Here is a 144,179-nt window from a genome sequence, read left to right as displayed (position 1 = left end):
TCAGTTTGCCTTCTAGACAAGATTCACGGATAGGTAATTCATCTAAGGTGAGTTCCCTCAAAGGTCCCTCCTTTGTGAGTCTTTGAATCCTATCATAGCCAATGTGACCTAGTCTTAAGTGCCATAAATACGTCACATTATTGTTATCGGTCTTTTGACGTTTATTGGTCCTAGGTTTAGCTACTTTGAATAAATCATTATTAAGAGTGAGGGGTTCGTTAGGTCACAGAATATAAAGCCCGTTTTCCAAATATGCAATACACAATTGTGATCCATTGAAAGAAATAGATATATTAAAACTTGTGAAAGTCATAAAAAATCGTTCTAATTGCAACATGGAAACTGAAATTAAATTTCTACTAAAATCCGAAAGAAAAAATACATCTTTTAAAATTAAAAATTTATTTCTGAACTTCAGACGACCTCTTCCTCTAGCTTGGACCGCAACGAACGCTCCATTCCCTATTCTAAGCTTTAAGCCGCCGTCGTTCACTTCCTCCCACGATTCAAGAAGCTGTAAAGAGTTACAAATATGGTTGGTAGATCCAGAATAAATAATCCAAACGGATTTATCATTCTCTAAAACACATGTTTCTAAGATAAATGAACTATAATCATTACCTTTGTTTTTCGCTGCTAGAAACTTGGGGAAATCTCGTCTCTAATGCCCTTTCTCTTTGTAGTGAAAACATTTATTTTTACCTTACTTGTTTTTCATGTTCTTCCCCTTGGGCGTCTGTGCACGTGGTTGTGCACTCGTCTTTGCTGCCTTTGCAGGCTTGGGGTTGTTCTTTTGTCCACCTTTCCTCTTGTTTCTAGCTTTCGAAGATGAAGCTAGATGAGCTTCAACCTTAGCTGGATCAGCAGCAACATCAGTAGTCGTATTTTCACCTCCTTTACTAGGTCCACCCATGACAGGTTCGATAATCTGAAGCTCATTCATGAGCTATGAAAGACCATAGGTTAGTTGAGCACGAACGTGCAGACATGGTGCCATCCGAGAATTTACGGTGCCATCACGAACGTGCAGAGAGGGTGCTGTCCAAGCATTTATGGTACCATCACAAGCATTGACGGTGCCATCACTAACGTGCGGACAGGGTGCTCGTTCTGGGGATTCCTCAATCATGACGAACTCGAAGTTGTCACCTATCAACTCTATGTTGATATTCTGCTTCCAATTATGGAAGTTTTCTCCGGTGAGTTTCTCCATCCAAAGTTGAGAAAGGATGGGAGTAGATACAGACACTACTTAACTTAAAACTACAAATTACCAATAAAATAGAAATCAATCACATTTTCTCAATAAAACTTCTATTCACACAAATTTCAAGAAATAGCACAACATATACCAAAAATATGTAAGATATGACAAAAAAATACCAAAAACAATCATATCTTTATTTCTTTAGGTTTTTAACTAATCTATGATATCCTTGTCCCGGTTGGCGAGAATAAAAAAATACCACTAGTTAAATAGAGTTGTAAACTCATTTAATAATGGACACCATTATTAACAACCTACTATTTGATCAAAATAAGAAAACAAAAACTCTTATTTTATGAGCTAGACCCACAGTTTCGATAATCATAGATTTAGTCCTAGTAGTCACTGTAGGGATGAGTCTAGTAGAATTTGACCTATAATTATCTATCTTTCGAGATCTAACCTTGTCAAAATAACTCATGAACACCTTCCGTAGGGGGACGAATCAAAGCGCCTTGAGGCCCCATTAAGCTACTGACTATGTTAAACCAACGGTGGAGATAGAATAAAATCCTTAAAATAAGCTAATTATAAAATTAAAAATAGTATTTTTATTATTTATTTTTTGAAAATTAATGACTATGGTTTTTCAAAAAAAAAAAAAACAGATTAAATTTTTAAAACCAAAGTCCTATAATTTCTTATTAATTCTAAAGTGTCACATTGAAACAAATTCAATTAATTTGTTGCTAATCAATATTTAGGTTTAACTAATATAATGAACCTATACAATTAAGTCCAACTCAGGTAAATGGGCCTTAACAATTGGGCTTGTATGGAGGAGGGCTGGGTCCAGTATATCGTTCCCACTACAAAGGCCCCCTATCTTCCATACGAGGTCCAAAAGAGAGGAATTTAAACCTTCGTTTTATTAATTGATTAGGCCCACTATAGTCATGCAAAGCAAATGGGCCTTCACAAGAGGAATCACCCACAAGAGAGGAATTTAAACTTTATGTTTTCTAATGGGCCCAAATAAAACCTATCATTTTATGAATATTTTATTTGGCAAAATACCATATATCTAACAAACATATGGGTCATTATATGCATCTAAGCCCAATTGCAAAAATAACACATATAGTGCAAACAGACATGTTATAATTGGATGGGCATAATCATGTAACTATATATGAGCAATTCTATGAATTTATGCAAAAATACCACAATTTATTTCATTTGCAAAAATACCACAATTAATTAAATTTGTACAAAAAATAAGTCAATTTAAATGAAATTTATCAACAATTAACAATAGTTAATTTAAATTTCATTTATCAACAATCAACTTGGTTTTAGGTTAATTTGAAAAAAAAAATTAATTTAATTTATATAAGACTTATGAACAATTAACCAAAGTTAATTTAAATCCCATTTATTAAAAAACTATTTTATTAATTGGCTGAAAAAATGATATTTTTCAAAATTTAACCAATTTTATAATTTAAAATCAATATCTAAACTATTTTCCAAAAATATCTTGTGTTGTTACAACTATTAGCTAATATTTTAACCATTTTAAAAAAATATAAATAGTTATAACAACCCTAAAATATCTCAAAATAGTTAAACAAATTCAAATATCCATAAAAATATCTAACTAACAATGTTCAAATTTCAAATAATTTAAATATTAAAAACTATAGAATAAAAAGATATTTATATTTTCAAATAAAGATTTAATAAAAATATCAAGAATTTAAATGAAAATATCTTAAATATTTGATATCATAATTCTAATATTTAAATATATTAAAATATTTAAAATTAAGTTGTTAGTCTATTTTTAAATTTGAATTTGAATGTTTATAGAAAATATCTAATTATTTATATCTCAACTAACAAAAATATCTATTTTAAAAAAAAACAATTTTAAATGATAAAACAGAAAATATATTTTTGGTTTTGATTATAAATAATAAATTTCAACAATTTTAATTTTCTTTAATTTAAAAAAAAAAAAATTATATCCCGCGGTACTGTTCACAGGGTACTGTTCATCGCGTGCATGCGCGCGGGCGTGCGCGCTGTGGCGTGCTGCCCCTTTGGCACACCCACATGGGGCCATTTTGTAAATGAGCATGCCTTGGTGCTTGATCATTAGTCAAGTCTTGCACCAAGCAATCTCATGGGATAGGGTAGTGGCAATTTTGTAATATTGCAGACAAAAATCATATATGTTCCTGGGAAGACTTTATTTCCCTAGAAGGCACCTTAGGGGGAGGTGACCTGGTGACTTAGGGAAGCACCATGGCCATCAGCACATAGGGGCCAAAGCTGTGTACTCCCTTGCCCTATCAAGGCTATATATTAATGAAACAACATTTGTCCATACTTGCCCCTGTGTGCTTCCTTGTTGCTTATGTGTTACTTGTTTGTTATCTTTGTTGGGCCATTGTGTGCCACTTGCCTTGTTGTGTCCTTTGTGTTGTGTGGACGTTCCTAGGAATGATTTGCTTTGTGCTTGCCCATACTTCGTTATTGCCTGTTGCATGTCCGAGATGTGTATGTGGCTAACCACTGAGTTTGTTTGCCTGTAGGTGTGTGTTGTAGGCTGACTTGCTAGCTTGAAGAGTCTGCAAGTACCGCACGTTCCGTCTAGTTGGAGTACCCAAATAGTCGGCCCGTGACAGTTGGTATCAGAGCCAAGTTAGAAAGAGCTTGGCAAAACACACTATGGTGAGCAACGCTCAGAGGATCGAAGCTCTTGAGAAGCGGTTAGGGGAAGTAGATGGCCTGGACGAAAGGGTCAGGGATCTTTACTCTGCAAGTCAGGACTCGGGATCGTCTAATGCAAACAATCGCATAGCTGCGCTGGAAAAGGAGAATGATGTTCTCCTATCCAGAATAATCGTGTTGGAGAAAAGAAACACTCCAACAAGTACTTCTGTTTCCCCTCGGTGGGAAGAGCGCATCGCGGCAGTGGAGCGCATGCTGAAGGAGCAAGAAGTTTCCATAAATGACACAATGGAAGACTGTAGGGAGGCAGTTGGCGTGGTTAGAGAAGAAATGGCTAAGCTATCTGCCAAGGTAAACCTGACCATGTGAGCGGTTGGGAATGCCCCTGCAATAGGGTCGATAGGTATGGAGTATGACCGAGCTAAAGTACCCGAGCCGAGGCCCTATAACGGGGCCAGAGAGGCAAAGGATTTGGAGAATTTCCTCTTCGACATGGAACATTACTTTAGAGCCGTGCAGGCCGATTCGGAAGATGGAAAGGTCGCCATGGCTACCATGTATTTGTCAGAGGATGCCAAGGTGTGGTGGAGGAGAAAGTATGATGACATAGAGAATGGCAGGTGCACCATCACATCTTGGGTAGACCTGTAGAATTAAAGATGCAATTTCTACCAGAAAATGTCACTTACATAGCTCGTCACCAGTTAAGAGAGCTCAAACAATTCGGGACAGTTCGAGAATATGTAAAGAGATTTTCAAGACTGATGCTTGATATAAAGGACATGTTCGAAGTAGACAGTCTCTTCTGCTTCCTCGAGGGATTGAAATCGTGGGCCAAACAAGAACTTCAAAGACAGCGTGTGTTTGATCTAGCCACCACTCAAGCTGCTGCCGAACGCTTAACAGATTACACTCCGGAGAGCAGCCTGCCGAAAATTATTTCATCCAACGCTTTTGTTTCATTAAGGGGTTGGTTGCATATTACAAGTTCTTCAACAACTTCATTTTCCTTTTCATTTTCAATTTGACTATTTGGATTAGGAATGGGTTGGTTGGGATAAACTTGTTTTCCGACTCTATAATAATTGCAAGTTGTCCTACTGTTGTCTCAATTTTTGAGATTGACTGAGACTGGGCTAGTAAGATTTGGTAGGTTGATTGCATGAACTGTTTTAGGGTATCCTCTAAAGATGGACTCGTTTCTTGTTGAATGGGATATGATAGGTCGGATTGGGCATAATTTGGATTAGGCATGTTGAATTCATGCCCTTGATTCATTGGAGATTGGGTATGGCTCCATGAAAATTTTGGATTATAGGTGGGGGTAAAATGGATATCAAAGGATTCATGCATATCATACATATTATTAGTTTCTCCATAATTTAAATTTGATTGCTCTTAATAGTTGTACTCAGAATTCCAACCATAATTAAAATGATCTATTTCAAGAGATTTTTTTTTAAAAAATTATAACATAAATTAAGAAGAGTACTAAACACAAAAAAATAAAAATAAAAAAATTAAGATAACATAAACATTGTTAAAATATGAAAACAGGAGCTAGGACAAGATTTAAGTTTTTTTTTTCTTTTCAAGTTTTTTTTTTCACAATAATATGATAAACGACAACGAAGAATAAGGTAAAATTAAATAAGATTATAAAAAATTAAGCAAGAGTAGGGAAGCATAGCATGTCATCAACCATAACAAAATTAAGGTAAAAATTAGGAGGCACAAGTGCCATCAAATAAAACATAAAATAAAATACTAGGAGGCAAAATTGCCATCAACTAGTAACTTGAAAAAATAAAATAAAAATAACAACTAGATAAACAAAGAAAATTACAACAAAGGTTAGGAGGCACAAGTGCCATCAACTAACAAAGAAATACAAGGAATAAAAATTATAGCAAAGTTATAACAAAATTAGGAGGCACAAGTGCCATCGACTATAAAAATTAAAAAAATAGATAGGAGGCACAAGTGCCATCAACTAAAAAAACAATAAATATAGAAATATAAGCAAGTGTTTTTTTTTATGGGTGGTAGAATCGTCCCAAATTTTCTTTTTATCTTTTTTTTTTATATTTTTAGATAAATATATATTTTTTATATATAGTTTTTTTTCTTTTTTTTAAGTGCAAAAATTAAAATAACTAGTAGAAGAATTTACTAACCTTCAGATAAATTTCGTTTATTTTCTTCTTGCAACTCCCCGACAACGACGCCACAAATTTGATGGACCCAAAACGGGTATGTTTTAAAAATTTATAACTCGCAAGTGCACGAATTGTATATGAAATATAATGTTCGTGTAAGCACGAGATCGAACCCAAAGGAGTTGTCTAAAATAAAAAAAATAAAACTATTTTAAATCAAAATTAATAAATTCTAACCTAGCTCCAAAGATTGATGAAAATTTGTAACAATAAAAATAAAATAAAAGACAATAATAAAGAAATTAAAGACAATATATAAACATAAATTAATAATAGAAATCAATATGGTAAAAGAAAGATTATTTAGATAATAGAATCCACAAAATATAAGTTCAATAATATTTATAAGTACATTGATTCCTAAGTTTTAGTAATAGTAGAAATTAATCAAACCATCACTTATTCAAATTAGATATTCTATGTAAGCACAAGTTTTTTTTATTATAAAAATATAGGATTTATCTTCACTTTTAAAATTATAATTTCAAAGCATTTAGTGTAAATCAATCTAATGAAATAACAAATAAATCAATGAATATTATTTATAAGGCAAAACATAATATTTTTGTTCTACGCATTGGATGCGTACAATTTAATAACACATCTTACACAAATAATATTATGTTTTTGCACTAATGAAGAACAAAGTGTAAATATGAGCTAACAATCCAAAATACATGATATTTAAGATGAAAGAAGATATTTGAAAAAGAAAAATTCATAAACTTTGTTGCACAAAATGAGAAATCAACATACAAAATAAATACTATCTAGTTACATATTGTTTCATCATCACACCAATAATCTTAAAAAGATTAGAAACTGATAACTAAAATAGCAAATACAAACTAAAAATTACAAACATAAATAGGAAAATTTGGAGGATGAACCCCCAAATTTTTCCTCTAAAACTCATAGGAAAAATGACCAAAAAGAAGAAAAAGATGAAGAGAATTGAGAGGTCTTAAAAGTGTAGAACATGTGGTATGGTAACCTCCTTTTAAGCACCCTAAAATGGTCTTGAAAGTCCATATTTATAGCCAAAATGAGATTATTAAAATAATCAATTTAAATTAATTAAATTGATTAGATTAATTAAATAAAATAAATATGGTATGTAGAGGTAAATTATAGGGTGTAATGATGATGTTGTGGTGAAAATGTGTAGAAAAATGGGTAAAAAGTTGGCATTTTTGACATAGGGGACAAAGGGTACACTTAGGAAATTTATGGGCTCAAGAAGGGAAAAAGTGGCTGTTGGCAGCTGTGGGCAGGGGGTCTGGCTGGGGATTTGGGCTAGGTGGCATTGGGCCTTGAAGGAGCACAGGCAGGCGGCTGTTGGTGGAGGAAATGATTTTGGGCCTTGGCTGTGACGTGGGCCCAGGTGCTGTTGAAGGAGCTGCTGAATGAAGCTGGAGTTGGCACATGGAGGCAGGCAGCTTGAATATGTGGTGGAGAAGCAGCTGCTGAAGGGAGTGTCTTTGTAACGACCCAAATTTGCTAATAAGGCTTAAGGGCCTTGATTAGTGCGCCGGGAGGGCATAATTGGATTATATGTGATTTAATGATTTAAAAGCATGTTATATGATTATTTGAATATCTATGATGCATGACTATGTGTATTAGTATGCATGTAGGCTCTGATTAGGTTAGAAGGGCATAATCGTAATTCTAGCCCGTTGAGGGCATAACTGTATATATTTGTGATAAATTTTCGAGACCACATCATTATGTGGATATATTTGTAATCTGTAACTCGAGACGATCCTAATGAGCGGTTTAGCGGAAAAGTCACAGCGGGGATTTATACCTGACTCGAGATGAGCTTGGGGGGTATTTCTGAGAATTTAGAGAATATATTAGAGTTTATTTTGATATTCAGGAATATAATTGGTGATTAGTTAGGTGTCGGGAAGTAAGCAGTAAATATTAGAGACACTCAAGGAATTAGCAGGAATTGGGTGTAATGACCAAAGTGCCCCTAGGTTGATTTAAAGGCTTAGGAATTATGGGAGGGCAAAGTGGTCATTTGGATTATAAGGGATAAGTATTATTAGGCTTTATGCCTTAGTGGAATGTGTAGAAGGTAGTAGAGGTCTGAAGGAAAGAAAAGAAAAAAAAGGAAAGAAGGGAAAAGTAGGGCAATTTTCAAGAACGATTTGGGTCTTCTCCATCAATTTCTTCTGGAGATTTGGGGCTAAAATCCAGAGGAGCTTTAGGCTAAGACTGTGTACTTGGGATGTTGATCAGGGTGGGGAACCTAGCTGAGGTTGTTCATCATTTAAGGTAAGGTTTAAGGCTGCTTTTCAGTTTCTGGTTCTAATGTAAACATGGATTTTGACTTGAGTTTTGGTGGGAATTCTAAGGAATTGAGGCTGAAGCTTTGAGGAGGTGAAGCCTAAGCAAGTGTGGGAGAAAGCTTAGGTTGAACTCATCCATCAAAGGTAAGAAACTCTAGCTTCAAGCTTTGTGTTTTCTGTGGTTTTGCTGAAATTTTGAGCTCTAGGTTCAGCCATGGTGGATTTTGTGTTTTGGGGAGCATGTGATTGAATTTCTTGTGGTTGGGACTTATGGAATGAGCTGAGGATGTTGGGAGGCTTGTTTTGAAGTTTAGTTGATTTTTTGAAAGATTTGATTCGGGAAAATCTGTGCTGGGTTGTGCTGAGACTAGCGCTACAACGCTAGGTCCTAAAGTTCTAGAGCCTTTTGGCTCTGTTTGTAGCGCTATAGCGCTCTCCTTAGGGCGCTGTAGCGCTACCCTGTTCCCATAAATGGGCTTTTAGGTTATTTCTTAGGGTTTTTGCCCGGGGGCTCGGGGTTTGATTCCACCACCCCGTTTGGTGGAATTAGGACTTCCCGAGGGCTCGGGATTAGTCCCGAGGCTAGGTTTTGGATTTGAGGTTTGGTGATGATTATGATCTATGGCTGTGACTAGGTGTACGCTAAGGCTCAGGAGGGATCGTGCTTGAGGATCAAATTGAACAAAGCTAGCGAATCTAAAGGTAAGAAAACTGCTCCCGGTTATGTATTTGTGATGAGACTAAGAGCTCCCTATATCTGTATAAGCCATAGATTATATTATGCCATGGGACATGTGATAAACGACTTAAGGGTGTCGTAAACAATACTTGAGCAAAGCTACTGGTATTATGCACAGGGCGCGGCTCAGCCACTGGTAGCTGAGGACAGCTTAATATTCACTGAGCTCGGTTTAAGCGGGCCGGAGTCAGTGGGATAAATAGAGGGTGCGGCCTAAGGGCATTAACCCTAGTTATCATATGTGAATTGATTAATGATATGAGATGATGTACTTGGTATGCTGAATACTTGAACAACATGAATGTCTGAACTGTTGCGTATATGTTTATATTGTGTGAGTTATCTGGTTATTTGCTTAATGATTATGCTCTGCTATTGTGTTTTCTTGTTGGGCCTTGGGTCACGGGTGCTACGTGGTGCAGGTAAAGGCAAAGGCAAGTTGGACCAGTCCTGAGATGGAGAGCTTCGGGGCTGAATGTACATAACCAGCTAATCGGCCGCCACAGCCGAGGAGTGGAATAGGACGAGAAAAGCCTATTTGTCTGTTTTGCCTTAGAATGGCTAGCAAGTGTATTTAAATCTTGAATCTTTTGTAAACGGTCTTTAACTTTACTACTTTTGGGATCCCATGTAAAAATAATATTTGTTTATAGGAAATGAAGCTTTTGAGACCAAAATCTTTTAACCCTAGTTCTATTATAGTTTCAGTGACACGTTTCGAGTTAAATGACTTGATTAGCAAGTCTTGCACCTTTATAGACACACAGTGTAACGGTCTTGGCTATCTAGGGCGTTACAGTCTTCGGCTGGGCTAGTGTGGGCCGAACTGGGCTGCTAATGGTTGCAGCAGCAGGTGTGGGCCTGGCATGGGCTGGCCTTTTGGGCCTAGGAAAATGTCAATTTCTTGTCTTTCTTTCTTGAAAATGCCACATTTTTTCTTCATTTTTCTTGGCTTTTCAAACACCAATAATACAACATACTCCCTGCAAAATAAACATAAATTAAATCATAATCAAATATTTTCAATTATAAAATAAATCATATTAATTCATTGAAAATATTAATTAAAACTTAATTTAATTTAACATTTAGTTTCAATAAAACACACATTTTTTTACTTATAACTAGACATAATAATTTAAATAATTAAATACAACATTTTACAACAAAATAACTATAAAAAAACACAAAATATATAAAATCAAAATAAACCCAATAAATTCAAAATTAATTTAAAACTTAATAAATGAATTAAAAACTCAAGAATTAAGCAACAATTAGCACATAAAAAGTGGTAAAATAACTCTATTTCGTAGAGTTATCAATAACTAAGACTGTTACACTGTGTATTTGAAATAGTGCAAGACCTACTAATCAAGTCGTTTGAATAAAAATGTGATTCAAAGGTCAACTATCAGGTTAGGGTTAAGAGATTTTAGTCGTAAACAGTTAATTTTCATTAAAATTGATATTTGGTACATGGGATCCCAAAAAGAATAGAATTTAAGAAACAATTTACAATTCTCAAAAGTTATGTACAACCAGTGGCCACACTAATGGAAAAATACAAACTTTAGGCTCTGTCCCTGTACTTTTCCTCGACCGTGGCAGACGAGCAGTTGACAATGTACACCTTGCCCCCACAGATCTCCAACTCATGGTTGGTCTAGCTTACCCTTGCCATTACCTGCGGCACATAGCACCTGTGAGCCTAGGCCCAACAAGAAAACCATAACAGCAAATACACAATCAGTAATAACATCCAATCGATTATAAGGTAACCATTAAGAAGCTCAACATATCATAAGCATCAAACAAGTAATAGAAAACATGTATGTTCAGAAATATATTTCTACCAATATACAAGTGATCATGGTCGGCGCCCTTAGGCCGTGCCCTCTGTTTAATCAACTGACTCAGACTCGCTTAGGCCGAGTCCAATGTTTATTTAGCTGACCCCGGCTCACAATGGCCGAGCCGCGTTCTGTGCGAAAGTCATCAGCCCCGCATCCTGTGCAGTTTTCTTACCTTGAATTCCCGAGCGGAGGATATATTACGGTCCCAAGCACGATCCTTAGTCCTGAGCCATGGCGATAAACCTAGTCACAGTGGCCAATGGGTAATTATCCATTTCTAATCCAAATAAATACTTAGGAGACAAAAACTAGCCTCCGGGACCTCGATTTCTACTAAACCGAGTAGTAGAAAATGTCCCGAGCGCCTAGGTTCAAACCCCCGAGCCTTACCAATCCTAGAAACCATCCTAAGGAAAAATTCTCTAGGCGGGCCGCGACCTGGCCCTAAGGGTCGTGGCGCGCCCCCATGTCACTGACTAAATTCCCAAGCCTCAGGGGAGGCGGGCCACGATTTGCCCCCCTCCCTAAGGCCGCAGCGCACCTTCAGGGCAGAGAGCACACCCAGGCATTCTGGGCATGCGAGTCACAATGCCCATGAGCTGGGTCGCAGCGCGCCCCCTCGTGCCCAAAATTTATGTGTTTGCTCAACAAATTTTCCCAGTCAAATTCCTCAGAATTCAATCATAATAAGCCTCCCAACCAGAATCAAACTCAACTAAGAGTTCAGGACTTCTTACCACCCATTTCAAACACCAAACCAGAACAATTGTGCGGAAGGAACTATCCCAATTCAGTAGAAATTCATACTCTCACTAACACCCAAATTCAGAAGCTAACCAAGCACTTATAACTTTTTCTAAACCCAACCAGAAATTCAGAAATGAGAAACTAGAATTCTTACCTCAGCTACAGCTTGAATTTCTCCAGCTGTCCTCTGCCCTTTTTCAACTTAATTCCTCAGTTTAACCTAGCCAAAATCAGCTTCAAATCCCATCTTGTTCCCTTAGCTTTTCTTTTTAAAATTCAGAAACTCTCCTTATGCTTTTTGAGAGAAGAAAACGTGAGGTAGAGAGTGAGTAGGAATTGAGAGTACTCAAGTGATTTCTGGCTAAGTCTAGAATCCCATAAAGTATATCCTTTAATCCCTAAAAATACTATTTTGCCCCTCAAAGCTTATTAGTCCTCTAATTGTCCCTAGGGGTAAAATGGTCATTCCGCTCCCAATTCCCTGCTAATACCTCAAGTGTTCCTACTATTAAATAAATTATCAAGCAATTTTTCAATATCTAATAATTTCCAAAAAATATTCTCTATATTCCCAAAAATACCCCATGGCTCCCCCCGAGCCGGCGATTAAACCCTGCTGTGACTATTTCACTAATCCGCTCACTAGGACCGTCTCGAGCCATATGCTGCAAATATATCAACATAATAATTTGGTCTCAACAATTTATCACATATAATCACAATTATGCCCTCAATGGGCCAAAATTACAAATATGCCCTTGTATGGCTCCCCCCGAGCCGGCGATTAAACCCTGCTGTGACTATTTCACTAATCCGCTCACTAGGACCGTCTCGAGCCATATGCTGCAAATATATCAACATAATAATTTGGTCTCAACAATTTATCACATATAATCACAATTATGCCCTCAATGGGCCAAAATTACAAATATGCCGTTATAAGCTATAAAGGGCCGACATGCATATCTAATACTCGTAAACATGCATATCAGATACTCATATAATCATATTAATCATGCATGCCACATAGTCACACATTTAACCAATTAAACATACATATAAACCAATTATTCCCTCCCGGCACACTAATCCAGACCCTAAGCCTTATTAGCGATTTTGGGTCGCTATATCACGTATTTTCAAGTGAGTTTGTCAACTTTTCTTTTAAGACACATAATGTTCACGCATGCATTTGTTTTGTTTTTCTCTGTTCTTGATGTTCTTGAAATTTTTCGGGATTTTTCAGAAAAAATTTAGGTGTGGTTTTTAGGTAAAAAATTATGGAAATAGGCGTGGTGTAGGGGCAGCATATTGAGGAAATTTCCCATTTAGTTTTTTTTTGAAGAAGTTTAAGGGTCTATAAATTGGGTAATCGTGCCCAGATTTTTAGGGATTTGTATCTATAATCTCCATATTGCATTAGGTTTTAGGCTTATATGACATGCCAGCTCGAGCTCATTAATTCTTCTCGTATCATATTCACTTTCGAGCTATATCAAATTCAAGAGAACCCTTACCTTTACTCTCTCTTGTTACATGTCACGTCACATTTTTCGAGTAGGAAGGATGGGGGTTCTCAGCTTGCGCCATTCCATATCGTAAACCTAGTCCCTGACCTGAATCTCCTCATTTTTCTCGAAACCAAAGGTTAATCCATAAATACCATATAAAAGTCAAAAGAGAGGATATCTACATCTCATTTAGGCGTCAAATTAAGGAAATCATAGAAGGAAAAAGAAAAAGACTTTGCCTTGCTGCCCATACTAAGCATCCCTCTACTAGTAAAATCCTCTTAGCTCGTCCTCTGGACCAAACACTAACTGTTACTATCGCCTTTCTACCAAAGGTACTCGAGTTTTATATTATGGCCACCAAATCTTCATCCAAATCTAAGCAACCCTGAGAGAGGTCACCCATCCTAGAGTTCGGCCCCTCTATCAACACTGAAACAGTCATCGCCAAAGCCACCTTCTATGAGGTTGAGCATTACAAGTCCTCGATTAAATCCATCAAGAAAGTGTATGACATACTTGAAATACATGGACTTAAAGTCTCTTGTTTGCTAATTTTCCAAGATTCTCTTGGAGATGAACAGAGCTGCTTCGCACCTGGAGCCGATAACCCGAATTCCATCGTTCGGATTTGAGCCAGGAGTTTCAAGCACATGAAGACCGAAGCTCTCCTTCCCGAACTGGATTAAGATTGACCATTTCATGCTCCAAATCAACTCATACTGCTTCTTCGCGGCCCTTAAATCGCTCTACCACGAGCTGAAATGGGAAGAACCTTCTCTGAATAAGATCCTTTACTTCTTCTTCGTAAAGAGAAACCTTCCTTGAAAGAAGGGAGGTGATGAATTCTACTATCTTTTGAGCTATCCAAAGGACAGGAAGCTACTTGAAGATATTACCAACCACCTTCCAAACTTCAAGATCCAGTTCTTTTGGAAAAATGGCCTCAAGCCCTCCAAGTTCTAATCCTTCAACTACATTCGTAAGTCTCAGTACCTTGTCCTTTTTTTTCAAGAGTTTCTTTCTTTCAACTTGTCCTTGATTTATTTTTTATATTTTTGCAGTTGTCAACGACCGACCTAATGCATCTCCCACGATTCAACAACGTCGAGAGGAGTTAGGAAATCTCTCGTATGGGAAGAGGTATATTATTTACCTCCTACATGAAACTAATCTCTGAGAATGTGGTCTTCTCAGTGTCGGGGAAACCACGAATGAATACATGTTCCCCAAGTATGAGTCGTAGTTCACCGTCCCTGTCCCAGCTGTAAAATCTAAAAATAAGCCCTTAGATCGACCCGATTCTTCCTCCAAGAAACAAAAGAACACCTCGGACGAGGATGACATTGTCCAGGATGAGTAAGTTATCAAGCAGACTGATGAAAGCCCCTCGACCTCAGGTGAAGGTAATCTCCAAAGCTAACCAGGATGATCTCCTACCTTGCTCGGACATTCCCCTAACCTTTTAGTATCATTCATAGATTTTAACTATAAATTTTTTATCTAGTAAGGGGTATATCGAATAGTTCATATGCATGATAAAGAGCTTGTAGAAGGACAAGTTAAGTACAATTTGAGTCAAATGACTGGAGAGATTTTTTTGAACTCTCTCCCATGCGACTAGAAGAAGAACTTAGTGACCCTAGTATTTCTCCTTTAGTTCAAAAACAAAAACCCATTAAAGCCTCTAGCACTGTTCCGAGATTTAGTATCCAGGGTAGCTTATTTTGAGTATTTTTTCTTCACAATATACAAATGGCATTGAAAAACCAATTCGTGTATAAATTGGCCTTTTTTTTTTGTTCACAAGAAAGATGCAGCCGATGCCCTCTGCCATGGTCGGCCTCCTCAAGTATTGTCCAAAAATAAAGAGTGGGAAGAGAGGTCGGAGCAAAAAAGACACAGGCATGATGCCTCCACCTCCCTGGAGGATGGTCAAAATAAAGGCAAAGCCTCTGCTACCACTGTGACCCTCGTTCTAAAAGGGATGGAGGAAACTATTCCTGAAAGGATGGTGGCATCTCCTCACGAGGGATAATTCATCCTCTCCCTGGAGATGGTGAGTTTGTAGCTATGCTAGGTTCCAACCTCCTCTCTCAAGTTGGTCACATCCTATTTGGAATGTCCATCAAAGATTGGAAGTTCCTCGAGCAAGAGACTTCTCTTCCGCTTCAAGACATGGTCTTGGACTTCTTTTTTATCATACAGTTTGCTTATTTATTTTGTTAACTCCCTTACACTTACTCCCTGCTATTGTGCTAACATATTTTATCATATATATATTTTTTCTTTACAAGGTATGCTTAGTGTCCTCTGCCTCTAGGGGCAATTCAATAGCTTGTTTTCTTCGAGACAGAAGTGCATAACCGATGCCAAGGAGACCTAGGTTGAGGCAAAGCTGGAAGCAGATTCCTTAAGGAAATCCTTGGAAGATGCCTAACGGAGGATAAATCACTCGAAGAAGAGAAGAAGACCTTAACCGAGCTTATGGAGTAAGAGACGGCCCAGATTGAGGAGGTACACAAAGCCAAATACGGCTAATGGTCTGAGCTGGCTTGTTTTAAGGTATGGACCTTCAACCCTAATGCCGACTTCTCATTCTTCGGTGATGCTTGGGACACCTTCATTGAGAAGTTCAAGGGAAAGCTACCAGCATGGAATAACTTCTTCGATATAACTCCTCATCCAAGATTGTATATCTTAAAATTTTGTACAGTAACTTTTGAGCTTCAACCTTGTCTTTAGGTAGACTTTTGGTTTTGAGGTAATCGATTATGGGCGTCATCCATGTTGGTTGTGAATAAATTATTTAAACATCCACAGTTTCTAGCTCGATAATACTAGGTTATGGCAGAAACTCTACTGGGACCACGTTTAGTGTGTCAGCTTCCCTATTTGTTGCAAGTCGAGCCAACACATTAGTGTTCAAATTCTACTCACTTAGGATTTGTTTAATCGTATAGTACTCAAACTGCTCGAACGCAGTCTTGACTTTCTCTAGGTATGCGTCCATCTTCGTTCCTTGGACTTGATACTCTCCTCATACTTGGTTTACTACGAGCTGGGAGTCACTGTAGCAATGTATAGCCTGGGCTTTTAATTCTCAAGCCACACGAACCCCTGCTAGTAATGCTTCATATTCTTCCTCGTTATTGGATGCATCAAATCCTAATCTCAATGCAGAATGAAACCTATGTCCTCCGGGGGCTATGAGTATGATTCCTACCCTGACCTATTCTCTTTTGATGACCCATCGAAGTAAAGTTTTTGCAGTTCTCGAGCTGGGGTTATTACTTCTTCGTCTAATATGTCGGTGCATTCATCTATGAAGTCAGCTAGTGCTTGGCCTTTGATCTTTGTTCTCGGGTGATACGTTATCTCGAACTGCCCGAGTTCGACAACCCATTTTAATAGTTGACGAGATGCTTTTAGTTTCGCCAATACTTGTCTCAAAGGTTGATCAATAAGAACATGTATTGGGTGAGCTTGGAAGTAAGGTTGTAACTTCCACGAAGCATGTACTAGGGATAATGTGATCTTCTCCATCATGGGATACTGTGATTCATCTCCTAATAGTCTTTTACGGACATAATAGACCATCCTTTGTACCTTTCTATCCTCCCAAACTAACGTACCAATAATTGCGTGCTCGGTTATTGCGAGGTATAGGTAAAATACTTAACCTAAAATGGGTTTTAACAAAATTGGTGGCACTGCGAGATGTTTCTTGAGGGCCTGAAAGGCTAGTTCGCACTCCTTTGTCCACTCAAATTTCTTGCCCCATCTCAAAAGATTAAAAAATGGAAAACACTTGTCGGATGATTCTGAGATGAACTTGTTCAAAGCTGCTATTCGTCCAGTTAAATTTTGGGCATCCTTTTGTTTTTGAGGAGAAGGCATTTCAATTGGAGCCTTTATTTTGTCTAAATTTGCCTCGATTCCCAGAGCATTCACTATATATTCTAGGAATTTTCCAGAAGATTCTCCGAATGAGTACACTTGCAGGTTTAACCTCATATTGTACTTTGTGAGTATAGTGAAACATTCCGTGAGATCGACAACATGATCTGGTTGTCTTAGTATATGTCACTTCTGGTCATATCCTTACAATAGATAGGTTTTTGAAGGTGCCTTTCATGGGGAGGTGTTCTCACCTATATCCTTAAGCCTTGATGCAGTTTTTGTTGGATTAGCTTATACAGGATCATTATTTATTTTCATGTATATCTAATATTAAACAAATTAATACGAGATAGCCTAAAACATGTTTCTAAAATTGAATTCAAAGAGAAACAAAGAATAGAATACTTATAGTATACGCAGCGGAATTAAAGAGTCCTTCCTTCAGTTTCTCTAACTCTGGTATCCTCTCCGTCGCAGAGTATTATCAAGAAACTGAACCGATCTTCTATTTCCTTCACGATCTTCCAATGTATCCTTAGAACCACCTAGACTAGTGTGGGCAATTCTCAACACATGAGATAGATATAGAGAGAAGAAGAGAAAATAACAAAGAGGCTTAGAAAAGGACTTGTATTTAGAGAGAATCTAAAACTATCAGAAAATCTGACTTGTGACTTATCAAACTTATTGTTTTGACTTCTCTATAAGCACTCCTTTTATAGACTCAATTAGGCCATTTAATTTAATTAAAAAATCAATAAAATAATAGCTATTTTGAAGCCCTAGGTCGAAATTATCATAGGCTACAGGCCCGTGAAATTTCCCATTTGATTATAAGCCCATTGGACTTAAAATCAAAGCTTGTATTATTTTCTATTGATTTAATTAATTGAATAATTATTTAAATCCTTTATCAAATTAATTATTTATAATTTGAACCTTGATTTAAATTTATTTATGAATTTAGATACTAAGTTATCTTAATTAATAAATCAGCCATAATTTCTCTTTTCTTCTCAAAATTACACAACTCAGTGAAACTATCCAAAATTGACCTGGTCAACTTTGATAATTCTAATTGATAATTAAATCAATTAATTGAGACTACCTAGATGATTTTATCCAAGGTACAATGGGGACCATGGGCCTATGAAATCAAGCTCCAATAAGTTATCATAAATCTAACAAATAAATTTACTAACTTATTAATTCCTCGTGACTCCACTATAGACTTGGAATTGTACTCTTGAATTCATAGAACGCTCTATAACAAATATAGATACGCTATTAATTATCCATTGTTACAACCATAATTGTCACTCAATCCTCTATAGACGGTCTACAATGAGATAGGACTAAAATACTGTTTTACCCCTCATTGTATTTTATATTTAAAACACTTAGTTCCTTGTAAATAATATTTCAGTAAACTAATTTAATTACTGAAATGAGATCTCTATCATTTAACATCTTGAACCAAACTAAAAGGAAACTATCGTTTCACTTCTTCATCAGAAGCTATAGATGTTCATATCTATGATTAACACTCCCACTCAATTATTCTACCGAGTTCCCAAGATGTAAGTATGGGCTAGTCCGTAGGGTAAGCTGGTAACGAACAAGTCAAAGAACTCAAATGATACAATCAGTTAGAATACTAACCACTCATAATTTAGATTGAATTGACCTATGATCAACTATATGATATGACTAGAATAGATAATAACGGTATGTTTACTTATCTTATCAACTATCAATATCGGTCCAGTCCAATGTAACAAATACATCCGATCTTATCTACTTTGCTAATGTTCTGGAAAGAACATAACACTGTAATGTGTAAGTAGATCATATCGTAGATTGGCAAGTCAGTGTAAATCCTATGCACTGACTAATCTTAGGACTAACTTATTTTGAACATATAATCATATTTATATTCCACTGTGATTACGTCACTATAAATAAGATTAACTATATGCTCGGGATTTAATAGAAGTTTATATTAAACAAATAATCATGAAAATAAAACATGTGAGCAAAGTGATTGACCAAGTCAAGAAATGATTTCTATTCTTTTATTGATAATTAAATGAGATTACAAAGAATTTAGGTTTTAATTAGGGAATAAAACCCCAACAGTTTTAACAAGCCTCGAATTTAGGTGAACCTCAACAAGGATTGTTTAAACAAAGGTTTTAATTCGCTTTTATTGTATTTTAAACAATTCCTTGTCGTACTTCTTTTTGTTCTTCCAAAACTTTTAGTATAGCTTCTCAGTATCAATATTGATCTGTTTACTTCGCATTCATCTGATATACATGCTGTTAGATAAGCAAGATAGTATTCTTCCAAGTGATTTTACGATGCAACATACTAGAATGTGGTGTTATCTTAGTTTTGTCATTGAGAGTTAAACAATTATACTTGTGGACTTCTGTAAAATCCCAACAATGTGTTCATGTGATTATTTTGGTCATTTTGTACTTTGTTGCATGTTTGATATCATTTCAAGCAAATTTATCAACTTCCTGAATTATAATTGTTGTATTGATTTATTTATTTCAAACATGTTTAATGTTAAACTATACCAGTCATAGAAATATATTGTTTGAAATCTTTTCTTTATTAAGAGTGAAAGCCAATCTGATAATTCTCATATAGTTGTAATAGTTTGCTTAATACTTTGCTTGAATCTAAATTAGTTTCTTAATTTTGAAACTGTGGTTGGTTTCCGTTGTTGTTGCTCTTTTCTTCATTTAAATGTATGTTTTATTATGCACACACACACATATATATATATATATAAGCAGTCTAGAGAGAGAAGCCTTATGAGGCACGTAAGAGGCTTTGTGCATAATTGATTTTTAATAATTGCGCAGGTTTGGGAATACCCCTATACTGTTGGTTAGGGGTGAACCTCCACTGATAACCAATTTAGAAAACAAAAATGTAATATTTCTTTTGGGTATTCTCTTTTATTAGTGTTTTTTAATAAAAATCTAATTTGGGCTTGTGCATTTACAGTTTTCAACGCATATAGGTGAGAACACCTCCCCATGAAAGGCTTAAGCATGTGTTGGCTGGTTTTGGTTCCAAGATCAACTTGTTTGTTGAAGTTTGTAATATAAATTGTAGCAGAAAGTGTTATTTATCTCTAACAGCTTTGAGAAAGAGAATAAATAGTTCAAATGGTTGAGTTAAGAATACTATTTTTTTATTCTTCTTTATGAAATCATTTTCTTGATGAGCTTGTAGGTTTTATTTTCATCATTTGTGCCATTATAATATTTAAATGATTTTCTATAATTAATTTATTTTCTGTTAATATTTTACAAAATATAAAAGAGTTTAAATATTTTACATATTCATCTATATTGAAGTAGGTTGAGATTTTTGTGTGCTGCGGTGATAACGGAAGGTTGAGAACTTGTGTGTCTCAGTGAAGTAGGTTATGAGAAATTTGTGTGTTGTGGTAACATAAGGTTGAAAACTTGTACATTATTTGATTGTTTTAATTGATAATTACATAAGCTTGGGTCAATAAAATTAGGAAAATGCTGCCAGATGTTTTATAGATCTAGTTATCATTTTTTAAATATTTTGCACGCATCATTATTTTGATATTGACATGTGGATGTAATGTAGGTTAAATCAAACTATAAGCATGTCTACCCAAGATGTTACTGAGTCTAATTTTGTGGATAATGTTGAATTTGTTCCTTCAACAAATATACAAGAAGTGCACTCTCTTGATAAGAAAAGTGATGGAAATGAGAGTAGAGGTATAAAAAGAAAGAAAACATCTCCTGCTTGGGATCATTTTACTTTGCAAAAGATTGATGATAAAATAAAAGCAGTTTGCAATCATTGTGGGAGGAAATTAGTGGGAGAGAGTAGTAAGGGGACTAAACACTTACTTCTTCACATAGAAAGATGTCCAATAAGACAGAAACAACTTGCCAAGAATCCTAATGCAAACCCCTCCCTTCAATCTTGATCCTAAACTAGGAAGAAAAAAGTTGGTTGAAATGATCATTCTACATGAGTACCCTTTGTCAATGGTAGAGCATAGTAGTTTTATAGACTATTCGAATTATATTCGCCTATGTTTCAAATGGTGTCAATGAATACAATTAGAAATGACATTTTGAAAATATATAAGATGGAGATGGAAAAATTTAAAGAAGTTTTGGAGAAAACTAAAAGTAGAATAACCTTAACCACTGAAATGCGGACTGCCAGTCATCAAAAGAGGGGATATATGGCTGTGACAACTGTAACGCCCTGGATAACCAAGACCGTTACACTGTGTGTTTAAAATAGTGCAAGACTTGCTAAACAAGTCATTCAGACAAAGTGTAGACTCTATACCATTATCAGAGTAGGAATAAAAAAGATTTTGGTCACAAACAGGCTATTTTCATTAAAAATGACAGTTTAATACTTGGAGACTCAAAATAGGGTTTAGATGTCTTAGCTACAATAAATTCTAGAAATTACAAATAGTTCAAGCCACTCTAATGGAAAAATATACATTTTAGGTTTCCGTTCCTGTACAATTTCTCGACCGTGGCGGCCGAACAGCTGACGATGTACACCTCGCCCCTAGAGCTCTCCAACTCATGGTCGATTCAGCCTACCCTTGCCTTTACCTGCACCACGTAGCACCCGTGAGCCAAGGCCCAGCAAGAAAGCATAATAACATAGCAAGATCAGCAACACTTATCAAATATTTCACAAAGCTCAACCAAGAATTCAATATTTCATAACATTCATCCAAATAGTGATAACAGTTGTCATCCAGACAGTCAACCAACTATATCCATAACACAATATTCACATGTATAATCAGTAAGTTATCATATCCATCAAATAACATTCAGGGTTGGCGCCCTTAGTCGCACCCTCTATTTAACACATTGTCTTCGGCTCATTAGGGCCGCCCCCAGTGTAATACTCACTGACTCTGGCCAGCTTAACCAAGCTCAGTGACAAATAACCTGCCTCAGCTCCTAGTGGCCGAGCCGCGCCCCAGTGCGCAAATATTGATTCTGACACCCTTAGGCCGGTAATCGCATGTCCCATGGCATAATAGCACCATCTCACGACATGATATACAAATGTTGGGAGCTCTTAGTCCCATCGTGTCCACATGGTTAATCACATTCACATAATAATGCATACAAACATAGGGAACACTTAGTCCCAACCTAACTACATACTCAGGTGCAGCTTTCTTACCTTTGGCTTTCAAACGAGCTAGTTATAAGCGATGCTCCTTGAGCGCGATCCAATCCCCGAGCCCTAGCTTACCACCTAGTCACAACCAAGATAAAGGATACCATTAACAATCTTAAATGAGCTTCTAAACCAAGTTCTAGTCCTCGGAACATTGAACTTCACCAAATATGGTAAAAGACTCAACCCCGAGCACCCTAGGTTAAATTCCCATGCCTAAATTCTCAAAATCCCAAAATCCCTTAAGCGCCGCGGCATGGCCCCTGACAGAACCCTCTATGGGCACAAAAACAGGTAAGGGCCGCGGCATTGCTTGGACCATGCCGCGGCCCGCCCTCCTTCCTCAGCATGTCACAACCTCGAAGGGCCGCGGCTCACCAAGAACCATGCCGCGACCCGACCCTTCGAACCCAGAAAAAACCACCATTTTCAATCTCTAAACCTCACCTTAAACCATCCCAAAGCCCCCAACTCAAAACCAATTAATAATAACAACATTAAAATGATTTAGACAACACAACCCAACCAAAAATCCAGCCTAAGACTCACCAAAATCCCAATTCCAACTTCTGAAATTTCAAACCCACAAACTCAAAACCAGCCATGGAATTTCCAGAATTCGACCATTAAACTTTAAATTGAAACTTACCTTAGCTTTAGTACCACCTCTCCTCAAGTTTCCCTGACCTAGCTTCAAAGTTCCAGCCTCAAATTCCACCCTAAATGCCAAAACCACAAATATTCAAAACTCAGCCATTTTTCTTAAAGTTCCCAACCACAGAGCTAAAATCAATGCTTACCTTGGCTCTACTCCAGTCCTTGATTAGTTCCTGAGCTAATCCTCTGGCTTATCCCCTTCAACTCCCAGAAATTGGTTGGTTTCCTTTTACAAAATCAGAGTTTTTTCTTCCTTAAGAGGGAGAGGAAAGAGAGAGAAGGAAGAGAAGACTGAAAGGTCGGTTTACATTTCTATCTAGTATTTTCTAAGTCTTTCCAAGTATATCCTTAAGTTGTTAGACTAATCCCAAAGCTTGGGGTACCGGAAACGTCCCCGAGGGCAAAATAGTAAAATTCCCCAGTATTCCCGCCTAAACATTCTAACCTTAAATATATCTCCATATATTTATTTTCATCACCCGATAATCCAAATCACCACACGATACTTAAAGTACCCCTGACTTGCCCAAAGTCCAGCATTAAGCCCCGTTGTGACTTTCCTGCTATCTAGCTCCCTAGGATCGCCCCAAGTCACCAGCTGCATATTTATCCACATAATAATGTTGTCCTCACATATTTCACATACATATACATATCTACCTATCCACATAATAATGTGGTCTCAACAATTTATCACACACAATTACGTTTATGCCCTAACGGGCCAAAATTACGATTAAGCCCTTACCAGTCAAACAGGGCCCGCATGCTCACCCAATACTCATAAACATGCATTCTCACACTATTGATTCACATAACCTCCAATTATGCCCTCCTGGCACACTAATCAAGGCCCTTAAGCCTTTTTAGTAATTTTGGGTCGTTACAACAACTCACTTTATTGATGACTCTTGGAAGTTGCATAGTCAGATTATAAGCTTTAGATATGTGCCATGCCCACATGGTGCAATAATTCTACTTTTGAAGGAACAATTTGATTCTAAGTGTTTCCTTTTAAATGGAAAGCTACTTCATATGCGTTGTTGTGCGCATATTTTGAATCTAATTGTTAGGTATGGCTTATCTGTTATTAGTGACAACATTGACAAGATTTGAGATAGTGTTGCTTATTGTTTAGGCATACCAAAGAGGTATGAAAAATTTGAGGACATTGCTCGTCTTCTCGGAGTGACATGTACTAAAAATTTATCACTTGATTGTGTGGCAATGTGGAATTCAACGTACTTGATGCTCAAAAAAACTTTATTGTACAAGAGAGTGTTTGAACAATCAAAGCTATGTGATTTAAAGTATAAATATCTAGCATCAGAAAATGATTGGATTAGAGCTCATAAATTATTTGACAAGTTGGAAGTGTTTTATGAGGTGACAGAGTTATTTTCTGGAACTAAGCATCCTACAACTAATTTTTTTCCGAATGATATGTAAAATTAAGATGAAAATTGAAGCATTGATGACATCAGATGAATTGTTTATTAAGAACATGGCAAATCAAATGATGTCTAAGTTTCAAAAGTGTTGGGAAGAGATTCATGGACTTATGACTGTTGCAGTTGTTTTGGATCCAAGGTACAAATTTATGTTGATTGAATATTTTGTTCCTAAGCTTTATGGAAATAATCTATATGAGATTGAAATTGAGAAGGCCCGCAATCTTTGTTTTTATCTACTAGATGAGTATAAGTCTAAATCTCCTCATTTGAGCAAAATAAGTCAGCAAATGGATAATGCATCAACATCTTTTTCAACACAGGATGATCTATCTAACTATGATACATATGTTAGAGTTGCATCTGGTGCAAAGAGTGTGAAGTCAGAGTTAGATGCCTATTTGGATGAGAAAGTTTTACCTAGGACAAATGAATTCTTGATATATGCAGTTATTGGAAGATAATGGGATTTAAATATCCCATGTTGAACATGATTGCCAAAGACATTTGTTGTGCCCATTAGTATTGTTGCTTCAGAGTCTGCATTTAGCACTGGTAGTAGAAATTCCTTGTAGTAGACTGTTGTAAGGCAGGGAAATTTGTCTCATCAAACACCACATTCTATGCTATATAGATTCGACCATCAATATTTTGACACAGATAACCTATATGTTGTAAACAATAGTCGAGGAAAGTGCACTTCTCAGACCGATAATCGAGCTTGTGGTTGTGATAGGGTCTCAAATGTTGATAACAAGCACAACCAAATGGTTTTAAGAAAGTATAATCAGGTACTTTATGAAAAAGGCATTCAAAGGGAGAAATATTACCAAAAACAGGTGTAGGCAACCTGTTAATAGAGTAAACCGAAGCCTGAAAAGCATGTTACCAATAGGATAGGCTAAGACCTAATTGTGTGAGGAGAGTGAGACCCGTTTCAGTAATGGGACGACGCTTTCTTTCAGCGCATCCACTAATCTCTTGTGTGTGAGGATAAGGATGCTGAAATGCAATGCCTTGATCAGTCAAAAATTGCTTAAATGGTCTGTATTAATCACCCAAATCTGCTTGTACTCTTTTTATAGGCAGCCCAAATTGTTTCTCTCCAAGACTCATCTAGAGCCTGAGACTTCACGGTTAGTGGGAATATCCAAGTGTACCTACTGAAATCATCCAAAAAATAATGTAATATTTGAAGCCATCAATAGAAGATTCATGAGCAGCCCCATAGATCTGTATGAAGCAATTCTAAAGGTTGAGTTCTCTTGAATGGGATAAAAGGAAGGCTTACTCCAGTCCACCATGAAAGGCGCTTCTTTAATCGATGATTACATTTTGAAGATGAAAAGTTATGCTAATGCACTTGCAATTGCTGGTGATCCAATCTATGATGATAGTTTATGCCTTTACATTCTTGGAGGTCTTGGCCCTGAGTATGAAGCCATAGTTGTCAACCTCACCAATCGAAGTGACCCTCTCAATCTTCAAGATCTGCATTTCAGTCTTCACAATCAAGAAATGTGACTCTCTTACCAACTACCACCACTCTTGATACTGTCCAAGCTAACTTTGCAAGCTTGTCTCTTCATGGTACCACCAAGCCTTCTAGTCGAGGAGAAAGGAATAATTTTCATGGTGGTCACGGTGTTCTTCCCAATCGTGGTGGTCGTGGTAACAAACCACTTTGCCAATTGGGTGGTCGTGTTTGACACACTGTTCAGAATTGCTACCGTGAATCTTGCTACTAAAGTCGACTACAAAGGCAAATCCAAAGTGATTGTTGGTAATGGTACTGTTAGGAGTATGTCCTAAAAGCATGTAAAAGACATTTATTATTTCGATGAATAAATAAATACAATGGTTTATTATTGATATATTTAGATTATTAAATTATTGTTAGAATAATTTTTTAAATATCAGAAAATTTTCATATTCATTATTGAGGATGTGCTCTTGTATTAGTACGAGAGAATTAAGATCACATGAATGAATAAAAATAGTCAACAACAACTGATTGAAGTTATGAAATTCTTTAATTAGGGTTGTAAGTACAATTTGCTAAGTATCATGTTGATACAAGTAATCTAGATTCGCATTATTGATGTGGTAAAACATCTGAGTAAAAGTGCTTTATATAATATGACTATATATGACATGGACCGATATGAATAAAAGTCATTATCCAAAAACCATTTAATAATAAAGACTTGTAATTCATATCATAATTGATGATCATTTATAGATCAACCTAAATCCTGAGTGTTCATGAACTCATGTTCATGTTTATTAAATCTTTTGATTCATTCGTTAAGGTCTCTTCATAGAATGAGGCTAATGACTTTTGTTTTGGAGATTTAATATCATGAATGGCTGGGAACATGTATCAACAATACAGAATCTAATCTTTCCTAACAGATCTTATATTAGTTCCCTTAAGGGTTAATTCTAGAACTGAATGATTTTGAGCTCAAATCTATAATTAGATTATAGATTAATTATTCACTAGTGAATTAATGGTACTTAAGGAATAAGAAGTAAATTAGAAATGTAAAATGGTAATGATTCTATTCTAATTTATGAACTAATTAATTAGAGGGTTGAACTATTCAAAGATGGTTATATCAATGGACGACTTAAAATAAGATTTCTATAAAAGTATATCTATAACATAAAGAGTGCAATTCTTAATTTATAGTGGAGAAATATCAGAATTAATAAATTAACTATTATAATTAAAAAGTTTAATTATTTAGTTTCAATTTATTGGAGCTTTATGTTATAGGTCTATGGTCCCCAAAATGGCTCAAACAAACACTGACAAAGATAAATACAAAAATGGGCAAAAGGACTTATTTGATAATTAAAATGTTTTTCTATGCACTAAACATAATTATTGTATAATTATGTGTAATTAATTAATTAATTAATTTAACAAAAATATGATTAATTTTGAATTAATTTATTTTTTGGATTTTTGGTATTTAACTAATAAGAAAAATTGGGAAAAATCACATGCCTTCCTTGGCATGTGGTACACGTGTAGCACAGTGCACAGTCATTGTGCTACTCACTCAAGAAGCTTCTAGAAGTTTCTTTGTTCCACAATTTTAGTTAGTTAAATATTAAATAAATAATGAAATATTGTAATATGATTAAAATATTATTATTTAAACAAAATCTGATAACTAATTAGTTAATTTTAAATTGTTTAAAATAACTAATATTTTATTTTAATATATTGGATATATTAAATATAGGAGATCAGTTTTTCAGAACGATACTTTTTCCGTGATAGAAAATATATCGTGAAATCTCCCTGAGAGAAATAAAACAATGATACAAGCATAGGTCACTGTTCTTCAAAACTTAGGTCCAAACTTTATCAGATCTCATGTGTTGAGAACATCTGATAAATAGATTTTGCATATTATTTTGTATAGCGAGCCCACACTCGTTCTTTGAGTGTTGAGAACATTTTAGAAGATCCTGGTGTGAGATCTCAAGGATTTTTGTCGTACAAAAAGATAGCAGCAAGGAAGGACTTGACATAATTTTCTATTCATCTCTTTGATTCAATATATATATGTATGTGAAGAAGTAGATCCAGAAATCTTGTGGGGTTAAATTAACAATTTTGATTGTTGTTCTGCTGCGTATAATCTCTGATTTGATCTATAAAATCCAACAACTTCTATGACCATCTTACATATTGGTTCTAATTCTAATAATGCATCTCATTCTCCACCTTCCTTGGAACTAAAAGGTATACTGCATGTTTTTAATGCAACTAAAAATTTACTTAGCATCTCTTAGTTCACCAAAGACAACAATGTTAATCTTGAATTTGAGTAATTTGTTGTCTCATTAAGGACAAGAAAACAAGCCAAGTACTTCTTCGAGGTACTCTCACTAATGGCCTATACAAACTCCAAATTCATACACCAAAGCACCAAGACTTGCCTGCAACTCTCCTCAAGTTGACCAATATCACAACAAGTCACACTCCTCATCTGTACAACTGCACTACCAGCAGTAATCCTGTTCAAGATAAGTCACAAGTTGCCAACATTTGGCACTGCCAACTTGGTCACCAATCCAAACCTTTCTTAGCTAGAGTACTTTCTATTGTAAATTCCAAAATCTCATGTAATAAAATAGATTTTTGTGATTCTTGCCAAATTGGAAAATTACATCAGTTCAGTTTCAAAAGTTCAATAAATGAAACCAAATTTCCTTTTGAATTGATATACTCTGATGTCTGGGGTCCATCTTTTCATACCTCTATTGATGGATACAAGTTCTATGTTATTTGTTGATGTGGTTTTTCACCAACAGTAGATTAAGAAATCGCATGGGGATATTAGTACTAAATTGTAAACCGTAATGAAATAATAAGAACCCTTTCATATAGACTCAACTTTTACGTAGTTCAGTGGTTAAATTTCCCCTAGTTCACGAGACAGTATTATTTCTTTTCTCTCACAATTTCTGCAGAGTTTTAGTAATACAAAAAGGTCGTCCCCTTCCCTATCCATTATCCCTGATAGTTGTAGGGGAATTTCCATGACAGGTTTGGGTAGCCGTGTGAATAAATAAGGTATAAATTTAATATAGATTATTCCCATTTACATTGGGATATGATTTGATAGCAGAATAGAATATACTCCTGCTATCTCGGATAATAAATGATAGATATGCAATACAGCCTGGGCATTAACAAGCGTATAAGGAGCCTCTGAATCTCTTGGGCTCCTTAAGTATGCATTCCGACCAGGTTTCCATGAGTTGGATATCCCACCCGAGCTAGTATTTAAAGACTATCTGAACCTAAGATCGTACTAAGCTCAGAGCACCAAAATGTGGATCTGGCCATTATAAGTCTTGAACTGGATTGTTATCCTAAGAGGCGGTCTGATAGCAACCTGTACGTCGTGTACAAACTGAATTGAGTCTCAAGTTGCTCACATCATTATTAACCAGATGTTCTACTTGACTATTTTTCCACATATTCATCTGCAGCTGTACCCGAGCCGAGTAATTGAACTCCTGCTAATTTTTAAGGTACAACATCTACCCCCCATGCTCCTGCTTGATGTCGTCACTTTCTGACATGCATAGTAGTGGCTCTTAGGCTTCTGCCGTGTAAAATTGTGCCTGCTCACTACTTGAGTACTAGACACGTGGTTGTCTGTAATTTGCTTCCGTTCGGGTTTTGAGGATTGTGACAACTATCCTGTCAAATTTTTATATGATTAATTTAATCCTGACCTTTGGATCTCGAGCTAACCCAATCGAATGGCCCGAATTAATTCCCGTGTTTTACATATAAATAGGGTGATCAGACCTGAACCCTCACCAACTTTGCATTCAAAATATTTCCTTTTCAAAATTAAAATTTCCCTTTTTCTTACCCAACTCTTCCCAAAAAACCTTCATCGCCTTTCAGATACTCAGAAGCTTTCAGGGAGTTTCCTATGGGCATACCAACACTTCCTTTAAACCAATCATATAAACTGTAAGTGATTCCTAACCTGGTTTGAATCTTTCAATTCTTTACTTTCTAGTGAGTTTTTTTTACTTTGAGAAACGTCATTTGTTCAATGTTGTTTAGGCTATGTATGAGTATAAATAGGAAATGGGGTTTGGTTTAGGTTGAATGAATGATACTAGGCTTATTTAGAATTAAGGATTTTATAAAACTGGGCAAATTTTCTGGGTTTTAAAAAGAAAATTCTACTAGTAAATCGATTTGACTACTTGTTTGGGCTGTAGAAGTCGAAGGGTTTTTAGGTCTGGTTTTGGGTAGCTTAAAGGTTACGATTCCTTTAGCGGTTTTGCATTAAACCTCTTTCAAAAGAAAAGTAGTGGGTCTGAGGAATCTGACACATGAATCCCAAAGTATCAGAGAATTTTAAGAAATCCAAGCGCGTGGCCTAGGACCACGCATGGAACCACGCGTTAAAGGCTAGAACATATTATTAGGAAACTTATGCAGGATCTTTATTTATTTTCATGTAGATCTAATATTAAAAAAAATTAATATGAGATAACCTAGAACATGTTTTTAAAATTGCATTCAAAGAGAAAGAAAGATAAGAATACTTACAGTATACGCAGCGGAATGAAAGAGTCCTTCCTTCAGTTTCTCTAACTCTTGTATCCTTTTTGTAGCAAAGTATTATCAAGAAACTAAACTGTTCTTCTAATTTCTTCACAGTCTTCCAATGTATCCTTAGAATTACCTAGACTAGTGTAGGAAATGCTCAACACATGAGATAAATACAGAGAGAAGAAGAGAAAATAACAAAGAGGCTTAGAAAATGACTTGTGTTTAGAGAGAATCTAAAACTATCAGAATTCCAGTGATTAAACTTTATTTGTTGTCTCAGAAATCTAAACTTATGACTTCTCTCTAAGCACTCCTTTTATAGACTCAATTAGGCCATTTAATTTAATTAAAAATTCAATAAAATAATAGTCAATTTGAAGCCCTGGGTCGAAATTATCATGGGCTTTAGGCCCGTGAAATTTCCCATTTGATTATAAGCTTATTGGACTTAAAATCAAGGCATGTATTATTTTCTATTGATTTAATTAATTAAATAATTATTTAAATCCTTTATCAAATGAATTATTTATAATTTTAATCTTGATTTAAACTTATTTATTAATTTAGATACCAATTTATCTTAATTAATAAATCTATCCTAATTTCTCTTTTCTTCTAAAAAATACATAACTCTGTGAAACTATCCAAAATTGACCTTGCCAACTTTGATAATTCTAATTGATAATTAAATTAATTAATTGAGACTATCTAGATGATTTTATCCAAGGTACAACGGGGACCATGGGCCTGTGAAATCTAGCCCCAATAAGTTATCATAAATCTAACAAATAAATTTACTAACTTATTAATTCCTCGTGACTCCACTATAGACTCGGAATTGTACTCTTGAATTCATAGAGCGCTCTATAACAAATATAGATACGCTATTAATTATCCATCGTTACAACCATAATTGTCACTCAATTCTCTATAGACGGTCTACAATGAGATAGGACTAAAATACTGTTTTACCCCTCATTGTATTTTATCCTTAAAACACTTAGTTCCTTGTAAATGATATTTCAGTAAACTAATTTAATTACTGAAATGAGATCTCTATCATTTAACACCTTGAACCAAGCTAAAAGGAAACCATCATTTCACTTCTTCATCAATTATACACTCCCACTTAATTATACTATCGAGTTCCCAAAGAATTTGGGTTTTCATTAGGGCATAAAACCCCAACACATATCTTAGCTCGTGTAATGTTCTAAATCCCAAAAGTAAACAACTTGAACCCTAGGATCCTCGTACTTGTAACGCCATAGCTAGTAATTGTCTTAGGTCGTCGGTAATAGGCCACTTTGTCGTTAGGCAATCTAAACCATGGCCCCTGCAAAGAAAAACATTGTGAGCTCCTCTGCTCATAACAAAGATAAGGGAAAGCAGGTTGCCTCTGAATCTCCCATCCCTCTTTTTGGCCCTATGGTTGAGAGGGAAATCGTGGTCGACCACAACGCATTCTTCGAGGCCGAGCACATAGTATCCTGGATCACGATTCAGGGAAAAATTAACAAGATCCTAATGAGTCATGGGATTGAGATAGGAGCTAATGGCCTTCATGCTAGACCTCCATTGGAAGGAGAGGAGAGTTGCACCCCTCTCCAAGATGAATATGGAGCTTGGAGTGATGAGCACCTGATGGCAGGTGCCTTCCTCCCCTTGGACCAGTATTTTGTAGACTTCTTGAACTATGTCAAACTGGCTCCATTCCAACTCCCATCAAACTCATACAAACTTTTGGCAGGGTTAAAGTATTTGTTTTAGAGGCACGAGTGGGAGGTCCCAACTCCGAGGACCTCCGGGGGATATTATATATTTCTTTAGCCTCATGGCCAACCTCGACCAGAATGGGCAAGGTGATAGTTTTACTACCTCACACGCTTTCCCAACTCAGCATCCATCATTGACCTCCCGAGCCACCCAAATGACTATAAAGACTTTTTCTTTATGTCAAATGGGTTCAAGAACTGTGAACACCGATACTTCAATCGTCCTCGTAAGTCTTCTGTCTTGATGAATTCAACACGTGAACTTTTTATCACTTTCATACACATTTTTCTTATTCTAACTGGGTTCTTTCCTTGTGAACCTATATTCGCGAGGACAGTGCAATCTATGACCCTTGGGGGTCAATATGAGACCTTGTCTAGTCTTCCTCTTAAGAAGAAAGACTACCATCATGTTGTGAATGACGCCACCATGGTGGCCTGCAACCTAATCAGCAAGGTCCAAATGCTGGATCTCAGGACTCGAGTTCCTCTTCCTCTCATCTCCGAGCTCCCCCCTCCTCAAGAGGCCTTTCCAGCCAATGAAGAAATCAAAGAGGAGGAAGATGTGGTATCGCTGGTGTACAAAAGGCGAGCTCCTGAGGGTAATCAGGGGCCTGATCCAGAACGAGCTGCGTCTGGGGCAGCAGTTGGCCCCTCCGGCCAAGGTAACCCATACCCATACAGAGATTTAGATTGGGTTGCTGCCATTTTTAGGCTAATTCAATTCAACCCTAACAAGCTCGTTAGTCATCATCATACCGACCCGGACCTAAACACAACCCTTCTCTCGTTGTGTGGACCATTTGGCGGTATGCTATGACCACAACTACCCCAAAGGTACCATCGTGGTTGACAACACTCTTAATTTTAGGTCCACCATTTTTTAAAAGCATGGGATAAATCATAAGACCTGGCCTTCCCTGCGTCAGAGTGCATATTCCCTTGGATTTAGGCAATACGTAGATGAGTCCAGCTTCGAGGAAGGACCTGAACCCCCTACGACCCAGGAGGTCATAATTTTAGATTTTCCCCCACCTCCGTTAATCCAAAAGTTAGAGGTTGTGCCTAGCCCGGTCAATAACCCTAAGCTGATCGTAATAGATTCCTCCCATAGCTTGGAGGGTAGGGTTCTTGCTCTTGTTCTTGTGTTTATATTACTTTCAACAATTATTTCTTAAATCTGAACCCTCTGCTCACTCTTTACCAAGTGAAGAGATGGAGCTGCCAGAGGCCCCGGGTTTGAGGGGTGCTTTTAAGGAGGGTGGGACCGGAGCTGGTCCCGTGGTGAAGAGGGCCAAAGTGACAAAGAAACCAGCTCCACAGTCTGGGGGTACCACCAAGTCTTCTACAAAAGACAAAGGTACCATCTCCACCCGGGGTCAGCCAGAAAAGAAACTCCCCTCGACTCCAGTGACAACATTCACGGTTCACCGAGATCCTCTTCCTCCTCCTCGACACGTACTTCCCTCAAATCCCCAAGTGATCCAAGGTGAGGTTCCCACCATCCAGTTCCTAATCAAGCCACTCAACCTGGACAAGATCTTGAAGCCTTTCGGGGTACTGTTTACGAGATGGCGAGCCATATGGTTGGCCATGCCTACAGAGCCAACGCCAGAGACTTAAAGGCTATAGAGTAGCGTACTCCTAAGGATTTCCTCGAATCATCTATGGGAATGAACCTCATTGTGAGTCCTTCTCGCTCTTTTTCTTTTTCTTTTCTCCTTAGTTATTTTATAAACTATTCTTGACTTGCTTCATTCTTTTGCAGTCTGTCTTGGCTCAATTTTGAGGAATTGCTCGGGCTAAAGCTAGGGAAGAGGAGCTCCGAGCTTCCCTAAGCACAACTCAAGAGGGAAAATAGACCGCCAAAACTACCTTGGTTTCCTCCCAGGAGAGCGAGCGGTTAGTAAAAGCCACCCTGTCTGCCTCCCAGAATTAGGTCGTGGAGGTGAGCTGTCGGGTGGACCACCTTCAGGCCGAAAATGAAGAACACAAGAATAAACTGAACAAGGTCGAGGCCAAGGCCAAGGAGGAAGCTGCAGATTCATTGACTGAAATGGAGGAGATGCTTTACTATTGTTGGGCTTCCAACCAGGACGAGAACTTCTCCTTTATGCAGCCCAAGATGTAGGAACCATATCTTTCTAGGTTCCAGATTCGATTCTCATAGGAACCCTCGAAGACCGCCGAAGCCTTTGAAGCTGTTGAGGGAGATGGCGAGGAGGTGATCTCTCTGCAGCGAGCTTACGGACCTCAGTGACTTATTATTTTCACTTTTATTTTTTTAAGCTTCTGTAATTATGTCCCTTGGGACCAAAACAATTTCCTTCGGGCTCAGGTTGAGGTTTTTTCTCCTTGAGTTGTCAATATATTTTTTAATATACATCTTACTTGTGATCTATCTGTATTTCCCTTAGTCTATTGTTTTCTCATGCTTATGAATCCTTAAATTCTTGTACATTCAAAACCTTAGGGGTTGACTTTAGAACGAGCTAGATTTTATCGATATCTTAGTTGTATCCAAGATTTTGCTCGCTTAATCGCATCATACCTGTTAAGAGTCAAGCCGTGGACCTGGTCACATCCAGGGATTTTTAATAAGCTTAATAGCATTGTACTTGTTAGGAATCAAGCCTCAGACCTAGTTATCTCCAAGATTTTAATTTTAAAGATTTCTAAAACTTAGTCCGCATTCGGAATTTTGAAATTTCGAGCTTTAAAAAGTCGTTGAATAATTAATTTTTTCCAAACTCTAAGTATTAATCTTCATTCGAATAAGCTGAACTCTCTTCAAAGCTCTCTTCGGTTATTTTTTCCAAACTCTATGTTTTAATATTCATCAGAATAAGCTGAACTTTCTTCAAAGCTCTCTTCGGTTATGTGCCCCCCAAGCAACCATAACGTATTGTTGACGTGGTTCTTCGCCAACAGGTAATTAAGAGAATGAGAGAAAAGGATTAGTGCTAAATGTGAACCGAAATAGATATATGATCTTAGAGGACGAAAGGGGTGACTCAAGACATGGTTTTTTAAGTGGTTCGAAGGTTAAAATCCTTCTACTCCACTAGTCAATATTATTGATCTGTACTGAGTATTTGGTTACAAAGTATTTCTTACCAAAGATTATTTTTCCAACCCCTATCAACTCCCAGGGTCTCCATATTTATAAGAGAAGGCACCTGGAAGTTGGTAGGGAGGTCATCCCGTGACCTTCTTACTTGTCGTATCAATTCTGTGACATTCATGATAAATTCCTAAACCTGACACATAAGTGTGGTCAAATCAACAGGTAAGGAAGTAATGGGCTGCACGGCCCAACCCCACCGTGGGTGTCTGAACACGCACGTTCCTGCTGCGTGTCCGAGAAGTCAGAGGGATATCAGACACGTGATGCCTGATATATGCACGTTTACCTTGTGTGTGTTTACTTCTCAAGGGGTCACAGCCCCATATCCAGCTCGTACCGCGAGCTGGATACTGGACTCGACCTTCAGCCTTCAGGGGGCCTGCTCCAATCTTGGACTATGGAGGGGAGCCCTTTGGGCTTCCTCGAGCTAACGACAGAAGCTCCGGTCTTAGGGGAGTTCATGAGATAACTACGATTATTCAGCAGCTCGGCTTGCTAACCAGCCCATGGGAAAACCAGGGCGTACATCTGCCCCCCAAGCTCCTGCTCGTGGTATACCACGTCGTATATAAGACCACAGTAGGGGCTTTTGGACTTTCCCATGAACTCTTCGCATTCCACCTTTTATGCAGGCGTCTGATACGTGGAACATCGTGGGTGGTGACGGTACGTCTTACGAGAACCGCATTTAATGGCCTAGCCCATGCCCAGCCGTCGTTTCGTATTTCGAGTGGAGGGCCTCGGATCCCCCATCAGGGCCATCCAACGGCCCTCTATACGTGATCCTTTACGCATATAAAAAGGGGTGGCCACCCTACGCATGGGCCACCCTTTCATTCGAAATTTTTCAAGCTTCAAGCTCCTCTTCTTCTTCTCTCTATATCTCCAGAAGAACAAAACCTTCGATCCCGCTACTGCTACTTTCAGCGTTCAAGAAGCTTAGGCGCACGGACTTCTCCGAAGCTTTGGAAGCGATTACACCGACGAAGCTCTTACCAACGGAACACCTTCATCTACCTCCCAGCCACACACTGTAAGTTTCCTGACCCTGTGTGTTTTGAAAATATGCTACTGTAGCTTAGGTAAAAAAAAATTACTGTAGCCGCATGCAAGGGTTTGCTGGGTTTTGTTGATATGGAGGGTGACAGCCCTTTTAGGTTAGGGCATATTTGTTGTAGGAAATCGCTTTAGAATATGGGTTTTAGGATGCTTTTTCTGGGGAAAATTTCTGAGTAGGAGTTTTGGGAATTTTGGGTGCAAAACCGGGTAGCTTAGGGAACACGCCTCACAAGCGGTTTTGCAATTTTCTGCTTACTGAACCTTTCCCCCCAAGGAAAATTCTATCTTGACCCTCCTGACACACGAATCCCGAGTAATCGGGGATCGGTTGGGAGCACAGGCGCGTGTTCATCGAACCGCGTGGTCCCACTCTCCACGGGCTGGGCTTACCTCAGCTCGTGTAAATAATAACTGCTTTTCCCTCATGCTTGGGTCGCCTTTTATGAAATGTTTTCTTTTGTTCGTTAGGCGACCAGATGGCTCCAAAGAGAAATCTCCCACAGAAGAACGTCAGCAGCTCGGCCTCCCAGCAGGACAAAGGGAAGGCGGCGATGCCTAGCTCCCCGATCCCCCGCTTCGGGCCGACAGTGGAGAAGGAGGTCGAGGTGGCCCCTGATGCCTTCTTTGAGGCGGAAAGGATCGTCTCGAAGATAACCGACCAGGCGAAGATTAACAAAATCTTCCTTTCCCACAACATCGCCTGGGGAAAGCTTCCGTAGTGGCTCGACCTGTTTCAGAGGGTGAGCGGAGCTGTGCGCCGCTCGACGAGTCGTTCGCGGCCTGGAGTGGTGAACATTTTAAGGCAGGGGCCTTCCTTCCACTGGATCAGTACTTTTCTGATTTCCTTAACTATGTGGGGTTGGCCCCATTTCAGCTCCCCCCCAATTCCTACCATCTGCTGGCAGGGTTGAGGTATTTGTTCCAGAAGCACGAGTGGGAGGTCCCCACTCCTGCAGACATTTTATATTTCTTCTGCCTCAAAGCTAGCCCGGACTAGCGGGGGCGAGGTGACGGGTTTTACTATTTAACCCGGTTTCCCAATACGGCGGCGGTCATCGAGCTGCCCAGCCACCCCAATGACTTTAAGGACCAGTTCTTCATGTCAACTGGTTTCCGGAACTGCGAGCATCATTATTTCAATCGTCCTCATAAGTTTCTCCCGTCCTTAGCTCGCCTTTTAAGTGTTATTTTAGCTCCTCCCGTACCCCATTCTGACTCAAACTAACCTTGCAGCCATCTTCGCGAGGATAGAGAAGTCTGTGACCCTCGGGGGCCAATCTGAAACGCTGGCGGGCTTGCCCCCCAGTGAGAAGGATTATTGCGTGCTCGTGACGGATGAGACGATGGTGTTCTGCAAGCTGATTTTTCCAAATCAGACCCTGAACCTAAAGAGGCCCCGGGAGCCGCCCCTAGCTCGGGACACCAGACCCATCATCGTGGAGGAGGTCGCGGGAGATGAAGATGAGGAGGACGAGGGCGACGAAGTTCCGCTCGTGAGGAGCAGGAAGAGGACCTTGGAGGTCGCCCAGAGGATGGGCGAGGAGAGGATCCAATCCGGAGCAGCCGCGGGTCCTTTTGGCCAAGGTAACCCTTACTTGCTTAGGAGTCTAGATAGGGCCACCGCAGACCCCCGGCTGGCTAGGTTCAATCCTAGGCAGCTCGTCCATCGTCACCGAAGCGATCCGGACCTAAACACACTCCTGCTCCATTATGTCGACCGGCTCGTGCTGGATCACCAAGAGAGCCGGCCTAGGGGTACCGTAGTAGTAGATAACACCCTAGCCTTTAGGTCGATCCTATTCGAGGAGTATGGGACCAACTTACGCACATGGCCATCACTCCAGAGGGGTATCTATGCTCCGGAGCTTAGGCAGTATGTAGAAGAATCTAGCCCTGAGTCAGAACCGGACCCAGGATTTGCGCCAGTTCGGGAAATAATCGTCTTAGGTTTTCCACCTCTGGAGGTAGGGCTCCCTTAGTATTCGCACACTTTTTATATTTAACCCTTTGTCCTTGTCTGTATTGTTGCTAACTTGTACTAAAAATGTTTTTGTTTCGACAGAAGAGATGTCTCAGCCCGAGGATAGCTTGCGAGGCGCAGTCTTCGGGGGAAACCCCTCGGCTGGACCAAGACTAAAAAGGCTCCGGGGGTCCAGGAGCGCCGCTGGGACCTCAACCAAGTCTCCGGCAAAGGAGAAGGAAAAAACCCCGGCTGCCCAGGACATAGGAGAAATTCTTCCTGCCGCAAGAGCAGGCCAAATGCCTCCACCACCTCCGCGAGCTCCAGCCGCCACTCAGGACATAGGAACGGAGCTCGAAACTCCGGCCCTGGCGGTCTCCGATGTGCGCATCCCAGTCAACCCTCAAGACCTGGAGAAGATCCCAGAGGCCTTCCGGGGGATAATGTACGAGTCGGCGAACTATGCCGTCAACCATATCTATAAGTTCACCGAGAAGGAACTTCGGGCCATTGAGACACTGAGCCCGGTTGGGGTGATGGAGTCTTCAATGAGCATGACCCTAACAGTAAGCTGTCCTGCTTTCTCTGTAAAGCTCTTACCCTTACACTTTGCCATGTTTTTCTTCTAAGGCAATTTTATCTTTCATTTCTCGCAGGGCATCGTCGCTCTCCACTGGAGCATCATCAGGGCCAAGACTCAGCTCGAGGATATGAGAGCTGAGCATCAGGCTTCCCTTCAGGAGGCTAAGGCGACTGAAGATGCCTTGGCGACTGCGAAGGCCGAGTTGGAGAAAGCCCTCTCGAAGGTCCAGGAGCTCGAAGCCTCCCTTGCCACCTCGCGGACGGACCTCGACGCTGCGAAGACTGAGATCCAAGCCGCCCAGGTCGCCCTAGAGGCCGAACGGGCCACTTCGGAGCAGTCCATGTAGGATTTGTTCTATCACTGTTGGGCTTACAATCCGGAGGCTGACTTCTCCTTCATGTCACCGAGCCTTTGGGCGCGCTTGCTGGTGAAGTTCCAAGCTCACCTTGAGAAAGAGGCACCGCCTTCGGAGACTGGAGAAGCCTCGGGCGCGGCGGAGCAGGGTGAGACAACGACCTCCAAGGGGCCATCTGATGGAGCTTAGGGCGTTCTTTCCCTGTTGCCTTTGAACATTTTTAAGTATATATATATTTTTTTTGTAACCTTTGCATGAGGTGTTTTCACCTCGAGACAATTTGCTTTAACGTTTTTAATTTACGCTCTTTCATGCTTTTAAGCATTTCGGCTATAATTTATTGAAAAACCTAGTTCGCGTTAACTTTAACCCATATTTCGAGCTCTTGAAGTAGAACAACGATCAATAGATTTAAATCAACTTCTAAGTTTTATGACCTGGTTAAAACCAGGAACTTAATTTGAAAACTTAGTTCGTGTTAACTCTTATCCATATCTCGAGCTCTTTAAGAAGAACGACGATCAATAGATTTAAATCAACTTCTAAGTTTTATGACCTGGTTAAAACCAGGAACTTAATTTGAAAACTTAGTTCGTGTTAACTTTTATCCATATCTCGAGCTCTTTAAGAAGAACAACGATCAACAAATTTAAATTAACTTCTAAGTTTTATGACCTAGTTAAAACCAGGAACTTAATTTGAAAACTTAGTTCGTGTTAACTTTTATCCATATCTCGAGCTCTTTAAAAAGAACAACGATCAACAGATTTAAATTAACTTCTAAGTTTTATGACCTGGTTAAAACCAGGAACTTAATTTGAAAACTTAGTTCGTGTTAACTTTTATCCATATCTCGAGCTCTTTAAGAAGAACAACGATCAACAGATTTAAATCAACTTCTAAGTTTTACGACCCGGTTAAAACCAGGATAGGACTTAGTTAGTGTTAATCCTTATCAATATCTCGCGTTTTTAAGAAAACAACAGTCAATCGATAAGAATCAACATCTAAGTCGTTAAGGAGACCTTGTTATATCCAGGTACCATATGCCCCCCAAGTAACTGGGAAAGGGTCTTTTGTGGTTACTTTAAGATTATATTGCAAATATGCATAAAAAGTTGATTTTCATTAATACATAAGAAGTGGCCTTCCAGGCCTTACAAGTAAATAATTGGTAATATCTCTTTAAGTGGACGGCGTTCCAAGTTCGCGGGACCGCCCCTCCATCAAGTCGAGCTAGCTTATAAGTTCCCTCCTTGATGACTTTGATGACCTGGTATGGTCCTTCCCAGTTCGGTCCCAAAACTCCGTCTTTGGGATCTTTTCCGGCGAGGAAAACTCTTCTCAGAACCAAGTCGCCTACGCTAAAGGTGCGTTTTTTAACCTTGGTGTTGAAGTAGCAGGTGATTCTCTGCTGATAATGGGCGAGCTGGAGTTGCGAATCCTCCCGCCTTTCCTCAACCAGATCGAGGGAATGGCACAGGAGCTCGTGGTTTCGATCTTGGTCGTAAAATTGGACTCTATGCGAAAGAACCTTTATCTCCACGGGGAGGACTGCCTCACTCCCAAAAGTTAAAGAAAAGAGAGTATGACCCGTAGGAGTCCGATGCGAGGTCCGGTATGCCCATAGGACCTGGGGGAGCTGTTCTGGCCAGACCCCCTTCGCTTCATGTAATCTTTTCTTGAGGCTCGCCTTTAAAGTCTTGTTGACAGCTTCGACCTGGCCATTAGCCTGAGGATAGGCCACGGAGGAGAAAATTTTCACAATCCCATGTCTGTCACAGAACTCGGTGAATAGGTCGCTGTCGAACTGAGTGTCGTTATCGGAGACGTTCTTCTTGGGCAGGCCGAAGCGACAGATGATGCTTTTAACCACGAAGTCAAGCACCTTTTTAGATGTGATTGTTGCCAACAGCTCTGCCTCAGCCCACTTGGTAAAGTAGTCGATGGCTACCACGGCGTAACGGACCCCGCCCTTTCCAGTGGGCAAGACGCCTACTAAGTCTATTCCCCAAACGGCAAACGGCCAAGGGGCCGAGATCATTTTCAGCTCGACTGGAGGAGCTCGGGCAACTGCAGCGAATCGCTGGCACTTGTCGTACTTCTTCACGTATGAGATCGAGTCTTTGGACAGAGTCTGCCAGTAGTATCCTTGCCTGAGAACCTTTAAGGCCAGGCTCTGCCCTCCAGTGTGGTCTCCGCAGAATCCTTCGTGAACTTCCTGTAGGATGGCCCTTGCCTCACCTGGATGAACGCACCGGAGGAAAGGTAGGGAATGCCCACGTCGGTACAACACCCCATCGACCAGCGTATATCTCGGAGCTTAATACAAGATTCGTCGTGCGTCATTGCGTCCTTCAGGCAGCTTGCCCTCGACGAGATACTCAAGATGGGGGTCATCCAAGTCAGCCTATCGTCAATCACTTCAACCTCAGCTCGTCCTTCTTCTATACTTGGTTGTTCCAAGAATTCTATCGGCACCAACCCCAAGGTCTCCGTCTCTCTTGAGGTGGCGAGCTTGGCAAGAGCATCTGCATTAGTGTTCTGCTCCCGAGGTATCTATTCGATCCATCCTCGCTCAAATGCGGACAACTCAACTTTTACCTTCGCCAGATAGGCGGCCATCTTGGGTCCCCGCTCCTGATATTCGCCCAGGACCTGGTTTACCTCGAGCTGGGAGTCACTAAAGCACTGGACGGAGCTCGCCTTTAACTCCCTGGCTATCCTCAGGCCGGCCAGCAAAGCTTCGTACTCCGCCTCGTTGTTGAAGGCCTTGAACCCGAACCTTAGCGCCGAGTGGAATCTATGTCCCTCGGGGGATATCAGAATGATTCTGGCCCCGGAGCCGTTCTCGTTGGATGAACCATCTATGAAGATCTTCCACAACAATTGGGGCGAGGTGAGCTGAGATGAGTCCTCTACTGGATTCTCCTGGAATCCCGTGCATTCTGCCACGAAATCGGCGAGGGCTTGACTTTTTATAGCAGTTCGTGGAATGTAGAAAATTTCGAACTGACTGAGTTCGACTGCCCATTTAAACAAACGTCCCGATGCTTTAGGTTTTTGCAGAACCTGCCTTAGATGGTGATCGGTCATGACGTGCACTGAGTGGGATTGGAAGTACGGCCTGAGCTTTCGCAAGGCCGTGATCAGGCAGAACACCAATTTTTCCATCAGTGGGTATCGTGATTCTGCCCTGAGAAGTCTCTTGCTGATGTAGTAGACTGGCTTCTAAGCTTGGTCCTCTTCTCATACCAGTACGGCACTAGCTGCATCCTCAGTGACTGCTAGGTAGAGAAAAAGAGGCTCGCCTGCCTTGGGCTTGGATAGCACAGGTGGTTCAGCCAGATGCGCCTCTAGGTCGAGGAATGCGCTTTCGCACTCTACTGTCCATTCAAACTTCTTGTTTCCTCGGAGCAGGTTGTAGAAGGGCAAACACTTATCGGTTGACTTGGAAATAAACCGATTTAGCACCGCCACTCTTCCTGTTAAGCCCTGGACATCTTTCCGTGACCTAGGCGAAGGAAGCTCAAGCAGTGACCTGATCTTGTCGGGGTTTGCCTCGATTCCTCAGGTATTGACTATGAACCCCAGGAATTTTCCTGACGCGACTCCAAAAGTGCATTTCTGGGGATTGAGCCTCATGCCGTATTCTCATAATATTTTAAAACATTCTTCCAGGTCGGAAACATGGTTGTCGGCAGTCTTTGACTTGACTAGCATGTCATCAACGTACACTTCCATGTTTTTTCCGATCTGGTCCGCGAACATTCTGTTTACCAATCTTTGGTAGGTAGCTCCGGCGTTCTTCAGACCGGAAGGCATGACCTTGTAGCAATAGACATTAGTCGAGGTCATGAAGCTGGTGTGTTCCTGGTCCGCCAGATTCATCGCGATCTGATTGTAGCCCGAGTACGCGTCCATAAAAGACATGAGCTCATGCCCCACCGTGGCATCCACCAGCTGATCGATCCTTGGTAATGGAAAACAATCCTTGGGGCAGGCTTTATTCAGGTCGGAGAAGTCAATCCAGGTTCGCCAATTTCCGTTGGGCTTTAGAACTAGCACGGGGTTGGCGACCGAAATTGGAAATTTGGCTTCACGGATAAAGCCACATTTTTTGAGCTGGGCTACTTCTTCTTCTAGGGCTTCAGCTCAGTTTGTTCCTAAACGTCTTTGCTTCTGAGACTTGGCAGGAACGCTTTTATCCAGATGGAGCGTGTGCATGATGACACTCGGGCTAATTCCCACCATGTCCTCGTGGGACCAGGCAAATACATCTAAGTTAGCCCGCAGAAACGTAATCAACTCTGTCTTCCTCTTGCTATAGAGGTTTTTCCCAAGCTTGACCATCCGCGATGGATTTTGTGGATCAAGGTTCACCTCCTCGAGCTCCTCAATAGCCTGGAGCTTGGATCTGTCTTCGCCTACTCGGGGGTCAACGTCCTCACTCAAGGCGACATTTTCCCCTTTGGCGTTCTGAGGTTTTTCAATCTCAGGAGCCGCCAAGGGTTCCTGGGATTCCTCTTCACTCAGAATGGCCATGGCCAGCTGCCCGGGTTTAGATTTTCCCTTCATGGAAATGCTGTAGCATTCCCTGGCAGAGAGCTGATCGCCCTGGATCGTGCAGATTCCCGTTGAGGTGGGGAACTTCATGGCGAGGTGTCGGATGGAGGTGACAGCCTCGAAAGCTATGAGCGTAGGTCGGCCCAAAATGGAATTGTAAGTAGCGGAGCAATCTATGACCACGAACTCGAGTAGTTTGGATACTGTTCGAGATTCTTCTCCTAGGGTGATCACCAGCTCGATCATCCCTATCGCTGCTGACCCTTCTCTCGAAAAACCATACAGCATCATCGAGGTTGCCTTTAGATCGGCGACAGTCAGACCCATCTTCTCTAAGGTGGATCGGAATAGAATGTTTACCGAACTCCCGTTGTCTATTAGTACCCTTCTCACCCTTCGGTTGGCGAGCTGGACTGCTACAACCAGAGGATCATTATGAGTGAACTGGACATGGCATGCATCTTCCTCCGTAAAGATGATTGGTTGCCTCTCCAATCGCTGCTGTTTTGACTGACGCTGCTCCGGGACGAACTCCACTCCGTTATGAGCCTTTAGTTCATTCACGTATCTCTTCTGGGCGCCTCTGCTTGTGCCAGCCATGTGCGGTCCTCCAGAGATGGTGGATATCTCTCCTCCGACCACTGGAGGAGGAACATCCTGATCTACCCGGGACCCGGGCTGACTGGCTGGGACCTCTGGAGTAGGTCGACTCGCTGGGACCCTGTTCCGTGAGTATTGAGCCAAGGGACCGGCTCAGATGAGAGTCTCGATCTCATCATTTAAATGCCTACAATCGTCGGTATTGTGGCCCACATCGTTATGAAAATGGCAAAACTTGGAAGTGTCTTTCTTTCCTTTGTGGTGCTTCAGTGGCTCTGGCCTCTTCCAGGGGACCCGAGTAGAGTTGGCCAAGAAGATACTCTCGCTGGACTGAGTGAGCTCGGTATATGTCGTGAAAACGGGCTTAAACTTATCCACGGATTTATTCTTCTTTTGGCCGTGCTGACTGTTTTCGCCATTGCCTTTTCTCTTGCCTCCACCGGGCTGGTTGCTCTGCGCGATGTTCGGGGTCGTCGCCACAACCTCCGCCCCTATTCCCGCAGGCAGATCGGGAACCTGGCTGGTTCCCACAGCTGAGGCCTCGGCTTCTTCCAAGTTTATCCATACTTGGGCCCTGTTAAGAAATTCGTTGACCGAGCTGACTCCCTTCCTCTGTATATCCTTCCATAGGTCTCCTCCGACAAGGATTCCGGTTCTCATGGCCATGAGCTTAGAGCTATCATCCGTGTCTCTAGCTCGAGCAGCGACGTTTGCGAATCTGCTCAGGTAGGCCTTCAGAGTTTCACCGGGCTGCTGTCTCACGTTGGCCAGGGAGTCGGCTTGAACACGGGCGGCCTGAGAGGCTTGGAAAGCCCTTTTGAAGTCAGCTGAGAAGGCCTTCCAGGAGCTAATTGACTGTCTTTTACTTTGCTTGAACCACTGTCTGGCGGGTCCAGTCAGCGTGGAGGCGAAGAGTTCCATCTGGTCCCCTGAATCATATTCGTCTTTTTCTTTTTCTGATAGGAGTTTCCTCATCAGCTCCTCCATCTGGGTCAGGCGATCGAGGGTTTGGTCCTGATGTCCTTGGTTATTCTGGGGCTGTTCAACAGCTCCGGATCCATTATACACATTTGGTGGGTTATTGCCCCTCCTACCTTGAGATAGGTTATTTGGTACATTCCCTCTGTTGCGTATTTCGGACAGGACCCCCCCTGAACGAGCGTGGCCACCACTTCCAGCTCTGTCTTCTCTGTGAGAGTTTAGGCGATCTCGTAAGTCACCTCCCTGGGTGCTCTGGTGACTTTGCGCCGAACTTAACCGCTGACACAGGTCTCCCCCAGAGAGATCACTCTGGCGACTGCCGGTCCAGTGGCTCCTGCTGGATAGGCTTGGAGTCCGCCTTTGGTGGCGATGACCTAAGTTTTCCCCTGGCGCCCTGCTACGCCGGGAAGGTCCAGCAGACGGTGGATTTCTCCTACTACTCCCATAGGCATGGACGTCCCAGACGGGCCGAGGAGGAGACGGATATCTGATCGGAGATGGATGATGCCTAACTGGAGAGGCAATCCTAGTTCTATCTGGACGGATCAAGTTTGGTGGGGGCCTTTCGGCCCTGCCAATCTGCTGGTCCTCCGCCGGGTGATCTAAATGAGGCGCAGGACGGTCGTCGGGGACGGGCTGACGTCGCGACCCCCCCCCCCCCCCGGATCTCCTTCGAGAACTTCCTCGAGTTCCCCTGGGCGTTCTCGAGGATGGCTGAGAGCTAGGAGTCGATGTCCTGACCGAACTACTGTACTGCGGTCATCCGGTCCTAGGCACTTCCTCGAAGTTTGCCTCTCGATGGTGTGACGAAGGGGTGGAGTTGGCAGCCGGAAACCTATCCGAACGGCTACGCCTGGACCGGTTATCCCGGCGAGACTTAGGAGCCTCGCCTTGCCTTTCTCCGACGTTAACGCCGGTTGTGAGAGGGGGTAATCGGGCCAGGATATCCTTGATTTGCTGGCTGGCCGTTGCTAACTGGCTCCTCAGTTGAGCGTTCTCCATCTCCACCGCTATATAATAACACGGGTTCGGATTAGGCGGCCAAGGCGCCGAACTACCAGTATCGTCTTGGCCCGCCGGCTGTTGTCCTGGCTGCTGCTGGACTTCAGGAACTTGTTCATCAGGGATGGTGGTATGATGAGCCTCCTACCCATCGTGTTGTTCTGTCTCGTTACCATGCCTGGACCGAGTAGTTACCATAGTTGGATGTTTGCAGCAGCACTAATAAAAAAAGCTCTCAATGAAAGCACCAAACTGTTGACGCGGTTCTTCGCCAACAGGTAATTAAGAGAATGAGAGAAAAGGATTAGTGCTAAATGTGAACCGAAATAGATATATGACCTTAGAGGACGAAAGGGGTGACTCAAGAAACGGTTTTTTAAGTGGTCCGAAGGTTAAAATCCTTCTACTCCACTAGTCAATATTATTGATTTGTACTGAGTATTTGGTTACAAAGTATTTCTTACCAGAGATTATTTTTCCAACCCCTATCAACTCCCAGGGTCTCCATATTTATAGGAGAAGGCACCTGGAAGTTGGTAGGGAGGTCATCCCATGACCTTCTTACTTGTCGTATCAATTCTGTGACATTCATGATTAATTCTTAAACCTGACACATAAGTGTGGTCAAATCAACAGGTAAGGAAGTAATGGGCCGCACGGCCCAACCCCACCGTGGGTGTCTGAACACGCACGTTCCTGCTGCGTGTCCGAGAAGTCAGAGGGATATCAGACACGTGATGCCTGATATATGCACGTTTACCTTGCGTGTGTTTACTTCTCAAGGGGTCACAGCCCCATATCCAGCTTGTACCGCGAGCTGCATACTGGACTCGACCTTCGGCCTTCAGGGGGCCTGCTCTAGTCTTGGACTATGGAGGGGAGCCCTTTGGGCTTCCTCAAGCTAATGACAGAAGCTCCGGTCTTAAGGGAGTTCATGAGATAACTACGATTAGTCAGCAGCTCGGCTTGCTAACCAGCCCGTGGGAAAACCAGGGCGTACACGTATAAATGTTCTTGGCTACTTTTATAAAGTGAGCTTTTGATAACAAAACGTTAAACTTGGTTACTTAATAGTCCAACTGTTATTAAACTGAAAGGGCTTTTATAAATAAGCCTTACATTAATGGTAATTCTGAAAACATTAAGAACAACAAAACTATTGATAATACTTTTTTCCGTGTAGGGCATTCCAAGTCCATGGAACTATTTCTCTACTCAACCGGGCTAGCTTGAAAGTTCCTTCATGCAAGATGTCTACGAATTGCTATGGTCCTTCCCAGTTCGGCCCTAACACACCATCCTTGGGATCTTTATTTTCTAAAAAGACTCTTCGGAGAACCAAATCACCTAATTCGAGTCTGCGCCCCTTAACCTTTGACTTGAAATAACGAGTGATCCTCTGTTGATAATGGGCGAGCTGTAATTGTGATGCCTCTAATTTTTCTTCGATTAGATCAAGGGATGCAGTAATTTTCTCATGGTTATGATCCTGATCAAAGGTATTCTATCTATGGGTCGTCACCATTGCCTCAATTGGAAGCACAGCCTCACTGACAAAGGTTAGGGAAAAAGGGGTATGCCCCGTGGATGTTCGATGTGAGTTTTGATAGGCCCAGAGTACTTGTGGGAGCTGCTTGTTCCATAATCCCTTGGCCTCATCCAATATTTTCATCAAGCTCGCCTTCATGGTCTTAGTTATGGCCTCAACTTGCCCATTCGCCTGTGGGTATGCTTCCGACGAGAAACTCTTGGTTATGTCATATTTTTCACAAAAGTTTGTGAAGAGATCATTATCGAACTGAGTTCCGTTGTTTGACACAATCTTTTTTGGGAGTCCAAATCGACATATGATATTCTTCACAACAAATTCCAGGGCTCTCTTCGAGGTGATCATTGCCAAAGGTTCAGCCTCTACCCACTTCGTGAAATAATCGATGGCGACTACCGCATACCGAACTCTTCCTTTTCCCATTGGTAGAGAACCAATTAAGTCAATTCCCCATGTCGTAAATATCAAAGGAGATGAGATCATGGTTTGCTCGACGGGAGTAGCTCATGCAACTATGGTCAAGCATTAGAATTTGTCACACTTCTGCACATACGAGATCAAGTCCTTTGTCAACGTAGGCCAAAAATAGCCCTTTCTCAATACCTCTAGAGCTAGGTTTTGCCCCTCAGTGTGGTCTCCACAGAAGCCTTCATGTATTTCTTGCAAAATAGTTTATGCTTCCTCAGGTATAATACATCGCAAGAGGGGCAGCGAATGCCCCGTCGATATAGGATCCCTTAACCCATAACATACCATGGGGCTTGGTACAACAACTTTCTCACGTCCTTTCGACCGTCAGGTAGCTTCCTGGTTGTGAGGTACTACACTATATGGATCATTTAGGTCAGTTTTATGTCAATCATTCCAACCTTAACTGTCTCTGCTGCTGTAACAACCTAAATTTGCTAATAAGGCTTAGGGCCTTGATTAGTGTGCCTGGAGGGCAATAAGTGAATTATTGTTATAATATGTGAATTTATGCAAATATGTGATAGAGAATCATGTTTAGTTTAATTAAATATGCATGTGGGCCTCGTTTGGATATTAGGGGTATGTTTGTGATTTTAGACCGTTGAGGGCATAAATGTGATAAATGCGATATCTTTGTGATATATCTGTGTAGCACGATCTGAGACAGTTCTAGGGAGCCGTTAGTCAGAAAGTCACAAAGGGGTTGAGAATTTGACTCGGGGAGAGTCAAGGGGTATACCGGGTATGTGATATTTTACGGGGTTATCGGGTTATGGAAATAAATATTTGGAGATATATTTGAGTTTAGAATGTCTAGGAGGGCATATTGGGAAAATTTACCAATTTGCCTCGGGGACGCTTTTGGTACCCCAAGCCTTGAGTTAACCACATAGATTTAAGTTAAATAAAACAAAATAAAGGAAACCCCTAGACTTCCTCTGTAACGCCCTACCTCCTTAGAGCCGTTACTAAGTGAGTTAAAAATCGTGCTTTCAATTCAGTAATCGAGGTTTTAAGTCAAACCGTGTAACTAAGCCACAATTAAAAAGAAAACATTGGAGAAAGTAGATTTTCTTTATAGCAAATCATAAAATTTTACACCTGGGATCCCATAACATAGTTTAGAAAATATTTACAACACAAAACTGATCTGACTCGACTAAACGACAAAATCTAAGTTCATTTACAAGCATATCCCAAAATCCCCTAGCCGTGGCAGCCAGGCTGGCCGAACATGTACACTCCACTTCACGCCAGCTGTACTCATGGTTGGTTGATCTTCTCTTTACCCTTACCTGCACCACAGAGCATCTGTGAGCCGAAGCCCAGCAAGAAAACCCATAACAGATAACATATGCAATACATAAGTCAAACATATAAACAGGCCACCAATGGCTGAACACATACGGCCTAGCCGTCCCAGGTGTTTACCAAGCCCTGGGTTCGCGGACCACGCTGTAAGGATATCCCAAGTATCCTGTTAGGGACTCGCCCTGGCAACTCGCACCCCACGTGCTCAACGCCGCTCCCGGCCTTTTGCCAATCTTGGCCTTGCACTCAATGTGCTTGATGTCGTTCCTGGCCCCACGCCGTTCCCGGTCTACACCGTTCCCGGCTCTTGCCGATCACACACATAATACCATACACGATACAATAACAAATACAGAGTTTAAGCATAAGCAGATAGAGAGCTACGCTCTACAATTCTAGCATATAGGGCTCGGCTCTGCATATCATTTCCATTCAACACATTGGGCTCAGCCCTGCACACAAGCTCTATGGAAACAGGGGTTTTCTTACCTGAATTCCGAGCTTCCTGAGCACCGATGCCCCGAGCACAGTCTGCTAACGTGAGCCTCGCCGAAATCGAAGTCACAACACATAACAATATCCGTCCATCAAATTCTAGCCCAATAAATAACTCCGAGCCATAATCCCTAACCTCTGGGACCTTGAATTCTATCAATCCGGATGATAAAATCCATCCCGAGCCTTACCCCTTGAGTTCCCAAGCCTAAAATACCATTAAAACCCAATCTGGCACTAATGGCCGCGGCCCCACCCACTAGAGTCGCGGCTAGCCGCAAAACAGAGGCTAGCTCTTCACTGACCCCCACACGGGCCGCGGGGCACCCAGCAGGCACTGCGACGCGCATGAATTTCTCGGCCTCCCATGGTCGCGCGCGCACACGGGCCGCGGTGCACCCCTCCTAGGGCCGCGACGCCATACAGCGAACTCAGATTTCTACACCAGTTTTCCATCCTTCCCTCAAGCCAATTCCCACCAAAACCAAGCTGACATTCCTAGATAATAACACCATCATTCCAGCTCAATTTCAACACCAAAACCCAACAGAAATCTACTCCAAAATACAACTAGAACACCCAAAAACAGCCTAGATTCTACCCACATGCAAAGCGTGAAAACACAGCTGAGACTTGAACATAACTTCCATGGAAAAGCTTACCTCTTTCTGAATTTAAACCCCTGATGTTGAACCTTAATCCTCAAGCCTTAAGCTTCTAAGTTAACACAGCTGAATCCCTTGCTTATGCTAGCTTGCACCAAGAATTCCCTTTGCGTTTTTTCTTAAGTTTTTCCTTAGAGAGTGAGAGAGAGGGAAAGCAAAAGCTATCTTCAGTTCTAGGAAAGTGTGGGTCGATTTCTCAAAGTTTCTAAACAGTTTCCCCGTTTTTTTTTTATTTAACTTAAGTCTAAAGGGTTACCTCAAGGCTCAGGGTACCAAAACATCCCCGAGGGCAAAAATGGTAAATTCCCCAAATATCCCCGCCTAGACATTCTATCCTCAAATATATCTCAAAATATTTATTTCTATGTCCGGATAAGCTTCTTAATATGTTGAGTTGTGTTAATTTGCAGCTAGTTTTAGGTTGAATATTAGAGTTTTTCATGTTGGAGGGATGAAGATTCAACTTTAATTTTTATAAGGGTTTTGGCTTGAGTTTCTGTTGGGTTTTGCTGTTGAATCAATAGTATAATCTTTGTGATAACTAGTTTGGAATGTTGGCTTGATTCTGGGAATATTTGGACTGGTTTTTGAGGTGAAAATAATGAGTTTTTCTGGGCTCGAGAGGTCGGGTCGCGACGCTGTTCTTGCTAAGTCGCGGCCCCATAGAACTTGGGGCGCTTGGAAATGAAGGTGTGTCGTTGCGCCCTTCAGGAAGGGCCGCGGGGCGTGTGGGCTATTTTGACGCAAGGCCTCGAGTTGAGCTGGGGGCCGTGGCATGAGTCCCTAGGGTCGCGGGCCTTAAGGTACTTTTGGGATTTTAAGAGGTTTTAAGGCTCGGGATGGAATTGATGTCCTTCAGGTGAGATTAAGATTATCCCTGCTCTTGATCCGTTTTCATTAGACAATCCATCAACGAAGAGTTTCCATAATTCCTGCACTGGCTCCATTATCAGCTCGTCTTGAAAACCTCTGCACTTAGCCACAAAATCAGCAAGGGTTTGGCTCTTGTTTGTCATTTGTGGCATATATAATACCTTGAACAGGCTAAGTTCGATTGCCCATTTTAATAGACGTCCCGACGTTTCAGGATTTTGCAAAACCTGCCTTAAAGGTTGGTTGGTTAAGACATTAATAGAATGGGACTGGAAGTATGGCTTGAGCTTCCTTGAAGCCAAAATGAGACATAACGCAAGCTTTTCTATCAATGGGTATTGTGATTCAGCTCCGAGAAGCATCGTACTTACATAATATACAGGTTTCTGCGCCCAATTTTCTTCTCGAACTAACACAACACTGACTACATTTTCTGTCATGCCTAGGTAAAGAAACACACATTCTTCAGATGTCAGTTTTGATAGTATGGGGGGTTCATCCAGGTGCGTTTTCAAGTCGCAAAATGCGTGTTCTCATTCTTCGGTCCATTCAAATTTCTTGTTTTCTCTGAGCAAGTTGTAGAATGGTAGACACTAGTCAATGGATTTTGAAATGAAACGGTTTAAAGCTTCCACCTTTCCAGTTAGGCTTTGTACTTCCTTACGAGATATGGGCGAAGGCATTTCTAACAACGACCTGATTTTTTCTAGGTGCGCCTCTATCGCCCTTGTGTTGACTATAAACTCCAGAAACTTTCCCGACGCAACTTCGAAAGTGCACTTCTAGAGATTCAACTTCATGTCGTACTTTCTCAATATGCTAAAACATTCTTCCAGGTTAGATACATGGTTATTGGAAATCTTTGATTTGACGAGCATGTCATCGACATACACTTCCATGTTTCTCCCAATTTAGTTAGCGAACAATTTGTTGACTAACCGTTGGTATGAAGCTCTGACATTTTTCAGCCCGAATGGCATAAATTTGTAGCAATATACGTTATGCTCGGTCATGAAGCTGGTATGCTCTTGGTCTACAGGGTTCATCGCGATCTAGTTATATCCAGAATAAGCATCCATGAAAGATATGAGCACGTGACTGATCAATTCTTGGTAGTGGGAAACAATCCTTGGGACAAGCCTTGTTGAGGTCGAATGAATTGATACAAGTTCTCCACTTCCTGTTTGGCTTCGGGACCACACGGGGTTAGCAACCCAGATCGTGTATTTTTCTTCCCTAATAAATCTGCATTTAAGTACGCGAGCTACTTCTTCTTCTAACAATTCATGTTGTACTGTCTCCAAAAGCCTCCGTTTTTGGGACTTTGCAGACACATTCTTGTCCAAGTTCAAAGTATGCATTATTATACTCAGACTGATTCCCACCATATCCTCATATGACCAGGCGAAGACATTCAGGTTCTTCTTAGGAACTCGACCAACTCCTTTTTCCTTTAGGCTTCAAGATTTTTTCCAGCTATGACAACTCTTGAAGGTACTTCTTGGTCGGTGTTTATTTCCTTGAGCTCCTCTATTGCTTTAAGCTCAGATTAGTGTCATCCCATTGGGTGACCTCATTGTTTCCTACTCGTGGTTCTTCCGTCCCACGGGTTACTTCCATTTCTTGGGACTCCTCATCTCTTTCACCAATGACCATCGTCTGCTGCCTGGGTTGTGATTTTCCCTTCATGGCAATGCTATAGCATTTTCTGGTCGCAGGCTAGTCTCCTCTTACTGTTCATATTCCTGAGGTTGAGGGGAACTTCATTGCCAGGTGCTGGATCGAGAGGCTGGCTTCAAAAGCCATCAACGTGGGTTGTCCCAAAATCACGTTATACGCGGCCAGAAAATTGATTACCATGAGCTCAAGTATTTTAGAGACAGTTCGTGCCTCTTCTCCCAGCATAAACACTAGTTTGATTGTCCCTATGGTCATCATCCCTTCTCCTAAAAATCTATATAGAGTCATTGAGGTCGCCTTCAAATCAGTTACGGACAATCCCATCTTTTCTAAGGTCGACCTAAAAAGCACATTTACAGAAATGCCATTATCCACCAGTATCCTCTATACCCTCCGGTTGGTGAGCTACACGTTTACCACAGCAGGTCATTATGCAGGAATTGAACGTGGCTAAAGTCCTCTTCTGTGAAAATGATTGGTTGTCTTTACAACCGCTGTTGTTTCGATAATGGCTGCTCAAGGACAAATTCCACACCGTTGTGAGTTTTTAACCCATTAATATATCTCTTTTGGGCCACACTGCTCGTGCCTACCAAATGAGGTCCTCTGGCAATAGTAGTTATATCTCCTTCAACTATCGGAGGAGGGTTGACTTGATTCATCTGTGCTCCAGGCTGACCTGTCGGGGCGTCTGGAGTTGGATGAGAATTCTGCCTGGCAGGTTGATTGGGAACGACCCGATTTTCGGCGTACTAGGTTCATGGTCCAGCCCGAATGAGAATCTTAATCTCATCGTTCAGTTGTCGGCAATCATTGGTGTTATGACTGATGTCATTGTGGAATCGACAAAACTTTGTGGGATCTATCTTTTCCCTCTGATGCCTTAAAGGCTCTAGCTTCTTCCACGGGAAGCGATTAGAATTTGCTAGGAAGATATGTTCTCGGGTGTCCGTTAGGTTAGTGTAGGAGGCATAAACAGGCTTGAATTTCTCCACAGACTTGTTCTTCTTCGTGCCATTCTGGTTGCCCTTATCATTTGTAACGACCCAAAATCACTAACAAGGCTTAAGGGCCTTGATTAGTATGCCGGAAGGGCATAATTGGTTTATGTGTGATTTAAATGATTAAATGCATGATTTTGTGATAAGAATGATTATATGATTATATGGATATGTGAAATGCATGATTACGAGTATTAATATGCATGTGAGCCATGTTTAGCTTATAAGGGCATTTTTGTAATTTTGGCCCGTTGAGGGCATAGATGTGATTATTTGTGGTTAATTGTTGAGACAAATTATTATGTGGATGTATTTGTAGCTTGTGGCTCGAGACGATCCTAGTGAGCAGTTTGGCGAAATAGTCATGGCGGGGATTTATACCCGGCTCGGGGGAGCCTGGGGGTATTTCTGGGAATTTAGGAAATATATTGGAGATTTTTAGACATTGGGGAAAAATAATTGGGGATTAATTAGATGACGAGATTTAAGTGATAAATATTAGGAAGAATCGAGGAATTAGCGGGAATTGGGAGGAAATGACCAATATACCCTTAGATTAATTAAAAGGCTTAGTTTTAGGTTGGGAGGGTAAAAGAGTGTTTTGGTTATTAGAGGGGATACCTAATAGAATATGTTTTCCTTAGACTATACTAGAAAGAAGTAGAAGCACTGAAGGAAAGAAAGAAAAACAGAGAACACTCAGCTCACTCTTTCCCTTTTCTCGCGATTTCTTACTCTCTCACTCTCCCTTGAGAATTTTGAAGCTAAGAACTCAAGAAGAAGTCTAGGCTAGGTTTTGGGGCTTTGATCCTTGGAGTAGCTAAGGAGTTTAGCTGGAATTAGCTTCTAAATTAAGTAAGGTTTAAGGTTTTATCTGAGTTTGCTGAGCTTTGTTGAGAATGATTTTTGAGTTTGGTTTTGGATGGAAGTTTAAGGATTTAAACTTGGTAATTGGAGGAATCAAAGCTGGGAGGAACATTGAAGGCAACCTAGGGTCAGATTCATTCATTAGAGGCAAAAAATTTTGACCTTGATTATCTGGGTTTTCTGGTTTTAGATGGTGTTCTTGAGCTTCAGAGCTCAAGTTTGATTTTTGTGTTTGATGAAGTTGTTAGCCAAGTTTTGGTGTTATGTGGGTGTTTTGGTTGAGCTATAGTGAATTGTAGGTTCAATTTTGAGTTTAGTTAAGGTTTGGAGTGGGTTTTTATAGCTTTGGCTCAGGAAAGTTCGATGAGAAAAACCTAGAATTTTGCATGTTCGGGTTGCAGCGCTATAGCGCTAGGCTAGGAGCGCTACAACGCTAGGCTGTGTCCTGGGGGGCTGGGTTTCAGACTATAGCATTGTAGCGCCCCTCTTGTGGCGCTGTAGCGCTACCCTATCTCCAGAACTTGGTTTTTTGGGTACTTTTTAGGGTTTTTCTTGGGGGCTCGGGGGGACGGATTGACCACTTTGTTTGGTGGAATTAGAGGTCCCGAGAGCGTGAGTTTGGTCCCAGGATTGTCCATCTTGAAATTTAAACTCATCGAAGTACCATTTATGGATTGTGACTAGGTTTACGCTAGGGCTCGAAATGGGATCATGCTCACGGGTCGTCTTTATCAATTGAAGCACTCGAAATTAAAGGTAAGAAAACTTTACCCTTTTGTGTGGCTGTGATGGGACTAAGGGCTCCCTATATCTGTACACAATTGCTGTATGAATATGATATGCCATGTGAACATGAATTAAATTACCTAAGAGTGTCAGAACTGATATTTGCACATAGGACGCGGCTCGGCCATTGGTAGCTAAGGACAACTTAATAAATACTGAGCTCGGTTTAAGCGGGCTGGAGTCAGTGGGTTAAAACTGTGCTCGGCCAAAGTGAGCCGGAGACAATGGGTTAAATAAAGGGTGCGACCTAAGGGTGTCGACCCTCAGTATTGTATGATGAATATTGATATGTTATTATTGTTGTTTGTTGATTATAACTTATTTAATACTGAGATGAATGGCTTATGGATAATTGTTTGACCTCTTTGAGTAGATGACTATTATGACATGCTGAATACTTGGTTAACAACTTTATGGATCATTTGTTTGATTGTATTGTTTATGCTCTGCGTTATGGTTTTCTTGTTGGGCCTTGGCTCACGGGTGCTACGTGGTGCAGGTAAAGGCAAAGGCAAGGTGGACCAGTCCTGAGTTGGAGAGATCTGGGGCAGAATGTACATAGTCAGCTGCTCGTCCGCCACGGTCGAGGAGTAGTGCAGGGACAGGAAAACCTGAAATGCATATTTTTCCATTAGAGTGGCTTATGAATGTATATAACTCTGAAATTTTGTAAACTGTCCTTTAAAACCTATTTTTTGGGATCCCATGTACTAAACGTTTATTTAAATGAGAAATTTCCTGTTTATGACCAAAACTTTTTAACCCTAACCTGATTATGACTTTAGGATCATGTTTTCAACTATATGACTTGATTAACAAGTCTTGCACATTTATAATCACATTGTGTAACAGCCTTGGTTATCCAGGGTGTTACATCATTCCCCTTCCACTTGTTGTTTACAGCTTGGTTATTCTGGGTAACAAGTTGAGCCGTAGCCACAAAATCTATCACCGCTCCAGTGGGTTGGATAGGGACCTGGCTGGTTCCTATGACAGCAGATCGCGCCTCTTCCTGATTTTTCAACTCTTGAGCTCGGGCCAAGAACTCATCTACACTTTTAACTCCTTTTCATTGGAGTTCTTGCCATAGGTCGCCGCCCACCAGGATTCCTGTCCTCATCGCAATGAGCTTGGAGCTATCATCAGCATCCCTAGCCTATGCTGCAACATTGGCGAATCTGCTTAAATATGCTTTCATTGATTCACCAGGTTGCTATTTTACATTGGCCAATTAATCAGCCTCTGCAAAAGCTGCTTGTGAAGCTCAGAATTCTCTCTTAAACTCGGAAGATAACTTCTTCCAAGAGCTTATCGAATGCTTCTTGTATTGTTTAAACCAGTGCCTGGCAGATCCGACCAGAGTCACAGGGAACAGGATACATCTTAGATCGAGCCCGACATTGTGGGCCATCATCATTGTGTTGAACATCCCAAGGTGATCATATAGATTTGTGTTTCCATCAAATGTCCACATGTTCGGCATCCTAAATCCAACAGAGTATGTAGCTGCTCCAATGTTTGGAGCGAAAGGTTCGACCTACTCATCTGAGTCGTAATCTCCCATCCCCTTTCCAGATAAGAGCCTATTCATCTGTTCCTCCATCAAAGTCTATCTCTCAATGGTTAGGTCCTTGGTCTCTAGTTTACCTGGGGGTTGTTCAACATGTCCCATCCTATTGTACGTGTTTGATGGGTTGTTGTCCCTCCAAGTTCGAGCTTGGTTAGGTGGGACATTCCCATTGTCCTATACGATAGACAGACCTCCTTCATGTCGAGTATAACTAACATCCTCATTATGAGCTGGATACCTTCCTTGTGAGTTCAGATTATTGCACAGGACGGGTTGTGGATCATACCGAGGAATTTGTGCTAAGCTCAGATGATTTCTCAGGTCGCTCTTAGACCTGCCTCGACGCTGGCTCCCTATCTAGTAACTTCCATTCGCAAAACATACGTTCTGTGGAGCATAAATATCCATTGACGGGGGAGGATTTCCCCTACTGTTTCCACAAGCTAGAGCATCTCCTTGTGGGCAAGGTGGAGTAAGATGTCTAACCGGTGATGGCAGAAGCCTTATTGGCGAGGCTATCCTCATTCCATCAGGACGAACTAAATGTGCCTGCCTTGGCTCTACCCAGGTTTCCATGAGCTGGATATCCCACCCGAGCTAGTGTTTAAAGACTATCTGAACCTTAGTTCATACTATGCTCAGAGGACCTAAATGTGGATCTGACCATTATAAGTCTCGAACTGGATTGTTATCCTAAGAGGTGGTCTGATAGCAACCTGTACATCGTGTACGAATTGGATTGAGTCTGAAGTCGCTCACATCATTGTTAACTAGATGTTCTACCTATTTTTCTGCATATTCATCTGCCACCTGTACCCGAGCTGAGTAACTAAACTCGTGCTAACTTTTAGGGTACAACATTATCTTTGTTGATTATTTTACAAAATACACTTGGATATTTCCTATGCAAACTAAATATGATGTTCCCACTCTATTCAAACAATTTAATGCATATGTATAAAGTGTTATATTATTTCATATAATATAATATTAGATTAAATAATGTGACAAAATGTGATTTGTCACACCTTGTAACATATTATTGAGAGTCACAAAATTGGACACAAGTGTGTGCCCAAATGTGACATATTTTGGAGTTACAAAATCAGTTACAAATTTGTAACTCCCAAATATTACCCAATAATGTGTATATTATATGTTACACATTTGAGATTGGATTTCATAAAGCCATAATGAAATATGGCTGTTAGAGATATGATTTTAACCCCAATAATGTGTTTTGGGAGTTACAAAATCATTTGGGAGGATTTGGAACCGTTTGGAAAAACAGCACATTTTCAAGTGCTGAAACTAGGCTGTGGCCGTGGCCACAGGTGCATTTCAGGCCAATTTTTCAATTTTTTACAAATGTGTTGAACGGTTCCAAAATCCCAAATAACTCCCAATTCTCAATTTTAATTCCATATTAATCCAATTAAACATTGGTAACAGCCATGGGGGTTGGTGGAATTTTAAATCCAAGGGGTATCTCAAACTCTATAAATAGGAGCCTAATGCTCACTTGTAAGACACACTATTTTTCATCCACAAAGCACTTGGCTGAAAAATACGCCTTGAGGCTTGATTATTCCAGAGAGCTATTTCCTAGAGAGATCCCTTAGTGCTTAGAGAATAGGGGAAATAAGCTTTTGGACAAAGGTTTTGAACCTTGTTCAAGTTGGTGATCCCCACTGCTCTACACTTTGGTTGTGTGAGAGTTTGTTTTTTCCATTGGTCTTTTCCTTCTGTTGTTCTTCTTGTATTATTAGTGTATTGAGTTTGTAATCCTCTTCTCTTATTTCTATTTACTTGTATTGTTGGTCATTAAGTTGTAAACCTATTTATCTATCATCTTGTCCATTGTATTCTTTGCATAGAGTTGTATTTTTGGTTTTTTCACTTTTCCATTGAGCAATAATATATATTCTCTAACATAAAGAGTGTTTCAAACCAAGGTAAAAAGTGTTCAAACAGATTTAGGTGGTGAATACAAACCACTATACAAACTGTTTCAAGATCTTGGCATTGTTAGACGCCACACTTGTCCTCACACTCACCAACAACAAGGTAGTGTTGAAAGAAAGCATAGACACGTTGTATATGTTGGTCTTACTCTCTATTCCAAAGCCAATATGACACTCAAATTTTGGTGGGAGGCTTTTGTCTCTGCCACATTTCTGATTAACAGACTTCCAACTCCCACACTCAAGATGGTCTCACCTTTTTACAAAAAATTTACCCAAAGTCCTAATTACAACTTACTCAAGGTCTTTGGCTGTTCTTGTTTTCCTTTACTTAGACCTTATCAATCTCATAAACTTGCTTTCAGGTCTTCCAAGTGTGTCTTTCTCGGGTACAGTCTATATCAAAATGGATACAGATGTTTACATCCAAGTGGTCGTATCTATCTAGCTAGGACTGTGACTTTCAATGAATGTGAGTTTTCATATCAACTTTTATTTCCTATTAACACACCTACTCCTTCACATACCACCAATTTTATAGATGTCAATTCATTCCAAGTTCCCAACACTACTTTGTTTTCAAACCCCTTAACTTCAAAAGGCAACCCCACCCATCATTTTCCTTAAACACAAAACCAAGTCAACAACTCTTCTCCCATTCTGAGTTCACCAGTCACACCAGAACCAAACACGTCCCCACCACCTAGTGTCCAATCTGTCCAACAACAATTATAGTCACCTCAGTATATTCCTATTTTAGATCTACACATAAATTTACCTACGCCACCCCAACCTCATAACACGCATGCTATGATCACTAGGTCATAAGTTGGCATTTTCAAACCAAAGACATTTCTCACTACTACATTAACTGATTTAGAACCAATATTTGTAAAAAATGCACTTGCTAACCCATGTTGGAAAGAAGCTATGTAGCAAGAGTTTTAGGCATTACAGAACAATAACACATGGACTTTAGTACCAGCTACACCAAATATGACAGTTGTGAGCAACAGATGGATATTTCGGGTCAAACACAATGCAGCTGGAAGTGTGGACGTATACAAGGCACGCCTTGTTGCCAAAGGGGTTCAACAAACAATGGCTTTGATTTCATTGAAACCTACAGCCCTATGATCAAGCCTTGCATTATCGGGATCATATTTACCCTTGTTGCAACATTTGGATGTGATGTTCAACAAGTTGATGTAGCAATGTATTCCTAAATAGAGAGTTACAAGAAACTGTCTATATGAACCAACCACAAGGCTTTGTCAGCACTCAATATCCTAATCATGTCTTCAAACTCAACAAGGAATTATAAGGATTAAAATAAGCTCCAAGAGCTTGGTTTAATAAGCTAAAATGGTCTCTTTAAAGGTATTGATTTACTAATTCCAAATATGATACAATCTTGTTTTTTACAAGGAAAAATAGCAATCTCATACTTGTGTTAGTATATGTTGATGACATATTGATCACTGGTGAAGATCCCGCTCTCATTCACAAAGTCATCACTGATTTACATTGTGACAGTCAGAATCCCATGATCCGTAAGGGGAAAGACCGAGTAAATCTGTGCAATCCCACACCGCCTGGGGAAGGTCAAGTGTGATGATTCTATGACTGTGTAGGTATGGGACTACACAGTTGAAGAGGGCTTAAATGGATTGATGGGTACTACCTATATCAACAAGATGCATCTTCTTTTCGGTAGTCCATCACTTGAGAACTTCAAAGTTAAGCGTGCTTGACCTGGAGTAATCTCAAGACGGGGGACCTCCTGGGAATTTTTTTCCAAGAAGCATGCGAGTGAGGACAAAGCACGCTGGAAAGACTCGTGTTGGTTTGTAGGGCCAGTTGTCATTCCAGAAAGTAGCCATAGTGACATGGGGCGTTACAAATGGTATCAGAGCCTTGACCCAGCCGGAAGTATGGCCGACGAGGATGTCGGGCCCATAAGGGGGGTGATTGTGACAGTCAGAATCCTGTGATCCGTAAGGGGAAAAGCTGGGTAAATCTGTGCAATCCAACATCGTCTGGGGAAGGTCAAGTGTGATGATTCTATGACTGTATAGGTATGGAACTACATAGTTGAAGATGGCTTAAATGGATTGATGGGCACTACCTATATCAATAAGATGCATCTTCTTTTTGATAGTCCATTACTTGAGAACTCCAAAGTTAAGCGTGCTTGACTTGGAGAAATCTCAAGATGGGTGACCTCCTGGGAAGTTTTCCCATGAAGCATGCGAGTGAGGACAAAGCACGCTGGAAAGACTCCTGTTGGTTTGTAGGGCCAGTCGTCATTCCAGAAAGCAGCCATAGTGACGTGGGGCGTTACAAATGGTATCAGAGCCTTGACCCAGCTGGAAGTGTGGCCGACGGGGACGTCGAGACCGTAACGGGGGGGGTGGTGATTATGACAGTCAGAATCCCGTGATCTATAAGGGAAAAGACTGCGTAAATTTGTGCAATCCCACACTGCATGGGGAAGGTCAAGTGTGATGATTCTAAGACTGCGTAGGTATGGGACTACACAGTTGAAGAGGGCTTAAATGGATTGATGGCCCAACTATGGAGGATCCAAAACTATATAGAAATGTCATTGGTGCAATACAGTATCTCATATTTTCTTAAAGTCCCCACTATTACACATTGGGCTGCTTGCAAAAGGATCCTTCGTTATCTTCTTGGGACTCTGTAATGCCCCAAAATCCCTAATGTGGTTTAATGGTTGGATTACTTGGACGGGAGGGCCATAATTGATTTATTATGCCATTAAACTATTATATGCATGTTTATTTGAATTATATTATAATATGATGTTAAATACATGCATGTGGGTCCACATTTCATCATAGGGGTATTTTGGTAATTTGGCCCGTTGAGGGTGTAATTGTATATTTGTATGCATGTCGATGATTAGCGGGATTAGAGGAGAAATGAAATATGAGCCCTTGGTGGTTATTAAGGGTTTTATTTTAAGCTTAAGGGTATTAATGTATTTTTACCTAAGGATATATATGACCTTAGTAAGCTGTAGAAGGTAATCAACTTAATAAAAAACACAGCAAGTTTTTCCCTTCTCCCGTGCATCTTTTTCCTTCATTTTCTCTTTGGATTTTTGAACCCTATTTGAAGAACCAAGCTAGGGAATCAAGGTTTGAGGCTTAGAACTTTGGTTCATCCATTGAAGAGGGCTCAAATCCAGCTTGAGGTAAGAGTTCATTTATGAAACTTTTGTTATACTCTGTTTTTCTAATGGTATTAGTTAAGAAATTTGAAGTGATTAGTTGGGAATCAATGGAAGTTTTTGAGGAAGTTTACTTGGGTTTTGATGAGGTTCGGGTATGGATGAAGTTTAGGGGTTAAATGGCATGTTTGAATGATGTTTGGGGTTAGTTTGGAAGCATGGTTTTCAGGGGAAGTCGCAAAGGAGAAGACCAGAAAAATATGGTCCTGTAGGTGGCGCCTCAGCGCTAGGCAGAGTAGTGAGAAGGGTCTCTCTGACTTGGGGCAGTGCCCCAGTGCTACCAAGCAGCACCCTAGCGCTAGTCCACTTTCCAGCAAACCTATTTTTGGGGTTCGGGATGACTTTGGGGGCTCAGGGATTGGTTCCTTTACCCTATTTGGGTGGATTGCGAGTCTCGAGAGTGCGGGATTAATCCCGGGAGTGAGGTTTTAGATTATGAAACTTTTATTAATTGATTCCAATTGGTTATGACTAGGTGACCGCTAAGGAACTAAAAGACAGATCGTTCTTAAGGGTCGTTCTTTTGCTAATTCTTGCTCAAACCCGAGGTAAGAAAACTGCACCCCATATGTGACATGCATGGTTATTATTGAGGCATGTTGAGTGTTTAAATGTGAACATGGATTGCATATAAAATTCTTAGCAAATCTTGCTTACTTGTAAATGGCAATGACGTACTAGTCAGAATCGACAATGGTGTCAGAATTAGTTGTGAAGCTGTGACTTACTAGTCATGTTCGACAGTAGTTTTGAGCACTGGTCGTATGGCATTGACTTATGAGTCAAGGATGGTTTTAGCATGTTTAATGCAAGTCGATAAAGATTAGATCTAATCGACATCTGCATTGAATGACTCATCATGAGCATTAATGCCGGACCGACCCCAAGTTCGATGAAAACTAAAAGCGCTTGCCTAGTTCTATGACTAGTTACTCAGAGCCAGGGCCAGAAGGCCTAGGTGATCCTAATCGTCACATGGCTAAGGGTACGGAACCCATAATAGTGACTCCATGGTCACTCACTTGGTTTACATTGGTGACTCGCTCATTAGTCACTTATTTTGTTAAGCTAGTGACTCGACCACTCACTTGTAAAGGGTGCGGAACCCATGTTAGTGACTTATACACCTGTCACTCATCAGTTTGGGACTATAAGTCCTGGATGATTATCATGATCATCGTTTGATATTATATATATGCAGTATTGAGTTTTCTTGCTGGGCTTTGGCTCATGGGTGCTATGTTGTGCAGGTAAAGGGAAAGAAAAGCTCACCTAGCCTTGAGTGGAGAGCTTAGGCGGCGATGTGTACATATGCGGCCGCTTGACCACCACGGCCAAGGAGTTTCTTAGAGGGACTAGGGGTTAACCCTAATTTTGTCGCTTAGGTCGGCGGGTTGTAAGTTTACACTGTATTGACCGTTTTGAATTGTAAATAGGGTAGGTAACCATTTGGTACCCTGTGTTTTTGCAAAGTATCATTTTGTTACCCTCTGTTTTCAATAATGCTCATATGGTACCCTGTATTTTAAAATCGTACATATTTTTTTGACGCGGTTCTTCGCCAACAGGTAATTAAGAGAAGAAGAGAAAGGGATTAGTGCCAAATGTGGAACCGAAATAGATATATGATCTTAGAGGAGGAAAGAGGTGACTCAAAACACGTTTTTTAAGTGGTTCGAAGGTAAAAATCCTTCTACTCCACTAATCAATATTATTGATCTATACTGAGTATTTGATTACAGAGTATTTCTTACAAGAGGTTATTTTTTCCAACCCTTATCAACTCCCAGGGTCTCCATATTTATAGGAGAAGGCACTTGGAAGTTGGTAAGAAGGTCATCCCGTGACCTTCTTACTTGTCGTATCAATTCTGTGACATTCATGATTAATTCCTAAACCTGACACGTAAGTGTGGTCAAATCAATAGGTAAGGAGGTAATGGGCCGCACGGCCCAACCCAGTCGTGGGTGTCTGAATACGCACGTTCCTGCTGCGTGTCCGAGAAGTCAGGGGGATATCAGACACGTGATGCCTGATATGTGCACGTTTACCTTGCGTGTGTTGACTTCGCAAAGGGTCATAGCCTCCATATGAAGCTCGTATCACGAGCTTCATACTTAGCTCAGTCTTCGACCTTCGGAAACCCTGCCCTGGCCTTGGACAGTGAAGGCGAGTTCTTGGGGCTTCCTCGAGCTAGGAAGGCACAACACTACGACCGAAGCTCCGGCCCCTGGGGATGATCATGAGGTAATCATGGTTAGGCCGCAGCTCGACTTGCTAATCAGCCCGTGGGAAAATCAGGGCGTACATCTGCCCCCCAAGCTCCTGCTCGTGGTATATCACATCGTATATCAGACCATAGTAGGGGCTTTTAGACTTCCTCATGAACTCTTCGTATTCCACTTTTTACGCAGGCGCCTGATACGTGGAACATCGTGGGTGGTGATGGTACGTCTTACGAGAAACGCATTTAATGGCCTAGCCTATGCCCAGCCGTCGTTTCGTATTTCGAGTGAAGGGCCTCGGATCCCTCATCAGGGCCATCCAACGGCCCTCTACACGTGATCTTTTATGCATATAAAAAGGGGTGGCCACCCTACACATGGGCCACCCTTTCATTTGAAGTTTTTCAAACTTCTCTTCTCCTTCTCTCTTTATCTCAGAAGAACAAACCCTCTACTTGTAACGCCCTACTACCTTAGAGCCGTTACTAAGTGAGTTTTTAAGACAAAATAGTGTGCAATGAGCTCGCTAACCGAGGTTTTGAGACAAAAGTGTGACTAATTAAGATTTAAGGCTGTAATCTTAGAAAATGCATCGTTTCATTTAAAACTGCTAGTATTAAACATTTGGGATCCCAAAATAAGGTTTGAAAACTATTTATATCTTGAAATAAGTTTACAGTTGATAAATCATAAAATCATAGATTATTACAGCCATTTTCAAATAAACCCCCAACCAAAGCAGTCGGGCAGGCCAAACATGTACGCGCCGCTTCACGCTCTCCGTACTCATGGTTGGTTGATTCAGTCATTGCCCTTACCTGCAACACAGAGCACCCGTGAGCCGAAGCCCAGCAAGAAAACTCATGCAGAACATAACATATGCAATGTATACAGTTTATCATAACAGATAATCCACAAATAAACAAGTCAACCAATAGACGAAGCAAACACGGCCATGCCGCCCCAGGACCCTTACCAAAGCCCTGGGGTATCGGTTCTCACCGCGAGGATAACTCATGTATCCCTTGGGTCCCACCCTGAATATAGCATAACACATGAATTCACCGGGCCCCGCCCTGACTATAGCATCCCATGTGCTAGGTGTTACTTTCGGCCCACGGCCGCCCCGGCTTACGCCGTACTCGGCCCTTGCCGTTCATTTCATCATAATCACACATATAGTACATTCGAAATAATCATTCACACACATCATGATTCATTTAAGGTTAAACATTTGCACATAATACAATCTGGGGCCATGCCCTAACCTCGGGTGTTATAGTTTTCTTACCTGCATCCCGAGCCTCCTGATGTACCAAAGCCGCGAGCACGGTCCTCTAGCACGAGCCTCTCAAAGAACCTAGTCACAACACACAAGAAACATCCCTCATTACTAACCAACCCAAAACCACTTCCCGAGACCAATCCCACACTCCCGGGACTCCCAAATTCCTAAAACAGTTCATCGGAAACATCACCCGAACCCCCGGAGCGAAAGCTGAAAAATGCAAATTTTGGTGTCCTGAAAATGGCCTAGCGCCGCGGCTCAGCCCTACAGGGCCGCGGCGCTAATCAAGTCAGAGGCCCCATCCCCTCCTGCCTTCAGCCTTGCGCCGCGGCGCCCAAGAACAGGGCCGCGGCGCCCCAACGCGAACCCAGAAAAACTGGGGTTTTCCCCTGCATTTCATCATCCAAAACATCTCCAAAACAGCCCAAACAAAACCTAAACCCCCAAAACCCAATTCCAAACTTCAAATAGACCATTAAACAACTCAGAAACACAATCAAAGAAACCAAACACGCAATCAAATCCCCAAAATCCACATCTTTGATTTTCAACTTCAGAAAATATAAAACCCAAAACCAAACTTAAACCATGCTTAAATTCATCAAACCATAACAGAAACAAGCCTTAAATGTGTATAAAATTCCTTACCTCAAATGGAGAATCCATCCCTAAGCTTCCTTCATCTCCTAAGTCTCCAATTCAGCTCCTCCACTCATCTTCTCCTTCTTCATGCCCTAACTTTTCCTTCTCTTTTCTCTTCTCTTCCAACTCTATCAAGACCAACAAATGCCCCTAAATACCCAAACCGTGACCCACTAAAACCCAGCTGAGAATTGCCTATTACCCTTGCCAAATGACCATGCTACCCCTCCAAATGATCCTTTCCCAACTAAGTCCTCAAGGGTACTCTAGTCCTTTCACTAATATTTCAATTTTACCATTTTCCAACTAAACTTGTTACTCACAGCAGTAACTAATGGTTACCCAGGTTACTAAATCTCCAATAACCATTACCCGCTAAATCTCAACTTAAATCATAAAATTCCCGAGGTACCCCTAGGCTCCTCTCGAGCCGGGTACAAAATCCCGTTGTGACTCTGAAGTTAACTAGCTCTCTAGGACCGTCTCGGCACGTGCATCACAATAATAAAACCACACTCACGTGGTACAATTCACGGAATACAATTATCACATACCAACACAGTTATGCCCAAGATGGCCAAACTTACAATTATGCCCTTCTAACACGATCCGGGCCTACATGCATACTAGTAAACATAGCCATGCATCTCAGTTAAACAAATAGCCAAATAACATGCTTTAAATCATAACCATGCATTTAACTCATGAAATCACACATGAATCCCTTCGTGCCCTCCTGGCACGCTAATCAAGGCCCTCAAGCCTTATTAGCGAATTTGGGTCGTTACAACTATCCCCTCCTCATAAAAATTTCGTCCTCGAAATTTACCCAAACACATCAGTCAGCAACCCGCAACCTGACCATAATCTCCAAGGTCCATCGCCTTACTTTAGTTCCCATCAACGCTCTTTCAGGAGTAACAATCTTGCCCCGCAAGATCTCGTCTAATAGCCATATCTTGATAGCTCCTTGTTAACCCTGCAACCCTGCCGAAGCCCAGGATCTGCCTAGATTACAATGACCCATTCATTGTCTTATTCCTGATTCCAGAGATACTCAAAAGTCATCACCTCTACTAGGTGGGATCAACTTGTAGGCCCCGCTGGCCTAACCCTTAGTACAACTTCAGTTTACGCTGAATTAAGAGTCAGAACTCTCCCTTCTTTCTCTGAACACCTTACAGATCCTCGTCTGTTACCACGCAGAGATGCAACTCTTTCTTCCCGAAACTTTATTTCCTCATCACTTAGCAATTTACCAGCTCTTTATTCTTTCAAATAGGCAAACACTCCTGCCTTAAGAAGTTTCAACGACCATCTTGGCTTTCTCTCTGAACTAAAGCCAAACTGTAGTATTCATTATCTTTCATCTCTTACCAAGCCCTCTGCCGCGTTACATTAACAAGACACCAGCAACTGCCACCACGACTAACTTACCAGGGATTACACTTCCCTTAATACCTCAAGTATTCGCCTACTCAGCGCTTAATTCTTTAAGATATCTGATGAACTTTCAGACTGCCATCCCACTTGCAATCAACTGATAGTCCCAGATTCCCACTCTGTTCTATTCGTTCTCTAAATCCATTCCCACAATTTAAAATACTATAGGGCCTCAATTCAGTATCATCGACGTTCTATCCTGAAACCAGTTCACTTGACCCAACATCATTAACTCCATCAACTGAGTTGAAACTTTTCATGTCCAAACACCTCACTCAAGGTCTACAGTGGTTTATTCTCATGATACAATACCACATCACTTAAGCCCTCAGGGTCCAAAGGAAATCGCTAGATTCTATCACCCGCTCGACCCTCCTGGTACGACGTACCCTAGGAGGTGGAATGATGTCCACTCAGAACCCTCATTCAAAGCCAAATCCTAACTGGATCCCCCACTCGATCCTGGTGTCCTACTTGTACCACCCTGACAGGGTCCTTCCCTGTTCAACTCAAGCCAACACTTTGAATTCCATAGCTCAGTGACACCCACCAGCTAACCATTACCTACTAACATTATGTCGATCTCAGCCGTTGCCTTGTCCACTCCATTACAGCCTATAGCGTTATTCCTTGACTGATACACGCCTCCCAGCTAGGAGTTCCGCCTCCCACTATATCTCCCCTCGCCCACTCGAGGATTTCAAACACTGATCATCTGTCTGCTACGTTTCACCACCTCTGTGTCTCAACGCTATCTTTCTTATTAATACCCGACACCCAAGTACCTTATGCCATCACTTCTTTACTTAACCATAACACACACGCATTCCAGCATTACTAGATACTAATCAATTCTTACCTTGCCTTCTGAATTTCCTTTTGATTTGACACCACTCAGTCCGTCTAACCTCAAGTTTTACGGTTCTCCTCATCTCTGATGTAGTTGTCTCCGGAGGTGCTTGTGTAATAGATGTCGCGCTTACCAATCTTGCTATGCTTTCTGTTCTTTAAACGTTCTTCATTAGCTTCTTTGTTACTTCAAATCAAATCTTCTCATGCCTGTCCTTTCTCCTTGTAGCTCTAATCTGAGTATTCCTGACGACGCTCAAACTAACCATCCGTAGAACCTTACCTGAGACTCCGCCTTCTGGGTACAAACGTCTTTCGCATAGTCACTTACTCACCATTTCCGTCTGGGAGTAATCCATATGTACTGCTCGTGAACTTGAAGGGAACTTGCCTGAACCATTCTTGTATCCTCTACTTAAAGAACTTACCTGTGCTGCCGTAGCTTGAACCAAATCTAGAATCTTTGTTACCAACTCCTCACATTTTACTCAGTTCAAAACAGAATTCCTAAAATGTCTGTTTCCTTGGTTTCCAACTGGTAATAAATAGGCCATAGATCAATTCTTAGGGACATCGTCCCACCTTGTATCCAACCTTTGTACTTTTCGTCCTAACCCTGTGATGCTAACAGTCCCCGCAGTACAACACTCTGGCTACTCCAGGGCCAAATTCCTTCGATTGCTTCATTAGACTTTCTGTCGGCCAAAACCGTCTTTTACAACATTCCTTATACCAATCCTATCTGTAGTCTGACCTTGAAGTATTACCTAAATCTTTCTGTGCATATCCACATAGCTTTCCCACTGGTCAGCTCTGTCTCCTTTACGTACTCCAGATGATATCCTCAACAACCCATGGTTATTCCTTAACTGATTAACTTTCTCACTATGAGTTTCATAATCACCTGCTTCCCAATTCATTTGCCAAAAGTTTCTAATTCCTTCTCAATAGGTATTGCTGACCTCAGCCTCTCAAATGGCACCCTAGAGGCAACCTCTCTATGTCCATCACCCTCTCGGAGCACTCACAACACCGAGTCCTTCCAGTTCGATACATGTCCAAAGCATAAACCATTCTGTTAAATACTCATCCTTGAGGACTCAGCCTCGAACTTGTAATGTATCGACGCATTCCAGTTCTCTGTTTCCCTCACCATGGGAAATCCATCCTATCATCTCAAGTCATTCTACGCAGAAGTCACGCCCCCACCTGACCTCCTCCCAGGTGGCATCCTTTCCCTTATGCATACACAATAACCTCCCTAGTTCCTGTCACCAACTTGATAATTACCTCTTCCATCAGGCTTCTTTCCAATCTCAAATCAGGTGCCCAAGCACTGTCTGGGGTCCTTCTACCTCAAAATTGAGAATCCGACCTCGCCGCGTTCTATCAACACGAGTACCATCTTATCGGCCAGACCTTTTCCCCTTTCTGGCAAAACCAGAAGCCACAGAACTATCCGGGGTTCTATCAACTTGACTATCACAATTCTCTCTTTACTAACTCCGTCAAAGGAAGCACTGCCCTTGCGGCTCTAGCACTCATGCTCTATACATCAACCATCAGATCCTCAAACAATATGGCCCTCTCCGCCATCCACATGCAGACAAACACTCTTTCCTCAAAGCAGCCCAAATGCCTTAGACTATTCCAGATCTCATGTCCTTAAATGGGTCGCCACCAATTCCAGATACATCCATCTGTATAAATTTCTGAAATGAACTATCCAATTCACCAACCCATTGATCTACGCTGTCGTTACCCCTAACAGTCCAAACAACACTTAAACATTTGCCCGTCTCCACGGTTCTAATCATGTCTTTAAAACCTCTTCTAACCATTCATCATCTAGGTTCTTCCCAACCCATTAAGCCCGTACTTCAGCCCGAGTACCATTTCCAGGCATCTCCCTGCCTCAACATTGAACACAACCCTCTAATCAGGATATCTCATCCTCTTAATCAAGGGTGGAATTAACTCTGCTCATCTATTGGTAAATTCCTTGTCAACTCGTACCTTCCTCGACACTAGAGGATAACACCCCTTAAGCCTTTCATATAGTACCCTTATCTGTCCATTCCTCACAGTAACCCAACACTGGCCACCTTACTGTTAAAACATCGAAATCAGATATTTCCCCAGAGAAATCTGCTGTTCTTCTATCCCATCTCAACTAACAAACTCCACAGCCTACTCACACACTAGTGACTTTCTGCTGCTGCTTCAGGGATAACTGGAGATCTCAACTCCAACTTATATCTAGAATCCCCTTTTAACACCATATCAGGTCCCCAAACCCTTCTAGGAACCAACAACTCGAGTTCATCTGTCTAAACGGACCAAACTCCTGAACTCTGAGGTTCATACCCTGAACCAAACCATAACTAGGTCCAAATATCCACAGGTATAATGCACACATAAGCCTATACTAGGTCAAATCCACAATGATATACATTTAGCTACCAGATACTATTATCACTAAGTATATCCACACTCAACATGCTTCACACAAGCAAATAAACGGATATAACATACAGATTCAACTTAAACAATCGACCACATAGTTCAATATTATGCCAATATTCATCCACATACATAATTATGTTATTCAGCATGCATCAATCTCAACATGCAATAATCAAGGGCCAGGCCCTATCAGTACCTCATTGCATATGTTATCTCATTCCTCATGCTCCATATAAATAAACAGGCAAGCAGGGCATTCAAACATATATTCAGCATATCAATCAATCATACCAACCAACCCTGAGTCGAGCTTGTCACTGACAGCGAGCGTACATGTTCGGTCGATCTCCAGAACCAATAAACCTTGGCTCACTCTGATACCAAGTTGTAACGCCCTACTACCTTAGAGCCGTTACTAAGTGAGTTTTTAAGACAAAACAGTGTGCAATGAGCTCGCTAACCGAGGTTTTGAGACAAAAGTGTGACTAATTAAGATTTAAGGCTGTAATCTTAGAAAATGCATCGTTTCATTTAAAACTGCTAGTATTAAACATTTGGGATCCCAAAATAAGGTTTGAAAACTATTTATATCTTGAAATAAGTTTACAGTTGATAAATCATAAAATCATAGATTATTACAGCCATTTTCAAATAAACCCCCAACCAAAGCAGTCGGGCAGGCCAAACATGTACGCGCCGCTTCACGCTCTCCGTACTCATGGTTGGTTGATTCAGTCATTGCCCTTACCTGCAACACAGAGCACCCGTGAGCCGAAGCCCAGCAAGAAAACTCATGCAGAACATAACATATGCAATGTATACAGTTTATCATAACAGATAATCCACAAATAAACAAGTCAACCAATAGACGAAGCAAACACGGCCATGCCGCCCCAGGACCCTTACCAAAGCCCTGGGGTATCGGTTCTCACCGCGAGGATAACTCATGTATCCCTTGGGTCCCACCCTGAATATAGCATAACACATGAATTCACCGGGCCCCGCCCTGACTATAGCATCCCATGTGCTAGGTGTTACTTTCGGCCCACGGCCGCCCCGGCTTACGCCGTACTCGGCCCTTGCCGTTCATTTCATCATAATCACACATATAGTACATTCGAAATAATCATTCACACACATCATGATTCATTTAAGGTTAAACATTTGCACATAATACAATCTGGGGCCATGCCCTAACCTCGGGTGTTATAGTTTTCTTACCTGCATCCCGAGCCTCCTGATGCACCAAAGCCGCGAGCACGGTCCTCTAGCACGAGCCTCTCAAAGAACCTAGTCACAACACACAAGAAACATCCCTCATTACTAACCAACCCAAAACCACTTCCCGAGACCAATCCCACACTCCCGGGACTCCCAAATTCCTAAAACAGTTCATCGGAAACATCCCCCGAACCCCCGGAGCGAAAGCTGAAAAATGCAAATTTTGGTGTCCTGAAAATGGCCTAGCGCCGCGGCTCAGCCCTACAGGGCCGCGGCGCTAATCAAGTCAGAGGCCCCATCCCCTCCTGCCTTCAGCCTTGCGCCGCGGCGCCCAAGAACAGGGCCGCGGCACCCCAACGCGAACCCAGAAAAACTGGGGTTTTCCCCTGCATTTCATCATCCAAAACATCTCCAAAACAGCCCAAACAAAACCTAAACCCCCAAAACCCAATTCCAAACTTCAAATAGACCATTAAACAACTCAGAAACACAATCAAAGAAACCAAACACGCAATCAAATCCCCAAAATCCACATCTTTGATTTTCAACTTCAGAAAATATAAAACCCAAAACCAAACTTAAACCATGCTTAAATTCATCAAACCATAACAGAAACAAGCCTTAAATGTGTATAAAATTCCTTACCTCAAATGGAGAATCCATCCCTAAGCTTCCTTCATCTCCTAAGTCTCCAATTCAGCTCCTCCACTCATCTTCTTCTTCTTCATGCCCTAACTTTTCCTTCTCTTTTCTCTTCTCTTCCAACTCTATCAAGACCAACAAATGCCCCTAAATACCCAAACCGTGACCCACTAAAACCCAGCTGAGAATTGCCTATTACCCTTGCCAAATGACCATGCTACCCCTCCAAATGATCCTTTCCCAACTAAGTCCTCAAGGGTACTCTAGTCCTTTCACTAATATTTCAATTTTACCATTTTCCAACTAAACTTGTTACTCACAGCAGTAACTAATGGTTACCCAGGTTACTAAATCTCCAATAACCATTACCCGCTAAATCTCAACTTAAATCATAAAATTCCCGAGGTACCCCTAGGCTCCTCTCGAGCCGGGTACAAAATCCCGTTGTGACTCTGAAGTTAACTAGCTCTCTAGGACCGTCTCGGCACGTGCATCACAATAATAAAACCACACTCACGTGGTACAATTCACGGAATACAATTATCACATACCAACACAGTTATGCCCAAGATGGCCAAACTTACAATTATGCCCTTCTAACACGATCCAGGCCTACATGCATACTAGTAAACATAGCCATGCATCTCAGTTAAACAAATAGCCAAATAACATGCTTTAAATCATAACCATGCATTTAACTCATGAAATCACACATGAATCCCTTCGTGCCCTCCTGGCACGCTAATCAAGGCCCTCAAGCCTTATTAGCGAATTTGGGTCGTTACACTACTCGTTACTGCCATTTTCAGCGTTCAAGAAGCTTAGGCGCACGGATCTCTTCGAAGCTTTGGAAGCCAATACATCGACGAAGCTTTTACCAAGGCGACACCTCCATCCACCTCCCAGCTACACACTGTAAGTTCCCTGACCATGTGCGTTTTGAGAATATATGCTACTGTAGCATAGGTAAAACTTTTACTGTAGCCGCATGCAAGGTTTTACTGGGTTTTGTTGATACGGAGGGTGAAAACCCTTTTTGGGTTAGGGTATCTTTGCTGTAGGAAACCATTTTAGAGTATGGGTTTTAGGATGCTTTTTCTGGGCAAAATTTTCTGGGTAGGAGTCTTGATAATTTTGGGTGCAAAACCGGGTAACTTAGGGAACACGCCTCACAGGCGGTTTTGCAATTTTCTGCCTACTGAAACTTTCCCCCCAAGGAAAATTCTATCCTGACCCCCCTGACACACGAATCCAGAGGAATCGGGGATCTATTGGGGGCACAGGCGCGTGTTCATCGAACCGCGTGGTCCCACTCTCCACGGGCTGGGCTTACCTCAGCTCGTGCAAATAATAATTGCTTTTTCTTCATGCTTGGGTCGCCTTTTCTGAAATGTTTCCTTTTGTTCGTTAGGCGACCAGATGGCTCCAAAGAGGAATCTCCCCCAAAAGAACGTCGGCAGCTCGGCCTCCCAACAGGACAGAGGAAAGGCGGCGATGCCTGACTCCCCGATCCCCCGCTTCGGGCCGGCAGTGGAGAACTAGGTCGAGGTGGCCCCTGATGCATTCTTTGAGGCGGAGAGAATCATCTCAAAGATAACTGACCAGGTGAAGATTAACAAAATCTTCATTTCCCACAACATCGCCCTGGGGAAAGCATCCGTAGTGGCTCGACCTGCTTCAGATGGCGAGCGGAGTTGCGCACCGCTCGAGGAGTCGTTCGCGGCCTGGAGCGGTGAACACTTTAAGGCAAGGGCCTTCCATCCCCTGGATCAGTATTTTGCTGATCTCCTTAACTACGTGGGGTTGGCCCCATTTCAGCTCCCCCCAACTCCTACCGTCTGCTGGCAGGGTTGAGGTATTTATTCCAGAAGCACGAGTGGGAGGTCCCCACTCCTGCAGACATTTTATATTTCTTCTGCCTCAAAGCCAGCCCGGACCAGCGGGGGCGAGGTGACGGGTTTTACTATCTAACCCGGTTTCCTAATATGGCGGCGGTGATCGAGCTGCCCAGCCACCCTAATAACGTTAAGGACCAATTCTTCATGTCAACTGGGTTCCGGAATTGCGAGCATCACTATTTTAATCGTCCTCGTAAGTTTTCTCCGACCTTAGCTCGTACTTTAAGTGTCATTTTAGCTCCTCCCGCACCCCGTTCTGACTCAGACTAATCTTGCAGCCATCTTCGCGAGGATAGAGAAATCTGTGACCCTCGGGGCCCAATACGAGACACTGGCAGGCTTGCCCCCCAGTGAAAAGGACTACCGGGTGCTCGTGACGGACGAAACGATGGTGTTTTGTAAGCTGATTTTCCCAAATCAGACTTTGAATCTAAGGAGGCCTCGGGGGCCTCCCCGAGTTCGCTCCTCTATGCCCATAATCGTGGAGGAGGTCGCGATGGACGAGGACGAGGAGGACGAGACTCCACTTGTGAGGAGCATGAAGAGGGCATTGGAGGTCACCCAGATAACGGACGAAGAGAGGATCCAGTCCGGAGCAGCCGCGGGTCCCTCGGGCCAAGGTAACCTTTACATATTTAGGAACTTAGATAGGGCCAATGCCGACCCCCGGCTAGCTAGATTCAACTCCCGACAGCTCGTTCATCGTCACCGAAGTGATCCGGACCAGGACACAACCCTACTCCACTGCGTCGATCGGCTCGTGTTGGACTACCAAGATAGCCCACCTAGGGGTACCGTAGTAGTAGATAACACCCTAGCCTTTTGGTCAATCCTATTCCAGGAGTATGGGACCAACCTCCATTCATGGCCATCCCTCCGGAGGGGTATCTTAGCTCCGGGCTTATGCAGTACGTAGGAGAATCTAGCCCTGAGTCAGACCCGGACCCAGAACTTGCGCCAGTTCGGGAAGTAATCGTCTTAGGTTCTTCTTCCAGCTCTAGGGGTAGGGCTCCCTTAGTATTCGCATACTATTTATCTTTAACCCTTTGTCTTTGTCTCTGTATGGTTGCCAACTTGTATTAACCATGTTTTTTTTTTTGACAGAAGAGATGTCTCAAGCCGAGGAGAGCTTGCGAGGCGCAGTCTTCGGGGGGAACCCCTCAGCCGGGCCAAGACTGAAAAGGCTCCGGGGGTCCAAGAGCGTCGCTGGGGTCTCCACCAAGTCTCCGGCAAAGGAGAAAGAGAAAACCCCGACAGATCAGGTCGCGGGAGCGATTCTCCCTGCTGCAGGAGCAGACCAAATGCCTCCACTGCCTCCGCGAGCTCCAGCCGCCACCCAGGACGCGGGGGTCGGAGCTCAGGACTCCGGCTATGGTGGCCTCCGATGTACGCATCCCAGTCAACCCCCAGGATCTGGAGAAGATCCCAAAGGCCTTCCGGGGAACGGTGTACGAGTCGGCGAACTACGCCATGAGCCATATATACAAGTTCACCGAGAAGGAGCTCCGGGCCATTGAGACAATGAGCCTGGTTGGTGTAATGGAGTCCTCAATGGGCATGACCCTAAAGGTAAGCTGCCCTGTTCTCTTAAAGCTTTTACCATTACACTTCGCCCTATTTTTCCTCGAAGGCAATTTATCTATCATTTCTCGCAGGGCATCGTCGCTCTTCACCGGAGCATCGTCAGGGCCAAAACTCAGCTCGAAGATATGAGGACCGAGCACCAGGCCTGTCTTCAGGAGGCTAAGGTGACTAAAGATGCCCTGGCGACCTCGAAGGCCGAGTTGGAGAAGACCCGCTCAAAGGTCCAAGAGCTCAAGACCTCCCTTGCCACCTCGCGGACGGACCTCGAGGCCGTGAAGACTGAGATCCAGGCCACCCAGGCCGAGTTGGAGGCCGAACGGACTACTTCGGAGCAGTCCCTGGAAGATCTGTTCTACCACTACTGGGCTTACAATCCGGAGGCTGACTTTTCCTTCATGTCACCGAGTCTTTGAGCGCACTTGCAGGTGAAGTTCCAAGCTCGCCTTGACAAAGAGGCGCCGCCTTCGAAGACTAGGGACGGCTCTGGCGCGGTGGTGCAGGGTGAGACAGCGACCTCCCAGGGGCCATCTGACGGAGCTTAGGGCGTTTTGTCTCTTTTCCCCTTGAATATTTTTAAGTATATTTTTTTTTATGTAACCCTTGCATGAGGTGTTTTCACCTCGAGACAATCTGCTTTGACGTTTTTAACTTACGCTTTTTCATGCCTTTAAGCATTTTGGTTACAATTTTTTGAAAAACTTAGTTCGCGTTAACATTTATCCATATACCGAGCTCTTTAGGAAGAACATCGATCGATAGATTTTAACTTATAAGTTCTTTGACCCGGTTAAAACCAGGAACTCATTTTGAAAACTTAGTTCGGGTTAACTTTTATCCATATCTCGTGTTCTTTAAGAAGAACAACGATCAATAGATTTAAATCAACTTCTAAGTTTTATGACCCGGTTAAAACCAGGAACTCATTTTGAAAACTTAGTTCGGGTTAACTTTTATCCATATCTCGTGTTCTTTAAGAAGAACAACGATCAATAGATTTAAATCAACTTCTAAGTTTTCTGATCCGGTTAAAACCAGGAACTTAATTTGAAAACTTAGTTCGTGTTAACTTTTATCTATGTCTCGAGCTCTTTAAGAAGAACAACGATCAATAGATTTAAATCAACTTCTAAGTTTTATGACCCGGTTAAAACCAGAATAGGACTTAGTTAGCGTTAACCCTTATCAATATCTCGCATTTTTAAGAAAACAACGGTCAATCGATAAGAATCAACATCTAAGTCGTTAAGGAGACCTGGTTATATCCAGGTACCATATGCCCCCCAAGTAACTGGGAAAGGGTCTTTCGTGGTTACTTTAAGATTACACTTGCAAATATGCGTAAAAGCTGATTTTCATTGATACATAAAAAGTGGCCTTCCAGGCCTTACAAGTGGATCATTGATAATATTTCTTTAAGTGGATGGCGTTCCAAGTCCGCGGGACCGCCCCTCCATCAAGTCGAGCTAACTTATAAGTTCCTTCCTTGATGACTTCGATGACCTGGTATGGTCCTTCCCAGTTCGGTCCCAAAACTCCATCTTTGGGATCTTTTCCGGCGAGGAAAATTCTCCTTAGGACCAAGTCGCCCAAGCTAAAGGCGCGTTTTTTGACCTTGGTGTTGAAGTAGCGGGTGATTTTCTGCTGATAATGGGTGAGCTAGAGTTGCGAATCCTCTCGCCTCTCCTCAACCAGATCGAGGGAATGGCACAGGAGCACATGGTTTTGATCCTGGTCGTAAGACTGGACTCTATGCGAAAGAACCTTTATCTCCACGGGGAGGTCTGCCTCACTCCCAAAGGTTAGGGAAAAGGGAGTATGACCCGTAGGAGTTCGATGCGAGGTCCGGTATGCCCATAGGACCTGGGGGAGCTGTTCTGGCCAGACCCCCTTCGCTTCATCTAATCTTTTCTTGAGGCTCGCCTTTAGGGTCTTGTTGACAGCTTCGACCTGGCCATTAGCCTGAGGATAGGCCACGGAGGAGAAACTTTTTACAATCCCATGTCTTTCACAGAACTCAGTGAACAGGTCGTTGTCGAACTGAGTGCCGTTATCGGAGACGATCTTCTTGGGCAGGCCAAACCAACAGATGATGCTTTTAATCACAAAGTCAAGCACCTTCTTGGACATTATCGTTGCCAACGGCTCTGCCTCAGCCCACTTAGTAAAGTATTCGATGGCTACCACGGCGTAACGCACCCCGCCTTTTCCAGTGGGGAGGGCGCCAACCAAGTCTATCCCCCAAACGGCAAACGGCCATGGGGACGAGATCATCTTCAGCTCGACTGGAGGAGCTCGGGCAACTGCAGCGAATCGTTTGCACTTGTCGCATTTCTTCACATATGAGATCGAGTCTTTGGATAGAGTTGGCCAGTAATACCCTTGCCTAAGAACCTTTAAGGCCAAGCTCTGCCCCCCGGTGTGGTCTCCGCAGAATCCTTCGTGAACTTCCTGCAGGATGGCCTTCGCTTCACTTGGAAGAACGCACCGGAGGAGAGGTCCCCACGTCGGTACAACACCCCATCGACCAACGTATATCTCGGAGCTTGATACAGGATTCGCCGTGCATCGTTACGCCCTTCAGGCAGCCTGCCCTCGACGAGATATTCAAGAATGGGGGTCATCCAGGTCGGCCTGGCGTCGACCATCTCGACCTCCGCCCAGTCTTCTTCTATACTTGGTATTCCCAAGAATTCTATTGGCACCAACCCCAAGGTCTCCGTCTCTCCTGAGGTGGCAAACTTGGCAAGAGCATCTGCATTAGCATTCTGCTCCCGAGGTATCTGCTCGATCGATCCTCGCTCAAATGCGAACAGCTCGGCTTTTACCTTTGCCAGATATGCGGCCATCTTTGGTCCCCGCGCCTGATACTCGCCCAGAACCTGGTTTACCACGAGCTGGGAGTCACTGAAACACTGGACGGAGCTCGCCTTTAGCTCTTTGGCTATCCTTAGCCCGGCCAACAAAGCTTCGTACTCTACCTCGTTGTTGGAGGCCTTAAACCCGAACCTTAGCGCCGAGTGGAATCTATGTCCCTCGGGGGATATCAAAATGATTCCGGCCCCGGAGCCGTTCTCGTTGGAAGAACCATCCACGAAGATCCTCCACAACGATTGGGGCGAGGTGACCTGTAGTGAGCCCTCTGCTGGATCCTCCTGGAATCCCGTGCATTCTGCCACAAAATCGGCGAGGGCCTGACTTTTCATTGAAGTTCGGGGAGTGTAGAAAATCTCGAACTGACTTGGAGATAAACCGGTTGAGGGCCGCCACTCTTCCTGTCAAGCCTTGGACATCTTTCCGCGACCTGGGTGAAGGAAGCTTGAGCAGAGATCTGATCTTACTGGGGTTTGCCTCAATTCCTCGGGTATTGACTATGAACCCCAGGAATTTCCCTGACGCGACTCCAAAAGTGCATTTCTGGGAATTGAGCCTCATGCCATATTCTCGTAGTATTTTAAAACATTCTTCCAGGTCGGAAACATGGTTATCGGCAGTCTTTGACTTGACCAGCATGTCATCAACGTACACTTCCATGTTTTTACCGATCTGGTCCGCGAACATTCTATTTACTAGCCTTTGGTAGGTAGCTCCGGTGTTCTTCATTCCGAACGGCATGACCTTATAGCAATAGACATTAGTCGGGGTCATGAAGCTGGTGTGTTCCTGGTCCGCCGGATTCATCGCGATCTGATTGTAGCCTGAGTACGCATCCATAAAGGACATGAGCTCGTGCCCCGCCGTGGCATCCACCAGCTGGTCAATCCTTGGCAATGGAAAAAAATCCTTGGGACAGGCTTTATTCAGGTCGGAGAAGTCGATGCAGGTTCGCCATTTTCCATTTGGCTTTGGAACTAGCACGGGGTTGGCGACCTAAATTGGAAACTTGGCTTCGTGGATAAAGCCACATTTTTTGAGCCGGGCTACTTCTTCTTCTAGGGCTTCAGCCCGGGTTGTTCCTAAACATCTTTGCTTCTGAGACTTGGCGGGAATGCTTTTGTCCAGATGAAGCGTGTGCATAATGACACTCGGGCTAATCCCCACCATGTCCTCGTGGGACCAGGCGAATACGTCTAAGTTAGCCCGTAGAAACGTAGTCAGCTCCGCCTTCCTCTTGCCGCAGAGATTTTTCCCTAGCTTGACCATCCGTGATGGATTTTGTGGATCAAGGTTCACCTCCTCGAGCTCCTCAATTGCCTGGAGCTCGGATCTGTCTTCGCCTACTTGGGGGTCAATATCCTCACTCAAAGCGACATTTCCCCCTTTGGCACTTTGAGGTTTTTCAATCTCAGGGTCCGCTGACGGTTCCTGAGATTCCTCTTCACTCAGAATGGCCATAACCAGCTGCCCGGGTTTAGATTTTCCCTTCATGGAAATGCTGTAGCATTCCCTGGTAGCGAGCTGATCGCCATGGACAGTGCAGGTTCCTGTTGAAGTAGGGAACTTCATGGCGAGGTGTCGAATGGAAGTTATAGCCTCGAAAGCTATGAGCGTAGGTCGGCCCAAACTGGCATTGTAAGTAGCAGGGCAGTCTATGACCACGAACTCGAGTAGTTTGGAGACTGTCCGAGATTCTTCCCCTAGGGTGATCACCAGCTCGATCGTCCCTATCGCCGCTGATCCTTCTCCCGAAAAACCATACAGCATCATGGAGATTGCCTTTAGCTCGGCGACGGTCAAACCCATCTTCTCTAAGGTGGATCGGAATAGGAGGTTCACCGAGCTCCCGTTGTCTATCAGTACCCTCCTCACTCTCCAGTTGGCGAGCTGGACTGCTACAACCAAGGGATCATTGTGAGGGAACTGGACATGGCCTACATCTTCCTCCGTAAAAATGATTGGTTGCCTCTCCAGTCGCTGCTGCTTTGACTGGCGCTGCTCCGGGACGAACTCCACTTCGTTGTGAGCCTTTAGTTCATTGACGTATCTCTTCTGGGCACCTCTGCTCGTGCCAGCCATGTGCGGACCTCCAGAGATGGTGGATATCTCTCCTCCGACTACGGGGGGAGGGACATCCTGATCTACCCGAGACCCGGGCTGACTGGCTGGGGTTTCTGGAGCAGGTCGACTCGCTGGGACCCTATTCCGCGAGTATTGAGGCAAGGGGCTAGCTCGGATGAGAGTCTCGATCTCATCTTTCAAATGCCTACAATCGTCGGTATTGTGGCCGATGTCGTTATGAAAACGGAAAATTTTTGAAGTGTCTCTCTTTCCCTTGGGGTGCTTCAATGGCTCCGGCCTCTTCCAAGGGACCCGAGTAGAGTTGGCCAAGAAGATACTCTCTCTGGACTGCGTGAGCTCGGTATACGTCGTGAAAACGGGCTTAAACTTATCTACGGACTTATTCTTCTTTTGGCCGTGCTGACCGTTTTCACCATTGCCCTTTCTTTTCCCTCCACTGTGATGGTTGCTCTGTGCGACGTTTGGGGTCGCTGCCACGACCTCCGTCCCTACTCCCGCGGGCTGATCGGGAACCTGGCTGGTTCCTGCAACTGAGGCTTCGGCTTCTTCAAAGTTTATCCATTCTTGGGCCCTGTTAAGGAATTCGTTGACCGAGCTGACTCCCTTCCTCTATATATCCTTCCATAGGTCTCCTCCGACAAGGATTCCGGTTTTCATGGCCATGAGCTTAGAGCTATCATCCGCGTCTCTAGCTCGAGCAGCGACGTTTGCGAATCTGCTCAAGTAGGCCTTCAGAGTCTCACCGGGCTGCTGTCTCATGTTGGCCAGGGAGTCGGCCTGAACACGGGCGGCCTGAGAGGCTCGGAAAGCCCTTTTGAAGTCGGCTGAGAAGGCCTTCCAGGAGCTAATTGACTGTCTTTTACTTTGCTTGAACCAGTGTCTGGCGGGTCCAGTCAGCGTGGAGGGGAAGATCAAGCATCTCAGCTCCGGGCCAATGTTATGGGCCATCATTAGGGTGTTAAACATCCCTAAATGGTCCGACGGGTCTCCGTCCCCGTTTGACTTTGACAAGTGAGGCATACGGAAACCAGATGGGTATGTCGTTGATGCTATATTGGGGGTGAAGAGTTCCATCTCGTCCCCTGAATCATATTCGTCTTTTTCTTTTTCTGATAGGAGCTTCCTCATCAGCTCCTCCATATCAGTCAGGCGCTCGAGGGTTTGGTCCTGATGTCCTTGGTTACTCCAGGGCTGTTCAACAGCTCCGGATCAATTGTACACATTTGGTGGGTTATTGCCCCTCCTATCTTCAGATAGGTTATTTGGGACATTCCCCCCGTTGCGTACTTCGGATAGGGCCCCCCCTCAGCGAGCCTGGCCATCTCCTCCTGCTCTGTCCCCTCTATGAGAGTTGAGGCGATCTCGTAGGTCACCTCCCTGGGTGGTCTGGTGACTTTGTGCCGAACTTAAACGCTGACGAAGGTCTCCCCCGGAGAGATCACTCCGGCGACTGCCGGTCCAGTGGCTCCTGCTGGATAGGCTTGGAGTCCACCTTTGGTGGTGACGACCTGAGCCTTCCCCTGGCGCCCTGCTGCGCCAGGAAGGTCCAGCCGATGGCGGGTTTCTCCCACTACTCCCATCGGCTGGAATGTCTCGGACGGGCCGAGAAGGAGACGGATATCTGATCGGAGATGGAGGATGCCTGACTGGGGAGGCGATCCTAGTTCCGTCTGGACGGATCAAGTTTGGTGGGGGCCTTTCGGCCCTGCCAATCTATTGGTCCCGCACCGGGCGATTTGGACGAGGCGCAGAACGGTCGTCGGGGACGGGCTGACGTCGCGAGCCTTCCCCGGATCTCCTTCGGGAATTTCCTCGAGCTCCCCTGGGCGTTCTTGAGGATGGTTGGGAGCTAGGAGTCGACGTCCTGACCGAACGGCTGTATTGCTGTTGTCCGGTCCTAGGCATTTCCTCGAAGTTTGCCTCTCGATGGTGTGATGAAGGGGTGGAGTTGGCTGCCGAAAGTTTATCCGAACGGCTATGCTTGGACCGGTTACCCCGGCGAGACTTAGGAGCCTCGCCTTGCCTCTCTCCGACGTTAACGCCGGTTGTGAGAGGGGATAATCGGGCCAGGATATCCTGGATTTTTTGGCTAGCTGTTGCTAACTGACTCCTCAGTTGAGCGTTCTCAATTTCCACCGCAGTATAATAACATGGGTTCGGATTAGGTGGCCGAGGCACCGAACTACCGGTATCATCTTGGCCCACCGGCTGTTTTCCTGGCCGCTATTGGACTTCAGGATCTTGTTCATCAGGGATGGTAGTATGATGAGCCTCCTGCCCATCATGTTGTTCTGTCTCATTACCATGCCTGGACCGAGTAGTCACCATAGTTGGATGTTTGCAACAGCACTAATCGAACTTGCTCTCAATGAAAGCACCAAACTGTTGACGCGGTTCTTCGCCAACAGGTAATTAAGAGAAGAAGAGAAAGGGATTAGTGCCAAATGTGGAACCGAAACAGATATATGATCTTAGAGGAGGAAAGAGGTGACTCAAAACACGTTTTTTAAGTGGTTCGAAGGTTAAAATCCTTCTACTCCACTAATCAATATTATTGATCTATACTGAGTATTTGATTATAGAGTATTTCTTACAAGAGGTTATTTTTTCCAAAGGGTGTCTGAATACGCACGTTCCTGCTGCGTGTCCGAGAAGTCAGGGGGATATCAGACACGTGATGCCTGATATGTGCACATTTACCTTGCGTGTGTTGACTTCGCAAAGGGTCATAGCCTCCATATGAAGCTCGTATCACGAGCTTCATACTTAGCTCGGTCTTCGACCTTCGGAAACCCTGCCCCGGCCTTGGACAGTGAAGGCGAGCTCTTGGGGCTTCCTCGAGCTAGGAAGGCACGACACTACAACCGAAGCTCCGGCCCCTGGGATGATCATGAGGTAATCATGGTTAGGCCGCAGCTCGACTTGCTAATAAGCCCGTGGGAAAATCAGGGCGTACATATTTGGTACTCTAAACTCAAATTTAATTAATAAAATTTTACCAATTTAATCAAACTGCTGTAAATTATGTAAGTTCAAAATTTAAATTTAATTATTTAATTACATATAACTGATGACAGTTTGATCATATTGACAAAATTTTATCTATCAAATCTTAGTCTAGGGTATCTAATATGTATAATTTTAAAATGCATGGTACCATATGAGCATTATTGAAAACAGAGGGTACCAAAATGATACTTTGCAAAAACATAGGGTACCAAATAAGTAAATTCCCTTGTAAATAACTTGTAAACGTTTTGTGGGCTCATGAATAGTTTCATGTTTTGAATAAAACATATTCTTTCTCTTTGATTGGTTTTCCACCTTAACTTATTTAATAACACCTACATGCACATTTTTAAGCAAAGAACTCGATTAGCGAGTTAAGCACAGTTCAAAGTTCACAGTAACTGTCTTGGGGTAACTAGGGCGTTAAAGACTCCAACTCTTGGACTTTGTTTCAAACTAGAAGAAAAACTGACATTAGAAGGATACACTGATGCAGATTGGGCAGGATGCCTTGATGAAAGAAAATTAATCTCAGGGTACTACATATTTCTGGGAGGTAATCTCATTAGTTGGTGCTCAAAAAAGCATAATGTTATTGCTAGATACAGTAATTAATCTGAGTATAAGTGTTTGGCATTGGCAACAACTGAGTTAATATGGATGCAATCTCTTCTCAGTGAGTTACATGTTCAACTACCACAATGTCCTATACTTTGGTGTGATAACATTGGAGCTGGTTCTCTTGCTCCAAACCCAGTTTTCCATGTCAGGACGAAGCACATAGAAATCGATCTTCACTTTGTACGAGATCGTGTGTTAGCAAAACAACTTGATGTCCGATATGTCGACTCCACTCATCAAATAGCGGACATACTCACCAAACCTCGACCTATCTCTCTGTTTGAAAATCAGTGTAACAAGTTGACTCTTGATGTCTCTCTGTGTCATGTAACGACCCGGATTTTCAAGACTTTATAAAGCGGAAATATAAATATTTCATTTAACAAAATGTCTCAAAAACCTGTATAAAAAAAATATTTTAAAAAGTCATATGGCCATACTTAACATTTATTTACAAACATATTTTATAACGAGTAGAGTGAGCCTAGTTTAGGAAAATTACACAACATTTCCAAAAATAAAACGGCTTCCCAAAAGGTCGGTCCACATGTACATTTGCAAGGTAGACTCCAGCGCTCACTGCTCTGCCATGTCCTTGCTCTTACCTACAACATGAAACAACTAGGTAAGTGAAAACGCTTAGTAAGTTCAACCTTAAAACAAAGCATGCAGAGAATTAGAGTTTCATATCCATCCAGACCCTACACAATCAATTTCAAGAACGCAAAAACGTTTTGGAAAACTTATGGTCATGCCTGATAACCAATGACAATTTATTTCATATAAAAAGATAAATTCCTACACTCAAAAAATCCCAGAGTAAGCAAATATATTTTATCACAACTATATATTATCAACAAATATATCCCTGCACTCAGAAAATCCCAGAGCAAGCATATATATTATATCACAACTATATCTTATCAACAAATATATCCCTGCACTCAGAAAAATCCCAGAGTAAGCAGATATAATATATTACAATATAATTCGAGACCAGCGATTGACAATTTCCAACAATCTAGGAGTAACACGCCCTCTAACATAAATGCTAATCTATAAGACAGAACTCAGTCTCAACACTAATATCTAGACAATAAATGTCCCCATCAAGGGTAACTATCGTGTTACCTAGGGCATCGCTACTTATCCAAGAGTAAATCGAATTTATACGGTTTTACAGAGATTACTATGTTAATCAGTGGTGCTGGTGAGCAGTTGCCCCAAGGGTGTTCAACCTCACTCTATCTTGGCAACCCCTAGTATCTCTAGGCACTCTCACTGAATGGCCAATATTCACGGCTTCTATCCGGGAATAACTTATCAGAGCACTTGCTCGGGTTCTAATCGTTCACTGATTAAGTAAGCATGAGGGCCCCTACGTCCCATTCATTTTGGCGCCCCTCGGTTTAACCAGAAATCCTCACCTCTTGGCCACTCGTCGCCATAATTCTCTGGACATAATAAAATCAAGCAGTGTGACGGGGATCAGCCGTCTAGGATATGACGGATATCTACCATTCATATTTTCTAAATGAGCACTCACTAGACTAACGTCTCTAAGCACCTCTCTACGACAGTGTAAATATGTATATGTGTCCCTATACTAACATACAATACAATAATTGTTTCATGTTGCAGCCACACAATATAAGTTGACTTACTTGGAGTCCCTAGCACTGAGCAGGATTTCACCCTCCAACGTTCAGTCCAGTTACGCTTAGTCAATACTATAGTTATCCACACAGTATACTTGGATTAATTATGGCAATCATAATTTATTATTATTATTTTGGGCAGTTTGGTCATTTTAATAAAAATTATTTGTAAGGATTTATGATCCTAATTGGTTTTAAACCCATTAAGGAAATTCATACAAAATAATTGAGACTAAACCCTAAGTCTCGGGGAGACCTATCCTATGGTCTTGATACCTAGGCTCGGGTATCACAATAATATTTTCCCACAATCCGCTTAAAATCTTGTTCTTTAAACGCATCGCTATTGATCCGTACTTTCAACAAGTCGGTTAAAATATATAGAAGATTTTAGCCTGTATTATATCCAGAAAAATACTAATTAAATTCCTTAATTATTTTTCAAGAAAATAAACTCTTAATTTTCTTTTTATTTTTCTTAAGTTTTTGAATCTCTAAATAACGTTTTAAGAAAATTGCCTAATTTGTCTTAATTAGGAGAACCGTTAAAAATTTCCCATCTTGACTAGTTAATTTTTCAAAATCAATTAATCAAGTTTACTTACTAGAAAAATAATTCACTTGATCATTTTCTCAAAATATAGGGTTTTAAACCCTCTTTTAATTTATTAACTAATAATAAATTAAATCTTTTATTTTTAAAAAGAATAAAAATTCTTTAATAAAAATAATTCACACTAAACTCAAAGTGGTAATTTTAGTGAAAATATGTTTTCAAGACTTACCATGTTTGTATCTTGCAATAAGCAAAATTTTACTTTTTACCTTAAGTTCCAAAATCTCATTTTTCTTACACTAAGTGCGAAAAACCTATTTTTCACATTTTTAATTGCATACTTTGTTATTTCATAGCCTTAAATTTACTTACCCAATTGTTACCAAAATTTCTCAATTCCATTTTTGGTATGCCATTTAGGTCTTTGTAAAATCTTAGGTCAAAATGAGCATTTTTTATTGGTGAAATTATTTTCCAACAATGAGGTATAAGTGACCTTATTTTCAAGTCCTTATTTTTTCCAAACTTTGACAGTTAATAACATTCAAACTGTTCAGTATTTTCTTACCAAATTTTATAGTGGAATACTAGGTTATGCCAATAATATGTCCACCAAATTTAGAAAAAACTGAGTTCATTTGCCCTATACAGTGGTTGTCCAAACTTGGTTCCGAAATTAAGAATACGAAAAAACAGTTTTTTACCTAAACTTTGAAATAGCATCTCTCACTGATTTTTAAACATTTTGGAGTGTTTCAATCTCAAAATACAGTAGATGTTTGACCCCTTGGAAGTCACAGCTCAAAATATGTATTTTGTTTTAGGGTTTCCAAGAAAACCATTGGAATTTTGGTCCCTATTTTCAAAATCAACATACAGGCATCATAAAAATTATAAAACAACTACCATAACCTTATTACATCACCAATAAGAAACTTTAAGGATTAAATATACAAAATAATGCTTAAAAATAAAAACCCTACAACAAAAATCATAAAAAGTAAGGGCTTGCTTGGCATTGTTTTCTGTTTTTTGTTTTCGAAATTGTGTTCCCAGAAATGAGAATAGAAAACTGTTTTTGTAGTTTTAAAAAAACAAGAGGTGTTTGGTTAATGTTTTCTAAAAATAATTTTTTAGTTTTATTTTTTTAAATCTTAAATAAAAAATTAACAAATATAATTACAAAGAGAAAAATATTTTAAAAGTTTGTAATAAATAATGAGATAAAATAATTTGAAAGAAAAAATGATGAAAAATAAGGAAAGAAAATTTGAGAACAACAGAAAACAATTTTTTGTTGTTCTCAAAATTTTCAGTTTTTTGTAACTTTGTTTTTAAAAATTATTTTCTGAAAACAGTGCCAAACACCCCAAGTTGTTTTCAAAAAACAGATTTTAGCTTTTAAAAACAAAAAACAGTTTTTTAGTTAAGATGCCAAACACCCTCTAAATTTTTTATCTCTTTGTTGTTCTTGCTTAAGGTTTGGATCTTCCTATTAGCTTTGGCTCCTTCAAAACCTTTCAAAAACCCTAACCAACTCCCCCCAACAACATAGATAATTAGCTATTTGAAAATCTATGGTTAAAACTTTACATAAGTCTAGTTTATTGAAACTTTACCTTAGGGAAAACCATTCCTAGAACAAGGCTTAGCTTCCAAGCCTCCTTAGTGTTCTTGAGGTTGAAGGTGGAGAGAAAACTTTGAGAGAGTTTTCAAAAAAAGACGAGAGTGATTGAGAGAGAGTGAGGGTCGGTTTTGGGGAGGGTTAGAAGAGTTTCTACAACTCTTTAATTAACTTAAAAACACTCATGTTTTACCCACTTGCCTTTGTCCCTACATTTAAATAAATGAGATTTAAAAGTTAATTAATTTGATCCACACCATTTCAAAACTTCACATGGCCGGCCACCCATCGCATTTCATTTATGTTTTATATATATATATATATATATGTATGTATATATATTATAAAGGTGAATCAATATTTCTTAAAAAGAAAAGTCCAAATTGACTTTTTATAATTTTTTCATTTTTATTAAGTTTTAATTACAAAACTTAACATTAAATAATTAAATTAAATGTCTCTCACATTTAATTTAATTAATCACACTATAAAATTTAACATAAGGTCCATTCATGAAATAAAAGTCCACATGTCGCTAAAATTAAGTATTTAACACAAAATACCCTAAAATTTTCATTTTCCCTTTTGTTTATTATTTTTGACCAAAATATATTTGTCATAGTTTTTCATTTTATTTTTCGAGATTTTTACCCAATCAAGGTTTTTGTTGACTTTTAAATTACAAAATTCATATTTTTGCTAGCAATAACTTATGGAATAATTTCCAAACAAATACAATATTATTTAAAATAATATTCTTAACTCACGAAAAAAATTCCGACCCAAGTCGTTTAAAGACATCCGAAAATGCAGGACGTCACATGTCATTTGAGAGGGACATTAGACATCATGATTTTCATGATATGTAGTGTTCTGTTTAGTCTTTTGTCTAATTGAATTCTGTTTAAACTGTTAGTTGTAGTAACAATGTTGTAGCTAATTCTGTTGTAACTGCTTTTTGAGCTTTAACGCTCTTCATCTATATATATATATAACTCAAGTCTCATCTCTACGAGGTTGAGCTATTTTTTCCATTTCGGACGCAAGTTTGACTACTTCGTTCTCTATTTTTCCTCTTCTTGGATACACTCTTATAGGTTGTACTTGCCTGCAAATTTGTCATACAATTAGGCCCCACATTAAATTAAAGAATTAGTTAAATATCTTTGGTAGTCATTTTTGTTACCGGTTTATAATTTTTGAATTAAATTAAGATATTTTGATGGGGATATAATTGTCATTGGACTTGCCAAATATTATTTTAGTAGTTATTTTTGGAATTTTTTATAATTTCCAGGATTCTTAGTTAACAATGCATATGCAATGTAAACATGAAAAATACATTAAAGACTTGAAGATTCTAAATGTTTCAGATTGTTTTACACAATTAATGAACTAGGATCCATAGTACGTGTACTAGTGTTATTGTAGTATGTGGAATAATCTCAATTGTATTTTTTTATTATTAAAAAAGTACATAGATTAAACATTTATTGTCTTTGAATTTGTTACAAAAATTTAATATTGTGGAATAATCTTAACTAACTTTTTTATTAAAAAGTAAGACCAATGTACCCGATTTCAAAATTAAAACTGGTTTCCCTAATTTTTAAAATAAAAAATTGATAAATTTTAAAATATATCACCACATGGAAACAGAAATAGAAATCCTCTACCTTCATGGAAGAATGCAAGACATCTTAAATTATTTGTTGCGACTTTGTCTGTTTTTTCTCTTATGTCTCCTAACTCTGTTTTAAGTTGCTAAGTCAAGGTGGTTGAAGAGCCATGGTAGTCTGCAATTATATTGTCAAGTTCTGCCCTTATTTATTTTTATGGGACTATTCCACGTATTATCAGAGTAAGAACTCTTATTATTCAGTCAAAAAGTATGTCAAAAGTTTTCTAAACAAGGGGACCAAATCAGCTTAAATAAAGGCTGAGAAAGGTCCAAGTCAATAATAACAAACCTAACTAAAATGAAACAGAATTGGTTAACCAAGAATGCTAACAAACCAAGCCTAACTAATTAACCATAAACTGAACTCTAATAGACCTCCTCAAGATGAAATGTACAAGTTTTTAACTTTCATCTTGGATATTAAGTCTTTAAAATGAGCTGGAAATAAAGGTTTGGTGAGTAAGTCAGCTATATTGTTCTTTGTAGGGACATGAATGAGTTTGATGCAGCCTTCTTGTATTTTGTCGCGGACAATGTGACAATCTATGTCGATGTGTTTTGTTCTCTCATGAAAAACTAGATTTTCTGATATATGGATTGCAGCGGTACTGTCACAATATAAGATAGCTGGATTGTTGTGAATGACTTGGAAGTCTTTGAGTAAGGCAATCAACCACGTTACTTCACAAGTAGCATTAGCCATAGCACGATATTCAGCTTCAGCAGAAGAGCGGGACACAGTGGTTTGCTTTTTGGACTTCCATGAAATGAGAGATTGGCCAAGGAATATGTAGTAGCCTGAAACTGAGCGTCGAGTATCAAGACAAGAACCCCAATCGGCATCTCAAAAAATTTTAAGACTGAAATCTGAAGTATAATTAGATTGAGGATGAGCACTTAAGTGGGGTGAGTAAAAGAGTGAAAGAAAAGGCCTTGGCCCGAGGTACCCTTTAAGTATTGAAGGATACGATGGGCAGCTTGTATGTGAGGCATTCTAGGAGAAGATAAAAATTGACTTAAATGATTCACGACAAAGGAGATGTCAGGTCGAGTTATAGTTAAGTAAATTAATTTACCAATAAGTCATCTATAAGATGTAGGATCAGATAGGAGAGGACCTTCATCCTTACTGAGTTTAGTATTTGGCTCCATAGGAGTGGAGGAAACTTTGGTGCCCATATAATCTGTGTCATTTAAGAGCTGTAAAGTAAAAGGGCGCTGAGATACAGAAATAATCTGTGTCGTTTTCTAGCCCCAAAAAGAAAACGTAAAGGACCAAGGTCCTTTAACTGAAAAACTGAGTTTAGTTGTTGTTTAAATAAGGAAACAGCAGAGTCATTGTTAGAAGCAATAACTATATCATCAACATAAATTAGCAATGAAGGTGTTATAAGTACTCTTGATGAACAAAGAGTTGTCAGAATATGATTGTTTAAAACCATTTGAAATAAGATATGTGCTGAGTTTTGTGTACCATTGTCTTGAGACTTGTTTTAAGCCATATAGACTCTTGGTTAATTTACAAACAACATTGTTTGGTAAAGGTATTTTGGGTTGATAACCCTTTGGTAGTTTCATATAGACATTTTCATTTAAGTCTCCATGAAGGAAGGCATTGTTAATGTCTAACTGAGATAATGACCAATTTTTTATTGCAGCAAGAGCAAGTAATAATTTAAGGGTATTAAATTTTGCAACAGGAGCAAATGTGTCAATGTAATCAATACCTTATTTTTGGGTGTAGCCTTTGGCCACTAATCTACCTTTATACTTGTCAATGGAACCATTGGCTTGATATTTTACTTTGTATATCCACTTGCTGCCTGTGGTGTGATATCCAGAAGGAAGAGAAACTATCTTCCATGTGTTGTTATCTTCTAAAGCCTTGATTTCTACAACCATCGCTTGCTGCCATTCATGTATGACAGATGCAAGTTTGTAGCTAGTGGGCTCCAAAATAGTATTGGCAGCAAGAATGGCAGCCCGAAAAGATTCATTAAGCCTATCATAAGACAAAAAATCATGTAAGGGATGCGCAGTAGAGGTAGTTAGATTACAAACATAATCATCAAGATATTTTGGGCGTGATAGAACATGTCCAGAAGTAGATGAATGAGGAATATGTGATGAAATATGTGAATCTTGCTGCTGATGTGAAGCTTCAAATTGGGAAGATATAGGCTGTAAAGAAGAGTTAGTCTCTGCATTTGGAAACATGGATTGAGAGAACAAAGAATCAATATTATGATGAGATAGATTATTTTTAAATGGAAAAATATTCTCATAAAAAACTACACCCCGAGAATGAAAATTTTGATGACTTTCTATGTCAAGAAGAGTATATGCTTTCATTCCGGGAGGGTAACCAATGAAGATGCAAGGTTTGGACCTTCGAGAAAATTTATGTCGTTTGCTATCTAAAGTAGAGGCAAAGGCAAGGCAGCCAAACACACGAAGATGATCATAACAAGGAAGTTTATTATGAAGTAATTCAAATGATGTTTTCTTTTTGAGAATCATAGAAGGGGTTCTATTGATAAGATAAACTGCTATATTGACAATATATGACCAATAAGGAAGAGATAACTGAGATTGAAATAAAAGAGCGCGTGTAACATTTAAAATGTGTAGATGTTTTCTTTCAAAAACTGAGTTTTGTTGTGGTCTTTCGACACATGAGTGATAATGAACAATGCCCTTAGATGCATAAAATGTAGTAAGTGTTATCCAGATTTCCGGATAGCGTTTAGATTGATGACCTCGGGGAAGCAGAATTATCGATGTCTTTCACGGTAGGTGACCAGAGCTCGCGGATGAACAGAAAGGCTTCGCCTCTCCCGTTTAGTGTCCGGATTACTCTTCCAAGGAAACACAATACGGAAACTCGTCAACTCTCCCGGACTCCCGAAGGGGTATCCTTCGGGGAAGTTCCTTCCAGGAGAAGCTCTTCGAGTGGTCTCCGCGGAAGCAGTTCCGTGCCTCGCACGGAACAAAGCCAAACGGTCGAGTCCTAGAGGAGGCATATTTGGAATGATATCCGCCTGACACAGGATCCCGCCTGACACGCCCGTCAGGTCAAAGCCGCACACATCCCAGCACGCCTAAGGGTACCTTTTCGCCTACTGTTCCGCTGACAACTTGGAAAAGACGGCTGACTTTGTGTGTTCCCCATACTTTCACGTAAATATACCCACATAGAGTCTTGTAGCCATGCTACTACAGTAATTGTATCCCTATTTATGGCTGGTGTAATTAAGACTCATGTACGTAGAGAAAAACCCTAATCTAAAACCCTAGCTATAAAGACCCCTTCATTTTACAAGAAGAGGGACGGAAAAATCATATAGCAAAAACTCTACTAAAATCTCTCTAGCTTCATCTTCTTCAAGAGAACCCGAGAGAAACACTGTGAGTGTGTGAAGTTCCTGTGCACCAGCCATCTTACTGTAACCTTTCCCAAGTATAATAACATCGACTCGTGGACTAGGGCTTGTTAACGCCTGAACCACGTAAAAACACTGTTTGTTTAGTTACATTTCAGCATTTCTACAGTTCTTATCTTTTTATTATTCTGTTAGTTATTCGTTTCCGAAAAACTCGGTAAACATTTTGGTGCTTTCATTGAGAGCTGTAGGAAGTTGTTAGTCAGCTCTTTTTCTGTGTACGTTTTTTGTATTCACTTCGTGCTAAAGAGATGGTAACTACGAGAAAATCCGCTGTTGACAAAAATGCTACGGTCAACCCCGATACCGTGATGGAAGATGTGGTGCAAAGCGAACCCTTAGACTACCAAGGTGAAGACCCGACATCCCGCCAGGATCGGGTCAGTACCGAAGATACAACATACTTAGAAGACGAAGAAGAGTATGTCCAAGACGGTTATTACAAGGACGGCTGCTACTATGAGAAGGACCCAGAACTGGTCCAAGTAGCCGAAGAACTGGTGGCCACTAAGGCCAAGCTTGCTGAGCAGGAGCGCGTCTCCGAAAGAATGCAACGCATGATGGAACGCCTCCAAAGTAAGTTCGGAGATCTAGGCGACTCGGATGAGGATGCCTCTGTTCTAGGTGGTGCTGATGCCCCCATGCCGGATCCAGCCACTGCTGGACCATCCAAAGCCGCTCCTAACAAGGGCAAAGAAAAAGTTGGAGAGCCTGTGCGCGCTGACGCCCCTGCACCTCCTAAAGGCGTGAATCACCAGGCCGACTGCCCCCCCCCCCCCCCGCGCGCAGAAGGTCTCTGGCGCTCCTAAGCCCAGACGTCCTTCAGCCCCAAGGGGGCACTCTGTGCCTAAAGGGCCCGGTGCTAAGGCACCCAGGCCTAGGGGAAGGAACAACCGCCCCAGTGATTCCGTCAATCAGGACGGTCGGGCTGCGAACTCGCACTCCGAAGATAGCTGGTCCACGGTGGACCTAAGAAGAAGGTTGGAGGCCAAGTATGAAAAGGCCAAAGGAGAAAAGGCCCGGCCTCGCGGAGATGACCTCCGAAATCATATTAATGACAAGCTCCGGGGACGTGACCTCCCGGAAAGTGATACGTAGAGGCTCGAGGAACAGATTGCTGCCTTGACCAAGCTGGTCCGGAAGCAAAGTGGGGCCCTGTCAGACTCTGAGGAGGAAGACCCGGAACCATGTATTAGGAGGATCGCGGAAACGTCCCTCCCGGATAACTTCAAAATGCCTCACATAGAATTATATGATGGGAGGACAAACCCGCGTACCCACCTAGCTAAATACAATAAAATGATGCAAGTGGCACGTGTCAGTGAGGACGCCAAATGCATGTGCTTCTCACTCACCCTTACCAAGTCCGCGGAGGACTGGTGGAAAAGATTAGCTCCCGGATCAATCCACAGTTGGAAGGAGCTACAGTCCGCGTTTAGGAGGCAGTTTATTGCTGCCCGCGACCACGACATGGAGGTTGGTTCCATAACCAACATCAAGCAACAACCCACTGAGAACCTCAAAGCTTTCATTCAGAGAATGATGGAAGCTGCTGCGAAAACCAAGGTCAGCGATGACATGAAGCTGATCGCCCTTCAATCGGGCCTTACTGTCGGCTCCCTGCTATGGGGGGAAATGCAAAGGAGACGGGCAGAAACGCTGTCCGAATTCATGTCAAAAGCTCAGGGAATCATCAACCTTGAGGATGCCTACCAGCAGGCCTTTGGAGTTCCCCCGGCTCCAACGCCTTCCGTGACTGCGCCGAGCTTTGCTTCGCAAGCTCCCGCACCAGCCCTCACGATTCCAGGAGCCCGATTCACTCCAAGTGTGTATGGGCCTTCCGCGTCTGCTCAGACGCCGAGTCAAACCCATTTCTCTGGGTACGGAGCAGTACAAACCGGATGTAGTATCGCTCCTGGCATGCCGCAGCCGCAAGCGGAAGCCCCAGAACGAAATTTGAGCCAATCGCGGAGCAAACGAAGCGGAAGAAACTCCAACCGGGGAGATCATTCAAAGAAACCCCGGAAGGACTATGAGCCCAAGTTCACGGAATATACCAGTTTGATAGACTCGCGAGAGAATGTCTATCGGGCGACCTGTAATATGGTCAACTACAGGAAGCCCCCGAAAGTGTCTAACGGAGGAAGGCGTCCGCGAGACTCCAATAAGAGGTGTGAGTTCCACGGAGACGTGGGGCACACCACGAACGAGTGCCTTCAGCTGAAGGATGAGATCGAGTCCCTGGCAAGAGCGGGACACCTCGGTCAGTGGGTGAGGATACCCATTATCTATCCCGGACAGGGGATAGTTCATGGAGCTGCATATTCCCCGGGATAGAGGGGGGCCGCTAGCGCTCCTGGAGCCGGTCACCCCCAAACTCCCGGGTCTCAGTTCCCCGCACTTCCTGCTCCACCCGCTCCGGCGCCCATTGCCTTGTTGGCTCCAGGACCTGGCAACCCATATCCGCCCGGCCTTGCTCCGCCACCCATTGACGGACACATCGCCACCATTTCCGGAGGACCACACCTTGCCGGAAGCACCCGCAACTCCCAGAAGAGGTACTTGAGGGAGTTAGAGCACGCCGAGGAGATGTGCGCCTTGGTTCAATCACCTGATCAACGTCCCCGAATGATGGATCTTCCCATCACCTTCACGGAGGACGATGCTCGACATGTGCACTTCCCCCACAACGATCCCCTCGTGGTGGAAGCCCAGATTGCCAAGAAGAAGGTCTCACAGATCTTGGTCGATAACGGAAGCTCCGTGAACATCCTCTTCAAAGCGGCCTTCCACGCGATCGGATTGACCGAGACAGACCTGGCCCCATGCCCCATCCAGCTTCAAGGTTTCAATGGGGACGCACTCATGCCATTAGGGAAAATTCAACTGCCAGTCACCCTCAGAGGAGAAAGCGACGCTTGTGCCTTCAAGCATAGCACATTCGTGGTGGTCGACTGCCCCACGGCGTACAATGCCATCTTAGGCCGACCGGTCCTGATCGATTGTGGGGCCATAACCTCGATACGCCACTTATGTTTGAAGTTTCCATGCGACGATGGGCGTATTGGCACCCTCCGAGGAGACCAAAGAAGTGCACGGAGCTGCTATAACGTCTCCGTCCGATCCGTCTACACGATCCAAGAGACGTTTGCTGCCATTCCTTTGGCGGAAGAATTGCCAGAAACTGGGGGTGCTCAGGAGGCATACTTTGACGAACTCGACCCAAGAGTGGGAATCGAGAAAGCAATAGAGCCGATGGAGGAAGTCGAAGAGGTGATCCTCAACCCAGGAGAACCCACCAAGGTCATTCAGCTGGGGAAAAACCTGCCGTCGGCCGTTCGAGATAAGATCGTAGCCACTGTGAAGGATAATCAGGATATCCTGGCATGGTGCCACGCTGATATGACGGGGATTAATCCCAATATTGCGTGCCACGCACTCAACATAGACCCATCTGCAACTCCAATTCGCCAAAAGAGGAGGCCGCTGGACCCAGTGAGAGCCGAAGCCGTCAAAGCTGAAGTGGACAAATTGATGTCCATAGGCTTTCTCCAGGAGTCGCACTATCCCGTGTGGTTGGCCAACCCAGTTCTGGTCCCGAAACCCGATGGGTCCTGGAGAATGTGCATTGACTTCACGGACCTAAACAAGGCCTGCCCGAAAGATTGTTTCCCTCTCCCGCGAATCGATCAGATGGTAGACGCTACTTCCGGGTACGAACTCTTATCCTTCATGGATGCGTACTCCGGATACAACCAGATCAAGATGCATGTCGCGGACCAGGAACACGCCAGCTTCCTCACGGACAAGGGTGTCTACTGTTACGTGGTCATGCCTTTCGGTTTGAAGAATGCTGGGGCGACGTACCAGCGTCTGGTAAACAGAATGTTCAAGGACCAACTGGGGAGGAACATGGAGGTGTACGTGGACGACATGTTGGTAAAGTCCAAGACCTCCGGGGACCACAGTGACGACCTTGAGGAAGCTTTCGCCGTGATCCGAAAGTACGGGATGAAACTAAATCCAAAGAAATGTACTTTCGGGGTCTCGTCTGGGAAGTTCCTCGGTTTCATTGTCAGCTCCCGCGGAGTGGAAGCCAACCCTGAGAAGATAAAGGCGTTCATAGATATGCCTTCCCCCCGGAAACATAAGGATGTCCAGAGCGTTACCGGAAGGATAGCTGCTCTTAGCCGCTTCGTATCCAAGGCCACTGACAAGTGTATCCCCTTCTTCAATGTGTTGCGAGGAAACAAGAAGTTCGAGTGGACCCCCGAATGCGAAGCAGCCTTCGAACACCTCAAAGAACATTTAACCCGAGCTCCCATTCTGTCCAAACCTGTTGAAGGAGAGGCGTTGTTCTTATACTTAGCTGTGACTGAGCACGCAGTAAGTGCCGCTCTCGTCCGGGAAGATGGCCGTATCCAGCTCCCTGTGTATTACGTAAGCAAGAGGTTATTGGACGCCGAGTCCACATATTCGATGATCGAGAAACTCTCCCTCTGCTTGCTGATCGCTTCACGGAAGCTGAGGCCATATTTCCAGGCGCACACCATCAAAGTACTCACCAACCACCCTCTCCGACAAGTCCTGCAGAAGCCCGAGTCTTCTGGCAGATTGCTTAAGTGGGCCATGGAACTGAGCCAGTTCGACGTCCACTACCAACCACGTGTTTCCATAAAAGGTCAAGCTCTCGCGGACTTTATTGTGGAATGCTCGGGAATGAATGACCTCCCGGAAGATCCTGTCCCGGAACTTCCCAAATGGAAGGTCTATGTAGACGGAGCCTCAAATGAAAAAGGAGCTGGAGCGGGGGTCATCCTAATATCTCCCCAAGGGCATCAGCTCCAGAGCGCCATCCGTTTCGCGTTCCCAGCATCCAACAACGAGGCAGAACACGAAGCCATGTTAGCTGGGTTACGACTGGCCAGAGAAGTCGGAGCCCAAAAAATCGAAGTATACAGCGACTCCCTACTTGTGGTAAACCAAATATCCGGGGAATACCAGACGAAAGGCGAAAGGATGGCTGCCTACGTGTCTCTCTCCCGCGACCTACTGCAGCATTTCAAAGGCTACCAAATCCGCCAGGTCCCCCGGGACCAGAACTCACTCGCGGACACGCTGGCCAAGCTTGCAACGGACCCGGAGATTGAACAGTATGGCTTAGTCCCCATCGGGCACTTAGAAGCCCCCAGTACTGAGACACGAAGGATAAACGCCATCATCAACCATTCCCACTCCTGGATAGGACCCATCCTCAGATTTCTCACCACCGGAGAGCTCCCCACTGATAAAGCTGACGCAAGGAAGCTCCAATATCAAGCTCCCCGATACGTGGTTATGGATGGAAAGCTTTACCGCAGGGGGTTGTCCATACCCTTCCTTAGGTGTGTTGCCGGAACCGAAGTCAGCACCATCATCCATGAGATTCACGGAGGCTTCTGTGGCGATCATACCTCTGGGCTGAGCCTCTCCAAAAAGATCCTTCTACAAGGATACTTCTGGCCCACCATGAAGAAGGATTGTGTGGATTATGTCAGGAAGTGTGAGCAGTGCCAGAGGTACGCCAAGGTTCCGCGAGCTCCGCCTACGGAAATTACCCTAATGACCAGCCCCTGGCCATTCGCCGTTTGGGGCATTGACCTAGTAGGTTCCCTCCCCACTGGAAAGGGTGGAGTGAAGTACGCCATAGTCGCGGTAGACTACTTCACCAAATGGGCTGAAACTGAACCTATGAACACGGTCACATCTAAAAAAGCACTGGATTTTGTCATCAGGAATATAGTGTGTCGTTTTGGGCTTCCACGGAAAATTGTGTCCGACAACGGAAAGCAGTTTGACAGTGAACACTTCACGAACTTCTGTGCTTCGCATGGAATTATCAAAAGCTTTTCCGCAGTCGCTAGACCCCAGGCTAATGGGCAAGTGGAAGCTGTAAACAAAATATTAAAGACCACGTTGAAGAAAAAACTCCAAGCCTGCAAGGCTCACTGGCCGGAAGAACTTCCGCGAGTACTTTGGGCCTATCGCACAACAGAGAGAACTTCGACGGGGCACACGCCTTATTCCATGACCTTCGGTTGCGAGGCCGTCATCCCAGTAGAAGCTATGATCCCCTCTCACAGGCAAGACACCTACGATCCTACCCGGAACCATGCCCTCCTCCAGGAGTCCTTGGACATGATCGAAGAGCTCCGGGAGCAGTCGCAGGTCCAACTAAAAATGTACCAAGGCAAGATAGCCCGACACTTTAACATGAGAGTCCAGAGCCGTACATTCGAAGTTGGGGATCTTGTCCTACGGAGAGTATTTCCTGCTACGCAGGATCCGGGAGTAGGAGTCCTCGGACCCAACTGGGAAGGCCCCTACGAAGTCCAAGAAAAAGTGGGCCATGGGACGTATCACTTAAAGAGACTCGACGGATCTAAAGTCCCGCGCGCCTGGAACGCGGAGCACCTCCGCCGTTACTACCAGTAGGCCCCGGACCATCCAGTCGGAAGTCCTTGGTGAAAATAGCAAAAGTGAAAAATGTGGAAATAATCCTCCCTGTTGTAAAACTCACGCCTAGCAGGCTAATTTAATGAAACACGGAGAGATTCACTCCGCTTTTACTGCACTTTTTATCCCTGTGTTCAAAGCTGCGTTTTAACAAGTGACCACGCGGTCCGGAGACGTCCGGACCCCACGCTCACTTGGGGGGTATACATGGCTAAGGCATAGCCATACGCCCCTTGAACAAAACGTACACAGAACACCACTTATGTGCCAGCATTGTGTTTGAAATTTTTAAATTGTTTGAAATGTTTAAGTTGTTAAGCTTAGGTTTATTTTGTTGCCATGAACATGCTTGCATTACGTGTCATATGTGCATTATGTGCTTATGTGAAAATTGCCATGGAAATGCCTGCCATTATGTATCATGAGAATTATCTCCTGTGTAGCCCAGCGATGGACGGGACTGGGGGTTGAGGCACGTTCATAGAGCTACACCAAAACACCCCCAACTCCCTCACAAGTCCTTTGCAGAATTCTCCGCGATCGCTGTAGATCTTTGCTTCGCAAACTCCAGCTCCGCATCTCGGAAGGCGAAAGATGGCAAGATCCGCAAGCGCTGTAGAGCTTTGCTTCGCAAGCTCCAGCCCGGGTCCCGCAAGGCGAAAGATGGCTAGACCCGCGAGCGCTGTAGAGCTTTGCTTCGCAAGCTCCAGCTCCGGGTCCCGCAAGGCGAAAGATGGCAAGATCCGCGAGCGCTGTAGAGCTTTGCTTCGCAAGCTCCAGCTCCGGATCCCGCAAGGCGAAAGATGGCAAGATCCGCGAGCGCTGTAGAGCTTTGCTTCGCAAGCTCCAGCTCCGGGTCCCGCAAGGCAAAAGATGGCAAGATCCGCAAGCGCTGTAGAGCTTAGCTTCGCAAGCTCCAACCCCGGGTCCTGCAAGACGAAAGATGGCTAGACCCGTGATCGCTGTAAAGCTCTGCATCGCAAGCTCCAGCTCCGGGTCCAGCGAGGCGAAAGATGGCAAGATCCGCGACCGTTGTAAGCCTTGCTTCGCAGGCTCCAACTCCGGATCTCACAAAATAATGCATGGCAAGCTCCATGGCCATTGCAAGTTTCAGCTCCAGAAGCAGACATGCTCGATCCCCCCACTCACAGCCGGCTTTGCTTCGCAAAGCCCCTGCTCCAGGATCACACCTGGTGGGCGTGGCGATTTCCCCGACAACAATGAGCCTTGCCTCGCAGGGCTCCGTGCCAGGTCCCTGAAGTCAGCCACCATGAGGTTCGCAACAACAGTTAGTTTTGCTTCGCAAAGATCTAACCTTAAGTCTAGCGACGCTCACCAAAAGAACTCCCGTTCCAAACAATGGAACGAATCACCTTAGCAATCCCAGCGAACAGTATAAATACAAGTCCCGGGATTGGCTATTTGCCTCAGGAAAGCTAAAGTACGGTGAAAGGAGCCTGGTCGTTGGAACCAGGAAACCTTCGTAACCTAGAAACTACATGGGAAAAAGACATCATCCGTTAAAGCTTCAAGTGGGAAGTGCATAGGTTTTGGCCGTTGGAACCAAAACCCCATACGCCCCTACAACAGTTTCTACCGTATAAATGTCTACCCTAAGCGCAAAGATAAATAAAGAACTCGGCAGAAAAGAAAGGAGAATGCTATGATTATGGCAAAAATGTCCGCAATGAAAAACTCAAAATGAAAAATAATTAAAGATAAAACCCCTTCAAGCATTGGGGGTAACTACAGCTTCCACGACCGCAGCATCGGGGGCATCGGTTTCAACTGAGGCTGGCGGAGTCGGCTCATTGGAAGGAGGAACTTGGTCATGAGAAGGTTCAGAGGTCCCCGCCTCTCCGGGATCTCCCGCCTCAGGAGCTTCAGCACGTTCGTCAATGTTGTAAGTTTGGACGTACGCCTCTGGGCCCTGATCCCACACGAGTAGCTTCTCCCTCATGGCTTCGGCATCATCTCCCAGATAGCCTAATACCTCCGGGTTCACTTTCCAGAGTTGATGCATGAGGACCACATGCGATATATTAATCGTCCTGTTCAGTATCACCTCAGCATCCTCCTTCTCCTTCAAATGCTCCGCCTCGGAGGTTGCCAGCTGTGCTTCCGCGACAGTTAGTTGGGCCCTCAATTTTTCCATTTCGGCCTTGGAGGCATCCCGCTCCCCCTTAAGAGAATCAATCTCCTTGCGCTGCTCCCTATTTTGGTTCAGAACGGATTGCTTCTCGGTCACATGCCCCCTGGCAGTGAACTGCAAGGCCCCGATCTCTTTATCCTTCTCGGCGAGCCCCAACTGCAGCATAGACACGAGATCCCTGCTCCTCTTATGGAGTTGCTCCTCCTCGTGCAGCTTACTCTGAAGAGTGGAATATTCCTCTTGCCGCTTAAGGAGGAGATCGTTTTTTGATTGCAAGCGGGCTTCCAGGGTATCCTTCTCCACCTTGGCTTGGGACAGCTCTTCCCGAAGCTTGGAGTTTTCGGCCTTAATCCCATCCGACCGCTGTCTAAACTCATTCTCTGCCTTGGCCCGGTACTCTTGATATTTGGCAAGATATTTCTTCTCCGCCTCTTCTTCAGCCGTGCGCCGGGCCTGATCAATCTTCTCCGAAGCCCCCAAGGCCTGTTGGGTCAGTTTCTGTTTCTCCGCCTCCAAGGCCTGGCGAGCCAGTTGGCTCTCCTCCAGCTGAACCAGAGCTGCACCAACCTCCCGGAACGAGCGTTCCGCGATCATAGAGGCCTGCAAGGAAAGACAACAGAATGAGCTAAAGCCGGACCAAAAGACAGGTGATCCCAAAAAATAACAACTGACGGCTTATCCCGGACAGTTGCTGCTTCACAGCGTGTGTCAGCAACAGCGGATCCTTGCTACTACTGATGGCCCATTTCTCAGAATTGAGCTCGCATAAGCTCAGGGCCATGTCCTCCATCATCTCAGCTCCGAACGGCGCCAATGCACGTCCGAGCCTAGGCACCAGCCTCTTCTCCAAGGCTGGACCATCCAGAACCGCTCCGGCCGGGTGAAGAGATCTCACCCCCTCGGCCAGCTCAGCTCTCTTCACGGCAGACAAGTTATCTGCCCTTCCCTGAGTAACAGCCTTCTCCGCCTCTAACCGCCTCTTCAAAAAACTATCGGCCCGTCTTACACCCTCCAGGAGGGCAGCGGGGAAACTGGTTGGCTTCCGTGGGAAGTGGAACTTCAGGCCAGGCAGAGGAAGGTTGGTTGTCTGAGAAGAAGGAGACCCCGGAAGGGTGGACCCCCTTTGAGCTGGGGGAGGAGGCAGACGGGGTATTAAGGCCCCGGTCTGTTGCTTTTGCTGCTGCGGCATCAGAAGTAATTGCCCTTGTTGCTGCTGCTGGTTTGGATGTTGTGGTTGCTGTAGCTGTGACGTTGGTGATTGTCTCTGTTGTTCTTGTTGCTGCTGTTGTTGTAGTTGTGCTTGCTGTCGTTGCTGTTGTTGTTGCCTTCGACCAGGAGAAGAGTGTCTAAGGCGTTTCTTCTTAGCACCCTCAGCATCTTCTCCCGGACGCTTGCTCACCCCAATTGTCTTCACGGGGAACACAAGCCCTTCCCCGTCGCTGCTGCTACTCGAGACCATCATGGTCTCGGAAGGCCCGTCAGCAGGAGACTTCTCTACCCTCGGAGACACTTGCGCCTCGCCACTCGTCTTCTTGGGGGAGGCAGTTTTACCTCCCCTACCAGCCTTGGTCTTCTGTCCTTTCCCCGTGGACGGGTCTTGGCTAGTGGCAGCCTTCTTAATGAGCAAAGTCACTCTCCCCAAAATCTCGGCTTCCGGATACTCTGCAAGAAACGTACAAAGCAAGGTTAACGAACCAACGAGCAATGAGAAAGAAAATAAGTAAGAAGCGGCAATCAAAAAGCACAAGCAAGCGCGTCAGCAGGGAATAAGAAACGAGAAAAAGAAAAGTTTGAAAGGGACGACCATGCACGAGAAACGTGGATGGCCTTCCCCGAGCAAAACAAAACATCGCTTCCTGCTCCAGGAAACTCCCGTACTCCTTGAAGTCCGGGAATGACATGCTGAGAGAAGAAGGGTCAACCATGATGACACCTTCTGGCAGACTACCGTCACTCAGACACCAGAGGAGCTCATCTACCCTATCGCAATACCTGTCGAAAGGTATCCTACGCGGATCTAGCCTAAGGAAACGGGGATCAAACCCCATCTGAGAGGTCCAGGAAACCTCAGACAGGCTGGGGGTGTAAATCAACCGAAAACTAGTCTTACCTCTCCCAGAGGTACTAGCCCGCGGAGCCCCTATGTTAGGGTAAGCCGCGGCGTGGCGAGCCTCGATCTCCTCTTCCTCCGGCTGGGGGTAGGGGAACCTCTCCGCCCAACTAGGAGATAAAGTATTTTCGTCCCGGGCTGCTTGGGTGATCACCTTAGACAGCTCCAGGGCAATCTGCTCCCGGATGTCAGCCGACACCTGAGTCTGCCCCCTGCCACTCACTGGCTCGATATTTTGGAAGGAGGCGAGTAACCCATACTCCCTCAATGATTCGGAGGTCACAAGTCCCTCCACTCTCAACTCTTCCTCAGAAAGCCCTTCGTAGAACTTGGACCTCCTTATCATCTCCGCGCAGCGAGGTGTCCGCGGAAGGACTTCTGCAAAAATCAAGTACAAGCGTTAGAGATCCTCCCAAAAGGCAAATCAAATGAACAAAGTTGAAAAGGAGAGGAAGGAGCACTTACCAGGGATTTTGAAGTCCAAAGATAGGGCTGGCACCCTCTTTAGCGAGAAGCCAGTCGTTAGGAACCAGTATTCCCGGAGGTCTGGAACCCTCGCGGTATGACAAGTGGGGCACATCACGTCCGGGTGCCTTTCTAGCCTGTAAAACCCCACCTTGTCTGAATGACCCCTCATAGGCTGAGACTTCAACCCGTAAAAGTACAGCACCTCCTCCGGGGTAGGAGCTTCCAGTCTCCGGGACTTGCAAAAGATGAACCACCCTGCTAAGAGCTTGTAGCTGGGAGGAATTAACTGGAAGGGGGCAATCCCCGCCTTCACACAGAAATTGGCGAAGTAACTCCTTAGGGGCAGGTGCGCCCCACACACTATGTGTGCCCAGCTCCAGGCACCAAAGCCCTCGTGACTCTGGCTAGCTGACTCGCCCAGCACCGACAGACGGTGCCACATCAGACCTGGGATGTTCTTCAGGCCTGCCTCAGAGGAATACAGCTCCAGCATGCCATAATTCCTGAAAAGGTTCGGCTTTTGGTCCATCTCTCAGATGGAACTATTGGAGGTTGGTGGGCTAGCTGCGACCAGTTTCGCCTTTCCTTTCCCCTTTCCACCAGCGACAGGAGAGCCCTTCTCTTGGGCAGAATCAGCCTCCCCCACAGCAAGGAGTTGTTCCTTTGGGATGTTCGTCACTGGACAAAAGAAAAGAAAGAAGAAAACACTCTAAGCAGTCAGCACCCTTGTCATACCCTAGTGGTATCAAAGGCGTCGGGGAGACCCTCCCCGAAAACTGCTTGGAGAGGCTCCCACCGAGCTTACCGAGGGATTGGCACCATGCCACCCAAAGGGCAGCAAGGAACCAGACTCAGACCCCGAGCCTAAGCCCACCAAAAGAAGTGTTTTTCCAGAGAAAGACACCCTAAAGGCGTTCATGCTTATGCCCTAAAACAGCAAAACAAGGGACGACTTTCCAAACGCAAATCGCCAAAGCATGCAGAAAAGGCTACTTATCGACTCACAATCGATCACATGCCTACCAAAGCCCTATTCACGCATGCACATAAGCAATAATGGCAGAAACCTCTACTCTAACAACTACCAACAACCTAAGGTCTGGGAGGAAAGAGCAAAGTAGAAATACTTACTGATATTCGGGTAGGTGGAGGTTGAAGGAGTAACTGGATCACTGCACAGCACGATCGCGAGAAGTAAAAGCTGCAAAGACGAACGGCGATTCAAACCAGGAACTTCGGGGAATAAACCCACTGCCAAATCAAAAAGAAAAGTTTCCAGATACTTACCAAAAGAAATGGCAAGTTCGGGGGAACGTAAGCCGGGAAGCCTGAGAGTTCGAAGGTTTGGAAATCTGAAAATCCTAAAGATGGAGAATCTGAAAGCGTAAAGAGGAAGAAAGGTCCTTTCCCTCGTTTTTATAGCAGGGAAGAAGCCGTTTCGAATTCCTCAAGTGGACGGTCCCGATCTTCCCATTCCGTGTGCATCAGATCCAACGGCTGGAGAGGAAGCGACGATCCTATTTATGACTCCTCGGATGGGAATAAAGTATTTATTTCCCATCATTACACCACCTCGGGCCCTGAGTACCATTAAAAACCGTCAAATCATTAGTCAGATGACTGACGCACGCATCCTCAACCAGTCGCCTCACGCACACGTCTTGGTCGCAGAACCATTCCCAGAATGACACGTGGTCCTTGCCGCACTTGAGTACTTGATCTCAAACGGAAGAAATTCCCTTTCTTTTTCATACTAACACTCAGGCGGGAAAAAGGAACCCTTCCGGGAACACAGGAGGTGCCCCCTCGCCTAGTCTAAGAAACCGATTGTACAAGCTCCCGGATCTCTCAAAGCTCTGTGACCTTGGGGGGTAAATGTTATCCAGATTTCCGGATAGCGTTTAGATTGATGACCTCGGGGAAGCAGAATTATCGATGTCTTTCACGGTAGGTGACCAGAGCTCGCGGATGAACAGAAAGGCTTCGCCTCTCCCGTTTAGTGTCCGGATTACTCTTCCAAGGAAACACAATACAGAAACTCGTCAACTCTCCCGGACTCCCGAAGGGGTATCCTTCGGGGAAGTTCCTTCCAGGAGAAGCTCTTCGAGTGGTCTTCGCGGAAGCAGTTCCGTGCCTCGCACGGAACAAAGCCAAACGGTCGAGTCCTAGAGGAGGCATATTTGGAATGATATCCGCCTGACACAGGATCCCGCCTGACACGCCCGTCAGGTCAAAGCCGCACACATCCCAGCACGCCTAAGGGTACCTTTTCGCCTACTGTTCCGCTGACAACTTGGAAAAGACGGCTGACTTTGTGTGTTCCCCATACTTTCACGTAAATATACCCACATAGAGTCTTGTAGCCATGCTACTACAGTAATTGTATCCCTATTTATGGCTGGTGTAATTAAGACTCATGTACGTAGAGAAAAACCCTAATCCAAAACCCTAGCTATAAAGACCCCTTCATTTTACAAGAAGAGGGACGGAAAAATCATATAGCAAAAACTCTACTAAAATCTCTCTAGCTTCATCTTCTTCAAGAGAACCCGAGAGAAACACTGTGAGTGTGTGAAGTTCCTGTGCACCAGCCATCTTACTGTAACCTTTCCCAAGTATAATAACATCGACTCGTGGACTAGGGCTTGTTAACGCCTGAACCACATAAAAACACTGTTTGTTTAGTTACATTTCAGCATTTCTACAGTTCTTATCTTTTTATTATTCTGTTAGTTATTCGTTTCCGAAAAACTCGGTAAACAGTAAGATTAAACTCTTTTGCATTATCAGTCCGAATACCTTTAATAGAAGCCGAAAATTGAGTGGCAACAAGGTTAAACAATTGAGGTATAACTGTTTGAACTTCAGATTTAGTCTTAAGCATGTAAACCCAAGTATATCTTGTGTGGTCATCAACAATAGTCAGAAATATATTTATACCCTTCTATACTCATGATATGGAATGCACCCCAAATGTCTAAGTGAATTAAATCAATAGGAGAGGCAGCCATATTATTTTGAGGATTGAAAGGTAATCTTTTTTGTTTAGCAAGATGACAAATTGAACACACATTATCTTGAGAAAGGTAACGACCCGAATTTGCTAATCGGGCTTAGGGCCTTGATTAGTGTGTCTGGAGGACAATAAATGATTTAATATGCTTTAATATGTTAATGGGTGGATTAACGTGAATATATGATAGTGATGCATGTTTAGTGAGTTAAATGTGCATGTGGGCCCCGCCTGGATATTAGGGGCATGGATGTGATATAGGTTATATATATGTGAAATGTCTGTGCAGCACGATCTGAGACAGTCCTGGGGAACGGTTAGCCAGAGAGTCGCAACAGGGTTAAGATTCCGACTCGGGGCGAGTCGAGGGATAATTTGGGTACTAGGTGTTATGGGATTATCGGGACATGAAAATAAATATTTGGAGATATATTTGAGGATAGAATGTCTAGGCGGGAATATTGAGGAAATTTACCATTTTGCCCTCGGGGACGTTTTGGTACCCTGAGCCTTGAGGTAACCCTTTAGACTTAAGTCAAATAAAACAAAAAGAGGAATTAATTAGAAACTTGGAGAAACCGACTTGCACTTCTCTTCTCAACCAAGGTTAGCTTTTATTCTCCTCTCTCTTTCACTCTCTAAGGCAAAATCAAAGGGAAAACTTTGGGAATCAACTTGAGGATCTAAGGAGTTCAGCTGGGATTTAGGGAGCTTGGAGCATAGGGGGGCTGGTTCTAAGGCTCAATTCAGCAAGAGGTAAGCTTTGATTATGGTGGAAAAGTCTAGAGTTGCAGCTGGTTGTTAGGGTATGCATGCTAGCAAGTTTGAATTGTTCTTGTGTGGTCTAGTAGAGTTTGGGGTGGATTCTAATGGGTTTTGATGTTGCTATTGAGTTATTATTGAGCTGGAGTATATGTGTTAAATATCTGGGTTTGATAGGTGAGTTTTGGGTGAATTGGCTTGAGGAAAGGTGTGGAAAAATGGTGGAAAATCTGGGTTCGGAGGTGAGAGTCGCGGCCCTAGGAGGGGTGGGCTGCGGCCCGTGTGCGCGCGCGGCCATGGGAGGCCGAGAAGCTCATGCGCGCCGCGGCCCGTGTGGGGGTAAGTGAGGTGCTATCCTCTGTTTCGAGGCTAGCCGCGACTCTTGTGGGTGGGGTCGCGACCCTTTGTGCCAATTTGAGTTTTTAAGGGTATTTTAGTCTTGGGAACTCAAGGGGTAAGGGTCGGGATGGATTTTATCACCCGGATTGATAGAATTCAAGGACCCGGAGGTTAGGGTTATGGCTTTAAGTTATTTATTGGATTAGAATTTGATGGATGGAAATTGTTAATGTATTGTGACTAGGGTTTCGGCGAGGCTCACGTTAGAGGACTGTGCTCGGGGCATCGGTGCTCAGAAAGCTCGGAACTCAGGTAAGAGAACCCTTGTTCCCATAGAGCTTATGTGCAGGGCTGGGCCCAATGTGTTTGAATGGATTGATATGTTGGGCTGAGCCCAATGTGTTTGAATGGATTGATATGCAGGGTTGAGCCCAATGTGTTTGAATGGTTTGATAAGTAGGGCAAAGCCCAATATGTTAGAACTGCAGGGCGTAGCCCTTTAACTGATTATGCTAGGACTCTGTACTTTCTTGCTATGCTACATGTACTATGATGTGAATGATCAGCTAGAGCCGGGAACGGTGTGGACCGAGAACGGCGAAGGGCCGGGAATGGCATTGGGCACGTTGAGTGCAAGGCCAAGAACGGCAAGGGGCCAGGAGCAGCGTTAAGCACGTGGAGTGCGAGTTGTCGAGGCGAGTCCCTAGAAGGATACCTAGGATATCCTCACGGCGTGGTCCGCAAATCCAGGGCTTGGTAAACGGCTGAGACGGCTAGGTCGTATGTGTTTAGCCAATTGGTGGCCTTTTTATATGCGTAATATATGTGTTGCATATGTTATCTGTGTGTGGGTTCTCTTGCTGGGCTTCAGCTCACAGATGCTCTGTGGTGCAGGTGAGGGTAAAGAGAAGATCAACAAACCATGAGTATAGCAGGCGTGGGGCGGAGTGTACATGTTTGGCCAGCCTGGCTGCCACGGCCAGAGGATTTTGGGAGATACTTGTAAATAAACTCTGATTTTGTCGTCTAGTCGACTTGGTTTAGTTAATATGTTGTAAACATTTCTAAACTATATTTTGGGATCCCAAGTGTAAACCTTTTATGATTTTCTATGAAAATTACTATTTCTAAGGTTTTTCCTCTGTTTATAGCTTAATTACACTGTTTGATCTAAAACCTCGATTAGCGAGATGAAAGCACGTTTTTAAACTCACTTAGTAACGGCTCTAAGGAAGTAGGGCGTTACAAGAAGCTTTTGAAAATTGTAAATTTTTATTGATAGCTTTTGAAACTTGTACAGAAGGATGACCAAGGAAAAAGTGCCATTGGTTCAAATCATTACATTTGGTGTTCAAAGTATTATTATGACTAGAGGTAAGTACAACAGTAGATATATGTGAAAGAGAAGAATTGGTAGAACCCGAATGTAAGAAGGAAGGATCTTGCTGAATGAAGAATAGGTTGCTCACTTTCTTAGCAATCCCAATCTTTGAAGTCAGCTGAGGACCCTGAAGAAAATAGTCAGTATGATCAAAGAGAATAGTGTTAGGACTGTTGTGAAGATAGGCAGGTATAGGAAAAAGATTGAACCGAAATTCAGGGATGTAAAGAACATCAGTTAATAATGTCTTTATTTACACGTACAGTACCAGATTTATGAATAAAAATTTTATGGCCATTAGGTAAAATAACATATTTATCAAGAATGTGGTTGGTAAAAGAGATAAAAAAAAATTGGTAGAGTGGCAAACATGATGTGTGGCACCACTATCTACTATCCAAAAAAAAGAAGGAGAAGATACAATTTTACCAGTGATATTGGAAACTTGAGGAAGAGTGCCTTGGTTTGAGACAATGAGTACAAGTGGGACGCATCTTCTTGGTGCGAGAGGTAGAAGGTGGAACAGATGGAGGGACAGCAACAATGAATGTTGTGTTGTGAGATGGCCGAAATCTCCTTTGATTCTCTTCGTGAATAATCATGGAAAAAACTTTTGAAAGAGAGGGGAATGGATCTATCAATAATATTTGGGCTCTCACAGCATGAAAAGATTCATTCAAACCCGTGAGAAATTGAAGAACATGTTCTTGGTTAAGAAAATCAAGAGAGTCAGCAGAAGCAGCACAAGTACATGGAAGTCTAGGGCGTAAATCAGTAATCTCATCTCATATAGCTTTGAGTTTAGTGAAGTAGGAACTTACAGAGTCATCACCTTGATGAAGGCTGATGAGAGATGTTCGAAGATCAAAGATCTTAGGTCCGTTGCCTTGATCAAACCTACTGTTTAGTTCATTCCACATAGTAGCAGCAGTGTCCAAGAATAGAATACTACTTTTGATGTCAGGGGAAACAGAGTGAAGTATCCAAGACATTACCATGTGGTTGCAGCAAAGCCATTGATTGAGAAGAGGATCATCTTCAGCTGGTTGAGGGAGAGATCCATTGAGGAAGGGGAGCTTGTTCTTAGCCCGAATGGAAATCTTGAAATCCCTTCTCCATTGTTGAAAATTCTTGTCTGTGAGGGGAGGAGAGGCAAGAACAAGTGCCGGGTGATCTCCTGTGCTCAAGAAGTAGGGACTACTACCATCTTCATGGGCAGGTCAATCAAGGACAGAAAAAGAAGAGAAACGGTTGGAGACATGGATGGGAGAACTCGGAACCCTAGAAATTGGGGGTTCTTGAGGAGGAGCATCAGGATTCGGAAGAGATGAATCAATAGCAGTCGTTGAGGGCTCCGGAAGAGGAGGAACGGGGCTTGTATTTCGAAGACCTGTAGCTCTTGTTCGTGCCATGGAAACAAAGGGAAAAGAAAGGTCAGATGGTCACTGATACCAATTAGAGTAAGAACTCTTATTATTCAGTCAAAAAGTATGTCAAAAGTGTTCTGAGAAAGGGGACCAAATCAGCTTAAATAAAGGCTGAGAAAGGTCCAAGTCAATAATAACAAACCTAACTAAAATGAAACAGAATCGGTTAACCAAGAATGCTAACAAACCAAGCCTAACTAATTAACCATAAACTGAACTCTAATACATATTTGTAGTTATTAATCACTAATCCATCTTGTTAAGTAACAAGTGCTCATGCTCAACCTTAAGTCAGACTCTTGCTTTAAGGTATTTATTGAACTATTCTAACATGGTATATATCTTCCATTTCATCTTCCTTAGTCGGAGAATATATGATGTTCTTGTGCCTTTTTCTTCTTCTATCAAACTCATTATGAATTGAAGGCACATGAATCAAAGTGTAACCAAATAATCAAGAGCCAAGCAAAGCATCTCATTAATAATTTGATCATAAAAAAATGACAATGTACAACAATAAATTGAGTGATCAACTTGGAAAAAAGTACGTACATTAAAAATAATTTAAAAATCTAAACAATGTTTCACATAAAAGCCTCTAGGAGATTATTGGCGATTTCACAGCTACATATATGTTTTTCTACAATTGAGTATAATCCTTAAAACATTCACAGATAAAGAAATTACGAAATAGAGGTCACCCAGTTCATAATGAGAGAATTTTCTTTAATTCCTAAGCTCTTTACCAAAGCCTCCATTCACCAAACTAAAGACATAAAGAAGTAATCAAACACTTAAACTTGTAACATAAAATGCATTATCACCTCTCCAAGACTACAAGAGTGTTTAATGTATTCAAACTTCTGGGTTTCAGATTTAATGACTTCTTCTGGCACAGAGTATTAAGTCTCAATTAAAATGTTTGTCCTCAATTTGTATAAAGTCTCAACTTTTTGTATACCAAATTAGAACAACAATTTCCAACATGCAATTTATAAAAGAAATGAAAGGACAACCACACCATTAACTAAAATTATATTGCCTTATAGCTACTGCTTTTAATTCATGTGGGCTCTGGTAGTAACAAATCACAGAGATTCTGTTATATCCTACTGAACTAAATTATTATTTTTAAATTTCGATATCACGTGAAATTGCATTACAAGATAATAGAAACTTAAAAGTGCTCAAAATAGTTTTTTCACTAAACATGATCATGTGCTCTAGAAAATAGAGGAAGAACAACAATAAACTTCTTATTAAACTAATAAAAATTCAAGACCCAAAATATAAATAATCATACAATCCATTGTAAATATTCTTGAAGCATTTTATCAAACAGTTAGTATAAACTAAGCATACTCTTGATCAAAATCAAATTACAATCCGCACAAAACTACCATAAATTTACATAAAATCTCAATAACATAAAAAAGCAAATTATATTATGAGAAAATAAAAGAATATACCAATATTGTTTCATATAATCTATAGAATCAAAGGCATTAAAAAAATAAACTTATAAGGTGATGAATTGATCATTGTCTCTTCTTCTTGAGCTTTGACAATGAGGAGAACTTGACAGTGGAGAAGATATCAATCGATGTCGGCATAGGCCTCCATGGGAAGATGGTTTTGACGAATTGTGTAGGGCCAAACCCAATGCGTGACAAGAATTCACCCTCCGGTATGTGCACCATGCCATCCATAAATCATAAGAGACACATGCAATTCTCTCATCCAACACCATCTACAACCTGAAACTCACTTAACATCAAATATGGGTAGCAAAATGACTATATAAAGTCATATGTTAATATCCAAATAGGAAAATGTAATTTCCCCCAACTTTTTTTTTCTTTTCATTGGTAAAATTCAGGGTCCAAACTAGCTCATTATAAAATGGAAAAAAGAAAATGATTGATGAATGCAGAGCAGAAGAAGAAATGAGCTCAGAGAAGAGGATGGTGTTTTAGAGAAGATGAAAGAGCTCCTTTGTGGAAAGTAATAGGTTCTATGTATTAAAAAGAAGCAATAAACATTTAGGCTACCCCTACTACGTAGCCTGGTAAATGTCAGTTACCTCTATTCTTCCAACTCAATTTTCAAGCCGTCTGGTCCATAATTTGAAACATCGTGTGGAGTAGGGGAACCGTTAGATTACACCCCAAACAAACCAACGACCAGGATGAAGAAACGAGACATGTCCCACCTCTGTATCAAGCAGGACATCATTAGGGTCCTATATATATATATTGCCTCAATGAAAAATAGCAAGACTCTTACTACTATAAGAAAAATAACACAAACACAAGATTATTGATTAAATAAGATTAAAACTCAATGACTAAAATACAATTAAATGTAGAAATATTAGGAAGAAGAGAATTATAAAAACTACAACTCTAAAACAAAAAGTTATAAATAAATATGTAAAGAAGAAATAGAAGAAGAGAAGATAAACACAATAGTAGAAATAAGAAATAACAAGAACAGTAAGAAAAACACTCTCACTCACACAACAAAAGTGAGGAGCATTGGGGATCACCAACTTGAACAAGGTTTACAATCTTTGCCCAAAAGCTTATTTCCTCCAATCTCAAGCACTAAGGGATTTTCTCAATATTTGAAACATCTCTCTGGAATAATCAAGCATTTTGGGTGTATTTCCAGCCAAGTGCTCTAGTGGATAGAAATAGTGTTGTCTTACATGTGAGCAATAGACTCCTATTTATAGAATTTTGAGACACCCTTTAAATTTCAAATTCCACCAACCCTCATGGTTGTTATTAATGATTAATTAGATGTATATGGAATTAAAAATGAGTTTTGAGAGTTACATTAGGTGTTAGAACTGTTCAAGATGAAAAAATAAAGTTGGAGTTGGTTGTCAGCGTCCCTGGCCATGACCATAGATTTTCATGGCCGCAGCCACTGGCCTTTGTCCCCAAGTCGTGGCAAGGGATAATCAGTGGTCGCGGCCACAATTCCAATTTTAGTAAAACTCAACTTTTTCATTTCCAAACGTTTCTATCCTCTTCCCACATGATTTTGTAACATTCAAACATATTATGGGAGTTAAAATCATGTCTCCAACAACCATATCACTTATGACTTTATGAAATCCAAACTCAAATGTGTAACATACAATCTACATATTATTGGGTAATATTTGGGAGTCACAAATTTGTAACTAACTTTGTATCTCCAAAATATGTCACATTTGGGCACACACATGTGTCCAATTTTGTAACTCTCAATAATATGTTAAAGGCTGTGAAAATCATATCTTGTCACATTATTTTATCTAAAATTATATTATTTAAAATAATATAACATTCCCCCACTTAGATTAAATAATTACTTTATACACGAACCTTTGAATTGGTGCATAAAGTAAAATGTCTTTCGACTTGAATTTTACCTTAGTCTAATTATCACAAAGTTTTTTAAAAAGTTGGTTGCCGAAGCATTGAACCACTATCCCTTGATAACAAACCGATGATAACACAGACACATTTGCTATATTCACTTGAGACCTCAATGTCTCGCTTTTGCACCATTAATGGCCATGTGCACATTTTATTCATAGTCTTTTCTTGAGAATCACTCCCAATTCTCATGAGAGATGACACTACCCCTAGGTCCATATAGGTAGAACTCTTACAATATTTTGTTACCTTAAAATAATTGTCTTTTCAAGATTAAATTCTATTAAAAAACCATTGGGTTTTAGCCCTCATTTTGGTAATACTCTAGTACTCATATTTCAGATGGGACAAAATTTTGAGTACTACTATTATTCTCTTGATTGACTTGTTATTACCTATTGAACCAAATATTAGTTTGGTTACGAGTATTAAGATATGTTACCATCAACCATGAATCTCTTTAGGGAGTCTAAGTCCCATCCATTGAGATGTAAAAATGATTTCATTTGAGTCATTTCTTTTCACATGTATGCATACTTAATTATTCTCTCATTATTTTATTCATACACTGTTGCTAGCTATAGTTTGATTAAAATAGTTACACCATTAAAATAGTGATTTTGACCATAGTCAACACCCCACTATTTTATACATAAATATCCAAGATAAATATTTTTCTTGAATATTAATTCTAGAAACCTCTTTGTTTCTAAAAATTCTCCTTTTTGTTTTCAATTGATTCCTTTTTTAATCAAAATAATATATTAGTAACTTTAGACACCAAGCCTGTCTAGATGTATCCATTCTATACACATATAGCCAAAGTGATTTAGAATATGGAATTCTAAGTCACCTATTTGACAGGATGAGCAAATTAATCAACCAATATGAGCATAAATTGATTAACTTTGGAACATCACTCCCACATTTCTCACATAAAGTGAAAATATCACTTTTAAATAGAAATCTCTTTATTTCTATTAAGTCATTTATCATCCAAGATAAATCTAGACTTATAATTCTCAAGGTTCATCATGAGTCCTTTAAGCCACATGGTTAATTTTTCAATAGATCAAGATAAACAAAACATCAATGTTTGTTTATTTTGAATTATTTACTTGCTAAATCAAGACACACTTCTTTGAAAGTAACTTTCACTTGGTTGCTTTCTTTTATATATTTCACAAAAAAAAATACGTGAACACAAATGTCAAGTGACAATTTCTCAAACAAATAATCACTAATTTTAACTTTTAGTTGTTTAAATAATTTAAAAATCACTTAAGCAACTTGTGTGCATTTTCTAAGAGTCTCCTTGAAATTCTTTTGAAAACACCACTTTGACATCTATTAATTTTTCTCACTAAGATCAATTTGAAGATGTAAAAACACTTAAATCAAAGAAAATAAACCCTCATTGATTTATTTAAATACTTTGATTTCTTATACTTTAAAATATGTTTTTACAATTAAAATTGTCCCTTCATTGAGATTAAATTAATCATATCACCATTTTATTATCTTTAACCAAAATGAACAAATTCTCATCAATTCATTCACTATTTTTGGTTTTAAGATTCAAAATTGCTTCTCCAATTTTGTAATGTCTCATCATTGAGATATTGAATATTTAAGATACTTTCAAGAAAAGACTTAACCCCATTTGGTTCATCTTTTCTTATCTCATAAGTTAAGATGCTCAACACTTAAATGATAAATTTTAATTTATCAAGTTATTATGTTATTTACCAACTAAATGGTTACTAATCACATTAATAATCAAATTATATGACACACCATAAAATCATGAAAATGCACATGTATATATCAATATATTTTTATATATTAACATAATTATGTCTCAATGTAATTGTAAATCATAAAAATTGGCATATTTTATAGAAATATCGTTTTATTAAAAGATCAATTGTTTGTTTCCCTTTATTGTGTTTTTCAGAATTAAACTTTCCCTTTCTTGTGATTTGTGGAATATTTACATTCCTTATTTAACTTTATTTGATTACAAAGGGAAGAAATATCTTGCAAATATTCAGTACTTACTCAAAATCATTATTGGAATATTTGACATTATATTTTCGTGCAGCTTAAGAGTTGAAATAATGTCATTAATTGTTCTTTCTATTTTGAGTATGTTTTCGATCCGACACATGTCTGAGCTGTCCCCACCAAAAACGTATGTGTCGGATCAGCATCTTTTAAAAAGGGCAATTCTTCATCAATCAAGAATATCTTCAATTATTCTTGCCTTTATTAGGAGAATCTTTCTCAACCTTTATGAGCACGAAAATGATTCTATAAATATGACTCTTAAGGCAGTGAGAAAGAGTGAACTCTTAGATGCATAATTTGTGAGTGTATTGTAATATTTTTGAGAGTTCCTTATTTGTATTCAAGATCATAGTATTCACGTGATCTTGTAGAAATATGAGTATTTAGATTTTGTGGTGAGTTTATACCATGTTCATGAGTGAATACACATTGTAATTTGAACACAAATTTTATAGTCTTCGGGAGAAGATATTTTTACAAGCCTTGCATCGGGAGGATGCAAGCACTCGCTGGCCATTGAAGGGAGTTCAAGTGGTTGAGCATTTGAATCAAGATCAGATTAGTGAAGAAAAGTACAACCAAGTTGCGACAAATCTCAAGAGGGAGTCTTGTTTTGTTTAAGTCAATATTTTGTACTTGTGATTCTTTATTAATTGGTTTTATTCTCTGGGCGTGGCCCCAAGGAGTAGGTTATCCGAAAGGGTTTCTGAACCTTGTAAAAATTATTTGTGTTCTTTATTGTTTTGAACTGTCTTTTTATTGTATTCAGTTTCTGTCGTGACAAGTTTGGATTCTGTCCCGACAGAAATGCAATATGTTTAAACAGTTAATTACCATTCCGCACTTTAACTAATTCACATGGTTTAATTAATTTGGTAATTACTAAAAACAGAATTTCATTTGGTATCAGAGCAGGTCACTCATGTCTGAGTGTGATCTTGGTTTAATCTATTTGTTGTTCTTGTTCTTGCAATGTCTTTTTTCACAGAAGGAGGCTCCATAACTCGCCCCCCTTTACTCAATGTTTCGAACTATCCATATTGGAAAGTTAGAATGAGAGCCCTCATCAAATCTCAAGATGAAAAGGCTTGCAGAGCTATTTTAAGTGGTTGGACTCCTCCAGTAGAAAGCGATGATGTAACTAAGGTAAAATATGAACTTCATTGAACTGATGCTGAAGATAAATTGTCCAGTTACAATAATAAAGCATTACATGCTATTTTTAATGGTGCTGGTGACAGTTACATTAAATTGATTTCTTCATATGTTTCGACCAAAGATGCTTGGCAAATCCTTTTGTTGACGCGGTTCTTCGCCAACAGGTAATTAAGAAAATAAGAGAAAGAGATCAGTGATTAATAATGAACCGAAATAGATAAATGATCTTAAAATGGACTGATGACACAACTATGTTTTTAGGTGGTTCAAAGGTTAAAATCCTTCTACTCCACCAGCCAATATTATTGCTATATGTCTGGTATTCTTTACAGGGTATTTCCTTACACAATAGAATCCCACCCTTTGCAAGTCCCAGGGTCTCCATATTTATAGGAGAGGGCACCTGAGAGTTGGTAAGGGGGGTCATCCCGTGACCTTCTGACCCATCATGTCCCTTTTGTGACATTCATGATTAATTCCTAAAACCTGACAAATGAAGTGTGGTCTAATCAATAGGTAAGGGGGATAATGGGCTGCACGACCCAACCCAGCCGTGGGTGCCTGAACACGCATGTTCATGCGGCGTGTCCGAGAATTCAGGGATATATCAGACACGTGATGTCTGATATATGCATGTTTATATTGCGTGGTTGACTTTATAAAGGGTCACAGCTTCCAACTCCAGCTCGTACCTCGAGCTGGACGCCTTCTTGACCTGCGGTCTTTATTTTCCTGACTCGGCCCTTAAATAATCTTGGTAAACCTTTGGTTACCTCGAGCTAAAGAGGTAGGACCCGACGACAGCAGCTCCGGCCATGTGGTATTCACGTGGCTGATATAATTAGGCCATATCTCAGCTCGCTAATAGCCCGTGGAAAATCAGGGCGTACATTTGCCCCCAAGCCCCTGCTCGTGGTACACGACGTCGTTTAGGGCCACAGTAGGGGCTTTTAGGCTTCTCCATGGACTCTCCATATTCCACCTTTTACGCAGGCGCCGAATACGTGGAACATCATGGTTGGTGATGGTACGTCTTCCTAGAACCACATTAAATGGCCTAGTTTATACTCCGTCGTCGTTTCGCCTTTCGAGTGGAGAGCTTCAAATCCCACATCAGGGCAATCTAACGACCCTCCTCTCATGACCTTTCATGTATATAAAAGGGGTGGCCACCTTACGCATGGGCTGCCCGTTTATTTGAAAATTTTCTGAATTTCCCTTCTTCTTCTTTCTTCTCATCCTCAAAAAACCCTCTTTTTCTCCCGGTTACCGTTCCCAGCATTCCAGAAGATCAGGCGCAAGGGTTCCTTTGAGGTTTTGGAACCAGTCACTCCGTCGAGGCCCCAACCCAGACGACCCCTTCATCCCTCCCACAGCAAAATACTTCATAAGTTTTCTGACTGTGCACGCTTTAAATTTTCTTTTCACTGTAGCTTAGGTAAATAGTTCATGTAGCTGCATGCAAGGTTTTGTTGGTTTTTTATGGGTATGAAGGGTGTAGGCTTTTAGGTTAGGGTATTGCTTGTAGAAGAAAACCATTTAGGAGCATGGCTCATAGGGTGCATTTTCTAGGGAAACCTTCTTGGTAGATTTTTGGGTATGCTTGTTCAAAATATCCAGCATTTTGGGTGCAAAACCGGGTAGCTTAGGGGGCACGCTTCATAGGCGGTTTTGCACCCCTTGCCTACTGAAACTTTCCTTCCAAGGAAAACTTTTATCCTTACCCTCCTGGCACACGAATTCCGAGTAATCGGGGATCTGTTGGGGGCACAGGCGCGTGTTCATAGAACCGCGTGGTCTCACTCTCCACGGGCTGAGCTTACCTCAGCCCGTGCAAAGGAAACAATCTTTCAGATTCTTTCTTATGCTTAGGTCGCCCTTTCTGAAATTTCTTCTTTTGTTCGCTAGGAGACCAGATGGGACCCAAGAAGAACGCTCCCAAGAAGCATTGAACCACAACATCGAGCTGGGGAGGGGCGCCCTGATCGCCCGACCTCCCCTAGAGGGTGAGCGGAGCTGCGTGCCGCTCGACGAGGAATATGCGGCTTGGAGTGACGAGCACTTCAAGGCTGGGGCCTTCCTCCCACTGGACCAATATTTCACCGACTTCCTTAACTATGTGAAGTTGGCTCCTTTCCAGCTCCCCCCCAACTCCTACCATTTGTTGGCGGGGTTGAGATATCTGTTTTTGAAACAGGAGTGGGAGGTCCCCACTCCGGCAGATATCTTATATTTTTTCTGCCTCAAGGCCAACCCGGAGCAACGTGGGCGAGGCGACGGGTTCTACTACCTGACCCGTTTCCCAAACACGGCTGCGGTCATCGAGCTGCCCAGCTACCCCAACGACTTCAAAGACCAGTTCTTCATGTCCAAGGGGTTTCGCAACTGCGAACTGCACTACTTCAACTGTCCTCGTAAGTGCCTTTTACTCTTAGCTCGTAAGTTAAGTATTGGTTAGCTACCCTTTATCAGTTTCTGACTTAGAACAATTCTGCAACAATTTTTGCGAGGACAGACAAGTCTGTGATCCTCGGGAGTCAGTACGAGACACTGGCGGGTTTGCCCCTCAGTGAAAAGGACTATCGCCAGCTCGTGATAGACGAGACGATGTTGGCATGCAAACTGATCTCTCCGGGCCAGACTTTGGCCCTGAGGAGACCTCGGGGGCTGCCCCTAGCTCGCGAGATGAGGCTCATCCCCGGGGAGGAGGCCGCGAGGGAAGGAGAGGATGAGGACGAGGAGGACGAGGTGCCCCTCGTAAGGACGAGGAGGAAGCGGGTGCTGGAGGTCGCCCAAAGAACGGACGAGGAGAGGATCTGGTCCGGAGCAGCCGCAGGTCCCTCTGGGCAAGGTAATACTTACATGTTCAGGGGCTTAGATAGGGCCACCGCCGATCCTCGGTGAGCTAGGTTTAATCCCAACCAGCCCGTCCAATGCCATCGAAACAACCCCGACCTTGATGTATCCCTACTACAGTGTGTCGACCGGCTCGTGCTGGATTACGAGAGTAGCCGCCCTAGGGGTACTGTAGTCGTAGACAACACCTTAGCCTTTAGGTCGGTCCTCTTTGAGGAGTATGGGACTAATCTCCGGTCGTGGCCCTCTCTTTGGGAGGGTATTGTAGCTCCGGGTCTTAGGCAGTATGTAGAAGAGTCTAGTCCCAAACCAGATCCAGACCTAGAACCTGTTCCAGCTCGTCAACTCATTGTCTTAGATTCCCCCGCAGGAGCTCCGGGGCCAATGGTCGTGACCATAGATTCCTATTCTAGCTCGGGGGGTAGGATCCCTTTCAATATATATACTTGAGTTCCGCTTTTTCCCCCTTATTTTTGTTCTTGCATAAATGCTTACTTGTATACTAATGTTGTCTTTGTTTTGCCAGAGGAAATGTCTCAGCCCGGGAACAGAGACCTGCGAGCTATGTTCGCCAGAGGGAACTCTTCTGCTGGAGCCTCTGGGCCCAAAATGAAGAAGCTCCAAGTGGTGAAGAAAGCCACTGGGACCCCAACCAAGTCCCCTGCATAGGGGAAAGACCAGACCCCAGCTGCCCAGGCCAAGGTACCTCCACCTCCTGCCACAGTGGAGAAGATGCCCCCACCCCCTCCATGAGCTCCCGCCTTTGTTCGGGATGCGGGGGCGGAGCCCGGGATTTTGGCAACCGTAGCCCCCGAGGTGCGCATTCCGATGGACCCCCAGGCCCTGGAAAAAATTCCCGACGTCTTTCGGGGACGGTGTACGAGACGGCGACCTACACCGTCGACCACTACTACGGCGCCACTGAAAGGGACCTGCGGGCGATCGAAACAAGGAGCCCAGAGAGCGTGATGGAGTCTTCACTGGGAACGACTCTAATGGTAAGCTGGCTTTACATTTTGTACTCTTTTGATTATCATGCATCGCACGTTCTTTCTACTTCTCTTTTTTTTTTCCTAAGGCAGTTGCCTCTTTGCTTTGTAGGGTGCCTTGGCTCTTCACCGGAGCATTTCCAGGTCCAAGGCTCGGCTCGAGGACATGAGGGGCGAGCATCAGGCTATTTTGGCCACCCAGCAGACTACCTTGGCCACCCTGAAGACTGCCCAAAAGCAGGAATAGGAGGCTAAGGATGCCTTGGCGGCCGCGCGGGCCGAGCTGGACGCGTCCCGCCCCAAGCTGCAAGAGGCCGAGGCTAACAAGGCCGCCCTAGCCACTGTAACAGCCAAACTCGAAGAGGCCAAGGCTGCCCGGGCCACGCTAGACTCTGCAAAAACCGAGGTTGCGGAGGCCAAGGCCGCCTTGGCAATGGAGAAGGCATCTTCCAGCTCCGCCATGGAGGACATGCTATACCACTGCTGGGTTTTCAACCCGGATGGCGACTTCTCCTTTCTAGGAGCGGATGTCTGGGAACCCCTCCTCGAGGGGTTTAGAGCTCGTCTTCAGCAAGAGGCGCCCTCTGAGACCGGGGAGACCTCCACAGCGGCCGAGCAGGAGGGCGAGACGGCGACCGCAACGGAGCAGCCCGGTGGGGCCTAGGGCATTTCTTTTTCGAACATTTTTATTATTTATTTATTTTTTTGTAACTTTTGTATGAGGATTTTCCACCTCGAGACAATTGGCTTTATCCATTTTTACTTCTATACATTTTTCTTTTTGTTGGTGCTATGATTGATGCTTTTATACTTTCCTTAGAAAAAACATGTTAACCAATCTTGACCCAACTTCTAAGATAAGTCCTGGTTGCACTTCGGACATTGCATTAAGAACTTAGTTTGTGTTAGCCTCTTATTGATATCTCGTGCTTTTTAAGAAAAACAACGATCAATCAATTTGAATTAGCTTCTAAGTTTTATGACTTGGTTATGTCTAGGACGTTAGTTTGAAAACTTAGTTCGCGTTAATTTTTATCAATATCTCGTGCTTTTTAAGAAAAACAATGATCAATCAATTTTGAATTAACTTCTAAGTTTTATGACCTGGTTATGTCCAGGACGTTAGTTTGAAAACTTAGTTCATGTTATTTCTTGACTAATATCTTGTGCTTTTTTAAGAAAAACACCGATTAATCAATTTGAATCAACTTCTAAGTTTTGGCCCGACCTGGTTATATCTAGGATAGGACTTAGTTCGCGTTAATCCTTTATCAATATCTCATGCTTTTTAAGAAAAACAACGATCAATCAATTTTGAATTAACTTCTAAGCCTTTAAGGCGACCTAGTTATATCCAGGCACCATATGCCCCCCAAGTAACTAGGAAAGGGTCTTTCGTGGTTACTTGAGATTACACCCATAAATATACACAATAATAAACAAAGATTTAATTCTCATTGCTTAAAATAAAAGTTTCCTTTAAGCCTTACAAGGGTGCTACTGATAATATTTCTTCAAATGAATAGCATTCCAGGTTCGTGGGACTGCTTCTCCATTGAGCCGAGCTAATTTGTAAGTTCCTTCCTTAATGACCTCAGTGATTTGATATGTCCCTTCCCAGTTCGGTCCCAATACTCCATCTTTGGGATCCTTGCCGGCTAAGAAGACTCTCCTGAGGACCAGGTCGCCAATGCTAAAGGCGCATTTTTTGACCTTTGAGTTGAAATAACGAGTGATTTTTTGCTGGTAATGTGCGAGCTGAAGCTGCGAATCTTCTCGTCTTTCATCAACCAGGTCAAGGGAGGCGCAAAGTAGTTTGTGGTTGCGGTCCTGGTCATATGCCTAGACTCTATGCGAAGATACCTTAATCTCGACAGGGAGGACTGCCTCACTCCCAAAAGTCAGGGAGAAAGGAGTATGACCCGTAGGAGTCCGATGCGACCTCCAGTTTGCCCACAGAACCTGGGGGAGCTGTTCTGGCCAGACCCCCTTGACTTCGTGTAGTCTCTTCTTAAGGCTCTCCTTTAGCGTCTTATTGACAGCTTTGACCTGGCCATTTTCCTGGGGATAGGCCACGGATGAGAAGCTTTTCACAATTCTGTACCTTTCGCAAAATTCGGTGAAGAGGTCGCTGTCGAACTGAGTCCCATTGTTGGATACGATTTTCTTGGGCAGCCCAAATCGGCAAATAATGCTCTTGACCACGAAGTTGAGGACTTTCTTGGAAGTTATTGTTTCCAAAGGTTCTGCCTCAGCCCATTTCGTGAAGTAGTCGATGGCCACCACAGCGTAGCGGACCCCGCATTTTCTAGTGGGGAGGGCGCCAACCAAGTCGATTCCTTTCAAACCGCAAATGGCCATGGGGACGAGATCATCTTCAGCTCGACTGGGGGAGCTCGGGCAACTGTGGCGAATCGCTGGCACTTGTCACATTTCTTGACGTATGAGATCGAGTCCTTTGATAGAGTGGGCCAGTAATAGCCTTGCCTTAAGACTTTTAGGGCCAAGCTTTTCCCCCCAGTGTGATCCCCGCAAAAACCCTCATGCACTTCCTGCAGGATGGCCTTTGCTTCACCTAGTAGAACACATCGTAGGAGAGGTAGGGAATGCCCACGTCGCTACAACACCCCATCTATTATCGTATACCTTGGGGTCTGATACAGTACCCATCGTGCGTCATTACGCCCCTCGAGTAACTTTCCATTGGTGAGATACTCGAGGAGGGGGGTTATCCAGGTCGGTCTGGCGTCAATCATCTTGACCTCCGCCCTGATCTCTTCTATACTTGGTTTCTCCAGGAACTCTACCGGTACTAACCCCAAAGCCTCCGTCTCCCCAGAGGTAGTGAGCTTGGCGAGGGCGTCTGCGTTAGCGTTCTGTTCTCGAGGTATCTTCTCGATTGAGCCTCGTTCAAACGCGGACAGTTCAACTTTTACCTTGGCCAGGTAAGCAGCCATCTTGGCTCCCTGCGCTTGATACTCACCTAGCACCTGGTTTACCACGAGCTGGGAATCGCTGAAGCACTGAACGGAGCTAGCCTTCAGCTCGTGGGCTATCCTTAGCCCGGCCAGCAAAGCTTCGTATTCAGCCTCGTTGTTGGAGGCCTTGAATCCAAATCTCAAAGCAGAGTGGAATCTATGCCCTTCTAGGGATATAAAAATGATTCCAACCCTGGAGCCGTTCTCATTGGATGAGCCATCCACGAAGATCTTCCATGGCGCCTGGGTCGAGGTGACCTGGGGTGACCCCTCCACAGGATCCTCCCTGAATCCTGCGTACTCTGCCACAAAATCGGCTAGGGCCTGACTCTTTATGGTTGTTCGGGGGGTGTACAAAATTTCGAACTGACTGAGTTCGATGGCCCATTTCAACAGGCGTCCCGATGCTTCAGGTTTTTGCAAAACCTTCCTTAAAGGTTGATCGATCATGGCGTGTATTGAGTGGGACTGGAAATACGACCTGAACTTTTGGGAGGCCGTGATAAGACAGAACGACAATTTTTCCATCAACGGGTATCGGGATTCAGCCCCGAAAAGTCTCTTGCTGATGTCGTAGACCGGTTTCTGAACCCGGTCTTCTTCTCGGACCAATACGGCACTAGCTGCATTCTCTGTGACAGCTAGGTAGAGGAAAATGGGCTCTCCTGCCTTTGGTTTGGACAATACGGGCGGCTCAGCCAGATGTGCCTTCAAGTCGAGGAAAGTACCCTCGCACTCCTTGGTCCACTCAAACTTGTTATTTCCTCGGAGCAGGTTGTAGAATGGCAGGCACTTGTCGGTGGATTTTGAAATAAACCGATTAAGGGCTGCCACCCTTCCTGTCAGGCCTTGAACGTCCTTACGTGACCTGGGTGAAGGAAGCTCGAGCAATGACTTGATCTTATCGGGGTTCACCTCGATTCCTCTAGTGTTGACAATGAAACCCAGGAATTTTCCAGACGCGACCCCGAAAGTGCACTTCTGAGAGTTAAGCCTCATGCCATATTCTCTTAGTATCTTGAAGCATTCTTCCAGGTCGGAAACATGGTTATCGGCAGTCTTTGACTTGACCAACATGTAATCAATGTACACTTCCATGTTCTTCCCGATCTGGTTGGCGAACATTCTATTCACTAATCTCTGGTATGTAGCATCGACGTTCTTCAGCCCGAACGGCATGACATTGTAACAATAGACGTTAGTTGGGGTCATGAAGCTGGTGTGCTCCTGGTCCGCCGGGTTCATGGAGATCTGATTATAGCCTGAGTACACGTCCATAAAGGACATGAGCTCGTGTCCCGCCGTGGCATCCACATATTGGTGAATCCTTGGCAAGGGAAAACAATCTTTGGGGCAGGCTTTATTCAGATCGGAGAAGTCGATGCAGGTCCGCCATTTCCCGTTGGGCTTCAGGACCAGCACGGGGTTGGCGACCCAAACCGGAAACTTGGCTTCACAGATAAAGCCGCATTTCTTGAGTCGAGCTACTTCTTCTTCTAAGGCCCCAGCCCAAGTCGTTCCCAGGCGCCTCTACTTCTGGGACTTTGCAGGAACGCTCTTATCCAAATGAAGGGTGTGCATGATGACATTTGGACTGATTCCCACCATGTCCTTGTGTGACCATGCAAACACATCCAGGTTATCCTGCAGAAATTTGATCAGCTCTGCTTTCCTCTTGCCACAGAGGTTTTTCCCGAGCTTGACCATCTGTGAAGGATTTTGTGGATCAATGTTTACTTCCTCGAGCTCTTCAATAGCTTGGAGCTCGGACTTGTCCTCGCCTATTCGGGGGTCAATATCCTCACTTAGGACGATACTTTCCCCCTCGGCGCTCTGAGGTTTTTCAATCTCAGGATTAGCCAAAGGTTCCTGAGATTCCTCTCCTCCACCTTGGATGGCCATCGTTAGCTGCTCGGGTTTTGATTTTCCCTTCATGGAAATGCTGTAGCATTCCCTTGCAGCAAGCTGATCGCCACGGACCTTGCATATCCCCGTGGAAGAAGGGAATTTCAGCGCGAGGTGGCGAACGGAGGTGATGGCCTCAAAAGCTATAAGTGTAGGTCGGGCCAAAATGGCATTGTATGTAGCGGGGCAGTCGATGACCATGACCTCAAGGAGTTTTGAGATTGTCTGAGGTCCCTCTCCTAAGGTGATCACCAGCTCGATCGTCCCTATAGCTGCTGATCCTTCTCCCGAGAAACAATACAACACCATGGAGGTCGCCTTCAACTCGACGATAGTCAAACCCATCTTCTCCAGCGTGGACCGGAATAGAAGGTTCATCGAGCTCCCATTATCGATCAGCACTCTCCTAACCCTCCTATTAGCGAGCTGCACTGCTACGACCAGAGGGTCGTTATGAGGGAACTGAGCGTGGCTAGCATCTTCTTCAGTAAAAATGATTGGTTGCCTCTCCAATCGCTGCTGCTTTAGCAGATGCTGCTCGGGGACGAACTCTACTCCATTATGCGCCTTGAGTTCGTTTACATACCTCTTTTGGGCACCCCTGCTCGTGCCAGCCAAATGTGGACCTCCCGAGATTGTGGATATCTCTCCTCCTATCACTAGAGGAGGGACGTCTTGATCTACCCGAGACCCAGGCTGACTGACCGGGGCTTCCGGAGAAGGTCGGCTTGTTGGAACCCTGTTCCGCGCCTACTGAGCCAAGGGGACAACGTCGTTGTGGAAACGGCAAAACTTGGAGGTGTCTCTCTTCCCCTTCTGGTGCTTTAACGACTCCGGCCTCTTCCAGGGGAGGCGAGCAGAGTTCGCTAGGAAGATGTTCTCCCTAGAGTAGGTGAGCTCTGTATAAGTCGCGTATACTGGCTTAAATTTTTCTACGGACTTATTCTTCTTTGGGCCGTGCTGGTTGCCCTCGTCGTTCCCCTTTCTCTTGCCTCCACCGAACTGGTTATTCTATGTAACGTTCTGGGTCGCTGTCACGACCTCCGTTCCCACTCCAGCGGGCTGCTCAGGGACCTGGCTGGCTCCTGCAGCTGAGGCTTGGGCCTCCTCTAAGTTGATCCACCCTTGGGCCCTATTTAGGAATTCGTTTACTGAGCTGACTCCCTTCCTTTGTATTTCATTCCAGAGTCCCCCTTTGATGAGGATTCCAGTACTCAAAGCCATGAGCTTGGAGCTGTCATCTGCCTCCTTGGCCCAAGCGGCGACGTTCGCGAACCTGCTCAGGTAAGCCTTCAGAGGCTCGTCGGGTTGTTGCTTCACGTTAGCCAGGGAGTCGGCCTTGACGCGGGCAGCCTAGGAGGCTCAGAATGCCCTTTTCAAGTCAGCAGAGAAAGTTTTCGTAGAGTTGATTGATTGCTTCTTGCTTTGTTTGAACCACTGTCTGGTTGGCCCAGTCAGTGTGGAGGGAAATATCAAACACCTCAGCTCGGGGCCAATGTTGTGGGCCATCATCAGGGTATTGAACATCCCCAGATGATCCAACGGATCTCTGTCTCCGTTGAATTTGGACAGGTGCGGCATACGAAAACCGGGCGGGTATGCCGTTGCTGCTATGCTGGGGGCGAAGAGCTCAAGCTCGTCCCCCGAATCATATTCATCTTTCTCTTTCTCCGACAGGAGCTTCCTCATTAGCTCCTCCATCTGAGTCAGGCTCTCAAGGGTTTTGTCCTGATTTCCTTGGTTATTCCGGGGCTGTTCGACAGCTCCGGATCCATTGTATACGTTTGGTGGGTTACTGCCCCTCCTATCTTGAGATAGATTATTTGGGACATTCCCACCGTTACGTACCTCGGACAGGTCTCCCCCTGAGCGGGCATGGCTGCCACCTCCTACTGGGTCTCCCCTATGAGAGTTAAGGCGATCCCGTAGGTCACCCCTCGGGGTGGCTTGAGGACTTTGCGCCGAGCTTAGGCATTGAAGCAGGTCTCCGCCAGAAAGGTCACTTTGGCGACTTTCGGTCCAGTAGCTCCCGTTAGAGAAGCTCAAAGTCCGCCTCTGGGGGTGAGGATCCGTGCTTCCTCTGGGCGTCCTGCTACGATGGGAAGGTCCTGCGGATGGCGGGTTTCTCCTGCTGCTTCCATAAGCTGGAATATCTCGGATAGGCTGAGGAGGAGACGGATATCTTATTGGTGAAGGAGGATGTCTGACTGGGGATGCAATCCTGGTTCCGTCAGGGTGGATCAGGTTAGGTGGGAGCCTTTCAGCCCTGCCAACTTGCAGGCCTTGCGCCTGGCGATCTGGACGAGGTGCAGGACAGCTTGCCGGGATGGGCTGGTGCTGTAAGCCCTCCCCAGATCTCCTTCTAGAATTCCCTCGAGCTCTCTTGGGCACGCTCGAGGCTGGCAGTGAGCTGGGAGTTGAACTTCGGACCGAGCAGCTATACTGTTGTTCAGCTCTGGGTATTTCTTAAAAGTTTGCCTTTCAACGGTGCGATGAGGGAGTAGAGTTGGACGTCAGAGGTCTGACCGAGTGGCTAGGCCTGGACCGATTACCCCAGTTGGACATACAAGTCTCGCCTTGCCTCTTTCCGACGTTAGCGTCGGTTATAAGAGGGGGTAGTCGGGCCAACACCTCCCTAATCTGCTGATTAGCATTCGCCAGTTGACTCCTCAGCTGAGCATTCTCCATCTCTACCGCCGTATAAAAGTCCGGGTTTGGATTAGGTGGCCGGGTTGCCGAACTTCCAGTGTCATCCTGGCCTATTGGCTGCTTGTCCGGCCACTGCTGAACTTCAAGGTTTTGCTCACCGGAGATGGTGGCATGATGAGCCTCCTGCCCATCATGTTGTTCCGCCTCGTTACCGTGTCTTGATCGAGTGGTCACCATAGTTGGATGTTTGTGATAGCACCAATCTAACTAGCTCTCAATGAAAGCACCAAACTGTTGACGTGGTTCTTCGCCAACTGGTAATTAAGAAAATAAGAGAAAGAGATCAATGCTTAATAATGAACCGAAATAGATAAATGATCTTAAAATGGACTGATGACACAACAACGTTTTTAGGTGGTTCAAAGGTTAAAATCCTTCTACTCCACCGGCCAATATTATTGCTATATGTCTGGTATTCTTTACAGGGTATTTCCTTACACAATAGAATCTCACCCTTTGCAACTCCCAAGGTCTCCATATTTATAGGAGAGGGCACCTCGGAGTTGGTAAGGGGGGTCATCCCGTGACCTTCTGACCCATCATGTCACTTCTGTGACATTCATGATTAATTCCTAAAACCTGACAAATGAAGTGTGGTCTAATCAATAGGCAAGGGGGATAATGGGCCGCACGGCCCAACCCAGCCGTGGGTGCCTGAACACGCACGTTCATGCGGCGTGTCCGAGAATTCAGGGATATATCAGACACGTGATCTCTGATATATGCACATTTATATTGCGTGGTTGACTTTATAAAGGGTCACAGCTTCCAACTCCAGCTTGTACCTCGAGCAGGACGCCTTCTTAACCTGCAGTCTTTATTTTCCTGACTCGGCCCTTAAATAATCTTGGTAAACCTTTGGTTACCTCGAGCTAAAGAGGTAGGACCTGACGACAGCAGCTCTGGCCATGTGGTATCCACGTAGCTGATACAATTAGGCCATATCTCAGCTCACTAATAGCCCATGTAAAATCAGGGCGTACACCTTCAAACTCAATTTGAAGGAACTGCTGATGTTAAGCATTCTAGGCTTGTTATGCTCACAACAAAATTTGAAAATGAATGAAAATGAAACCCTCACTGAATTTCATGAGAAATTGTCAGGTATTGCTAACGAAATTTTTCTCTAGGTGAAAAACTTGAAGAGAATGTTTTGGTTCGAAAAATTGTTAGAGTTCTCCCTAGCAGGTTTCAGACGAAGCTAACTGTAATTGAATAAGCAAAAGATCTGGACAAAATAAAAGTAGAAGAATTGATGGGTTCACTCCGAACTTTTGAACTAAACCAACAAATTAGACAAAAAGGTATGACAGAAGAAATCAAGGAGAAATCTATTGCATTGAAATCTTCCAAAGAAAAGAAGGAAAGTTCGGATGATGAGATGGCTTTGTTGAAATTTTTTTTCCAAAAATACATGAAGAAATTGGAAAACAAAAAGGCCATATCCAAAAACCCAAAAGGTAATTTTTCTAAACCCTTTGAGACTAATAAAAAGGGTATTCAGTGTAAGGAAAGTAAAGGATTTGGACACATTCAATCTAAGTGTGCAAATACCTTAAAGAAAAAGAAAGTCATGACAGCCACGTGGAGTGATCAAGACTCTGAACAGAGTGATGAGGAGGAAAATAGTATTGCCTTAACCTCTGTTCACAAAGGTACGCTTTTCTCTTCAGTTGATTACAAGGATGTGTTATGCCTTAATAACTATGTTCAGAATAATGAGAATTTTGACATTGATTCTGATGATTCTGACTTATATGAGGAGTCATTAAAAGAGTCTTATAAAATAATGTATGATCAATGGCTGAAATTTTGCTCTGAGAATCGTCTAATGGCTAGCAATAATAAAAAATTTGTTGAAAAACTTGAAGAACTTGAGATGATTATTGGTTCCATAAATGATGAAATTAGTTCTTTGAGTGAAGAAATTGATCTTTTGCAAAAAGGTGTCAAAATGCTTAATCCTAGATCTGGAATATTGGGTGATATTCTTTCTGCAGGAAAAAAGGCTGGTGATTATAGTGGATTAGGATCTAATGGATCTGAATCCTCAAGAAAAAACGGTTTTTGTAAAATCTATGAATTATCCGACTGTTGTGTCAACTAACTGTTTTGCAAAAACAAGTCACTCTGCCGAGACCACAAAGTTGTCATCTGTTCCAACAGATCTACAACTAAAGAAAATTGCTCCAAAAAGAAACATTGGACAATTTGTACCATTTTGTCATTTTTGTGGGATGAAAGGACACATAAGATCTAAGTGTTTTTCTCTGTTAAATTTGTTTTAAAAAAATTATGTTAAATACTTTGGTAGTATGAATCAATTCTTGACCAAAAGAAATTCAAAATAAAAAACAATATGGGTCAAGAAAGTTAACTCTGTTTGCTTGGCTACCTCTACCTGTCATAAAATGCATGCATCTAGTTCATGGTACTTTGATAGTGGTTGTTCAAGACATATGACAAGTAATTCCAACATACTTACCAACTTCAAATCCTTGAAGTGTGGACTAGTAACATTTGGGGATGGAATGACAGGAAATATTTTAGGTAAAGGTACTCTAAACATTGAAGGGTTACCGAAACTAAAAAATGTGCTTCTTGTTGATGGGCTGAAAGCCAACTTAATTAGCATAAGTCAAATTTGTGACCAAGGTTTTCTTGTTAATTTTTCGCATGATGAGTGTAATGTTATAAATCAAAGTGGTGACATTGTTCTCAAAGGTTCTCATTCTTTGGATAATTGTTACACACTCACACAAAAATTCACATGTCATGCGTCTTCATCAAGTTTTAATATTACTGACTTGTGGCATGAAAAACATAGACATATAAATTTCAAAAACTTGAAAAAGATTACTAATGCAGGTCTCATCCGTGGTATACCCAAGCAGGGTAAAGAATCGATTGGTAAGTGTGAATCATGTCAATTGGGAAAACAGTTGAAAATTTCCCATAAAGCATTATCTGATATTAATACTTCAAATGTGTTAGAATTATTGCATATGGATCTCATGGGTCCTATACAAGTTGAAAGTATTAATGGTAAGAGATACATTTTTGTATGTGTGGATGATTTTTCTAGATTTACTTGGGTAGATTTCTTAAGAGAAAAATTAGATACATTTGAAGCTTTTCAAACACTATGTACAAGACTTAGAGTTGAAAAAAACTGTAACATCGGAAAGATTGTAAGAATACGAAGTGATCATGGTAAGGAGTTTTGAAATTATGTTTATGATGAATATTGTAAATCTTTTGGAATTTTGCATGAATTTTCTGCTCCCAAAACCCCTGAACAAAATGGGGTAGTGGAACGGAAAAATCATACTTTGCAGGAAATGGCCAGAGTTATGCTAAATAGCAAAAAACTCACAAATAAATTGTGGCTGAAGCAATTAATACAGCATGTTACACAATTAATCGTGTTTTTCTGCGTCCAGGTACAAATAAAACTCCTTATGAAATCTGGAAAGGTAGAAAGTCCAATGATAATTAATTTTATGTATTTAAGTGTCTGTGTTATATTCTTAGAGATCGTGAGAATCTGGGAAAATTTGATGCCAAAAGCGATGTGGGAGTTTTTCTTGGATATTCCACCAATAGTAGGGCTTATCGTGTTTATAAGATGAGAACCCAAGCTATTATGGAATCAGCTAATGTGGTTGTAGATGATTTAAAAGATTTTTCTGAGTACTCCCATGAGGAGGAAATTGATAGGCTCATTGATGTTCAACATCATAAAGAAATGGCAGATCTGACAACTCAACCTTCGGAGGTGACAACAGCCACAGCTGATGTATCAAACACTGATTCTGTCGAAACAACAACTGTGCAAACAGAGAAGGAAAATCCTGTTATTTCCTCTGACTCTGTTCAAAGAGAACCATCAACCAGAGTAAAATAGAATCACCCTTCTGATCTTATTTTGGGAAATCTTGAAGAGAGTATGGTCACTCGAAAGAGGTATGTAAATTTAGTTCAATTTGTTTGTTTTACTTTTACTTTGGAACCAAAAAATGTGAAGGAAGCCTTAAATGATGAATCATGGATCAATGCTATGCAAGAAGAGCTAGATCAATTCACAAGGAATGTGGTATGGATCCTTGTCCCTAGACCGAGTCATACTAATGTTATAGGTACAAAGTGGATATTTAAAAATAAAACTGATGAATTTGGGACCATAATAAGAGATAAAGCTAGACTAGTTGCACAGGGGTACACTCAAGTTGAATGAGTTGATTTTGATGAGATATTTTCCCCTGTTGCAAGACTTGAATCCATAAGATTATTACTAGCTATTTCATGTGTTCTTGGTTTTAAATTATTCCAAATGGATGTAAAATCCACCTTTTTAAATGGATTTTTGAATGAAGAAGCCTATATGGAACAACCCAAAGGGTTTGAGGATCCATACAATCCTAATCATGTTTTTAAATTGCAAAAAGCTTTGTATGGGCTGAAACAAGCCCCACGGGCTTGGTATGAGAGACTAACTCATTTTTTGGTCTGAAAGGGGTACAAGAGAGGGGGAGTAGACAAAACACTTTTTATCAAAAAGGTTGATGAAAATATTATGATAGCACAAATTTATGTTGATGATATAGTGTTTGGTTCTACTAATGATTCTCTAGAGCAGGAATTTGTGAAACAAATGCAAGAAGAGATTGAGATGAGCATGGTAGGAGAACTCAATTTTTTCTTAGGACTTCAAGTGAAGCAATCAGATGAGGGAATTTTCATTTCACAAAGCAAGTATGCAAGAAGTCAGTGAAAAGATTTGGACTCAATCCATCTAAACCTGCTAAAACTCCAATGGGTACTACAGTCAAATTATCTAAAGATGAGAATGGGAAGAAAGTTGATCCAACTCTTTACAGGAGTATGATTGGGAGTCTCCTATAATTAACTGCAAGTCGCCCTGACATCAGTTACAGTGTTGGAGTGTGTGTTCATTTCCAAGGGAACCCCATGGAGTCTCATGTAACTGCTATAAAAAGAATTATTTGTTACATCAATAATACTCTTGATTTAGGCATTTGGTACTCCAAAGAAACAAATTCTAACCTTGTGTGTTATAGTGATGCAGATTGGACAAGAAACATTGGTGATCACAAAAGCATAAGTGGTGTTTGTTTTTACTTAGGAAACAATTTGGTCTCCTGGCATAGTAAAAAACAAAACTCCATCTCTTTGTCAACAGCCGAAGCTGAGTACATTGCTGCTGGAAGCTGTTGTACTCAACTTTTGTGGATGAAACAAATGTTGGCAGACTATGGGTTTGATATTAAAACTTTAACCATTTTTTGTGATAATTCAAGTGCTATTAATATCTCCAAAAATCCTGTCCAGCACTCTCGCACCAAACATATTGACATTCATCATCATTTTATTAGGGAACTTGTTGAAAACAAAACATTGATTTTAGAATATGTTGAGACTAACAAACAAATTGCAAATATTTTGACTGAAGCTTTAGACACGGTCAGATTTGATTCCCTCAAGAAGTCCTTGGGGGTTTGTTTTATTTGAAATTGCCAATAAATTGATTATCTTGCCTTGCATATGTGTTTGAGTAAATCTCGTTTCCTGTTTGAAAGAAATTTGATAAGCATATTTTTTTTGTATTTCAGAAAATGATCGTTATAAGTCTTATACTTTGTTTGGAATAAAAAAAAACCATATTTGAAAAATTATAGACCATTCAATTTATATTTGATCAAATCATTATGTTTGTATGAGCATTCCTTAATCCAGTTTCTTTTTCAGGCTCCATTTTGGAAAAGAGCTACCTATACTGATGTGTGAAAGCCGACACTGAGTAAGTTGGTACCAGGTAATTGGCAATTATATTGGAGGATACTCTACCAATGTAAAGGGCTACCATCAGTATAAGAGTTATAGCCTCCATTATGGTTAAAATTTGAAAAAGGCTACAATTGTAAAATATGGGCAATGACCCTAGCTTTAAAAGGCCAAAAAAGAAACGCCAAATTGATTACACATGCACACACACATGCCTGTTGACTAGACTGTAACGCCTTACTTCCTTAGAGCTGTTATTGGTGGGTTAAAAACGTGCTTTCAACTCGCTAATCGAGGTTTTAAGTCAAACAGTGTAATTAAGCCATAAACAGAGGAAAAATTTAGAATTAACTCTATATCATTGAAAATCATAAAAGTTTGACACATGGGATCCCAAAATACAGTTTAGAAATATTTACAACATAAAAATAGAACTAAGTCGGCTAATCGAAAAAATCTAAGTTCATTTACAAGCATCTCCCAAAATCCTCTGGCTGTGGCAGCCAGGTTGGCCAAACATGTACACGCCACCTCACGCCTACTATACTCGTGGTTGGTTGATCTTCTCTTTACCCTTACCTGCACCACAGAGCATCTGTGAGTCGAAGCCCAGCAAGAAAACCCACAAACATATAACATACGCAACACATACATCAAGCATATAAACATGCCTCCAATGGGCTAAACACATACGGCCTAGCCGTCCCAGGCATTTACCAAGCCCTGGGTTCGCGAACCACGCCGTGAGGATATCCCAGGTATCCTTCTAGGGACTCGCCCTGGAAACTCGCACTCCACGTGCTCAACACTGCTCCCGGCCCCTTACCGTTCTCGGCCTTGCACTCAACGTGCCCAACCTCGTTCCCGGCCCTTCACCGTTCTCGGCCTACACCATTTCTGGCTCTTGCCGATCATTCACATAATAACATACATAGTATAGCAAGCAAGTACAGAATTCTAGGATAATTAGTTAAAGGGCTACGACCTGCAGTTCTAACATATTGGGCTCAGCCCTGCATATCAATTCTATTCAAACACAATGGGCTCAGCCGTGTACACAAGCTCTATGGGAACAAGTGTTTTCTTACCTGAGTCTCGAGCTTTCTGAGCACCGATGCCCCGAGCACAGTCCTCTAACTTGAGCCTCGCCAAAACCCTAGTTAGAACACATTAACAATATCCATATGATAAAATCCATCCCGAGCCTTACCCATTGAGTTCCCAAGCCTAAATACCCTTAAAAGCACAAATTGGCACTAAGAGTAGCGGCTCTTCTAGCCTCAAAACAGAGGCTAGCACCACACTGACCCCCACACGCGCCGCGGCACGCATGAACCTCTCGGCCACCCATTGCCGCGCGCGCACACGGACCGCGGCGCGCCCCTCCTAGGGCCGCGACCCTCTCCTCCAAACCCAGAATTTTCATCTTTCTCCTGCATTTTCCTCAAACCAGCTCATCCTATAATCAAGCTAACAGTTCTAGATATTCAACACCAATATTCTGGCCCTGTTATAACATCATAACCCACCAAAATCTACTCCAAAACTCAAATAAAACCCCCAAGAACAAATTAGATTCTACCCACATGCATAGCTTAGAAACACAACTGAAATTCAAGCATAACTCCCATGGTAAAGCTTACCTCTTGCTGAATTAAACCTCTGAAGTTGAACCTTAATCCCTAAGCTCCTAGCTCCTTCTCTTCACAGCCGAAAAGTCCTCAATTTCCTGACTAGTTCCTCCAAAGTTCTCCTTTGATATGTCTTAGAGAAGAGAAGGTGAGATAGAGAGAGTAATAGAAAGTTATCCTCAGCTGAGAAGGAGAGTATAAGTCGGTTTCTCTAAGCTTCTAAAAAATTCTCCCTTTTTGTTTTATTCACTTAAGTCTATGTGGTTACCTCAAGGCTCGGGGTACCAAAACGTCCCCGAGGGCAAAATGGAAAATTTCCCCAATACTTCCTCCTAGACATTCTATCCTCAAATATATCTCCAAATATTTATTTTCATGTCCCGATAACCCCATAACACACCTAGTACCCAAATTACCCCTCGACTCATCCCGAGTCCGAATCTCAACCCCGTTGTGACTCTCTGGCTAACCGCTCCCTAGGACTGTCTCGGATCGTGCTGCACAGACATATCACATATATATAACATTTATCACACTTATGCCCCTAATATCCAGACGGGGCCCACATGCACATTTAACTCAATTAAACATGCATCATTATCATATATTCACATAAATCCGCATATTAGCATATTAAATCACTTATTGCCCTCCAGGCACACTAATCAAGGACCTAAGCCCGATTAGTGAATTCGGGTCGTTACATAGACTATGTAAGATGGTTGTAAGCTCATACATATAATGAATTGATTCAAATATGTTTTGTGATTTGTATATTTTTTGAATTATGGTCAGTTAGTATTTGAAGTATAACTCATTTCTCTAAATTGTGAAAAATATGGTTATCTTGTTTCTTTTGAACAAGACTTGGCATTTACATGGATACATATGGTATGGAAATTTACATTCTATTTTCGGCAATTTTTTAACAAAATAAAAAAAATGATAAAATAAAATTTGTTTTGGATCGTGTACTTAAAAAAAAAAGTGTTTGAAAAATTAATTGACACAATTTATTTGTTTTATCTCAATATATTCTAAAATATTCAAAAAGTTTCCAATTTTGAGGTGTGAAAGAATTTGTTTTAAAAATGAGATATTTTTGGCATTTATCACATAAAATCCGGTTACCCATTTTTGAACTTGCCTCATTTGTGCACCGAATACTCTATATATTCGGATTCACTTTGGTTGTTTCATACTCAGTGTTTTCTTGTTTGTCTCTCTCACTTATAACCAAAGTGTTTAGGGTTTTTTCTTTGCGTGTTTCACTTGTTTCATTCTTAGCAGTCATGAAAACTCGAGGTCGTGGTTCATCTTCCAAATCTGTGAAGTCTCAGCAGGAGACAGTTCCTGAGTCAGTTCAAGATGATAGCATAAATTTTTTTCGTAGTTGTTAAATAAGGTGGGAGATTTATTTTAATCAAGACTATTTGCATAGTCTCTATTTTCTATCTTAGACAATATAATTTAGCCAAGATGTTACATGTAGTTGACACAGAGAGATAAGGGTGTTGTATACAATATATATTGTATTAGTCAAGGACACTGTTATCCACAAAATTAGCATTGGTGACGTGGCAAGTGATCCCTGGACACGTGGCTGACACCTGGAAATGTTCTGCTAGAGTGTCGACCAGAGGACACATTAGAAGCAGTGCAAGCCTGTCTTACCTGCGACCAGTCTGGTCGATAGTTCCGTGTACAAGGCGACATTAATGGGAAGATCTTTATGAATCCCGAATTTATCTCACAAAATCTCCTGAGTATCCAATTATTCAGGAAAGAATATCTGTAACAATCTTTAGTAATCCCCCTTGAGCCTATAAATAGCAAGAGATAGCTCAAGGGAGGGGACTTTTGGCTTTTGGAATCGTGAGAGATTATAGTAATATTCCTAGGAATATTGTATTGTTCTTCAGAAAGTGGTGAAACTCATTGAACCCTAGTTCTTTGATCACTCTTCTGGTTTTTATATCAATATCATTCTAAGTGGGCGTAGGTCATTACCAGATCCTGGGGCCGAACCACTATAAAATACTTTTGTCATTACGTTCTTCTCATCTCTTTCATTCATATCAAGCATATTCTGACTCCGTGTCAGTTGGCCAAATCTTGGGTCAACATTCTGGTGCTTTCATTGACAGCTTGATTTACCATTGTTGAGAAAACTAATGGCGAAAGCTGGAAAGAAAAACAGACAAGCAGCCGCTGCTGCTGCGTCAAACCCGCCACCTCCTCCTCCTCCTCCTGCAAGCATGGCAGAGGATGAGCCACAACTGGATTTTGAGGAGGAGGAAATGGATGATGAAACGTTGAAGAGTACCCTGGGCGCGTTGCAGGAAGAGCTGGCTAGTCTGAAGGTCAGTCAGGAGACTGCCGCTGAAGTTATGGCACGGCAGCAGCAGGAGATTGAACGGCAGCGTGTGGAATTAAGCGAAAGGCAGGCGGAGGTGGACCGCCGCCAGAATGAAGCCATGGCAGCCATTGAGGCAGCCTTGCTATTGGCTAGAAATTAGGCTGCACCTGCCTTGCAGTTTGACCAACCGGTGAATGGACCACCCCAGAGGGGTCCAAATCCAAGCCCACCGATCCAGCCTTCGAGTCTGCAAAGGCCCGAGCAGCCTCAGATGCCCCATGACGATGTCCCACGGGATCCTGAGGCACAGCCACCATCCCAAGCTGCTCGGGGTAATCCCCTGCAATAGAGGCAGAATAGGGCCGAGCATCAGCCTCGTAGCCCTAGACGCCGTAGGGATGATGGGCTGAACCTACCTAACAGAGGTCACTACCCTCCTGGCCACAGGAGGGACTCAGAGTTAGGCTCTGCGGTCCGGGGTCCCCCACGACATGATGATGCACGAGGACACCACGACCAGCGCAGGCCACCCTCTAACGCTCGGGATGATTCAGCCAGAAACGGACATCGGGGGAACAGTTGATCTCACCATAGCCAGTCGAGGTTCAGAGATGGCCACGGATACAATTAGGCCGACTCAGGCAAAGGAAATGCCGGTGGAAAGAGTGAAGAAAGAGGTAAAGGCAGGAGCCAGGTACCTCAAGATGACCAACCAAATAGACAGGATGCTGGGGGGCAGCCCAGACAAAATAATGTCTTTGACCGGCTCGGGGGTAGCGAGCAGCGGAGAAGAGAAGAGGACCTGAGAGATGTACTCAATGATCGCCGCGAGAGGCACAGCGAGAACGTCCCCCCGGCAACAGAGGCCACAACGATTCCTACCGCAGTGCAGGCCCAGATAGACGCCCGCAACCAGGCTGTGCAGCAGCTGGTCGGAGGAAGGACTTCTTACATCGACCACAATAGGAGAAAAGGCACTCCTTTCGTACAAAGGATAGCTAACGCCGAAACTCCCAGCAAATTCAAGATGCCTACGCTTCCAAACATTGACGGGTATGGAGACCCAGTCTCGCATGTTAATAAATTTGAAATTCAGATGGACATTCAGAAAGTGTCCGAAGACGCTCGGTGCAGGATCTTCCCTGCAACACTTTCTGAAGCTGCGCAGGAGTGGTTCTTCAAGTTCCCTCCCGCGAGCATTGTTTCCTGGGAAATGTTCGTACGGGAGTTCTACGAACAGTTGTATGCTGGTCGTGTGCACCCAATCGAAGCAAACCAGCTAGTCGAAATTCGCCAGCAGGGAGTTAGCAAAGGATTACGTCCAGTGCTTTATGCGAACAGCTGCTGGAGCAAAAATAGTGGGAGACGAAGGCAAGATGTTGGCCATTACCGCAGGGGTTAAACGTTGCTCTCCCCTCTGGAAAAGTCTCCGAAAAGAAGGAGTGAGAACTACCAAAGAATTCTTAGACCGAGCTGACCGCTACATCAAGCTCAAAGAAGCCATTGCTGATGATGGAAAACCCTCGAACAAGGGTAAGAAGGCTGCCGATGCCAAACCGCCAATGGTTCCAAACCTAATGGCAACGGGAATGGCAACGATAATGGCAAGAATGGTGGAAAACGGTCGTATAACGAGACTTCCACCTCCAACAACAAACGAGCTAAGGGTAATCGTTACGAGCCTCGGTTCACTAACTACACTGCCCTCGTTGAGTCTCGGGGAGAGGTTTACCAGGCCACAAGCTCCAGTGTGCCTTACAAGAAACCTGGACCCATTCGAAAGGACATTTCGAAAAGAGACACTACCAAGTTCTGTCGTTACCATAACGACTACGGACATGACACTAATGAATGCAACAGTTAGAAGACGAAATCGAGTTCCTTATTAGACAAGGACACTTGAGAAGATACGTACGGGCCTCGGGAAATTTCCAACGAGAAGCTCCGGGTGGCAACGAGCAAGCGTCCACACGCCAACGCTCGCTACCATTACAGCCTGCCCCCGTGGCTGAACACTCTTAACCATCTGCGGAGGCCCGCACCTCGCAGGAAATAGCGGAAAGGCCAGAGAACGATATGCTCGGACTCTGCGCCACGACCAGGACATCGAGATAATGACTGTGGAGGACCGTGCACCAAAAAAGGCTCGGTCAGAGGAAGGTGAGATAACCTTCTCTGATGTCGATGCCCAACACGTCTGGTTCCCACATTCCGATCCGCTGGTCGTGGACATCCAGATGGCCAATATGATGGTGAAGAGGGTACTGGTCGATATAGGAAGTTCAGTGAACATCCTGTATAAGTCAACACTAGAACGCATGAAATTGTCCGTAAAAGACTTGGAGCCCTGCAATCATACGATATACGGCTTCTCTGGAGAAGGACTCACCCCAGCCGGATTAATCAAACTCCCAGTAACGACGGGTACAGTGCCTGCAACAAGGACATTACTCACCACTTTTGTAGTGGTCGATTGTCCTTCGGCGTACAATGCCGTTATTGGAAGGCCCATACTGGTTGATCTACGGGCCGTTATCTCTATGTGGCACCTAGCCATGAAGTTCCCAACAGACGCGGGGGTAGGACGCATTTTGGGAAACCAAAGGGAAGCCAGGGAGTGCTACAACGCCTCGATCACAAAGGCGAAAAGTGGAACGTCGAGGAGCACTGCCCCAGATAGATTGCAGATGGCAGTTGATACGGAAGCCCAATCAGGTGATGAAGTCACCAAATAGGGTGTTGCCCAAAGTGAGGATGGAGATTTGGATCCTCGCTTTGGGGATTTTGAAGAAAATGTTGGACCCGTCGAGGACCTGGAGGAGGTCCAACTCGACAAAGAAGACCCAACCAGAGTCATAAAGGTTGGGAAAAACTTAAAGCCTACCACGAAGCACGCACTGGTGGAATTCTTGCGAGAGAACCAAGATGTTTTTGCCTGGTCGCATAAAAACATGCTTGGGATAGATCCTGCAGTAATCAGCCATGTCCTGAATATAGACAAGACCTTTCCACCCGTGCAACAAAAGAGAAGGCTGCTCGATGAAGATAGATCACGAGCCTTAAAAGAAGAAGTCGAAAGGCTAAAGGAGAATGGAATCATAAGGGTGGCTTTTTATCCGTCGTGGGTCACCAATCCGGTGCTGGTCCCCAAGCCTAACGGCAA

The sequence above is a fragment of the Humulus lupulus genome, chromosome 9 (genome assembly GCF_963169125.1).
Source record: "Humulus lupulus chromosome 9, drHumLupu1.1, whole genome shotgun sequence".
NCBI classification, from domain to species: Eukaryota; Viridiplantae; Streptophyta; class Magnoliopsida; order Rosales; family Cannabaceae; genus Humulus; species Humulus lupulus.
The sequence above is the reverse complement of the archived record's forward strand: the minus strand, read 5'-3'. Positions refer to the sequence as shown.